Source organism: Argiope bruennichi, chromosome 7, assembly GCF_947563725.1.
Source record: "Argiope bruennichi chromosome 7, qqArgBrue1.1, whole genome shotgun sequence".
NCBI lineage: Eukaryota > Metazoa > Arthropoda > Arachnida > Araneae > Araneidae > Argiope > Argiope bruennichi.
In genome coordinates, this window is record NC_079157.1 from 130654505 (window position 1) to 130798683 (window position 144179).

Below are 144179 nucleotides of genomic sequence, written 5' to 3' on the forward strand. Positions count from 1 at the left end.
AATTGTTAATTTGTGCTTGTAAACTGTTATCAATTGGACATTAGCTAACACTAACATTTGTAATGAGGTATAAAATTTCTACACTATAAAGTAACTTTGTAAGTTAATAATAAATAAGATTTCGTATAAGTGAAAGAAGTGTTGTATTTTTGTGCATGGAATTTTTGTGAAACATATTTTTCAAATATTCAGAGTTAATCATAGATCAAATTTGGTTATTTTGCCACAAATCTAAACCTCACTAAACATAAATTATGAAAATATTAGAAATTTGAAGTAAGTTATTAAATAAGAAGTAAGTTTGTGCTTGTAAATTGTTGTTTATTGAATACACTAACATTTATAATGAGGTTTAAAATTAATGCAATATGAATTAACTCTGTAAATTAATAGTAAATAAAATTTCCTATAATGGGAAGAAGTGTTCCATGTTTGGGTATGGAATTTTTGTGAAATATTCAGTGTTAATCATTAATTAAATTTGGTTCTTGTACTACAATACCAAACAACTAACTATAGATCAAGAAAATATTAGAAATTTGAAGTAAATTATTAATTTGTGCTTGTAAAATGTTATATGTTGGACATCAACTGACACTAACATTTATAATGTGTAAAATTTCTACAACTTGAAGTAACTTTGCATGTTAAAAGTAAATATAAGGAATTTTGTAGAATTGAAAGAAGTGCTGCATTTTTGTGTATGGAATTTTTGAGAAATATTCAGTGTTAATCAAAGATCAAATTTAATTCTTGTGCCATAAAACCAAACTAATCATAGATAATAAAAAAAATATTAGAAATTTGAAGTAAATTATTATTTTGTGCTTGTAAAATGTTATTTATTGGACATTAGCTAACACTAAAATTTATAATGAGGTATAAAATTTCTTCATGAAGTAATTTTGTAAAGTCAATAGTAAATCGAATCAGTAAAATTGAAAGAAGCATTACATTTTTGTATATGGAATTTTTATGAAACATATTTGTGAAATATTCGGGGTTTAACATAGATCAAATTTGGTTATTTTGCTACGAATCTAAACCTCACTAAACATAAATTATGAAAATATTAAAAATTTGAAGTAACTTATTAATTTGTGCTTGTAAAATATTTTCTATTGAAGAAACATATAATAGGAATTATATAATTTAGTGTTTTAAACTATTTTTAACCAATGCATTAAATTTTAGGGTGTTAAAATAGGAATTTGTGTTTTATTCATTATTCTTTAGGAATTATTTGTTTATTACTCACATTAAGCAATATAAAAGTGTGTATAGTAAAAAAAAATATTTTTTTAATAAGAATTATATATTTTTCTGTTTCGAATTTTTATAAAATAGCTTTTAAAAACAGATGATATAGGCAATATATATAATACATCTACTTTTAAATTTATAATATCAGTTAAAATCATACTGATTAATTATATAATTGAAACTATGATTATGTTATTGCTTCCCATCCATTAAACAATGAAAATAAATAAGAATGAAGGAAATAAATCTTATATGTAGATAGATGTTCAGGGGATCAAATTTAAAATTATTTCAGATAATTTTAACATTTGTTTATTTTTTTAAAGAGCAGTAAAAAAATGTCATTTAAACATTTTATAGGGTAAGATTGTGGTAAAATCTATGCTATAATAATAGTTAAAAAAAGTTGGAAGAATTGTTAGAATGACATTTTCCATGAATTTTTTATCAAAAGCAAGTATTTTATGGAATTTTAAATTTATCAAAATAAGTAACAAACACTATTATTAATAGGTAAAAAAGAAAAGTAAACTATTCAAAATATCTCGTATTTTCAGTCTTTTGACAAAATTTTGAAAGTATGATAGTTTTAAATATTATGACACTAGTTTCTAGAGTTTGAGAAAATTGAATAACCATTAAACTAATATTTCAATTTGACACCAGCAAGTGTTCAGAAATAAATTGCCTAATGATTGGTATTTGGTTGCCCATTGCTAAAATACATGGGGAAATGATTGGTATTGGGTCGCCCATTGCTAAAACACATGGGGAAATGATTGGTATGGGGTCGCCGATTGTTAAAACACATGGGGAAATGATTGGTATTGGGTCGCCCATTGATAAAACAGGTCGCGAATTGCTTGGTATAACGTCGCCCGTGATAATAACAAGTCGCCAAAGGATCGGCGAATTCGTCGAAAACAAGTCGGGGCGACCATCGCGCGGCGAACCGCCGGGGGACATGATCAATGTCGGGGCGAGATCGCCTCCGATCTCGCTCGTTCCGTGGGGCGATGGTTGGCCAACGATCTTTTGCTGCTTGGGTAAGTAATCTATTCATTTAGAAATATTTTATAGTTGTTTTAATGCTTCACAAAGTGAAAAGAAAGATTGAATATTTCATATTGTTTATCAGTGGAATCTCATTATTTAAAGAGTGAATAGAAAATATCTCATTTTTAAGTTTAGGAATATAATAATATAATTCTTAAGTCATCTGCAAAATGTTAAGTAAATTATTTGTTAAACCTCTAACTAGAAGACTTTTTAGCAAAATATAAATAAATGAAAGCGCTTTTTTTGAATTTTTAAAAAACTTTTACCACTTAACACGTATACTTTGGTATCATAGTTTTTTTAAAATCATTTTTAAGCAAATATTAAAAAAAAAAAATATCACTTGTCTACTTCCGAATGTTTTTCAAAAAATTCATCGCAAACGGAGTCATATACCTCAACAAGAATATTATTAACTAAGACAAAAAGTTCTCTTTCGCGAATGAATTTCACTTTTTATTACTTTCTTTGTTATTTAATTTTAAAAATATTAGCATACACGATCTTTGAGCCACAAACTATTAAGACACAAGACAAATTGCTTTAATTCGCTAATTACACTAAAATTTACATTTCTTATGTTCGCGACTCTGTCTGTGTCTTCTCACAGAGATGCCAAAACAGCAAGAAGAACTATGTACACGAAGGTGAATATCCAGAAAGCTATCCTGTCCACTACTAAGGACACGACCATCCAATTTTTCTTCCGGTTTTCTTCTTCCGGAAAAACTTCGGACGATGAAGATACTTCTCCCAGAGCTCGGTACCTGCTTACTGGCGAGTCAGAGAAGCTAAAAAGGCACAAGTACTGATCCATGTGCTGGCAAGCCAGCCTCACTAGATAGTTAGGAGGCGATCCCGAACAGTTTCTGATGATTTCCGTGATGGTGGTGATCACTAGAAAGACTCCAGACATGCATAGGCACGTTGCGCTGTACTGAGCTGTGGGGAAATAAATATAAGTAAAATAAATATGACAACGCGTCTATGTTGATCCTTTTAGAAATGTTTAGATGTTACAAAAGGCATTTTTATGTAATCGACTGAATTATCCACAATGGAAAAGCAAGTAGTTATAAATAAATTGGTAATATATCGCACATGAGCCAAAATTGTGCAAGTACTACTATTCATCTCAAAATAATATCATTTTATTTTTGAGCTATATTGATTAAATCCTACCTATGTGCATTTTAGATGATAAAAATTGAACGGTCAGAGCTAAGCTAATTGTGCTCCTTCTACGGAATTAATTTGCTTCTGTATAAATACTTGTACTGGTGACATCTAATACTATTTTCTTTTAAATACCTATCTTGTGAAATACAAAACGCTCCAATGTCCGCCATTTTCTTTCCGTGTGTAATAACAAAACCGATAACATTTTGATCTTTCAAAAAACTCTAGGTTTAATAGATTAAAAATATTTTAGGTAGATCAGAACAGACTGTTTTTCTTTTTTAAAAAAACCCTATAAATCAACTTGGACAATCTTCAGTGGTCTGCTTCTTCTTTCTGTGAAATTACCCGGCTCGTTAATGTTTTTAATAAATACATTTTTAATTATATTAGAGGAAGTGTACTTAAATTCAAAAAATTTTACAAGTTGAAAATTGTATTTTATGTTCCAGTTTCTTTTGAAGGAATATAAAATTGAATTATAAACAAAATAAAAATCATTTAGAATATGTGATGATACAGAAATAAATGGAAATTGAAAGAAAATGATTGTTTTTGCTTAAATTTGTCTTACTTATTTTAATTTTTGTTTGCTTATTCTAAAGCAGGGTTCACACGAAGCCAACTATTGCGCGCAATAGAAGGTCACGCCTACCTCAGGAAAAACGCGTGATCAATGGCAAAAAGTTGTCCCGACGAAACAACCATTTGCCATTGTCCCGTTGGGATCACGTGATGTTCCTGAGGTAGCGTGGCCTATCACTGCGTGCAATAGTTGGCCTTGTGTAAATGCTGCTTAAACTAGATCTGAAATTTTTTTTTTATGAATTATTTCGAATCAACTATAAAAGTTGCACAAGCATTGCCATTCATTTTAAAATATTCGGCTTTCATATTTTAAGGACTTTTGAATATTTTTTTTTAAAAGTTGACTGAGTTCAGTTGAATTTGAACCTACCTATGAGAGGAATTTCGCTTCCTGCATGCACTGTCATGGCCAGGTACTGCAGTAGGAGAGACATCAGAACGACGTTGGAACATCCGATCAAGTACCGCGCCCCATCACTTGGCAAAAGCCAGAAACCTAAAACACAGATAGTAGAACTATCAACCTAATTGCATTGGGCGGAAATTAGATGTCTTTTCCTTGAGTTTAAATTTAGAGACCCATATTTAGAGAGATATGCAAAACAACAGCAAAAAGAAAGCATGCTTCATAAATTGCTTTTTGTTCCCCTCTGCAAAACATAGAAAACCTTACATTTTAGCATTTCATTTTCTATTACATTTTAAGAATTGCATGTTTAGTATTATTACGAATCTGTACTATTGCTTCCTAGCACGAATAACTCCATCGTAAGAAAGACCGTTTTACAATCGGCTCTATTCGATGCTGATCGGATGTCGGATCAGTGATCTCAGGGCATGGCAACAAACTTGGCAACCATTTTGCAACTTAGCGACGAATTTGGCGAGTTTGGCGACAAAATAGATAATACTGGAATCTTCCAGAATTTTGGCGATAGAGCCAAAAGGAACCGAAACATGCCTGATTGTTCCAGAACATTCTCTCCGGCTCCGGGATCTATAAAAGGGTTAAGCTGAACAGAATCGTGGAAAGAGTCAACGATGAATAGTTGGATCAGTCCAACGAAGAGCAAGTGTTGTAGGGAGCTCAAGCGATTACTGCATTGAGCTGTGTTCCAAGTCTTGGTGTTTATTGTAGAAGGAGCATCGAGTCGTGTGAGGAGTAACCAGTCGTGTAGTAATGAGTCGGCAGTTGGATACAGCTAAAGCGAGGAGACAATGGAGAACTGCAGACGTTTGAAGATGTCATAGAGTTGCGTGAATTCTCTCCTTCTGCTGAATTTTGTCTGGCCGCTTTGTGTGCTGTGGTTGTTATTGCTATTGATTACTACTTATGGATCGCTGTTTGTTGTAGTGTGCTGCTTACTGTTCCTTGTGCACGTCTCGGCTGTGTATTTATTGTCTGTGTCTTCGTGTCTTCGTATTAATAAAAGTCGTCTCACAGCATAGCTTAAAACTCCAAATGGCAAAGCTTTCTCTTTTCTTCCCACTAGAAGTGGATTTTAAGACCTCATTTCATAAGTGATCAGTTCAGTTTCAAATTATTCATTCGATCAATACGTTAATTATTTATTTAAGTTTATACATTTGTTTTATTAAATGTGTGAAAACATATAAGATTATATTTATTCCATTTTTAATATGCATCTCATGGAATAAGAAACTAAAATAATATAAAAAAACTAAATAATACTTGAAAAATTAATCATAATTATTGATTAATGATTCCTTTAGTTATTTATATAAGCTGTTAATGACAAAGAAAGAGCTTATTATGAGGATTATAAAGAAACAATAAATTTCAAATAACTATAATATTAAAAATTATGATTTCGCAGGACCCATCAAGTAAAATATAACATAACCATTTAATGTATAGTTAATATTCTACTGTATTATTAAAAATAATCACTAATAGTTTAATTAATTTCAATACTGAAGTGTGTAAACATTGTAATTCTAATATTTTAAAATTCAAAAGATTTATATTTAAAATAAATTTATTTGACATCGGGTATTAACATTTTTTTTAATGAATTACCTGTGGTGCACTTCTGTTTCCCAGATCGCTGCCACCGCTTCTCACTTGATTAAATGATTATAGAATAGAGAAAATGCATTCTAAATGGTGCGTGTAAATAAACGAGCTAACTTCATGAATTACCAATTTCTATGGTATGAGCTTAGATAGAAGCTATCGAATGAAAATAAATTTGCAGAAGAAAAAATCTTACCTGCCAATGAAGTGACGAAGACAATTATTGTGGGTACGACGCATACGTATCTATATATCGTTGAAGTTCTTTGGAGGTAAAAACCTACTCGGACGAATTTGTGGATGTGGTATCCGTCAACATCGAAAATTTCGTTCTCGTGAGTTAAATTGGTCAGCAACCACTCGGTGCCAATGGCATTACTCTTGCTGGATATGGGGATGCTACAAAATACCGGAATACATTTTCATACAAATAAGTGCCAATCAATGAGCTATTATCAAAGAGAGTTATTAGTGACAATAATATATAGGGAGGTTTTAGTTTTTCCCATGTGAATAAAATGCGAAATAAAGTGGTCAGAAGCATTCAGTTTGGAGAAAAGTAAGAGGAGAATCCATATATATATCAATTTTTAAAAATTGAAATTATTTCTCTTACAGAGGAATTCCCGCATTAAGAGTAAGTCATATCATTGACTCTCCGACCCGCCTGAAGGCACACGGATAAAATAACTGAATGATCGAGCCACCGCAACAGTAACACTGACGGGAACTGTGCTTGAGTTCTAAGAATCAGTTCTAACAATATCATCGGCCACGGTAAATCCCTCTCTAAAGAAGTACGTCCCGTCATCGATAGAAGGAGCCAGACCCCCACCTTTTCATGTGCCCTCCAGGGTGGCGAGAACCAACCACCATGCCGGAAGCTTCTTATCCTCATTTGGAGGTACACGCCTAGGGGTAACATATTAAGGGTAAAATAAATTTAACATTTTCATAGTTTTTACAATAGCGCATACAATAAATAGAAATACTGTAATCGTCAAAAAATACTCACTCGTCAATTTGATGAATCTCAATGTTTTAGACTTTCCTGAGTTAAAAAAAAATGCCTGTCTTTAACAGACAAATTACTATTAATTAACAAACAACTCAAAACATTTTGAGCTAGACGGATAACATTTTATATAAGGTTTTAACACCAAATTTGTAGATTTTTGGGGGTACCATCTCAGGTGTCGTCCTCATCATCTGCCCGCGGTTCAAAATTATGAGGTCCGTCCGAAAATAGTCCTAATGTTGCTTTAAAACGGGACGTTAAGATAGCTAAACTAAACAAATGTAGAACAGAAGTTATTCAAAGCATTATTGTTGCGTATTCCCCTTGGATTGAACTCCAATTCAAACCAAGTCCAAGAGATTGGAGAAAGAGGGGTGCAGAAGCTTTTGAGGGTAAGGATTCCTGAGCACCCGAAAACAGAAGTTTGGCTTCAGCTCTCATGAAACTGGCGTTTGCACAACTTCTTTTGCACACACCTCACAGATAGAACACAGGGTGTAGAACAACCATGCCCGAACCAGGACTCGAACCCGGGGCGAGCGGTCACAGGGAAGACGCGCTACCCCTAGAACAGAACGCCGGCATTCAAAGCGTAACATTTTAAAACTGAAATCGGTTTGAATAGTGTTTTCAAAAATAAGCTATAAATCTGAATAAAATAATTCGCTTCTTACTTTTTTGATAGAATTAAATTTCCCCAATTTGTAAAATTGCATTTATTTGTAAAACACTTACTCAAGCGTTTCTAAACTAATCTCGAATCCATTGTGAGTCCACGCTCCGAAGACAATCGAGCAGTTGTGGCTATCAAATGGATAATGTTTGTACTTGGCGCTGCATGGCACATCAAACACGGTTGGAGGGTACCACTTCAACGTACCGTTGCTGTACACTTGGACAGGTAATACGTTTTCATCCTTGTATAAATCGTTCTTCTTGACACTGTAAATGAAAAACAACAAAATAATTCTTTTTCGAATTCCCATTTTGTTTTTAAAAAAGATAAACAAGGGAGAAATATTTTATACAAACAATAGCAATACAACTTCTCGCAATGAGTACCTAATGCACTAGCAATAACAAAATAGCAGTGCTTTTGGAAATATACATTTAAACCTGAGAATTAGGTTTATGAGATAACAATACATCATAGGCTTATGAGGTAGTAAAATATGTACTGGATTAGTAGATGCAGTGATCCATTAACTCTTCTCTTCAAATAAAAAAGAAGAAAGATGATATGATTATATGCATGGCAGCGGATGAAAGAGTGTACAATAGTCATATAATTTCATTTGCCGAAAAATATTTATCTATGTTAGGACATGACGTTATTAAGCCCTATTGAATGCAAAATAAATTTCTGCGACTCTCTTTTAATTTAATTGTCATATAATTATAATTAATTTGTAATTGTCATATAATTACAAGCACGATTCATTCATTCATTCTTCTTCTTCTTTACATTTGATCTAGTCTCTAAAATACCCAATTACTTTTACGTTTGAATTACATATAAATTTCATAGTTTTTAAAAATTGCTCATTTATTTGTAACCGATTTATTAAAAAGCATGACCATTTTATTTTGAATGCTAAATTTTTAAGAAATGGCATCACAAAGGGCTAATTGCTAAATGCATATATTCAACTATCCCGAAATATTTTTTCTAGATATTTGAACGAAGTTCCTCTTCTACCACTTAAGAGAGATTGAAATCTGATAAAAATCAAGACAGTATTTAATTATAAGGCTAAAATTACCTAAACAAAGAATAAATATCAGGGACCCAAATATCCTGGATCTTCATTCGAAGCATTTTTATATTGTTGTAATTCGAAGGATCCCACTTCAGTCTCTCGTCCTTCCATTTCTAAAGAAAGAAAGAAACTGCTTTCTTATATAATTCGTATCAATAGCCGTACTCAGATTTCACTGACATGCTCTCCAAATTCGATTAAGTATCATGAATCCTATTTCTATTAAGACAAATATTTTCTTTATTTATTTATTCCTTATTATTATTATTAGAATATAAGATTTTCTAAAGATCGAAATATGTTGTATAGCATTTAAGCCCAATGTCCACCTGTGGAAAAGTTATTTGTCAGGGATAAAATGATTTGTCTGTTAATATAAAGCCGATTTAATAACCTAGTTGGAGATCCCCCGGGGGGCACCTCGGAATAAGGATGAGAGGCATCCGGCATGGTGGTTGGATCTCGCCACCCTGGAGAGTACACGAAAATGTGGAGGTCTGGTTCCTCCCATCGATGACGGGACGTACTTCCTTAGGGAAGAGTTGTTCCGTGACCGGTGAGGGCCCTTAGGACTCAACCACAGTTCTACCAATGTTGATGTGTTGCGGCGGTCCAATCATTTAGTATTTATTATCCGTGTGCCTTCGGGTAGGTCGGAGAATCAGTGATATGACTAACCTAGTTGAAGGTCTAAGAAAAAATAATTGCTGTTATTGTGATCTTTGTCTATTAGGGTTTCGTTTAATAGTAATTATTTGTTAAAAATTTAACAATACTTTGGACAAAACAGACAGATGCATTGCGAATAAAAGCACGCGCGTTTATCTCATCTGCAAAATGCATTCTATCTTTTTTGCTTTATTCATCAAATGAAATATTACTATAAACGCTTATAGTTTTGAAGTATTAAATTTTTGGTGGGGAACCATCTGGTTTATGGTGATTAATAACAGAATTAGTTTAATTATATTTAAATCCTATTTTGAAAGATCACGATGACGAAGCAAGATTTGAGCCGCTGCCTCCACTTTATACTTCCGCACTACACCAAAAGGATTTAGTTTATAAAGGGAAGTCAAGTGGAGGTCTTTTGCTCTGAATTCTAGACCACATCATGGGTCCAGATTGGGGTCCAAAACCATGAAAGTATTTAAGTGATGCTTCACAGGTAAAAACGTGTTCCACATTCTCGATATATTGTTAGCCGATAAAAATTAATGTTCAGACTAAAGCGAGACTCGTCACTGAACATCATATTGTCCCAAACTGATTCTCCAGTGTACTACAGTTTAAACGAGCATTCTTATGCATAGGTGTGAGAAAAAATTGAATCGCTGGCTGCAGGTATAGATATTAACATGACTGAGTTTCCTATAAACACACTGACTGGAAATTCGTAATCCTTTGGCGGCTATAAGCACTGAACCTTGTTTTCTACAACTGTCCCTCTGATGACGAACAGTTATTGCCAGATATGGGCCTGAGGAAATGGTTGTGATTCTATGTAGACCTGGAATTTCTCGCACTTCGAAACTTCTGTTGCAATCTTGAGATCAATAGTGAGGTACATTTAGAAATCGAGGCACCTCTGTCTGCCATCATTCAAGTATTCTGCCGATTGTCCCTATTCAAACATGTTTAGTCGTCGTCTTTGTGTCGTTAATCATTAGCAACGTGCTTTTGCACATGAGTTGCAGAAAAACAATTTGAACTACTTATGCCGAATAAGCCGATTTATCTGCATTCCAGTGTGTGCTAGTGTTTAGCACATGTAAGCGTCGACTGAAATGTTTTGCATAAAGGCAAAGTTTGAACTTCAATAGACAATTCTCTAAAAGTTAATTTGAACAAATTCGCCAGCATTTGTTTACATTTTTTTCGTCTTTTACAAATTATGTTTAAAGTTTGGACTCCAGTGTGCGCAGATGAATGCCGCCATTAAAAAAAACTGTAATAATAGATGCTCTTTGCAATGAAACTGAATGTTTCAAGCGCAGCTTTAATTTTAAGGAAACATTTCGATTGGTCCAAACCATGCAGGAACGAATGCTGCTCTGTTCTCGAGTCAGACAATTACCTGTCATTTTTTGTTCACAGATAACTTGAGTTGCATATCAAATGAATATATTAAACTATTGCAAAATATCAGCATCAAAATTGCTTTTTTTTCGCTTATATGAATAATGGGAATTGCATGAAAAATTAAATGAAGGAAGTAGAATAGTAATATTAAAGTAATACAAACCATCATCAATACGCCTTCTACTGTCAGAGTTTGGAATTTTTCATCCTAATAATGAAAAGATACACAAAAAAGATTGTATTAATTTTAATTATATTTTTGTTATTCTAAATTTTTAAATTGTAATTTGTATTTTGTGAAAGTTTCTAACAATGCATTCAATCTCAAATTACATAAGATAGTGGGAATCTTCAAAAGGTTTTGTAGTAGTCTGTAAAAAATCTATAATATTCCTTTCTTTCCAAAAATTATTAATGCTTATCATTCGTTTTTAAATACTTGCACTTTGTGTATAAAACTACTTAAAAATTCTTCTGTGGTAAAATTTTAACTGATTTTTATTTCTATGTGAATTAATACCTTCTACGCGTTTTCATTAATTTAATTGTATCAATTAATAATCGTCATCTTTTAATTTCAGTATATAACGAATACATACTTCTGCTTCGTCGACATAATTTAAAAATTGAAGAGAAGCTCTCCTTGTTATTTCACAGTTGACATTTAGTGCAATAAAGACTTTCCGTGAGATCATCTAATTATGTTCAAATCCATTATTGAAAGACATTAATTAATCATTTTTTTCTATTCCATGCATTAAATCTCTCGCAAAACTACACATTGTCACTATTTTTTTTTTATTTTGTAGGAGTTTTTTCCAACAGATTGAAACCAAAATTTGGCACAGAACTACAATTGCAGTCACAAAATCATGTACCAAACTTGATATAAAAAGAGATTATAATTAAAATCCCACTTCCAAAATGCTGTAAAAAATCCATTGATCAGAATGACTTCAAGTATATTTAAATAGAATATACTTGAAGAATGGGGAAACGATACGGCACAAGAAAAAAGTTCCAGAGTGTACAAATAGATGGCGCTGTAAGCAGTATACTACACAAATTAAAAGACACTCATGTGCATGACACATTGCATCTGTTATAAAAACACATGTACGTGTTGTTCCCCTCCTATTCCACTCAAGCTCCAGACTTCGTTCACTCCAGCAAATTTATCAACCCAGAACTTACCATCACTGATCGTGCGTAAGAGCGCTTCACGCTGTGGATACTTTAGTATCTACGTCTATGTGTTCTCCTCCTATTGCGTCTGAGCAGCTTGTCACGAGTCTCTCTATAAAGAATCTTACTCTGTTTGTGAAGCCGTTTTACAAGAGCGATGGCTTTGAAGCAATTCCAGGGCCATTGAAAAGTATGCAAGGTCCGATGTTTATAAAGGGTCTGAAGAAAGTGATTAAGAAATTTGAAGATGCAGGTTGTTTTGAAGCGAAATATGGCACAGGGAGGAAATCAATTCGTACCAGTAGAAGATGTGACGACAACATTACAAAAAGGGGCGAGGCAGTAATGCGCAAACATGCAGTGCACAGGTAATTGCCTGATCTTTAAATATGTCTGTGAGCATGGTCCATAAACCTTTATACAATATCCTGCATTGCTGTCAATACAAAATTACCCACATTCAGGAATTGCTTCTTGTCGACCTATAGTAAGACATATTTTTGCTCTAGAATTTCTTGTTCGCATAGAAGTGGATGATGAATGGCCATGGAAGATTTTTTTGGACACGAAGTTCATTTCTATATCCAAGGCTTTGTCAATACACAAAATTGCACGATATATTGGAAAAAGGAAAATCCATTTGCAAATGCACCAGTATCGTTCATTCTGTAAATGTAACTGTGTAGTATGGGTTGTTCTTTTGTAGGGCCGTTGTTTTTTTGTCTTTTTTTCGAGATGGGTCCTGCGAGTCTCGTTACCAGTATCGACAATGGAAACACTATGGCAGTCTTTTGCGCAACCAGGGCATTCCAACACTTCAACGGCGTGCATATCTGAATAGAATAATTTACATTCAAGATGGCGCCATTCCTCCACATATTACAAAGACAGTGATGCAACTGTTCAAGAGGCATTTTGGAAAATTATCAGATGTCATTTTCCAACAGCCTAGCCTTCAAGATCACCGCCCCCCCCTCATCCTTGTCACTTCTTGTGGGTGTTATCTTAAAAATATTTTTAGTGGCCCATTTGCAAATTTAACTGAATTACGCGACGCATTCAGAGCGTGACTCTTGAGATACTTCATTCTGATGTGGAACATGCTATTTATCGGTTTTAAATAATGGCAGAAAATGGTGGACGGCATACTGAACAAGTCTTGCACATTTTTAGCTATTTTTATACTTTTTTTGCTATGCATATGCATAAAATTTTGAAACTCATCAATAAGAGGGCACGTGTCATTTATATTGATAATTCCAAGTTAAAAAGTGCATATTGAAAAAAAATTAATGAAGAAGGTACTTTTGTCAACTTTGGAGGAAATGAGAGATGAAATTATAGATCAATTTTGATAAAAATGTTTATTATTTTTAAGAAATTGAGCACTTGACGCTTAATACTGCAATAAAGAAATATGCAGAAAATTTTAAATAAAAAAAATTCAAGGTTTATTTTTGAAAAAGGTAGTATTATTCCAGGGCAGTTTTAAGGCAAGTAGATTCTCGAAATTTCGATAAAAAAATTCCTCTAATATTTTCCAGTGTAGCTCATATTACTTCCGATCCTTTTGAATTCTTTATACATTTTCATGCTACAAGGCAACAAGTTAAACGACACACCAATCACAAAAAAAGTTATCATTCACTAAAATTTGATCCATTTGATTGAATAACCAACAATATTTAAAATATTTTTTTTCTTGTGTATCAATAGTTTTACATGTCAGAAACACATTAAATTAAAAGGTCTACTGATATCGTGGCACCTTTTTTTCACTTATTTATCATCGGATAGGAAAGAGCACTTACAAGAGACATCACATGCCTCACATCGAAGTAGATGAGCACACTGGTGGGCCCGTCTTCGGTAGGTCGCTGAATTTTGTCATAGTGTAACAGCAGATTTTCTCGCAGTCTCTTCAGCTCACTGGCAGGTGTGGCTTCCATAACTAAGAGGGAAAAGGGCGCATCAGATGCCAAATTGGAGTTACTCTGGTGTATTAAAAAGAATAAAAAAATTTTTTTTTAAGAAACCCGTAAAATTTTGAATCAAGTGCCTCACATCAAAGGACACTCAGTGGAAGACAAAATTCTTTGTTAATGGTTTAATCTGCCATTTATAGATTGCTAAAATACAGCGTGAGGGCAAATGATGGACCCGATTTAAAAAAAATTATATTTTTGAAACTACTGCAAATTTTACAATAAGTGAAAACTGAATTTAAAGAGAAATAAACCAATTTTTTTCAGTTGCAAATATTCAATGTGTGACCCTCTTGTTACACGGCATACGTCCAATCCTTAATCCAGTTCGTTCCAAACATTTTGTAACATCACTCCACCAGTGAATGCTGCACAAATGCGTTCTTTAAGTTCTGGTAGTTCTTTCGGCTTTGGTGGTACATAAACAATTTCTTGTCTCGATGATTTCTTTTTGTGGGATTATGTCAAAGATAACAGACGAAACAAAATGCTACAAAATGTTTGGAACGAACTGGATTACAGATGTGACGCATGCTGTGTAACAAGAGGGTCACACATCGAAAATTTGTAACTGAAAAATTACTTAGTATATTTCTCTTTAAATTCATGTATCACTTATTGTAATATGCGCTGAAGTTTCGAAAATATGATATTTTTAAAATCGGATCCATCATTTTTACTCGCCCTGTATTGTTGAAACATTTTATTTACTAATTTTAAAATTCAGAAATGGTATCTTTTTATAATCTGAATTTGCCATGTTTCTCTTATTGATTGGATTAAATGTTTAAACCACCGATAGTGCCTTAAAAAATGAAAATTTTGGGGTTTCAGAATTCTGATTTGATCCCTGTCTGTTCGCTCACACACGCATTTCAATTCGGATCAAAAAGTAAAGACTTCTTGTTTAATTTTTAGCTTGAGGTAATTCTGAGGCAATTTTTATGCAAGCGTGCACGGTAGGGTAATCATTTGTTCGCAATACCATGCTGTGCATGCCTGCGTTACACAGTGTGGAAGTCGAAGAGCACACCGAAATTAGATGAAACATAGTAATACGTAGGTTAGATATTAGAGAATAAGAGCTTGAAAATTTCTTCCAAATTCATACTTTGTTTATGGTTGTCTAAATATTAGGGTGTCCCATAAGTTTCTTTCCCATTTCTAATATAAAATGAATAAACAATATTTACTGTTTAAGATATTATTTTTTTTTTATATATAAGAACCCTTTTGCTTTATTACTTTCTTCCATCTCTCAGGAAGCCTCATTACGCCTTCTTTTCAAAATTGTTGTGTTTCGGACAAGAAATAATCCTCGAGACACGCTCTTATTTCACTGATGGATTTCTTCTCTCTTACGACCATGTGTGGTCTCTCTCCATCATTGTCATGGTGAAAAACAACGCCTCATCAGTTCCTTATTTCTGGCCGTTTTATTTTTGCTATGACAGCTTTCAACTGATCCAGTTGATGACAGTATTCCGTAGAATTTATTGTTTTACCTTGAGGAAAGAGCTCGTAGAAAATGACGTCTTTCCAATCCCACCAAATGGACAAAAGAACTTTTTTGGGATGTTGTACCGGCTTTGCGACAGTTTAGAGCTCTGGGACGACTGAAACCGATGACATAGTGGGCTAATAGAGAAGCCTGCATGTTTGCACAAGCAGAGCCAGATAGGCCATTCATACCGCGATGAGAAAGAAACTTTTTTGGGACACTCTAACATTAAAGCTGTATCTATGTTTATAAACTTTGAGTTTATTTTATTTTATATATGTATTTTGTTGTTACGAATATTTATCTTGCGTTTATTAATTCATACGCACCTCTACAATATTGTCGGTTCTTATTTTATTCTGTTGGTGTTTGTTACTGTTAACTACTCTGATTTCATTACCTTTTATCATTGCCAGGAATATTATTTTATTTCAAATAAAGCTTTCTTTTATAACTCCATGCTCAGGATTCCTCTAAATTGCCAGACATTGGAGATATGTAATTTTGATTGCCTTAGCTAAGTTCCGTTTATCATATGAATGAATCTTCTAATGATGACAGTCTCTTCACATCTGAGAGATATTAAAAACATAAATATCCTGTTCATCTATTTTCTAAATTTCGAGATACGGTCATACTTCACTTTTTTATTTGTCTTGTTATCTACACAGATATTAAACGGAATTCTTCTTTAAATTTCAAGAATGAAAGAAAATTACGCGATTGAGTATTTAATGAAACAACGAGAGCCGTTTGAATTTCTTATTTTTTAAAAATTGTCAACCTTCAGCAAAATTTCGCAGGACTCTTAGATCGGTATCCTTCAAAAACGACTTTTAAAATTTAGAAACGGCGCAAACTTTATTTTCATGCAATAATGTTATCGCAAAAAAAACGACAAAATTCAGCTTAAATTCTGATTCATAAAATATTCTAATTGAAATTTTCTTTTAAGTTTCGCTCGGAATTTCATATTCCCACCCTTCAAGGCAAAATATGTCACATTCCTATGCCATAGATTAAATAGTATAACCTGTAGAGCATCAACAAACATTCATATTTAATATTAGTATAGATTTCTTCTTCGTGTTTTCTTTCCTTTCCAGGTCATTTCTTAGTAACTGACTTTTAGTATATAAAGCTGCTTGTGTTGAAGCTGCCTATTCAAAGAACATTTCATTTAGTGAAATCATTGCAAGAAGCCTTAACTGGTTTTATACCTTTAAAGAGCCTTTATTTCCAAAAGTAGCAGAAATTGTTTCGTTTTTATTGTTACTAAAAATCTACTTCCAAGATTTTTCTTTAATTTCACTGAAAAGCAAACATTTTAAACTGACATGTTTTTTTTTTATTTTTTTTTTATTTTATTGCCAAACAGAGTTTAAACGAAACAAAAACTTATACCACTTCGCTTCTGATAGTCACCATACTACAACTGTAAAATTTTTCATTTCATTTTAAGCTCTTTTCGGTGTTTCTATAGAAGTTGACTTATGTCAAAGCCACACCATGATTTTTGCTGAAGACATTAAAGACTTTTAAAGATAATTATTAAAATAATAGTCATGTAATGTTGAAAAGAGGTTGATAATAATGAAGTGGAACAAAACAAAAACAAAATTAATGAAAAAATAGCTTCCACATTAAATTATGCCACTAAACTCTGCAAGTAACCAATACACCTGAAATGCCCACCTATTCTGTATTGCTATGGGTACACATATATGTATGTTTGTATACAGAGTGACCTGAAAGAGTGGAATAAACTTTTATTTCTCAAATATTGCATCTAGACATATACAGGGTGGCCATGAAATAACTTTCCCTGTTTGGCGGCATTTTCAGTTAAAACGAATGAACGAAATGAAATCCTATTTTCTATACAAACTGTGGAAGGCATGGGCAGATGAATTCCACGGAAAAACAATTAGTACCAAAAGTTGCCGATAGAGGAAATACTGGCGCTATGGGAGTACAGTTATAAATTAATTCATGAAACTCACAGAAAATAATCTTTTATTCATCACTATTAAAGTCCCCTAGAAGCCGTGCCACATTCTAAACCTTCCCTGTGTTCCGGTGTATGGCGTTTTCCACTGCTGCATGTAATGTGTCAGTTTCGATGTTCAAAACAGCCCACACATTTTCTGTTTCAAGGCATGCTGGTTTGTTTAAGAGCAGCCACGGCATTACACTATCTGGTGTAGTCTTACCAGTAAAGCATGCTGAGGTAAGGTAAGGCCCATATTAAGCACACATCAACAGTCAGTAACGAAAAACAGTCAAGAACACATCAATAATCATGAACGAACTGCTAACAAGTCATTTGCTTCCCTTTTTACAAGGAATGAGTCACGTACGCTGCTGTCACGTACGCACTGGGGATTTTACATAATCCATCACGAAATGCAAATTTCCTCATTCGTGCATGAAAGCAGAGCAAAAATGTCTCCTATCGGTAACTTATAGTATTTTTGTGTGTGTGTGTGTGTGGAATTCATCTTCTTATGCCATTCACAGTGTGTATATGAAATGTGGTTTCATTTCGTTCCTTCGTTTTAACTGTAGATGCCGTCAAACAGAGGAAGTTATTTTATGTCCACCCTGTACTTCCAATTACAAAGGGTGATTAAATAACCTGGCATAATAATTGAAAGCACTTTGGCTTCTGTGAAGGTTAATAGTAAAAATTTAAAAATAAATTTCATTTTATATATCCTCACAATGTAAAAATGTCAATTTGTAAAATGTTTCTCTTACATTCGTCTGTGGACGCATAAAATTTTACATTTCTATGTACAAAATTTGTCTAGATATGATTATTTTAAAATTTAGAGGGGCTAAACACAAATTTAGATGAAAGAATTTATTTCATCAATGTAAATTTGTTCAATACAGAAAAACTGTCCTTTGCAAGTATTTGCCTAGTACTGCATCACCCAATCAGCATGACTTCAAAAATAAAATCACACATAATGCTGTTTTATTCGATTTTTTCGGCATTTGTAACATCGAATTTAAAAAGAATAGAAGATTAACGTGAGAAACTAAACAGTTAAAATTCCAAGAAAAAGTATGATTCTTTGCTGGGACTTGTACAAGAGTGATTATTTCAGTAACAAGGAATATCTGGATGTGCTAGTGAATTTAACCTATAAGTAATTGTTGTTGTTTATCTCCGTTGGATTAAACATCAGTTCAAACCATGTCCAACAGATCGGGGAAAGACAGGTGCAGTAGCATTTGCGGGTAAGGACTTCTGAGCACCCAAGGGCAGAAGTCTGACTTTAGCTCAAATGAAGATGACATTCACACACTCGCTTGCACAACCCCTTTTTACAGCGTGGGAAGGCTCTTTCACAAACCTCACAGATAGAACACAGGGTGAAGAACAACCATGACCGAGCCGAGACTCGAACGCGGAACGCCCCGATCACGGGAAAGACGAGCTACCCCTAGTCCAGGACCACTGGCGTTTGTAATTGTGATGCAAGCATAGTTATAGAAGATTACAGATGTCATTTTCCGAATTTCCGGCATCCGTCTAGGACATTTTACAGAACTGCTTAGCAATTAACAAACAAATTCCTTACTTTCCAGGAGAGAAATGGAGAGGACAAAATTATACCAATAATACAAAAATTGAGGTTTAGGCTTATTTTCTTTTCTCATGCTAGAGTACGAATATTCAGTTCAGAACCACAACGTTCCAAAAAGCAACAGTGTAAAGAATATTTCAAAGTAATAACTGGCATACATAAGTATTCGTGGAATATATGGATTCTTACAGCAGTTACATGGACAATGACACGATGTATTTCTAGAATTTCACATTTGAGCCTTGCATTATATAAAATGAAATCCTTCTTAACCTGAGAAATGTAATTTGGACAGAAAAATGTTGCTTTAATCGAAGTAGAACCCTAAATTTTCAAAACTATCCATTTTAGAACGGTAAAAATCCATTGATTAAACAAAAGGTTCATCATTTTTTTTAAATGTATGTTGTGACACTTTTAGGAACTTTTTGGTTTGTTCCATTTTGCGTAACAGTAGGCTGTATAATGACGGATGCATTCAGTTATTTTTTATTGGCATTATGTCTTTATTTAGGGATAAATTGGTTTTAGCAGAATCTCTACAGATGTTTGTCGATGAATTCAAAAGGTCTATCTAAGTCACAAAAGATAAACTCTATCTCATATGTCCAACTATTGTTAAAGGAATACATCTTTGTTCAACTATGGAAGATGTTTATATTGAACAAACTTTTAAGCTCGATAATTAATTATTGTATGGCCGATTTTTAATAGGCTACCTTTAATGAAAGTTAATAAATGCGTTACTATTTTCTGATTCTTCCCTTTTAATAATCATCTATTAATAATCTAATCTAATATGATAATCAATTTAAAAATAATATATATTATTACTGAAAATGACAGCGAAATTCTAGCTTAAACACTAGCCAAAAGTATGAAAAAATTGTCTAAATTCATAAATTTGTTTTCGAGTATCTCAGCAAACTTGAGAGATAGAAGCAGGAGCCTCTCGTAGATGAGTGTGATGAATAAGACACATTTTACTCAATCGCAATTTTTGGGGGAGAAAATGCGTATAAAAATTGACATTTTGTAAATTTTTCTTATCCCCCCCTCTTCAGAAGCCAAAGTATTTTCTTATATTTGTATGTTTTATTTGATGAAACTTGGCAGTTGGCAGCGTATGTCTAATTGCAAAGGATAACTAAGGAAACTGTAACTTTTTACCCTTATTAGGGACACTCTGCATACGAAACGGATACTTTTGCCCTCAATACAGATGCTGCACCAGTAGATCTTTATTGAAAAATTGCTTCAACTTTGTTACCTTTAATGAATAGAAATGAGCCAGTTGTCTTGCCAGGTAACCTATTTCGTTTCTCTATCCTACTCGATCACCTGAAGTGTGATTGTAGACCAAATGGTATATAATTCTCAAAGGAGTAAAAAAAAAAGGTGATAAGAGTCCCAGTATTATGAAAAAAATACCCTTAGATCCTTAGCTTGACTTCGCTGATACAACAAAAATGACTTTTTAAATTTTGTCTGTTGTTGTCGTGTCCATGGAAATGCAAAAAGTGAGGAAAGAAAGCCTTAGATATTGTCGAAGGTCAGGAGGGCCACTGACGCCAGTTTTGGTGCTTCAGGACTGTAAAGAATCTCCCGAAATGGGTCCAACAGCGGTAACCAGCCAAGCTTGAAGATATCTGCGGTAATAGATGGGTACTCGAAGATGTGTATCGGTGTGAGCTGAGTTTCGGGGCCATTTTGTCCGTTATTTTATGTATATGTGAACTCGAAAAAGCTACAAGTAGTAAAAATGATAAATATTTGACAAACTGCTATTTTCTATGCAATATTAGAGCATCATGCATGAAAGAGGCGAATACTACTGATGAAGGAATTCAATCTTCGATACGAATTTAAAGATGACTTTTTCGATTACAACTCTCGAATCTGGAATCCAATTGATAAAAAAATCCGATTGGATCGGTCTTATCCGGCAAGTCTCGAGATCAATAATACATCGATATTTAGGGGAGCATTCCTTTCGACTCAGATCCTTTCCTAATTCATTCTAAGAAAAAGCCACTCCAACAACAAGATGACCAATGATCCTATACAATAAAAAGGATGCAAATATGTTCTTCCAAACATGACTAGAAAACAAGTAGTCAAGCTTCACGATAGTAAATCGTTTATCTTGGGAGGAAAGAAAAGGAGTTTAGCATGCTGGAATAAAGGTAACGGGGAATTTCGTTAATAATTCAGGAACTGCCGGAAGCGGCTGTCCAATTTTTTCTTCGAATTGCAGAATCATTGCGATCATTCGAAGTCGCATATCTTTATAACTGATGTCATTATGAATTTATGACTATTCTCCAGTAAAGAACTAGAAAATATTCATAGATGCAAAATGAGAATTGCGGTTTAGTATGTGACTGTATTTTTATATTTGTGGTTTCGGTAGTCAGAAGTAGAATTTATGGCTATTAACAGCAGCATGGAAAACTAAAAGCGCACATTTTGTAGAAAATATAATGAAAGGAAATGATGATTTTCTATGTCTACTTTCCTTTCAAGAAACTTTACGTATACATAGCAAGACATTTTAAAGATCAAAAATGGTGATGGTTAAAAATAGCAATATCAGAAATTTTTGTCAGTTAAAAAAATCAAGGATTATATATCTCTCAGGACTTGATACATGAAATTTGGTCAAGCCTTGCATCTTAATTGCATAATCTGTTTCAAGTTTTAGACTCAGCCCCGAAGAGTCTACAACACTGAGTGCAAAAGGGCATTCATTACCTTATTCATTCAAGTTGAGCGAAAGTATTGTATTTTATCTCAAGCAACGTCTCTGTTCACGCGTCCTTACCATTGAACGTAAATAGGCTCACTTTTATTGTGTTCGCCTGATTTCTTCTTGCAATTCCTGATTATTCGAGAGCTATTGCAATTATCTTTGCAATTTATAAATAAAAAAAACAAACACGACTATGAAACTGTCATAATTCCAAAGATGGTTCGTTGATTTTTTAGTAGATAGTTTTTACCTTTTATTTACCGAGGGTACTTTATTTATTGATGTATCGCTTAGATTCTTCTGATATCTTCACAATGTGATCATTTTTTATGTGACACAATGTGACTATTTATTGGAAAGAACACGAAGGATGTATTTCCAATAGAAAGCAACAGATGTCAGCTAAAAAATAACACTAAAAATCTTTAATTATTAATTTAATTAATTAAAAACGTTTTTTTTTTCTTCTTCTTCTTGTGTTTATTTTATACCAAATTTTAAGTAATGGTTCAAAAATAAATTTGAAAAATGGATGGTAAAATAATTCGGTAATTAAACGGTTAAAATGATTTTATTTTAACATTCATTTTGAATCCACTAACGAAATCAAATTAAAACTAAATATTCACGCTTCTGAAAAACAGCAGGGATAGTTTCCAGTGAATCTCTAGAATTGTTTGCTTATGAAAATATAACCTTATGTCAGTAAAGAATGTGAATCGATACTGACCACAATCTATAAGCAACTTTACATAACATAACAATTGATATATATATATATATATATATATATATATCATATTTTATAAGTTATTTCCTTTTTTGATGTTCCACAAGAAAGGCCAGAGGATGAATACGCCATTTTTTTTAAATCTCTTTTAGTAAGCTTTTAATGGCCTCAAAAGAGATTGTCAGTCTTTCTCTTATTCTTCTATTCGCAAGAAGACTGGAAGCGTGGAACTCTTAGAATTGCTGCCCAACATGATTAAAAAAGGTTCATTGATTTGAGACTGAATGTAAGAAAAATCTTTCTTAAATGAAATCTCTTTCAAAATATTCGCACTCAAGAATTTGAAAGGAAACCCGAAAGCTTTTAAGATTACATTTGAATGGAAAATGACCATTTACAAGATATTTTTAATAATCGGTAGTAATACGTGTTTTCTCCAGTAGTATTATTCTAATGTAAAAATAGTAAAATTGTGTACCTGCTTCTATTGCTCCAGCAATCGCATCTTCAGCTGAAATTGGAAAGTTTAAAATTGAATATTTCTTCAAAAATATTAATAAAAGCACATTGTGTCATCTAATGGTATTCTCAAAGTTCTTCATTAATCTATTTGCATTAGTTTTTTGAACAATATAAAGTCTAAAAGGAACTTATCAAATCAACCCCACTTTTCTAAAATACTCAAAATACCGACTAAATGAATCATTTGATTACGAAATCATCTCAGATTTTTCTTGTTGAAAAAGTTGTCTTTACGCTATTTACAAGTTATGTTAACCTAAAAAAATATTTAAATATGTCTGTATCAATTTTATTAATAATGAGGTAACGAAATATTTAGCAATGATTGAATATTATCAGCCATCAAAATCACTCATTTAGGTTTCAATTTTATTTCCTGAATCAAATGTTTTTGTCAAATCAGATTGGTGAATCGAATGCATATTGGAAGCCAATTGCCCCTCGTCTGAAGGTTGTGTGTCTCAACATTACTTAAATAATGCATAATTTCTTAAAGGTGATCCTTGATGATGGTTAGGTCTGACCCGATTTTCGATGTATCGAAAATAATCGGTATTTTTGAAAAAACGATTTTTTGATATTAATTTTTGAAAAATGTCGATCATAACCATGAATCATGGCTCACGATGGATCGCGATGCAGTAAATCAATACTCAAAACGAATTTTTGGTTTTCGGTTAGTGTTTATTTATTTGCTCCTCATTATTTTTCATCATCGTACATAATTTTTGTTGATATTTTTATAAATACTGTCATATTTAAATGTATAAAAATGCTTGGTTTTAAGCATGCCCTTTCGGAATGAATTGTTTTCTTCCTACTTAATTGTTTAAAAACTTGTTAATTAATTGTGGTTCTTGTTTAAGTTGTTAAATTATTTTCTTCTAAACTAATTGTTTCCGAAACTGAAAATACTAGCAACATATTTCTATTTAAATATAATAAAAAATGTATCGCTTATTTTCCAATATATTTACATTTCCAGTAATTTATTTGATACTTTATTTATTTTAAACATCCAAAATATCTTCCATAAATAATGGTAAAGTCGTTTTGCAATAAATTTTAATGTCTTTGTGAATCGAGTATAAAAATAAGACAAATAACTGAATTTCAACGTTTCTTTTCGGCAACAGACACTACCATTATTTAGTTTTTAATATATTCTACAGCATTTATCCAAAGAAAAATACTCTATTAGCAACTAAATATAGTCGATATTTGAATAATGATTGTTCTACGAAAGAAAAGCTTTGCTCAAAATTAGTACTACAGATAACTTTCGAATTCTGTGTTAAATATATAAACAAATATGAAATCAGCAGCCCATAATTGAACTTTTCAGTAACTCATTGGAGCTAAAAATTTACAGGTATAAAATATTATATGAAGTTATATGTGATCTCATACAATCTGGAGTAAAAAATGCAACAGTCTTCAGCTTTTCAAGTCTTTCAGATCTCTCTAAATAACACACTTAAGGAGATTAGTATCAACGTTTTTAACGCAATACAAAATTATAATACGAAAGTTTAATCGTGAGCCATAAATTCCTTTTTTACATATATAGAATATGCTATGCAGTAATTCTAATATAGGGTTTTTGTATAAATGGTAAAAACATATGTGAAATGAAACTTTTTGTCAATGACAGTTTTATGAATGGAAAAGAAATCCACCTTCCTTTAGACGCCGACCATTAGTGGCTCTTAGAAATTCCGACTCTTTTCGAAACTAGTTCGAGTGCTTGATTGATCTTGACCGAATTTACGATAATTATCAAACTTCCGATAATGATCAAATTTTTATGAATATCAACAATCAGTCATAGCAATATTTTACGATTGAATATAAAGGCATTGCTTTGTTTTTCAGTGGAAAGTATTTGTTGGATTTCGTTTCTTTTTAATTCGCATATTTTTCTGCAGTATGTGTATTGATATTTCTAAAAATGTATAATTTTTTTTCCGTTTTATGCCTTTAAAAATGCTTTTTTCCTATTTTATATTTCTTATTAAATTGGTTTCTTTTGTACTCAAGATAAAAATTATTTTAATGGATAAATGTTTGGAAAATGGAAAAAAAATGGAAAAATGCTAATTTATTTCAGTTTATATGATTGGAATTTATGTTGCGCTTCTTCAAACTTTAGCCCAGGTAAATTTTTTTTTTCTTTTTCTTTCCATTTTTCTTATTTATGTGATTTTTTTTACTTTCAAATCGATCGTATTTTGAATTTATTAAAAAAATACTACTTTAAATGATTTAAGAATTTTTTCTTTTTGTGGAATTATTATTTTCTGTTTTTAAGATAAAGATCATTTGTGTGATAATTTTTCAATCTTTAATTGTTTTTATATAACTTTTTTTAATTCCATTTTCAATCTCAACTTCATTTTTTCGTTTCATTTAAAATTTCATAATGTGCCAAAATGTTGACAGATTAATTAGAAATAATAGATTGGTAATTAGATAGAAATAATTAATTTTTTCGTTGTGTTTATATTAATGATAATACATAATGGCGTGTTTTCCTTTTATTTGATCATGTTGTTTTATAACTGAACGAAAATTGGAAGTCCTTGCTGATAAAAAAAGTAGTTAATCAGAAAAAAAAAATTAAAATAAACAAAATTCAATTAAGTCAATCTCAAAACAAGAATATATAATTAGTCTCCTTAGAATTATAATTAGTCTCCTTAGGATTATAATTAGTCTCCTTAGGATTATAGTTAGTCTCCTTAGGATTATAATTAGTCTCCTTAGGATTATAATTAGTCTCCTTAGGATTATAGTTAGTCTCCTTAGGATTATAATTAGTCTCCTTAGTGACATAAATGTAAATCAGGATTCTTGGAACTCATATTTATGTATCAACAAGAGTTCTTCAATATGAACAAAAATTTCGAGTGTAATTCAGACATAAAAAAAGGCACTACATTATCTACACGGATATTTCCTTTTTAAACAATTCAAATCAAAATGTTCCAAAACGCTTTTAAAAATTTGAAGAGTTACGACTTATCAATAATACATTAATTATTGAGATAAGAGAACTTATAAGAAATTCTATGGATAGTTGAATTTAATATAATAGACAATATTCCTGTAATATTGATACTTGAATTTTTATTGCATAACTTGAAAATGGTAGCATTTTTATTTATTTTATTTTTATTTTGGATATCCAGTTTTATAACTACTATTTGCAATTCTTCTCTATCGTTTGCAACGAAAATTGTCATTGTAAGCAATAGAGAATTTCTTCACGTAAATATTATATCTTGTGTAAAATTCACCATATAGAAAAAAATAAGCTCTTCTCAATATAATAGCATAAAAATGTTTTTTAAAGTATTTTTTCCATAATAAATAAAAAGTGAATTGTGATGCAATAATAAGTTCAAAACACAAATGAATTGGCTCAAAAATTAATTTTGTAATAAATCATTCTAGATCTAGTTTAATATGTGAATACTTAATACTTTTCATTTCAATATTTATAATGAACTTATTTTCAGTTTAATATACGTATTGAACATCTGAAAAATGCATGGTATTTTATTATTGTCTTTGAAAAATACATTACAGGCTAGAAATAATAAAAACATGCTTAACAGACCCATGATATTTGAAAATATTGCAGCATAAAATTTTATACGATTCTACGAAAAAAGATTTAATGTATATGTATCGAGATTTAACAAAAAACATAACATGAAAAATCCCCCCCCCCCTTTCCAAAAAAAAAAAAAAGGTCCTGCACCACAAGGCTTCTTGTGGATAGTATTTTTAAAAGTTAACATATGAGCTTCTGACACTCCAAATAATTTTGTTCGTTTTTATAATTGTAAAATTTATGAAGCTAAAATTAAAAAATCGATTGTTTCAAGATACAAACAGAGCCAATTCTTTTAATTGGTTGAATTTAAATATTGTAAAACTGTTGAAGTTTTGAAAAAATATATAAGCTCTGTAAAATGTATATATATAAAAGAGAGAAGTTGCTCTTCCATAATATCGCAAGATTTTTTCATTTTTATTTTTCTTATGATTTAAATTTTAAACGAATAATGATGTTTAAAATGAATGGAGTATCAGAGGTCGGGGAGGACTCCTACCCATTTGCACCTTATTCATTGCTATAGACTTTGCATTAGTGAAGAAAAAGGAAAGATGAAGACGGAAATTATCAATAGGTTTTCTTGGAAACAATAATTCAAAATGCATTCATGTAATCTCCATACAAATCCTTGGTCGATGCTTAATGCTTGGTTAGCATCTTAGAAGGGATCATGCTACTGAACCGAATCATTGCATTTCGGCCCTATCTCGTGAAAAAAAAAATTCTCAATCGCTTCGTTCATTATTTTCATATTCTTTTAAGGAGTCATTTCTCTTCTGAAACAAATACTCAGAAGGTGTACCAAACGAGTGGTTTAATGGAATATTTTCATAAAGAGGAAGAATATTATTCTTATAAGAAATATCATCTGATTGGAAGCTAATTCAGGATAGTGTTTTGTCATCGTGAATGTTCACTTCTCTTCACGCTTTCGGCTGCATACTGAATATGAATGTCCGTCCACATGGGTGGGATGGTCGCAATCTACTCTAAAGTAACCTTAAGAGGGTAGTGGATTTTGAAATAAGCAAAAATGGACGAAAATTAGCAATTTTATTTTTATCGATTCATTATCAAAATATATGTTTACATTCAATTAAAATAGTGTTATAAAACGTATTGTTCAATAAAATAAATATTTTAAGAGTTAAGAGGGGAAAATAGCACATCTCAATGACTTTTCTTGAAATGATATTCTAACGTTCCGGTGTCTTAATTTTTGAAGAAATTGAATGGAATTGATAATAAAAAATGTCGGTCAAACATTAAAAGAAAATGGAGTATGCTTTATATGTTTCGAGTTTTTTTAGCAAGTTAAAAGTCAGTATCAGTTCAGAAAAACATAAAATTCCTATGAAAATTCAGTCTGTGTGCATAAAAATATTTCTAAAAATTAGAATTTAATTGGAATTACAAAATCATACACAATTTTATTCCGAATAAATTTATATTTGGTTAAAAAAATATTAGAAAAAATTAAAAATGAAGTCGCCTGGAATATTTTGAAATGTTTAAAAATTATATATTTTTTAATTTTTTAAAACATAATATATTTTATTTTAAAATACCTTTTAGGAAATTTGATGTATTTATATTTTAATACATAAGCATAAAAATTCCATAACCTTAAGGGAACAATTCCTAAAAGTGTCTAATAAGAGTCCACTGTCCCCTTAACGAATGCGTCTCTAGAAACGACCCATTTGCTGATGCCCAGGTTCATTACAGGTTTATGAACATTAGATAATATTCAAGAAAAATGTCCCACTGTAAGATTTTGCTGCCGTTTTGTATTAAATGAAATAAAATAGGATTTAGAAATACAGATTTTCAAAAAGGAAAAGGTAGAACATTAATTTTTTTTTTTTTTTTTTTTTTTTGCTTTGAACGAATTTCACTTATTCATTCAATTCATTATTATTATAAGAGAAGAAAAATATCTGATGGAATAAATTTAGTTTCATAAAAATGATTTTATAATATCTGTATCCATTGCAGGAGGAAATTATAATCATTTTTGCTTGCTGATTCATAAACATTCATGAAATAAGTTATTTTCTAATCAACTTTTTTCGACAGTTTTTTCATCAAGATCTCGGAAAGTACATTAAATAATTAAAAATATGTTTAAAAAATGGAAAGAATAAAAAAGAGATATTTTACTGACCTACTTGAGTGTGTGCTGGACATACGCTGACGACAAAGAAGTAAATTACGCAATAAAATGCCTTTTGCGTTATGCGTTTTACGAAATATTGATTAGATATTGTCATTGTAGGCTTTGGATTCAAAACGATGATAACTCCACAAACAACAGCACAATTTTGATGAAATCAGGATGACTTCTGGGGGCGGATCAAAAAGCAAACTGTCTTGTCACTTTCATACCAAATAACACCTGCCTCTTCGATGAAAGTTGGCGGGTTTTGTTTAATAATGTTTTTATTTGAGAATTTCTTTTCTATTTTCAATTTCAGAAGTAGAATCTCAAGATTTCAAGATTTGGGGTCACCAACTTTTAATTAAATAATCTTTTTTTTTTTTTTTTTTTTTTTGTCATTTTTTGGAAAAAAGATTTCGTGATATGAACGTTAGAAAATGAGAGTTTAAAATTAGTTTTTATGAATCAGATGCATGAATCATTTTCATTTCCTTACTCTCGTGTTTGTTCATTTCATGATAAATAGGGGACTGAATAAAATAATATTCATTATATAAAGGTTAATGCGTTTAAAATTAATGAACGGAATAAAGCCGAATTTCAGATTGTGGGGAGATGAATTCGGTAAAGAGAGAAACCACCGATTAGAGAATTTTTTGTCCTTTGGGAGGTCACAACGAGCATTCAAATGATTTAAAGAAATGCGCATGCAGAAATGAATGGTTTCACGCGGTATGAAACTGTAGAAAATAACCTTTTTATTAATTAACATCATACTTCGTGTAACAGACTTCTTTTACAACCAACCCTCCGATGCTGTTGGTAAAAAGTGCAATTTACAGAGAAAGGAACAGATCTTGATTTCCGAATTTAATTTTATTTTCTTGTTTTGCAAATATTTCACGATAGCCATTCAAATATATTCATATCAAATCGATAATTTATTAACATATATTTTCTTTTGGAGTCTTCATTATTGGCAGTTTGGCATTTTTTGGTCACTGTTATTGAGCCAAAAGTGGAGCCTTTCCCTCTTCTCGGCAATTTTAAATGATCCTCAGGAACTGAAAAGAAAACGACTCTGCATCAGTATCATTTTCATCTAGATTTTAGATTTTTTTGTAAGTTTCAACAAAATAATTTATGATCTTAAAACTCTAGAACCGAATTGTTTACAGTACACTTAGAATTGTGCTACTTTCATTCTTTTGGGTGAAAGCTCATATCGGCGTGGGGGGAAATGAAGCAGCAGACAAACATGCCAAACTTGGCACAAACAAACAGACAATTGATTCACGTGTCCCCAGATCACACAACACGTTGAAAGCTGACATCAGGAGAAATATCATCGCTGAATGGCAACGTGAATGGGCATCTACCAATATAGGTCCTCAGGCCGATCAATACATCCCTACAGTCTCCACCAGGAGGAAATCATACCATCCATTCATTATCCAATTCCTCTCTGGCCATGGAAGATTTCCATCTCACTTTCAAAAATTTGGCATCACTGGCAATCCATACTGTGATTGTGGTGAACTCGGCACCGCAGACCATTATGTATTTGATTGCATCTATACACAGTCCTTCCGACTTAGCTTTAAACATTATCCATCAAAAGATCAATTCATCCTTGATCCAAAAAATATTCATATTATCCATCAGATTATCTCATGGGTAAATGACTTTATTCCGCGGCTCTAATTAGCCGTCGCTGTTTGCACTGTCAAACGGGTGGATTGGGCGTTTTCCCTTGGTTAAGACCTATGTGGGTAGCTGTTAGTAGATAACTTTCGGGTTCCACCATTTCACCAACGATGTGCTTCGCGCACGGTATTGGGGGGGGGGGGACACCGTAATTTAATGTCGGAAAGTAGTATCTTTTTCCACTTCAAATCGGAGAATTCGGCATAGCGTATTTCTAATTTATTTTCGGTGAATTTGTATTTGATTTTCTGATATCAGTCTCATGATTTATCATTATTAACGCATATTTAATATATGTCATATGAAGTGGTTGTCATTAAAACATATTTTCATCTGGTTTAATGTCAAGAATATTGATGCGTTTTTTACTATAGGAAATTCAAGACAAGTTGCGCTTTCTATTTTGTTCAAGATAAATCGCAGTGAATAAGATTTAGAATAATTTATTATAAATTCCTTCTCGATGCTTTTACTATTTTATACATATTCAAAACTTTTAAAATAAAGAAGAAAATTATAAACACACGAAGAGAGAAAGTGGAATTACTTAATTAATTGATAATTTCACAATATGAAATTTATTGTTAATTTTAAAGACATATTTTTATCGAGAAATCAAAGAAATACTTTGCCTTATATTTACGAAATGAAACTGTTCATGACGTGAAAGTTCCAAAGTCTAATGCAAAATCCTAATTATTTTCTCTCCTTAATAATAATAGCATAAGAGATTAATCATTTTTTGTTTTCCCCGCTTTCAACTGCAAGGTTTAAGTTCCATTTCTGTCTATCATAAAACCAGTAAGTATTTTTGTTTCGAATGGAAATAAATTACGACAGAATACGATGTAAAGAAGAGTTGAAAAAAAAAAGCAGTTTAAAGAAACTAAGAATTTGCTTCTTATTATTCGGGGAATGTCTCCTCTCGTCGTATTCATTAGAAAAAGCAGCCGGTTCATCAAAAACACATACCACAGCGAATAAAGTTTTTAAAAAGACCAGATCGATAAATCAATCAACAAATTAAATTGGGCAAATGAATTCTTTTGTTAGAATATTTTATCAATTGTCATTTATTTCTGAATCTGTTTATTTTTCGAAAATATGCAGAACAATCATCTTGGACATAGATTATGTAAAATCACACTTTTATAATAAATAGCATTAAAAAATTTTAAAATCGATATATGCAATAAATTCGGTTACAAATTTCAACTTACCTTCCTTTATGTTTTTTGATGTAAAATGTGATGCTTATTATTATAAATGAAAATATGACACCAAGAGCTATGGTCGCTTCTCGCCATTGAGTTTCTGAAAACAATCAGCCATTTAAAATTATCCTCCTTTTTTTTTTTTTTTTTTTTTTTTTAATATTTTACAAAATATGCAGGATGATTCAAAGTATCATATACAACTTTTAGAAGAATTGGAAAAGGTATTAAAATAATTTAGAAATATATGGTTAGGAACATGAAAGTTTCTTGTAAAGTTCAAGATCTTGTTGAAGTTTTCATGTAAAAAACATGAAAGATTAACACAAATGCGTCGCATATGCATATGTTAAAGTACGTACTTTTACAAAATTCGATGCAAGTGTTCGCTATTTCTATCTTGAGTAGCGAGACATCGGCGGCACATAGAATAATATCACACATTTTGGAAAAAATTTGCTTAATTGAGACAGCTGCTATGGCAAATGTAAATTTCCTTTGCTCTAACCACGGATTTGTTGCTTGCTAAAGCATTTTAGTCTTAATCAAAATAATCGATATTACAATATATTCTGATTTTTTATATCAATTCCTGCACGCATTCACCATGCTTCATTTTGCTTTTGCCCAGTGTGTTCCATTTGCTAAACACACAAACTAATAATAAGACATTCTTTTTTTCTTAGTCAATCCTAATTTAATATATAAAAATAAATTTTTGTTTGTTCGTATTTTACGTGCTGCTGTACCGTTCATCCGATTGCGATAAAACTTTGCCAACTTATTACTTGCACTTGCGTGAAAGTTGTAGGCGTATAACAGTTATTATATCTAAAGTCAAAAAAATTAAATAAATATTATCTATACTTCTTCTTTATATATCATTTAATTTCATTGAACGTATTCACTGTCAAAAACAAAATAAATATAATTCTTTCTATAATTCCTAATTAAACAAAATAGTTATTTCAAATTTCAAACGACATTTCAAAAATTATTTCTACTGCGGCAGCAACGCACTGGTAGTGTTTGATAAAATGTCAACATCGCTATTAGAGTTTCTTTGCATATGTTTGCTTTTGGGGGACTTCTCAAACTTGGCCATACCGAAAGGGGGGGGGGAAGAGTCCTTTTACTATTTGTGCCAGATTTTATTATTCAGATCAAAATATATCCAATAATGTGCTGTGATTGAAATGCAATTTTCGCGGACATTCATCCGTGCTTTTTGCATATGTCAGAACTAACAAGCTGATAAAACATGCTAACTAACTCTTTTTTAAAGAAAACTAATTTGAATCATTGTGCACGATAATAAAAGCAGAGCAAATATTTGAAAAAAAATACTTATAAAATCTTCTTGTTGATAGATCATAAGTGAAATGAATTCTTGCGAATTTACTAGTGCTTAAACTTAATTCTTCCTTTTCATTTTATTGACTTACAGATATCTATTGTCCTATGGATGATTATACTCTGAATTTAGGTAACTGATCCAAAAGATGCATCTTTCTGCAAAATTTTAAAACAATACTCGATTTTTTTTAATAGTTTTTATACTTTGAATAATGGAACGTAACGATGGTAAACTCCTGCATAAAATTGTTTGAGTCATTGTAAAAATTTCTGAAAAGTGACTTTCCTTAATCAAAATCCTACTTTTTAAAGTTTACAACAGGATATTTTTTGCTGTACATAATAAACTAAGGAGAACGAAGAGATATACAAGAATCAATATGTAAAAGGAAGAGAAGAATACGAGGTATTTTAAGGTATATTTATTTCTATGAGAAAAACTTTTAAGAATTACACCTATTACATAATTAGAATATAATATCAATTTTAATCTGTTATTGTTATTTTCAATAAACAGTTTTTGAAAGTAAGTGTTACTGCCTTCACTAATCTAGCTTCTTTGAGTTAATTCAGAACATTTTCGGTAAATGTCTTTCTATATTAAATCTTACATATCTTCAGAACCTAAGAACATAAAAGTCTTGTATCAGCTTACCAATTTCATAACAATCGTTGTAAGCTGGCTTATAAGATCTTCCATAATTGCCGGACGTGGAATAGTAGCCCTCTCTGCACACGCAGTCGTAGCTGCCCGGGCTGTTCACACATCGAGTCAGCTGAGATCTGCACGGAAATTCAGAGCATTCGTCGATATCTGGGATGAAGGATTGAAATGTGCCATTAAAAAAGGATCGCTTTATTGCTCCTTTGAGAAATTACATTTTTGCGTCTGTTTAAATATAATCTTCACAATATGTTCCAATTCTGTAGTTGTTTTAAGAAGTCGATGAAATACGAGGGATTTTATACACAATTGATTTTACTCAAAAAAAAATCTTTATTCCTTATTTCTTAAATGTTATTCTTTCAATCTGTATCTTCATACAGCAAAAGAAGATGAAAAAGCGCCGGTTTCTTTTTTGTTTGTATGTGCATTATACGAACTGATTGATGCTGAAAACCAGTCATGCATAAACATGGAGTTGAGTTTTGGTAGCTCGAAGAGTTATTTTTTTTTTTAATCGTTAGTGAAGCGGGAAGATCGCTAGAACTGTAACTCGTCGCCAAATAGGATAACCGAACTCTGCCTTTGGCGACTTTGAGAACATTGATTGGAAACTCCTATCAACGGAAAACGAATTTTTCAAGATTTCTTCAGTCGGTGTGTGATTCCTTTGAGTGCATGCATCTATGTAACCTAATGTTTACTTTCTGGATGTAATTGTTTTGTAGTATTGGTTAATTACAATTTATTTCAAATATTACTTGACTAATTCCTACATTAACCAATAAAGTGCACATATAAGTAAAAACGATGTTGGCACATTCCCATCCCATCTAACCTAATCTCTCCTCAATTCAAAGTATCAATACTTTAAGAAAACACATTGCATATTGATGCAAGACGAGGTTTTATATCTCAAAGGTATTGCTTTTAAGATTAATTAAAAAGAATGAAAAATGTAAGGGAAAAAAAATCGAGGAATGCAGCTAAGCAGTAGAAAGACGGGCAAAAAAGTTCGTAAGAAACGCTCAGAATTAATGTTTTCTGCCTGCGCCTATACTCATATCTTTATGTGTGCATTGCTATTTAAAACGATTCTTTAATTTAACCATTTAATGATGGTATAGTTTTTCTCGTAATTAGTAGAAGTGTATTGCCTAAAGCTACCCACTCCGCCTTATGGAGTTAAAAAAATCTTATTGAATGAGGTTCAGTTAAGTCAAATTTACTTTAGTTTTATTAAGGCCCCGTTTGAAAGCATCATCAGGACGGTTTTGATAAGAACTTAGTAATTTTGAACTCCGGTCAGATGATGAGAATGATATCTGAGTTGGCACCCCTTTCTAGACTCGGCCCAAACTAGAAGGTCGACAATTGGTCCACGACGTCAGATTTAGCGTCAGTAAATCCATACTCTGTCGATCTGCATTAGAATCTGGTTTCGAATCTAGAGCGATTCGCCTCCGAAACCGAGACTCCGACCTCGACCGACCTTCTGAAGGAGATTAAATTTCTAGAATTTGAGAAATTCCTTTGACTATTAACTTTTAACTTCCTTACTAAAAATCTAATTTCAGTTTATTAAATTTAATATTCTATTTTTTTCCCAAGAGGATATAAACGTGTTTTGGGAACTCTGATCAATACATATCATAATGATATATAGATCTAGGGATATATATTAATGCTATCTAGTAAATATAACATGGAAAAGAGCCGCATTCATTAGATGCTCGTCTATTACTATCGCAACGAGAATTTCGGTTAGTAACTTGAGAGAAGCATTTAGAGAGATAGATATCGTGAATACCAGAAAATGTGATAATCTTACATCAGTAATGAGGGAGATAAAAGGTGGGCTATCGAATTTTGAGCAAAAATTCTCAAAGAGAGATAAAAGTGGTAGAGTCAACTGGAATCTTTACTTTTATGAGGAATGAAAGCAGAAATCACTTCGGGAAATAATGTTATAAGTAGTAAATTCTATGAAAATGTACCACTGTCTAATTTTAATGGCTGTCCTTTTAGTAAATTAGAAAGATTGCTTTTATAATATATTTTTGATATGTATATCCATGAAAAGTTATAAGGTTTATCATTAGTACTTTGCTTATACAGGAGATTTTATGTTTAATAATTAAGACAGATGTTTAAAATTCTTCCATTTTTCATTGAAAACGAACCGAGAAGCACCAAAGATGCCATTTAACATTTTGTGGTTTGATACTTTCATCTGTCTAAGAATCAAAACTCTATGATCTATATTCCAGGCTTCAGACTTCCGTTTCTGATTGGACGAATTATTTTCAACACGACTCTAAACAATGAAACCATTTTCATCTCAGAAAATATAATTATTGACAATTGTGATGAATGCATTCACTTACCAGCAGTGCGACTGATGCAGTGCATCCTTTTATTTAATCAGCTCTACTGTAACACTGTTTTTGAAATAAATAAATTAAATAGCAGTTTTTGAACATTTTAAGGATAGTAAAAATTGTAAATGGAGCACCTACAAAGCAATTTTAATTATTTGTTGTTTCTGAGTCTTTTTTTGAACGGATATTTAAATAGAAAACTGAATTTCAGTCTATAGACACTAAGATGAATCTTCATGGATTTGCATTTGTGTGAAGAAGACATTTACCATGTTGTACAAACTTGATACAACATGGTAACATGTCGGTGATAGCTTTAAAAATGAACTTTAATATTCAGTCTCAACCTAAAAACTCAATTATTAAACTTTCCATATCAGTGGATAGTCTCTGGAAGTCAATTATCAATTACCAAGCTATAATGGAGTAAAGAAAATAAGTTTTCACTACGAAAATGAACCAGTTTGATAAAAGCTGAATAAAATGAACCTCTATAACTTCTAAAAATACTTCGAATTTCATATTATATACTTATTTATTACTCGTACATAGTCATAGTCATAGAGCACAAAAGGGACAATTTTACCTCATACCTTTCAGCCTTCTCACGCATTTTTTCACAGTCTCAACATTTAGGAAAAGCAGAAAATACGTGCTTTTTGAAGAAAGAAAAAATATAATTCAAATGGCAGACATTCTCATTAAAAAAACAGAAGACTAATGGAAAGGATTAAACCTAACATATAACATTTTAATAAGTAATAATGTAATTATATACAAGATAATGCAACCAAATAAATATTAAATCAAACCTAAAACAAGCAATTAAAAATAATTGGTGAAATGACCAAAAGATAAAGGGAAAAAACTTTTAATGAAATTCCATCGGCACGAAATGAAGCTCAAATCTTGCTAGCATTATAACCTGTCATTTCCTTAAAAGAAAGACGTTTCTTGATGAAGTTCGAAAGCAGTAAGATTTGTGGTGAAGGGAGAAGATGACCTAAAAGAAGGAGGAAGGCAGTAGCAGAACATTTAATAAAAAGATAGGTAAAGTTTCCAATAAAAGCATGTCTTCCCTTTTCTTAATGTATTCAGTGAGCGGGCTTTTTGTGGCCCCTTTATAGGCATTGAAAATTTTGTATATAAAAAAACATCCATTGATACATAACAGTTTGCAATCAATAACAAAGTTACATTTAGATTGAAATTAAAGCAGATATTTATGAGATGCTATAAAACTCTACAGCATTATCACTAAGATATAAATACCTTTACATCCGGATACTTTCGGATCTAAATATGGATCAATCGGTTCAAATCCCTTTTCGCATTTGCATTCGAATGTCCCAGGCTTGTTAATGCAGATTGTGTTGGCTGGACAAGGGTAGCTTGTATAACACTCATTTATATCTGAAAAAAGAAATCCATGCCTGTAAATCAAACAGAGGCGATAATAAACTTCAGCAATTTTGGGGGCTTTCGTGGAAAGAAACCACACTCAACTATTGCGATTCGGTTGCTGTTTCATTAAAAGAGAGGCCACATTGTTCAATCAGCTTCTCGGTACTTGCTTTCTTTTTTTATTATTGATGGCTTATTCCGACCTTTTTCAACCATCGTCGCACTTGTTAACTTTTCACAATCTGCTCGAGGAAAGAGTTCGAAATAGGGCATTCGGTAAAATCTAGTTAGATTGAAGATGGCGGAACAAACTTATTAAAAAATTGTATGTGCTCCAAAACGTCACATTTAAGATTTGATAGCTAAACAGGATTTCATTGGCGAATTTAAAAACAAATGAAATAAAGTTCTTAAAACTTGTAATGAAACCTGAATTTATAAAACATGCGCAAAATAGAAACTAACAAAAATGCAAAAACCTTCGATGCTTGATTCTCTGAACATCAGCCATGCTTGTCTTGAGCGTGGAAATTTTGAAATAAGATTCATTGGCTAGAATACACTTATAAAGCTACAAGAGTGGTATTAGAAAATGGATTTGATTCATTATGACCAAAGGAAAGTGTCACCTCTAAACTTTCTCGCATACTCTAAAATAAAGATGAATTTATGCGTCAGTCGTGCCTTTTTTTCACCCATTAAACCCAAAATTTAACATCAAACTGCAATGACAGTCACAAAATCGCATACCAAATTTTATATATTGAATTCATTGCGTTTTTCAGCTATCGTGTTTACATGCTTCTGAAAGTACAAACTAACAGACGGTCAACCCCACTTTGGATTTGGCTCAAACTTTGATAGGTGTCTACACTATAGACTTTCAATTAATATGTCGAATTTTATCTGTCTAGCTCTCTTCGTTTTGTAGTTATCTTTATAACTTATTCAGAATAACAATACAAACAACCTTCCTCTCAATAGATTTAGCTCAAAATTTGATTGAAATCTAGATATTTGGTATGCAAAGCCATATATTAAATTTCAGCCATCTTACTCAAAGCATTTTGTGTTTTCTTTGTTATAGAGTGATGGATACTTTCCCAAAATGTGCTTTTTTAACTCAGGGAGATCTAAAATGTAGAGATTCGTCAAAATCTCGAGTTCAAATTTTCGCGGATAACAATATTTTCTCTCTCCTTCATATATGAGAAAATAAAAATGACTCAAAGGCGACAACAACTTATGTGACCATCTACCTCTTTCTAAAATATTAACCCCTATCGAAAGTAAGATGTTGGATTTATAATAGCATATTTGACATGCAGCAGGTTTCAATAGGATAGCGAACATTTAAATAAAGACCGTTAAATGAATGAGAGAGAGCCTAGAATTTTAACTGCCTAATCAGTTTTATTTCCCAATTTTGGTTGATTTATTTTCATTCTGTCTATAATAGAAGTATTTAATATGATGATTAAATTGGGGAGTATAATGATGGAAAGCTACAAACACATAAATGTAACACTTTTATGAGCTTTTGTGGTCACGTGGTTTATTTTTATCTCTTTTTCTTTGAATCTGTGGAGCAATGAATGATGAATTGCTGCTAGCAGGTGCATGGTTACAAGGCAGTAAACAGTCAGGAGTCTCACAAGTCTGAATGAAGATCACAAACTTGGAGAATTCAGTTCATTTCTTAACAGAGTTGTAAGGGCATGGCAAACATAAGAATATAATAAGGTATTTTTTAGGATGTGTGCTGAAACAAAGGTTATCTTGACCAAATCATCCAGGTGCGAGCTTATAGTAAGTTGCCGAATAGAGGAAGATATTTCCCTAATGAAGTATTCTGCATTGTTCCTGAGCACATACCCTGTTATCCTGTCTGCAGAAAATAGAAGATTCTACGCAAGAAAAATCAGAAAACAGTTTTCTTGACTATTCATCCATTTACTCACATCATGCCACTCCTTAATTTCATATAATTTTGAATAAGAAATTCAATATCGGGGCTACGAATATTTTTACAAGACAATAAAAATTATTTTCTTCATAAACTACTATTTCACAAGTAACTCGCTAGGTTTCCGCGTGATCGTTGAAATAGATTTGCTCTGCTTTTCCTCACAAGCTACTCATCGCTCACACTCCACGTGAACATCTACTTTTCTTGATGCCAAGAAAACAAGAAATTTTTTCTGCATAACTTTCAAGACAACGGGAATGCGCTGCCATTGGACTAGGAAGGAGAACTAATCCCAACACAAGTGTTTGATAAAATTTGCACCTTTCACTTCAACATTGCTGAATGTTATTATTCCTGCCTATTATTGTATATATAAAACTTTAATTCAATCATGTATTCTCACAGGCATGAGTTCTAGGACCTTAGAATTAGCAGTCATTATTTGGGTATAACAGCTGGGATTATTTCGCAATTTTTCTTACTGGTTAAATTTTGCTGCTAAATTTGGTCTTGCCCTGACATTTATCTTTCACTTAATTTTAAGATGCTTTGTTACAAATGGAATGATAGATAAAGGTAATTCATATCACATAAATTCAAACATTTTTGGATTTATCAAAGAACAGAGGTGAAAGTTAAAATGTTAATGTTAAATATATAAATACGAACAAAGTTAATAGTTTAACACTAGGAAATGCGTCATTTCAAATATTATAAAGAAAATTACAAAGAAAGTTCGCATTTTTATTTTATCTCTTACACTGACTTTTATCCGTTGAGTGAGGTAAATATATATTGATATCTATTTTCTTCAAACGTGAAATATTATAATATTATAATTCTCTATGTGGTATACCTATCTTTGCGAATGTATGTTAATTTGACGCGATCGTAAACCTAGTGTTAAAAGACAATAACAAACATGCCCCGGAAACAATAGAATATTACAATGAGACAATGTTTGGAATCAACTTAGTATACCAAATGGTGCGCAAATGTACTGTCATCAAGGGAGCATCTTTTCAATAGCTTCTCTAGCTGTTTTTCAACATTTGAGATTTAGTGTCAATAAACGTATAGATCTTATAAAAGAATGTACTGCATCCAAACTATTCTAAAGGATTTCCTATTTCAGTTGTCCAATAAACTTGCAGAAGGAAATAAGAAAAAATACAAAAGCATAGATTATAATCTCCCATCATCTAGCACTTCACAAGAACGCAAGGGTTACCAAATTGGCTTTTGTAAAAGAAACAAATTGGGGACTGTTTGCGGAAGGTGTACAAACACAATTGAGTATTTGTGTAAAAGATGCCCGAAATGAATGTAAAATATTAAACTAATGATTCTAAAATTTTTGAATAATAAAAACTTTCTATAAATATATGTTTCATATTTTTATTTTTTACTTACAGAGTAAAATTATATTGCCACCTTAGTGATTGTTTTTTTTTCTTTAAATATGTGTAGTCGTTCACGCATCAAATTGATGCTTGTCGTAGAGATAGGTATATAAGAAATGTCCTGAAACCTAGTGTTTATAGCCAGGAAGTCAATATTCTAGGCAAACAAGTTGGTTGTTAAACAGAAAATATTTTTAAAAGACAAAAGATAGCTTTGGCTATGAAATTAGTACTTTTAAATAGGCGATTTCTCTTCCTGACTTAAAATTTGAAATTACAAAACGGAGCGATCATTGAAAATTCAGATATAAGTATCAATGATATTTGATTTAAAATATCAAGACACAAACAGTCTTTCGAGCAATATTTGTGATTCTTTGATCTGCTGCATGAGAATAGCATAACTTCGATCGGCTGTTCTGCCTCTAAATGATAAATTAAAAGGATCAGCATGTTCATTGGTAGTTGAAACACCAAGATATATTGTTTAATGCAGATGAATACAACAGAAATATCGAGAACTTATAATTTTCAAACTTGCAGAGAAACAAACTCACTTTGATATTATTTCATTTTGTTGATGAAGAATAAGTTATTACTTTACCTTCACAGAAATCTGACTTCGTTTCGAAACCTGCTGGGCACACGCACTGTTTGAATCCATTCTCAAAAGTGCAATTGATTTGGATCATTCTTCTGCTGGACAAATAATTGCAGTCACAGCCTACAAGACAAATCATTTTTAAACAAATTAATATCTAAATTTAAAAAAAAGAAAAAAAGAACAGTCCCCGTTCAGTTGCAAATTGACCTTTCTCTTCAGCACAGAAACATCGATACATAAAGCCTCACGTCACATTATTGCTTTAATATCTCAGTGATGATATCCATTTTAAACTAAGGTGAAACTAAGATATAAGACATTTTAAAAAACAGGTTGAAAATTATTAAAGCAGGTGAACAATTTAGTAGGCTAGCAATGCAATTTTTGAAAAATAATAAATTTTAGTTGGCGTACATTGTTTTTTCTTCAGGTAAAATGCTTTTATCACAAAAAATAACATCGTATTTTGTATAAAATAAAGAAACCCTTGCTGTTATAAGATAATGTGAATAAAAGTAATGATGAGCTGCCAAGCAGAAATCAAAACAATTAACTGAAAGCAAGCGTTTTTGTTGTTGCTTATCGCCCTTGGATTGAACACCAATTCAAACCAAGTCCAAGCAATGGGGGAAAGAGAAAAGCAGTAGCTTCTGAGGGTAAAGACCCCTGAGCATCCGACGGCAGAAGTCTGACTTCTAGCTCATATGAAGATGAGACACATACTCAGAAATGACTTCGATTTACGGAGTTCCCGCCCGAGATGGGCTACCTCCAACTTGGTGATGTTAACTGGACCCTGGCTTAGACTAGTTTGACATGACTGGAAATACTCATGGGTTTATATATGATGTACCATCGACCAATCAGAGTCGACTCGTAAGAGGCGTGTGGGTGAGGGTGCTGGAAGCTGGCGAATCAAGAGCTCTCCTTTCAAACGTTCCAGAACAGCTTAGATTTTTTCCGGTTCGGGTTCTTCCTCAAGATATTGTGAGGGGTGAGGGTGAAGGGTGCTCAACTGCTCTACTTTCCCTTTGACTGCTTGCGCAATGTTTTAAGATGCACAAAAGTTTTGTGAGTGCCTATCTGAATGATTATTAATGGGTTAAAATGGAGATGTCAGGTATACAGGAAACACAGATATAGGTCGGTGTGGGGGGTTATTTTTTCCAATGTTTTCTTAGAGGTGTTTTAAATTAATAATACATTTCTGGGTCTTCTATTTTTAAGGTTAGGGGTGTATGGGGTTAATTTATTTAGTTCTTCATTTTCATGTTCATCTAGGGATTTGAAAAAATTAGTTGCAAGCTTTTTAATTACTTCTCTAAGGGAGGGATAGTTTAGTGCCTTCCTGATGTCGGTGTTTCTCATATACCATTTCGCGTTTGCTATTTTTCTGATCGTTAAATTGTACTGAGTTTCTATAGTTTTTAGGTTTGTCTTTGCGGCGCAGCCCCATATGGGACATGCATAGGTTAGTACTGGACGCAAGTAGGCAGTAAAAATAAGCATTTTTGCATCCCTATCCATTTTAGAATTCCGAGAAATTAGGGGGAAAAATTTACGCGTTGCTCCTCGGAATTTATTTCTGAGCTTAGTTAAGTGGGATTTAAAAGTTAATTTTCTGTCCAATGTGACTCCTAAATATTTGCTCTCCTGAGACCATGGGATTTTGTGGTTGTTTATTTCAGTTTGTTCATAATTTCCAGCTCTGTGTCCTCTATGGAAGAGAACAGCTTCAGTTTTCCCTGGATTTATTTCTATTTTCCAGAGAGTCATCCATTCATGTATGGCTTTTAAATGCCTATTTAGAGCTATTCTTAGATAATTGACGTTTCTATTTTTGGCCAGTATTGCTGTATCATCGGCATATAAGCAAAGAAGCGTGTTGAATTGTTTGGGGATGTCATTGATATAACATGTGAAAAGCACCGGTCCTAGTTTAGATCCTTGTGGTACACCTGCTTTAATTCTTTTAATATCTGAGTATTCCTCTTTGACCTTTACTAGGAATTTTCTATCTTGGAGATATGATATTAAAATTTTAGTCAGGTACGGGGGTGTATTGTAATTAATTAATTTGTGTATTAATCCATCCTGCCAAACTCTGTCAAAGGCTTTTTGTATATCTAGAAAAATTGCTCCAGTTTTTTGTTTATTCTGGAAGCCTTCTGTTGAGACACATACTCGCGTGCACAGCCCCTTTTTATAAGAAGGCTCACTCACACCCCCCACAGAGAGAACACAGGGTAAAATACAACCACGCCCGAACCCGGGCCGATAAGATCAGGGGAAAGACGCACTCCCCCTAGGCCAGGACGCCGGCACAGTGGGTGCAATGGTGAATTGAATATTTATTACATCTAAAGCTGGAATATGATACTCTTAATAAGGCTGCATTTGAATTTAAGATAACTGTTTAACTTTAAATTTTGTTTTCGTTTGACTATTTCTAGAATTTGAAAAGCGGCTAAAACAGTACTGTGAAAGAAAAACGGACGTTTCTTCAATAAAATAAACATAAATACGAAAGAACGAATTACGCTAAAAATGTTTATAAAATTGAAATTCCATTAAACCGTTGATAGATCATTTCATTGTCTGTGTTTCGCTATTGACTTTCCTACATGTATGTGCATTTTGAACACACTTCTTCCACCGTTGAATCCGTTTTAACAGATGAAAACAAGTTAGAAAGATTACAGTTTTGCTTAGCACCAGATGAATGTTTTATGGAGGTTCATGATTATCTTCATATTGAAGAAAAATGATTTTTATTAAATTCAAACCAATTATTTTTACAACATAATGCTGGATGACGAAGAACGCCATCGAACTAACAAAATCAAGCGTTCTATTGCTAAAATGAGATTTGTGATCTGTAACACTACCACATTGTGATTCAAAAACCTTTTTTTAATGAAAACATTAAAGGGCGCTTTTTTGTTTATCAAGAACCGGATGAAATAAATTCGAAAAATAGATCTAAAGGAACTTCGCAGCCACAAATATGGAGTCCATCAAAGCAGCGATATGCAAGAAAATTATCCTTAAGAATGTAATGACAGAAGTTAAATCTAAATTTTTCGCTACTCAAAAGAGAAAGTGAAGCGCAAATCCGAACTCATGCAATAACGACGAAGATCTTACTGCTGAAGGTGCCGGTTGATCTGTTCAATTTAAATAGTCTTTATCGTAGTCAAGACTGTATCACAGCTAAATGGTCAAATGAAATCAAATCATAAGCATAGCCCTGATTTAAACGTGCTGAATCTAGGATTCATTAATTTCATACAATGTTTGCAAAATAAAAGTTCATCAAATAGGATTGATGAGCTAACTGCACGCTTTCAAAACACGTAAACTGTACCAAGCAAAAACACGACGTTTTGTAACAATACAAATGAGTGTAGAAAAATTATGTTGGTTAAACGGGGAAATTCTAATAAAATCACTCATCCTTGGCAAGGACAGTTATCAACAAATACAACATATTCTCAGGATGCCCTGAAGATTTCATTTCATATTATTCATTTCATAAATTTAATTTGCATCTACAAAATGGACAAATGAAATGAATACAAGGGTAACAATAGAATTAAGTGGTAACGATTGTAACCTTTATTCCAACAAGGCAAATTACATTCGCGACCAGTAAGTGCTTAAAATTAAGACCATTTACATGAAAACGGTATTCACAGCGCCGTTTCATCGACCACTGAACATTTTTAAAAACGCCTGGAACATTTTTAATATCACGGACAATGCCTGCGGTGTATCCGCTGAGATATGAGGTATTAACATGACGGTGATGTATCGTGTGATTACCTGATCCGAATGTTTGGAGTTCATTGGATCGGCAAAGGCGGATCGATCGCTTAGCCGCCCAAGTCACCTGATTTAGCACCCATGTATTTCTTTTTGTGTTGGGCCGTGAAAGACCTTGTATAAGTGACTCTCATCGATAGTGAAATGGACCTTGTTGCACGAATACTGGTCGCTGTAGACATTGTCCGTGATATGCCAGGCGTTTTTAAAAATGTTCGGCGCTCAATGCAACGGCACTGTGAATCCTGTGTTCATGTAAATGTTTGCAATTCGTGCACCTACCGATAACGAGTGTAATTTACCTTGTTGGAATAACGGTCACAATCATTACCACTTAATTCCACTGTTACCTTTTTGTTCATTTCACTTGTCCATTTTGTCCATGCAGATGACGTTTGCGGACATACTTTTAAATATGTAATGGGTTTCCTGACGTATTCCCTACCTCCCCCCGAAATTTTAACGATAAATTTTGAATCACCCCGTATTGTCAACTATAACGGCAATTTCTTCTATTTGAATGTCTGTCATAAATACGGGCAAAAACACTTTTAAAACATATCTCGTAACATTTTAAATATAACTCTTTTAAACATAGCGTCATCTACTTAGTAACAACTTACTGTGATGAATTTAAATATCCCTTTGAATTTTTTTCCAAAGTATTGCTGCGAAGCGTTAAACAAATAATTATTTCAAATCCTGGAATCCTCTTTAGATTTTGTAGCTTTGGTTGAGTCATTGAATTTAATAACCAAGATTCTTTGGCATGACATTCCCACTCCGCGAATATTTCCCACTCCGCGAGTTATCCTTATCGGATACAATTTCACATAAAATGAATAATCTAATAACTCTGCTTAATTGCGATGGTTAATCTGATTGAAAATTAACGAATGATAAAAAAAAAATGCTATCCACGGGATTTATCAAAGTTTTAATGAATCTTATTTCTAATGACTAAATCTCTACGGGGAGGGCACCTCGAAATGAGGATGAGATGATTCCGACATGGTGGTTGGATCTCGTCACCCTGGAGGGTATACGAAAAGGTGAGGGTCTGGCTCGTGTCATGGATGACGGAACCTACTTCCTTTGGGAAGGGTTGTACCGTGGCCAGTGATGGCCCTTACGACTCAATCACTGTTCCCGCCAGTGTTGTTGTTGGGGCGGTCCGGTCATTCAGCATTTATTATCGGTGTGCCTTCGGGTGGGCAGAGAATCAATTATATGTCTTTCTAATGAGTAGAAAATGAGAAAAAAAATTCTCGTACTCCCCAGCGACTTCAGCAAGCATATTTCTAGATTTCATTAATTTATCATAAATTTTATTTATTTATTTATTTTTAATGAAATTAGACGCGAGCAGAACTCATCAGGCACAAAAGCGCCTGATACTCAAAACCTTGGAACCGGCGAACCATAGATCCTTAAAAAATTACACGATTTATATTGTGTGTTTGTGTCTGAAATAAATTTGTCAACCCGTTTTTGTATTTCTTCGGCAAAATATTACAACTTAAAATTAAATTTAGTTTTGTAGTCTCAATCTTTACCGAAACTGTCTTTTTCGATCTTTAAAATAATTCATAACACACGTACTTATTACATTATTGTGAAGGAAAAGAAGAAACTCTTCAATACTTGGAAGTATAGTTCTAGAAGTGCCTTCTGTGTGCATAAAACACAAAAATAATTTACAGGGATATTGGCGTAATTAGGGTTGCGTGCACTTGTGTTTGACTCCAATTATTGCGCCATACAAAAAAAATAATTTTATTTACTTTTAAACTTAAGAAATTAAACAATTGATTTTGACTGCAAGCTTCACCGAGGCGAGTGCTCGAGTTTTTTAGAAGCATCGCGCGTGTCAATATCCGGATCATGGACAGCGCGCCAGTTACGTAAAACACAGCTTCAATGGAGCCGGTAGTTTACAGCTTCATATTGATATATGATTTCTGATAGGCATTCACTACAATATCCTTGGTATGTTCCATTAATAGTTTAATATTTAAAAAATGTATAGATGTAATGTTAAAAAGATAGAAATGCATTTCTCAAAATATTGGGCAACTCTTAGAATAGAGAATCTTACTTGTACAAAATCCATCCATTTCAGCATACCCGTAGTCACAGGTGCAGATTTTATCTCCATCTTCATCTATTTGGCAAGTGCCATGCTCACCACAGATGCACTCTGTTTTTGAACAAAAAGCAAATTTATTGAAAATATTGTTAAGAAAAGGAACAAACTCTTTCATTTCAGTTCTTTTTTAAAGGATAAAAAATATAACCTATCAGAATTTTATTTTCCAATCTACTATCACGGAAGCAGAGATATCGAAGAATTCCAATTGTATCACAATATTCAAAAAGAGAAGATAGTTTTTAGAAAATTTCAACATCAGTTGCCCGATTCCTCTCCAGATTGCTCAAGGAACGGACCTCCAAAGTCTGAACCATTACCCCGATGAAGAGACAGAATTACTTCGGCATTTCTTTGGCAGAACTTGATCTCTCCATCAAATTTTGACAGCATCTGCTTGCAAATATGCCCTGAAATCATTTCCCCAAGAGGTGATATCTGGACGCATTTTTCCAATACTTAATTTTAACATACTCTTTTCAAGAAAACTCATTAGACTGAAGGAAAAAAAAAACTTACATTGATTCAACTAAAAAGTAAAATTTAATAGTTGACACTGAATGCAAGAATTTTGAGCATCATTTAAGTATTTGGACAAAAAATAAGAAGAATACGGAGAATAAAAACTTTCTAGTCCTTGATATAAGTAATTTTAATATAAGCACGTACGTTGAGCAATAACCAATCCCGAGACAATTAAATCAGCGACAAATATTTTCTCATTTTTCAATTCAGTGTCAAGTTCATATCGCCAACAATGGAAAGTTTAGGAATTCAAAAAGAACATTTGGAGAGAGCAGTGGAATCTGTGGGTCACGAATTTTTGAGCTTTTCTATTCCATTCGCCGTTATTTCTGGCCAACTATTTGCACAAAGCAGTGAATGTACTCATTGAATTGATTATCAGATCACTAAAGGAATTTTGTGGCCACAGTGCTCGGCATTTTGCTACATTGTTGAGGAAATTTAAATTTGATAAATTTGTGTATATTTAACTCAAATGATATATTTCATTTATTTTAGATTTCATAAAATTTTCTTTGACTTATCTGCATTCGAGAGGATGATATTTATTTCTTGATATATATATGTTACATGGCACTTAACATGTTCATTGGTGCTTTTGATACCTCTGAAATAGTTATTATTTTGAAATGTACTCATATTAATTGGATTATTTCTGCTCATGACTACAATATTGCCTGGAGATGATAAAATAAATTCCAAATGCATTTTGAAACTTTTAAAGGTAATCATCTTAAAAACTACAGAAATGAAATGACAGATGATCTTACCTGTCAACAGAACAAAATAAAGGGAGAAACTATCAATAATATTTGCAAGAGACGCAAACAGGAAAACAACGGATTAAAGGTACAGGGGACGTAAAGAAAGCAATCGTCACCGAACCCCACATTAGATTTTTAAAAAATAGCATAAACGCTATTGATATAAGAAACTTTAAAAAACCACATTTAAATATAGTGAATTAATTTTTTTCAAAATATGTTCGTTATAAATCTTATATTTCCTCTTGTGAAATAGCTTTTTAGTTAATTTTATATTCGACTGTTACTGTATCGTAAATTTTTTAGGAAAATTGAATATATTGGGAATTTATTGACCTTTTTTCTTACATTTCTACGAGAAAAAGAATTGCGGAGCTGTTTTCATTTTCTGAGACTGGTTCTACATCAGATATGTTCTGCAATTAATTTACTTTCATCGTTTAATAAATTTCCTCTCTGCATATCAGAAAGTCCTCCTAGGGGCACCTCGTAATTGTAGATGAGAAGCTTCCGGCATGGTGGTTGGTTCTCGCTGCCGTGGTGGGTATACAAATAGGTGCGGTGATGGCTCCTCCCATCAATGACGGGATGTATTTCCTTCGGGAAGGGTTGTGCCATGGCCAGTGATGCCCCTTAGGACTCAACCACAGTTCCTCCAATGTTACTGTTGTTGCGGCGGTCCGCCATTCAGCTGTCCGTGTGCCTTCCCGCGGGTCGGAATAGCCAATTTAAGATAAGTAAGGTTTGCATATCAGAAATACCCAAATTCGCAATATCTAGCTATTTCTGTAACTAATGGCAATGAAAGCTTCTTTAACGATTTTTATTATATCTTCCTGAATATTGCAAATATTTAGAAGTAAGATTAGAAACGATTCGAAAAAAATTCAAAAATTGCGATTAAAAATTCTTATGGAGAAACGCTTTTCAGCAAAACTTTTCTGGTTAACTCTGAAGTTCCTTCGAGTTAGTTTGAAGATTATTATTACGAATAAGAAGTGCATCGAAACTAGTATTGAAGGTTACAAAAATTTAGGACATGCATCAGAAAAAAATCCAAAATTTTATCTCTTTTCAATTTTTTAAAATATTAAATAATATAAATAATCTATGTATGTTGTTGTTGTTTCTTATGGCACTTGCCATTGACAAGCCCGCTGTTACGAAGACAGAATTTATGTATACGATGCATGAGCATCACTAAGCTAGTAAGGTTTAAAAATAAAAATATTTTTTGTTTATTTCGTCTGCTTTTGAATTCGATAATAAATGATTTCATTAGTCAATTTGTTCACTTAGAGTCATTCATCAAAATCTGTAGAAGCAAAATTTTTATTTCATAGTTTTCGGATAGCCAAAAATTTGGTATCCTAATGTATTAGGATTTCTCGGAGAACAAATCCTTTTCTGCTCTGTTCATTTTATAGACGAATTTATGACTCTTCTATATTATATCACTCCATTTAAGACTGCCTTATTTATTGACAATGAAGGAAAACCAGAATGGGTGAGCACACAATCAGGAATCAAGGATTTCTTACTTAGTTTACTTATAATACTATTTTATCTGTAATCTTATTTTCAACTGATATGACAAAAACAAAAACCCCCTCAAGATTTAAAAAAATATCCCTTTAAAAAGGCTGTTTTGAAATTTCGTTGGGCCGCGGTGGCCTCTTGGTAAGGTTTCAACTTCGGAACCGGAGGGCTTCAAGTTCGAGAACTGATTCCAACGAAGAACCATCGTGTAAGTCGGTCTGATGCACGTTTAATCCTTCGGGACCAAAAGTCCTCTTGGTGGTGTGGTGCGGAAGCTTGGAGAGGGGGTTGCTAGATCAGGTGTCTCCTCGTCATCTGACTACAGTTCAAAATTAAGAGGTCCATCCCGAAAAATCCTAGTTTTGCTTTAAAACGGGACGTTAATATAATTAAAACTGAATTAAAATCTGAAATTTCGTCTAGCCATATGAGTAAGTTAAGGATTTTCGAAATTCGATTCTGTCAGACCTGTTTGAAAAGTTATCCTATGCAACAGGATTTGATGTATGCGACCGGAATGTACTAAAACAATGGCATGCATGATATTAAAGGCGAAGAATAATTTATTATTTAGAACTTTATTTGTCAGAAGAATGACTTACCTCTACATTTCCCCTCGTATGACCTGTAACCGTCGTCGCAGTCGCAGATTTTGTCATCCTCATCCCAATAACATCTTCCGTGCTCACCACAGTCACAGACTGTAAAATTCATAAAAGAGAAAGTGAACATTTAACAAATGGGACTTCAGACTAAAAAAAGAACGAGCCTTGCAAGCAAAATTCCCGAGTAATTTCTTCTTTTAATGCATCATTCAAGAGTATGCAAAAAGGTAAAATTTTGCAAAAAGTATTAATCTTTTTAAGATGGATATAATTCTCACTTCAAAATGAAGCGACACTCATCAAGTGCGCTGTCTTACTATATTTCATTTCTCCCAACGGGCGCGTCCACTTGCAATTAGGTGCGTGGTGACATTGGAACTGTAGTGCCAAACTGACGCCCTTTCCTACGCACGAAGAAAACAGTTAAAAACTCTGGTCAGTTGGGTCACATCAATCAAATGCTGGGCTCTATTCCGTATCGCGGATACTCCCTCACAGCAGATTCCTAAGACTGCGCATATTTTCTTGAACATAGAGCAAGCAACGCCACTGCATTTATTGGCGGAATTCTGGAATCACATTTGGAGCACAGTAAGGACCTAACAGGTTGCGATGGATATCTTGTCGCAAAGTTCTTCAACTGTAACTGACATGAAGAATTTGGTTCACATGATCTTTTTATATTCTTTCCCCAAAATGAAACCGGCAGGCTTGGTGGGATCTCGGTATAAAGAGAACTCGGGCACTCTCGCATTTTCAGACATCCATTGGAAATTTTATCATCTACCTCAGAAACTGCACTTCTAATCAATTTAGAAAATGGATGCAGAAAAAAGACTGGACATTTTTCGAATATAGAGGTCCTACTGTGAAATGCCAGGACAACAAGACACTTTAAAACAAAAGATGTAACGGTGAGGACATCAATATAAGGAAGGGTGATAATACGGTAAGTTAAAAGTGAAAGCAAGAAATGTTATAAAAGGGGAAACTGTAAGTTGTAAAAGATGGCACTATAAAGGGCATCATAAACAAATGTTGGTTTAAAGGATGATGTTGTAAGGAGGGGATGCTATTAGTATGCGAATGAGTGGAATGAATGGTCTTGGAAAATTTTTCAGGAAAAACTGGTACAATTTCAAGCGTGAACACAGGTTTGAGAACGCAGCTACTTCTCGTATTTCTCGAGTTTTTTTGTGACCGTACCTTTTAATATGAAATCGTGTTCCCACCAAATCTGAGCAACATTATGCCGGGTTTACACTCGGCCAGCTACAAGACGGCAAGTAGGCAGCGTATGCGTAGAAAGGCTAAAAAATGCTGTTCGGTTGATGGCAAATAATTGTCCCGGAGGGACAACCACAAGCCGCTGTATTGTATTTATTTCTATCACTTATCATATATTAATTCCGACATCCGGAAGACAGAAATATAAGAAATTCTTACTTTCACACCAAGTCTTCAACGATGACCAGCTTGCAGTTTTAGAAGCATAACCTTTTTGGCATTGGCACACTTTATTGTCTCTGGAATCAAAGGCGCATTTCACGCTCCGTGGCCCGCAATCACAACCTTTCGGAGAGCACAATTAACCTTATTTCAGTTCACGTGCATGCATGTATCAAAGTAAATATAATAAGCACTCGCTCAACGATTGTAAATTCCAACTAAAAAGAAATTCGTATTCGGGCTGAAGGGCAATGAAAAATGTAATTAAATTAATTTTGAAAAGTAATCATTAGCCATGAAAATTAAAAACTAAAATTAAAAAAAATGATGGACTAAAAAAATAACACAATTTTAGGAAATAAAATGCAATGCGTTTCAAAATTGTTGTAATAATGTAATGCGGGATACAATGTATTTCCTATAAAATGCATGCTGTCTGCTATAGCTAGATAAACGAGTTTTAAGATGTTGTTGTCTATAAATTCGTACTACTTTAATCATACGACTTATTATTACTAATCAAAATGAATAATATGTAAATGAAGTTAAATTGTATGTTAAATTTGAATCCAGTGTTTTACATCAACAGTATAACTCAGTACTTTAATACATATTATTTTTACAAACTAATATTTTTCACAAAATGTTTTATTTTTGTGCGCTAAGAATGTTTAAATTGATTTCTTATTCATGACCTGATGGGCTAGAGTTCTGAAATTCATAATAATTCCAGGTTCTTTCTCGAAGGCCTTAATTTATGATAATAATCTTTATGTCAATTTATGATTATTTAATTTTATGTTATTTTAATTCAGTACTAAATGCTCCATCTAATATTAATTTGAAAAATTGTTTACAATATGCCAGTCATTGCCAACAATAATTCTAATTTTATAATGACAATTTCAAATATTAACTCTAAACATGCTTTTTTAAATCATATTCCATAGTTTTTTTTTTCACTAAAGCTTTCACATCATGAAAATTATTATTACTCACTTAAATAACACAATTATTAATGGCCCAAATCAATTTCTGCCTGCATCTTTTTTTTTCTTGGATTGTAGAAAATTAAATTAGCGATATATAATCATCGCGATAAATCTATTATCCTATAAATTTAAAATACAACTGTAACTGTTTCATAGGAGAGCTATATTCCATTTTTGGACACTCATTTTAAGTACAAATGCTGTTGGGAATAAGACAGTTACTTCCAGTGTCTCACTATAATACTTCCATCGAAGCTTTGGATTTGCTTCTTTCATGAAATATATTTCCAGAAAAAAAATCACTGCTGAGGTATTACTTAATAAATATTTGCTATTAAGAGTAAATGTAGAATTGTAAAACACGTCACGAATGGAAAATTTTATTTAAAACCTAATGGAGTGCCAAAAATCTTCCAACTACTTTTCGATCAGCAAATTTTTCGATATTTCATATGATTTTCCAAGCTGGAAGCCCATTGTACCGCCATCTGCTATTGATCTGTCGAAACTCTTAATTCAAAGTTGAATCTGGCGCATTCCAGAGAAGGCAGCTCTACGAACTGGTACGGGGGGTTGCGAGCAGGTCCATTGAAAAGATGCCATTAGATTAGTAGCCGAATAAATAAATTTGTAAAAGATATTAACTTTATGGAATATAAAATATTAGGATAATATCAAAGCTTCGTCGAGTATATTTGGTTCGATTCCTGTCTGTTTCATCATGTTCTTCAGTAATAAATAACAATGAGTGCGGATTCATATTGACTAACTGAAAACATACGAGTTTTCGCAAAGTTATTAAATTACAAAATTTTAACCTAAAAATACTAATATGATGTTAAATTAAAAATGTGTTGGAATGTGAAATCAAATGGAGCAGCTTATTAGAAGGGAGTTGGGATCATATTGTGAGTCGTTATAGTTCGCTGTTTAGATTTCAAACGCCTATTAAAGTTACTTACGTTCGCATGTCGATGATTTCAAGGCGTAGTTTTCGTCACACTTGCACACCAAGACATCGTCCGCCAAACGGCAACTGCCATGAGATCCGCAGTTACATTCTGCAATTAGAGAACACCTCATGGATTTTTTTTGTTAAATTGTGCGGATAAATTATTGATATGTGGAGGTAGGAAGAAATACATGCGATCTGTAAAATGTAATGTGGAATAGACAGCGGCGGAGCAAAGATAAAGAACGTTCGAGGTATAATAATATGATTTCTGCTTTCGTGAAGACCAGGGAACAGCTTTGTTTTGTTTTTAACCCCGCATTAATAAGAGGCATGCGTTCGCTATTTTGTCTCCACGGCTTCCGCTTCTTATTAACGCAAGAAGCTATACCGCCGATGTCCTGGCCTAGGGGTAGCGTGTCTTCCCCATTGTCTGGGCGTCTCGGGCTCGAGTCCTGTTTCGGGCATAGTTGTTCTTTCCCCTGTATTCTATCTGTGAGGTGTGTGAAAGAGCCCCTTTAAAAAGGGATATGCAAGCGAGTGTGTGAGGGTTATCTTTATATGAACTAGAAGTGAGAGTTCTGCTCTCGGGTGCCCAGGGATCTTAACCCTCAAAAGCTACTGGACCCCTCTTTCCCAGACCTCTTAGACTTGGTTTGAATTGGAATTCAATCCAAGGGGGATAAGCAGCTACAACAACAGAAGCTATGCCACAAAGATATTTTCAAAATAAGGGAAATATTTTGGAAATAGTGTGGAATTCAAAATACAGAACAATGATGAACCCGCTCTAATGTCTACATTGCCCTAGACGAAAAGACAAATTAACAGATACTTTAAAAAGTACATGTTAATTTATATACTTTTTTTCAGAAATTTTTTTATATTATATTTTTAAAGACCTCTTAAACATATACTTCTAAAAAATATATTCTAGTTTTATTTTAAATAAATGAAAAATCGCTTTGAAATATGATGAACACATAGAAATAAATGTAAAATTGATTATCAAGCAATACAAAACAATAGAAACTAATCAGAAATATCTGTATTTAATAACAAACTGCTAACCAAAATATTTTTTTTACTTTGTAAATTATATTTAAAAAAGATTGTTTTGTTGTATAGCCAGATAAGAAAACATCAAATAGGCTGAAATGAAGTGAAACTTTTTTTCTCGCTACTAGGTCTGCTAATTTTTTTATCACATCTTGGCGATTGATCAGAAATTTCATGTTCAATCGACGAGTGCCCTGCCGCTGGTGTGATATGGAAGTTTGAAGAGGGGGAGTACCAGCTCAGGCGTCGTCCTCGTCATCCGATTGCAACTCAAAATGACGAGGTTCGTCCCAAAATAGCCTAGATGTTGCTTTAAAGCGGGACATTAGTATAACTGAACTAAATTTCATCTTGCGTCACTGTGGGGTTCCAAAGTTAATCCTCCAACACATTTTTAAAATATAGACTCTGGAAAATAAAAGTAATATAATTTTAATCCTATCGAAGAAATAAGCAGCTTTCAAGGATGTCATTTCATTAATTATTAGACTGAGAGAATGGCAACTACGTGGAGCCTAGAGTGGTCACGAAAAAAATTGTTTAATGCTCGATGACATTCCAGTTTTATCGTCCCTCATATTGCACCCGTTGTCATATCTGATTACAGTGCAAATTCAAGCTCGAGTCTTTAAGTTCTCAAATTATAATTTCAGATATATGTGGATCCACGTGGACTTTTTAAATGGGGGAAAGCCTATATGAATCTGATTAGAAGAGTCATTTGTAATCAGAATGTACTGTGAAGTAATATATTTTGCGGTTTGTCTAGAAAAAGGAGGGCGCAAGAGTTCAGACATCCATTGATGACCTATGTAGAGATTGTAAGCTTTCATATAAACACAAAAATTAACGAAATAGGGTCAGGATTGTAGCTGAGTGATTGGCTCTTTGGTTTCCTTTATAATTTTAAATATTAAGAAATATTATTTATATTAATTATGTATCTTTATACTATTTTAATTGTAAATATAATTTACTATTACAGGATCTATCACGTTTAGGGATTGCAATACCGGACCAAAATTTCAATACCGGTATTCGGTATTTTTGAAATCTTAATACCGGGATACCGGTTTTAATACCGGTATTAGAAATTTTAGAAAAAGAATGAAAACACAGGTGTTTCTTTGTTTTTTCTTTGTTTTTTTTTTTCTGGCAGTTATGTTAGAGAGTGTAAATATCACAAAAAATAATTTGTAACTTATAAAGTTATAACTTATTTTATTCTTAACTTATAACTTATTTTATTTATCGCCAATTCTAATTTTTGTTGAAGAGCCAATTCCTTTTCACTATCGACAGTAGTGACATCATAATCTTCGATAATTGAACCGAATTCTCCTGAATGTGGATAGGTTTGTGGGTTAAAAAAATTTTAAGAAAATTTAATCTAAACTTAATCAGATTTAAATTGGTTCTTTTCTTCTTTTTCATTTTCATTTTTAAAATCACTATGATTATGTAAATACCATACGACATTTTCTATTTCGGTATGCCTTTCTTCTGTGCGATTTTTCAATGTAATATATAATTCTTCAGATAGTGATGTGTGCTGTTCTTTCAGTGACTGCAACATGAAATTTATTGTTGCATTAGCTGTTAATAAATTAGAATCTCTCCCACATAATGCCTCAATAGTCAGTTTTATTGGAAGTAGAGCTCATACAGTTCTGGATATTAAATCGGATTCACTATCTGGAAAATTAATTTACGAGTTGAAGTCGATTATTGCTACTTGAATTGGATTTCTTAGTTTCAAAAATCGTTCCATCATTAGGAGTAAACTGTTTCAACGTGTTTTAGAATCTAATATTAACATATATTCTGTTTTATTTTCAGTTAGTATATATTTAAGTATTATATCCTTTTTATAGGGGAACGTTTAAATATCTTAACAATTTTTCGAACTTTATAAATTATAGGAAGCAATTCTTGATAGGTTAATATTTCATCCTCATTAGCAATATCTTCTTCAACAATTACATTGTCATAGTCTTCAGTGTCAATATCACTCTCACTCTCTTTTCAAAGTTGGAATCCGAAGTTTCTATATCCACAGTATTTGGATGTTCTTTATTTTGTTGGTATAATACTCCTAATTACTCCTAATTGAATTCCATGTACATAGCACAACTGCTGATTTGCACCAATCAACTTTCCAACTTTTTTCATAATTGTTGCTCCATCAGTTGTTATGGATACAATATTTTCTTTCAGGGATAATCCATGTTTCGCTAATTTAGATTTAAGCAATTAATTAGCTAATTAATTTCTTCCGTTAGGGAGACATAAAAACAAAAACGTATACTATTTTGCTATGTTCGCTATACCTGAACATATAATGGAGACAATTTTAAAAATTTCCAGAAAATACCGAAAAACCGGTATTTAAACTTGTGAATACCGGTATTACAAAATTGTACAAATGGCTTAAAATACCGGTATTCGGTATCCCGGTATACCGGTATTGCAATCCCTAATCACGTTCCTTAAAAATTCAGCACGTTTCATGCAGCCCTTGGAATAAAATAATATAAAGTTAAATAGTTGGTTTCAATCTAATATATAAAAATCTCGTGTCATGGTGTTTGCGTTCGTACTCCTCCGAAACGGTTCGACCGACATTCATGAAATTTTTTATGTGTATTTGGTAGGTATGAGAATAGGTCGAAAAGGATATTTCATAACGCTAGATAATTAGGGTGTCCCTATCCCGTCATTCCGCGTTCAACGTACTCTGATGAGATCAACGCTTGCTTGAAATCATCGCCACTGTGGCGTAATGTTGAAAAAGTCCAACAAAAAATAAACATGCGCGTCCAAATGCTACAAGATCTATTTGCTGACACATTCTTGGACCAATTGTTAGATATCGGCAATGGAAAAGTTGCTGACTATGAAAATACTGGACGTATACAATTGCCCACTCATTTCTACATTATCATTGATTCGCAAAATGCTCTCATTGACCGCATATTTCCCGATGTACGTAACAATACATAAATCATGCGTATCGGGCAGAAAGAGTCGTTTTGGCAGCAAAAAATGTGGTCTTCGACGATTTAAACTTCAAGATACAGCTGTCATTGCCAGGGGACTTGGTATCATACAAATGGATCGATACAGTTTGCAATGCTAACCAAGCTGTAAATTATCCAACAGTTTTTGAAATCACTGGATTTGCCAGGCATGTCACCACACCTTCTACGGCTGAAGGTGGATCTCCGGTTATTTTACTTCGGAATTTGAACCCACCACAGCTTTGCAATGGCACGTGATGGGTCATTAAAAAATTGATGAAAAACATTATCGAAGCCACCATTTTGAATGGCAAATTCCAAGCCGAAAGTGTTTTGCTGCCACGAATTCCAATGATTCTCACAGACGTGCCAACTGAATTCAAACCCATTCAATTTCCTATTAGGTTGTCATTCGCAATGACAATCAATAAGTCGCAAGGCCAAACGATGTCTGTTTGCGGCTTAGATTTTGGCACACCATGTTTTTCACACGGACAATAATACGTGGCATGTTCTCGCCTGGACAAACCATCGAGCTTATTTGTGTTGGCTAAAGACGGACTGACAAAAAATATCGTACACTCAATTGTTCTTCGAAATGAATATTGATTTTTTTAATTTCATTTTTATACTTTAAGATAAAAAATATATTCCTTTTTTCACTTTACGTTTAACTTTTAAGAGATCAAACAATGTATATGTTCGTTACGTTAATGAAATACATTGTATTGAGAAAATGAATGGTTGGTGTTTTTCTGTTTTTATCGGCGATCATCGTCTACAGCGCTCCATTCCTCTTTCTGTCATAGATCCCATTCCCCAAACACTTACAATACATTCATTATTTTTTAATTAACAACCAAAATATTCACTAGAAATAATTTATATGGCAGAACAACGTTTGCCGGGTCAGCTAGTATTATTATGAAATTTTAAATTTTAATATTTATATACTCGTCAAGTATAAGATGATTAGTTAAAAAATAAATTTTAATCTTACATTGCATTTTTTATTTATCTTTGTGTTAAATAACTATGCAAAGGAAAATTGAATTTGTCTGAATCACGCAAATATAAATAAATTTCTGATGCTCACCACGGCATTCTTTTTCCTTTGGAAGATAATAGTAGTTATCTTCTTTGCAGTGGCACTCTCCCTTCCGCAGTGTGCGGTCCCAAACGCATTCTACATCATCTTCATATCCGCAACTCCCAATGGCACACCACCTTGGCGTTTCGCACCAGGAGCCAGTGTAATCATTTGAACACTTGCACACATCCTTATAGCAAGTGCCCCCATTTTGACAGGGTTTAGTGGCATTACACATTTCTATTAAAAAATAAAATAAAAACACTTTATGTGCTGCTTTTCATTTCATCATCTTAATCAGAGGAGATGCTTTGAAAACTTCACAATTTCAGGATGCGGCCCAAATATGTCTACTTCTAGTTATAGTTTGTGGCGGAAAGTAACTGGAGGCGCAGTGTGGGTGCGTATGCTTTCTGGTCCGTTTTTTACCCGTCTGTTTAAGTCCGTCCTTCAGGAGGAAACAGCTAAGGTGTCTCAGTGGAAGCTTTAAAGCCTTGATGAAGCCTTAAACAGCACCAGCAGGAAATATTTTAAAGAAAATTGGAAAATTTTTGGGACAATACAAGTACTGCCCACTGTTTGTGCTTATGATCATACATCATGTTTGAATAATTGTCATGATGAATCCTAAGATGCACTATCAACTGTGCCGACCACTTCGCTTTTGAATGTACGCTCACCAGTCCTTATCGCCTCACTCGCCCCTTCAACGAATCCAACCCTCATTGGTTTCTCGGTGTACTCAGGAACGAGTCTTCTCTAAGGATGACGGGGAAGATTTGTGAAGTATCGAAAGATATGAGGATGAAAGATGAAAGATGTGAGGAATTTCAGAGGAGGCTAGGATGACGGATCTGTGTCTTGAGTTGTTTGCAGTCTCGTTTTAATTGATTCCTTATTTATGTAATTATTTTGGCACAGCTTCTAGTTGTTTGTTTTTTATGCAGGATTATAGCTATTAAAAACTGTACGTTTCTGCTCATATTCTTGATTTACTTTCTAGTGATGCTTTTTTATTTATGTGTTTATCATTCTAGACCTGCTTTGTATTTTCACCTTGTCATTCGCCTATTTTTCACTTTATATAATGGGATAGATGTATGATTTTGGATATTGGTATATTGTTTGGCATTGCTATATGTCTATGGCCACTATACTACTATGTCTTCCATCCTTTGGAAATTGTGATATTTTTTTATGCTTATGTGTGTTTGGTTTGCTAACTATTTAATTTAGATATTTATTTTAGCCAAATGAACTATAATGTATACCCTTATTTACCACCCATATTCTGGCGATGACTGTAAGCCTTTTAACAAATAAATAATGGTTCTCTCCCCGACGACCTTCAAGGTCTTACACCCTTTCGGGTAGGCGGGTCGTCGTGAGGTAGACCAAGACCGAGCACTGCCCAATCTGCTTATAGAGCCCTCAAAACAATCAAGCTAAAACCGATCTCCTGAGCTCGGGGGAAAATCATGCTTCTCGCAAAACATGGTCCATTTCCTAACTCTTTTTTCTTTTATCAGCTGGAAAACCCTCTTACGAAGTTATTTCATTATAGAAGTTAAATAATTTCTTCTTAATTTGTATTTCTTTCTTTTTGTCTATCACTTCAATTATAACATTTTTTTAATGTATCTTTTATTTTACATGTTGTATTTTGGCATTTTTATAATGTCAAGCAAAAGATCTGCTATCTTAGATGTTGTTTAAGCAAGAAAAACGACAGTGTGAAATCGTTCGTTTGCTGAATGTGCCTCTGCGCATGATGTGCACATCATGCACAGAGCAATGATGGTCAAAGTCCAGGAAATGAATCAAAACGTATGGTGAACACTTTCAATAGCCATAAGGTTATCAAAAAGCTAGTTCAACGAAATTCGGCGGTTTCCATGAGAAAGGTCGCTCTTGAACTTGGAATAAGTGACCAATCAGTGCGACGAATGGCAAAAACAGAGCTTGGACTGAAGCTCTACAAGTTCAAAAAAGTTCAACTTCTCACTGAAAAAAACAAACTCGTGCCGCTCCAAAGATGCCGAAAACTTCTGAGACAAATCGCAAGTTGGAGCGCTAGGAGAAATTCCTTTTCACTAATGAGAAGCTCTTTATCGTCTAACTAGCTCGTAACTCCTAGAATTACAGGATCTAGTCTGTAGACGCGCCGAGCACTTCAGCAATTGTTGAACATCACCAACATCCAAAGTCGGTCATGGACTGGGGCGAATTTGCGCAAGCGGCAAAACACCTCTGGTTTTCGTGGATGTGGGCGTTAAAATAAATCAAAAAGTGTACCAGCGGGACAATCTAGAAGCTGTTATACTTCCGTGGACCAAAACACACTTCCGCAATGTAAAGTGGACATTTCAATAACACACCGCATCAGCTCACAAGCCTAAAAAGGAAGAAGTGTGGTGCAAGGCGCATTTCATCTGGAAAGTGGGCACAATACTCGCCGATCCTCAATGCCATGATTACATTGTAGGGCCCATTTTGGAGTCTAAGGCTTTCACTAAACTACATAAAAGTTTGAATTGTCTAAAGCAATGGTTTCGGCGGGAAGGAGATAGAAGAAAGGTAGAAGACTTGCGGCCCATTGCTGAAAATTTCAATAAGCGTTTGCGCCTGTGCATCGCTGCAAAAGACGGCCACTTTGAAATAAATTAAAATTTATTTATTAGTAAAAGTCTACTCTTATTATCATTTGTTACACTTTGTCAATTTATTTATTTTTAAGTTTGTTAATTATATTAAAAATTGTTTGTCCGGGTTTTTCGAAAGAAAGAAAGCATTTAAAAATTCTGAATAAGAAATATGTTTTAAAACGCTTTTGTTTTCATTTCTAATCATGGAACAGGAAGCGGGAATTCAATGATATGGAGATTCAAATACATTGTACATTAAATATCTTAATGCTAAAATATTATTCTTTTCATTGATATTATATTATTCTTTTATTTTTCAGTCTTCGTTAGTCAATACAAAAGGGACTAAGGTCTGGCAATGAAATGTGTTTTTAATTAAAAATTAACTGATATAAACTTCAATGCACATCAACATTTTTTACATATTTATTTATGAAAAGCTCTTTTTTCCCCCCTAAAAACATAGTACATGCATTTAGACGTCTGTAGCAAAAATAATCTTAACTAAGAGAGTATTATTTAAAAAAAAAAACTGATTTGAAAAGTAAGAAAAAAATTCTTTATAATAATAAGAATAAAATATAAAATTACACAGTATAAAAATAAGTTAAAATATGAGTTAAAATATACCTTCACATAACATATACGCTTGATTCAGATTCTTAAAAAGAATGCCCCAACACGAATCTCTGATTCGAAAAAAGCACACAAAAAATGTGGCGGCTAAGTTCAAAATTATATAAAAGAATAACGTTTATTTTTTTCTAATTAAGAGAAGTCTCTTCATTCCCATCCTATAAAAGAGCGGTAATTTCTCCTCTATATTTTTTTCCTCTTCATTACTAAGCAAGATCCTCGTGACTATTAAACAGGGTTTTCCGTAAGAAATAAAACCAAGTCTCCACCCGGTACTTGGATTTGTTACCTGTACAAATTCCCTCATAACTGTCGGTCGTGAAACCTGGTTCACAGCTGCACCTTTTTTCTCCTAAAGAAGTGAAAGAGCAGTTCCCCTCGTGGTAACCACAGTCGCAATCTGCACAAAAAATGATATTTATAAATGCAATCGTCTGAACGATACAAAAGATTCAATTCAAAAATACACACTGGCTGGCATTACCAACGAATCATAGCAATGCGGTAATTGATTCACTCACAGGACAATAAAAGAATATTTTTTTTTTAAAAAGGCGATGCTTTTGCAAATTGCGGGCTAAAAAACAGTGTTGTGCCGGTATGATCTTTTGGACCAGAAATTGGAACTTCCTGTTTTGTGAACATATGTAAAGAAGGTTTAAAATCGATTCAATACTGACAGAAGCAACATACGGTTCAAAGAAAAATTTCCTTTTCATGTATTTGATAATTGTTTCAAAAACCCTTTTCCAACACGCATAATGTTTTAAGCTTTTGTAAACTGGTATATCAAGTATATCACATTATGATGCTGCCATCCTTTAGATTAACAAATGGAACTACTTGTTGGGCGTTGTATTTTTATAAATGCGAATCTGATTGGTGTAATTCCAATTTCTCAGAATTTTTTTTAATTTTTAAAGCTTTTATTAATACTTCATAGAAGCAATAAAATGTGTAAAAAATGGAACACTGATCTGCTATAAAGATTAAACTTTACGACTTGGAAAGTTAATCAGCTGCTTCAAAAAGAACATTTCCTTACTTACTGGAATTTTTTAACACGAACTGCTGTTTAGAACTTCATGATAAATGCGGATTTTATGTTGTTTCTTATGGCACATGCCATCGACACGCCGGACAGCGATTTAAGCCGGTGGGGGAGTGTCTCTTGTTTTTATAATAGCGCCAACTATGGCCAAGAGTTCGACTTTGCTACTCACGCATCACTCGTTCGCTTGCACAACCCCTTTCTACAGGAGAATACATTCACACAGATAGAACAACGGAAGAACAACCATGCCCAAACCGGGACTCGAACCCAGGACGCCCAGATCACGGGGGAAGACGCACTACCCCTATGCAAGGACGCTGGCACAGATTTTATTATTACAGACAGTGTATTTTATTATTATAGCCGAAATAAGAATACTGAGGGTTACCATTCACTAAAGGAAAAATACTATCTTTAAAGATTAGTCAAAAATTATTATTTCCAGTTATTATATTGTTGTACTAAATAATATAACAATATCATCCCTTTATCTATATAGCTACAAGCAGCGTGACAGAAATAACAACATATCACATCTTTTTTCAGAGCTCTTAATTAACTTGATTTGACGTCTTACTCCCAAATACAATGAAGATAATTTATATTGAAATTCGGGAATTTATAGCCCCCATTTCAATCTATATAGGAAACGTAATCAGTTTCAGAGATTCCGAAGAAGTCACGTTCAAGATACGCGATTTTTGGAGAAAATCAATAATTGAGGTTATGACTTATTAACATTGATTCCAAAGCTATCTGCAGTCTTCCCTGTGTGCTTTCTGGTGGGGGCTCTCACCTTCGAACTACATTAGATTCAGAAAGAATTGTTTGTTGGTGGATAGATTAATAAAAATGGATAGATTAATAAAATACGAGAAAAGCATGTTAGTTGATGCTTTTTTCATATCCAATTGGGTATATGAGCCGTTTATTTTGAAAGTGGGGCAATTCCATTTTTGAAAAAAAATGGAGATAATGATAGTTATAGATAAAACATGTTATGATCTTTTTATGCGTAAACAATTTAAAGTAAAAAAAAAAAATTTAGATTCTAGTATTTTGAAGATGGAAGTTTTAGCTCTTAACAATATTGAAAATCTGTTTATTTTGAAAGTGGTGCAAGTCCATCTTAGATTGAAATTATTTTTGACCGAATATATTACGACAAAATTTAGCTCTGGTTGCTATATGGTGAAGCAAATATGGCCGTTTGATATCATGTCTGAAATCTAGAGTGTTTCTATCTATCCATCTTTGATAATGAAAATCGGTGGTTGTACAGTATTTTATAAATAATAAAAAGTATATCTTAATTTTGTGTTTCGATAATAATATGTTTACTTCTAACACCAATTTTCAGTCCAGTGACGATGAAATAAAAATAATTGATCACAAATTTTTGTTGTCAGGATATTCAATTTTACCGAACGATCGTGATTTTGGAATGGTAGAACTTTCAATCCGGAAAACCAGTTTCATGTATATTCCCCAAGATTACTATAAAGTAATACGAAATTGTCGAAAACATAAGAAATGTTTAATACATGAAACGAAACGCAGATATTTATTTTCAACCCAACCTCTTGAGAAAGGGGTTTTAAAAAGAAATAAAAGTATCGATAGAGAAACCGTGAATTGTTTAGCTATATGCTGGATCAGATTTACAAGGGATGCACCATACAAAATGATCAACAAAACTTCGATAGAACGAGATTTTGAATTTAAAATTATTGAATTGAATTTAAAATTATTTATCGATTTGTCAACACAACGAGGAAGACCAAGTAATTTCAGAAATATAAAATTATCTTTTATGTATGAATTATCTTTTATGAGATCTATTATATCTGAAAAATGCAAGGAAATGATGGATTTATTATCATATATACCTCCTGTTCATTATAAACATTTTAAAATGTTAAATCCTGAATAAAATTCAATTTAATTATACTGTAATGAATCAGCTTCTTCCTGGGTGACCACTGTGACATTTCTTTTTCCCACACTCGATAATGTACATTCCGGGCCATTCTTCATCAACGAAACTCCCACAGTGTTAAGTGCCTCCAGATTGCCAAATGGAAGACCCTCCTTTTAAGTACGGTCATCTGGCCATTTAGTGCTAATCCAGATAAGGAACCACACGTGCGTTTCCCAGGCAAATAAATCGTGTCTTCGAAAGGCGACAGTGTCAAACACTCCAGATGTCCTGCATTTTTCCCATGGTGGAGGGTGAATCATCAATGGACATTTTCCCACGGGCGACCAGAGACGATTCAGGTTGTTCTGAACGGTGATTGGGTAACAGGGAGTCTGAGAGGAAAATAAAAGGTGAGATTTTTCGGAAGAAGACGGAGAGAAGCTTCGTGTGAACCAAGGAGAGGAGCTTCGTGTGAACCAAGGAGGAGAAGCTTCGTGTGAATCGGACTTCTGCGTAGAATTCCACCCGAAGAAAATTCGGTGGATTCCGAGAGCTACCCCCGGAGTAGCCTAAGACGCCAACAGCCTGTTAGCTGTTCTTGTAAAGTTGTTTCCTTCGAAATGGTTCGAGGAACTATTCTTGTGTAATTTTCGTGTTGTAAATAGCATCATTCATTTAACCTAGATTAGAAAGAGTTGTTTTTATGTAATAAAGCTGTAAATAAAAAAATTTGATCATATCGCTACCTGTTTTTGGATCGAGACTTTACAGTTTTAATATTTGGTGGCAGCGGTGTTGATAGAACTTTGCGCGGTAAGCTATCATTAGCTAACTGGACTTGCGTTTCAGACTCAGAGATTTCTAGTCTGAGAAAACTTACAATATCTAGGTTAAAGTTACTTTTAAAAAAGTTGCGTGGTAATTGCCAACTTCAAGATCGACGAGTGGAACTCAAAGCGAGGAAGAATCGCTGAGCTGCAAGAGCGTACTGACCCAAGTTAGAAAGGAATTCTCCAGCCGCAAGTTCGACGAGTGGACTCAACTTCGATTGGAATTCCCTCTACCTCCAACCTGGTATCAACCAACCGACGAAGTGTTCCGAGTCTCCTGCACACCGGTGAGTGCTTCCTAACTTTCCTTTCTCTAGAGGCAGTAAATTTATTATAAAAGTAACTGTCGGTCACTGAAGTAAAATTTGAAATTTCAGTGTAGCATTTTAGAATTGGCTATTAAAGCAATGCAGTAAAGAAATTTTTAATTAGTTGGGACTAATTATAAAGATTAAAATTTTGGTGTACAAGTTCTGTTAATAAGTTATAGAAGTAATGTTAAATTGTAGATGCTAATTAACTTGTAAATGCTAAATGTAACCACAGGTTTCAGTGGCTGAACCAAATGCATTCGATGAATGATAACTTTGACTTTTTTCGAATGTGTATTAGATGAAAAATTGTGTGACAGTTTGCAGTAATTAGTTGAATAGAAATCTGCTGATTTCAGTAAATTATTCAAAACTGGTGAAATAGTTAATAGAATTTATTTTGTGTATTGTATAAATCAACTGTGTTTTATGTGTATTGTTGATACATAAAGGAGTTCCTTGTGTTTAAAATCAGTTGAGTTTTGTGTAGCTTAAAATATTTTTTTTTGAGAGTAAGATAGCTAATCAGTTTGTAAGTAGAATTAAATTAAGAAATGGCTTTCTTAAACAGAGCGTTAAAAATAGATTTATTCTCCCTGACGGAAGAATTAGGGATCGAGACTGACCCCTCAAATAAAGTAGTAGATCTGATCAGGAAAATTAAAGAGTTCCCAGATATTGACTTCGTAAAAGATAGATATGAAGTTATAGTGGAAGAACGAAAAACAGAGAAAGAGCGCGTAGAGGCAGAATTACAAGCTGAAAGGCAGCGCGAACGGGAATTTGAGTTGGAGCGTTTAAGAATATCTAATTCCTCGGAAATTAATAGCTCACATTCAAGCCGAAATGAAAATTCTAGACCGCGAAGAGATATTAAGCATTTAATGCCTAAGTTTGATAGTAACCAAACTGATATGTCAATTTATCTGACATTACTAGAGAGGCAATTAAAAACCGCCGAGATTGACGAGGCTGAATGGGTCTCTCAACTACTGTCATTATTGCCGTTAGATTTGGCTCACATCATAGCGAAAGAACCGGAAGACAAAGCTCAGGATTACGAGCATATTAAACAAGTTTTGCTGGAACGATTTAAGATAAAAACTGAGACATATAGGCAGCGTTTCGTGAGCCATCAGAAAAAACCGAACGCATTGTGGAAGGAATTAATTTTTGATATGGAACATTTCTTAGATGGTTGGCTTTCGGGATCGGGTGTAACGGATTTTACCGGGCTAAAGAAATTGCTAATCACCGACCAGATAAAAAAACGCGTCCCGAGCCAGATAAGAGACCATTTTCTAGACGTATGGTCGGAGTTCGTGGATCCTTTTGTTCTAGCCGAGAAACTGGACCACTACGAATCGGTGCGGACGAAATCCAACTTTGTAAAATTCCCCGAAAGAAAAATGGTTGAGAGAAACAGACCGTTTTCGCCTAAGAAAGAAGAGAAGTATAAAGCGACGGAAAGAATGGCAAACGCTAAACCCAATGAAAATAAATCGTGGAGGAATTTAGCCCCACAAAGGAATTGGAGGGGAGACAATTTTGATCAGCGGAAACAATTACAATGTTATGAATGTCTGTCTACGACGCATTTAAGGCCAAACTGCCCTCAATTAAAAAAGAATCAACCGACAGAGCAGATAAATCACGTAGGAAGCGCGCACGAAAATGAATTATTTGCTCCCTATATAAGTGAAGGATCCGTTAACGGATCGGAAATTAAAATTCTCCGGGATTCAGGCGCCAGCGTAGATATCGTTACACGAAATTACGTCAGTAATGCAGATTTTACCGGTGAGGTAATTTGGGTCAAACAACCATTGGACTTAGATTTGAGGTGTTTGCCTCTGGCACGTATAAAGCTCACTAGCCCAGAGTTCGGGGAGGTCGTCACAAAGGCCGCTATTGTCGATTCATCTCTCGATCAAGGAATTTACCTTCTTAGTAACGCCACGGCCGAGTTACTTAACAAACGTATCAGTATTGCCACTGTGAATGCTGTCACTACTCGTTCACAAAAGAAAAGAGAAAACGCGAAAGGGGATGGAAAAGCAAGGAGAATAGAAAGCGGGACAGGAGGGCATCAGTACAAGGCTCCTAATAATGTGATGAAAAACATTGTGCCCGATTCTGCTTCATTACGTTCGGCAACCAGATCACCTACAATTGATGTGTCTACAAATCGCAACATGTTTAATGTTAGTACTGCAGTGTCTACTGCAATAAATTCTACTCCTGTTATTGCTGTTCCCCCAATGTCCACTACTGGTGTGATTGGCAAACATGGACAGCCTCAAGGGAGTGCTCTTCTTACTAATCGTATGACAGCAACTTCTGGAAAGACTTCTCAGTATTCAGTTCCACAGTCACAGCAGGCTTATTTTCAATTTGGACAACAAAAGTTTAATCACCTGCAATCTAATCCAATTCGAGCTCCACAAATGTTGTTTCCAAATTTTGTAAGAAATGCTCCTCATCAACAAATTCCAACTGTTGCTGCTGCAGCAGCAGCGTCTAATTTACATTACCCACCACCTATTCGGAGACCTGGGCCTGCAACTGTTACTCAAGCTGCACCTCAGCCTCAACAAAAAATTGGAATTAGACCACAAGCCAGTGTGCTGGTTCCTGGAGGAAAATTAACACCAGCCCAGCAGGCGAAACTAAGAGCAGAAGCTGTTCAACAAACCCACATGTTCTTTGCTCAGTCAAAAACTGGCAAACATGATGAATCTGTATCTAATGTGCTTTCCCTAGATTGATGAGATGGTCATTGGCTTTACAACCATACAACTATACTGTCACACATAAACCGGGCAGTAAGCACCAGAATGCTGATGGTTTGAGCCGCTGTGACCTTTAAAAAAAAGGAAAATCTAGTGATAAATTTTAATGTGTAAACGGTATTTTAATGTGTAACTAGTGTTTTAATGTAAATTGTTTTTTAAAATGTATTTGTATTGTATAATTGCCTCTAAGAAGGGATAGTTGGTTCCACGACCCAGTAGTGACTTTCGTCCAAGACTGGACAAAAGTCCCCTTTCAAAGGGGGGGAGAGTTGTAATGAATCAGCTTCTTCCTGGGTGACCACTGTGACATTTCTTTTTCCCACACTCGATAATGTACATTCCGGGCCATTCTTCATCAACGAAACTCCCACAGTGTTAAGTGCCTCCAGATTGCCAAATGGAAGACCCTCCTTTTAAGTACGGTCATCTGGCCATTTAGTGCTAATCCAGATAAGGAACCACACGTGCGTTTCCCAGGCAAATAAATCGTGTCTTCGAAAGGCGACAGTGTCAAACACTCCAGATGTCCTGCATTTTTCCCATGGTGGAGGGTGAATCATCAATGGACATTTTCCCACGGGCGACCAGAGACGATTCAGGTTGTTCTGAACGGTGATTGGGTAACAGGGAGTCTGAGAGGAAAATAAAAGGTGAGATTTTTCGGAAGAAGACGGAGAGAAGCTTCGTGTGAACCAAGGAGAGGAGCTTCGTGTGAACCAAGGAGGAGAAGCTTCGTGTGAATCGGACTTCTGCGTAGAATTCCACCCGAAGAAAATTCGGTGGATTCCGAGAGCTACCCCCGGAGTAGCCTAAGACGCCAACAGCCTGTTAGCTGTTCTTGTAAAGTTGTTTCCTTCGAAATGGTTCGAGGAACTATTCTTGTGTAATTTTCGTGTTGTAAATAGCATCATTCATTTAACCTAGATTAGAAAGAGTTGTTTTTATGTAATAAAGCTGTAAATAAAAAAATTTGATCATATCGCTACCTGTTTTTGGATCGAGACTTTACAATACCTACGTATAAACTGAAAATGTATAATTTCATTGAAATTTTTAATAAAATTGAATTTTTTTGTTATGTTATACATATATATATATGTTATATAATATGTTATGTTATATAAATTTTTGAATAGTATTTTGTTTTTATTATTAAAAAAAAGGCTGATGCAACTGAAATATGTCACAATTAAATGAATGTTACTGAAATATTTCCCAATTAAATGAACGTTTACAATAATTCATTAATTTTGAAAGTGAGATAAGTCCATTTAGTTATAATAAAACTCTTATTTTTTTAGTCAGTACTGTAAACACTATTGGATAATAAATTTACATTATCTGGTACCACAAAATACAAAAAAATATAACTATTAATACTTACCAATATTTTTAAATTTATTGAAATGCAAACCTTTAAATATACCACGATAACAAAATATGGACTTGCCCCATTTTCAAAATAAACGGTCCATACAGTGAAATAACCAAATATTATTCATATTAAACCTAATTACAATATTTTACGATGAGATTTTGAAACCGTTTCCTCAGTTTTTCCCTGCCGTGGAAGAGTTTTGAAGTTAAGTTTAGTTGAGTTATATTAACGTCCCGTTTAAAGCAGCACTAGAGCTATTTTGGGACAGACCTCGGTCACCACGGCCAGATGAAGAGGGCGACACCAGAGCTTGCATCCCCCTCTCCACACCAACGGGAGAACGTCTGGGCTTGACGGTTTTATCATACAACAGACCCCCTTACACGATGGTTTTTCAGTGGAATGGGGTCTTGAACCTGAAACCCTACGGCTCACAAGCCGAGACCTTACCAGCAGGCCACCACAGCCCGGAAGAGTCTTGAAATTTTGTACACTTGTACATTCTTAATGGAAATGCACTGATGTAATATTTTTCTAAACTTAACGGTTATTATAATGTCATTACTTTTAGTTTACATCCTTCATGTTGTTTTTTTAATCATACGCTGTTATGTAAACTTTGTTTGTTTTCTTTTGTCCCTTTACTAGATATGAGCATCCACTAAGTGTGCCTTGCAGTATCACAAATGTTTCATACTTTTTTTTTTATCTGTATGCACATTATTAAATTTTCCAAAACAATCTATCTTCACACACTCATACAACTGCTAGCTTGAGGTACCGAATCATATCAATGAGTAAGAAGCTTCCACAACCTTTCTGTTTTCTAGCAATGAGAAGTCAAAATTACATTGCGTTCCAATAAAAATAACATAAAAATAAGAAAACTTACATGAGCACTGATTTAAACGTTGTTTATACATTGGTTCACAGAAACATATCTTGTCTCCATTACTTGAAACTTCGCAATCAATGGAATGTAATCCACAATTGCATTCTGAAAAGTGCTATTATTAATTAGAGAAGAAATTATAACAATTTATTAAATTATTTCCAAAATTTTAAGCTGTATTTTTAATATATATATATATATATATTAAAAATAATAATTTAAAAATAATATTTTTAATATATAAATATGTTTATTCGCAACAAACTGAAACGCCCTAGGGAATTAAATTATAGGATGAGTAGTCAAATTTTATTTTTTTTTAAAAAGCAATTTATAGACTCTTTTAAAGCACCTTTGAGGAAAAAATTAAGGACCAACATTAGCAGAGTAGTTTTGATTATGGAACTAAGTTATGATGAAATTTACTAAGATGAGCAAAAATACTTTTCACTTTTAAAAAGTAGAAACAGAGAATACCACCAGTAACTACTGCATATTTTTCATGGGTATTAAAACTATGTCACTTAAAATGTTTTCTTTAAGTTTCTCATGAAAATCTAATTCAAGCACTTTCAATCCACATCTGAAATACTTTATTTACATTAAGAAGGAAGAAAAAAATTACATTGGCACTTCATTAACATCTCAATTTCTTAAGGGGACTCGGTATCCATTTTTTTCCCCACAATTTCCAACAAATTTTCCAAATTTTGTGATAAAAAAATGTAAATTGTGCTGAAACTTAAATTTCTAAAATATTTTTCAGTTTCAAAAGTTACAAATTTAAATATTTTAAAATTTAAAAAACATTAACCCTTTATTAAAAATACTTCTTCAAATACAGTTTTTAATAATTTTTCCAAAAATTTTTTTAAAGGGACCTCACAATGTATTTTAGGGATCGGATTTTTGTATCTATTTTAGTTTCTAAGAAAAAAAATGTTGATCAAAATGTTGTGAAATTTTTTGGAAAATATAAAATTTTTTTACTTGGAACATTTTTAGAAAAAATTCTAATCAAAATTTTTATAAATTCATCCCTAATTTTGTTAATAGAAAGAAGGTTAAGAGCACAGGTAAACAAATCTGGAATTTTAAAAAAATTAATTAAAATAAAAATAAATTAATTAAAATAAAAATAAATTAATTAAAATAAAAATAAATTAATTAAAATAAAAAAAATTAATTAAAATAAGAATAAATTAATTAAATAAAATTTTATTAACTATGTAAAAAAAAGTTTTCTGCTTCTTTTTACAAATTTCCCTATCTAACTCTTTCAACTGTTCAATTTTCTCGTTAATAATTTTTTCGTTAACTCGTTAGATTTTTTCAGCAGTGAAAAGTTTTTGGCCTGCTCAGCTTGTTGAGAAAGTACAATAGCATTACTTTCATTTTCAGCAATTTCTTTTTCTAAGAGAAATTTCTTTGCCCGTAAAGAGACTAACGAATCAGATTCTGTCTTTTCTTTATGCCATTGGCAGCAATTTCTCTAGCTATTTATTCCCGCCTTAATTTTCTTTCTCAAAAAATGTTGAATATAACATTTGTGGACGCATTAGTCAATTTCAATCTTAGACATTTTTTTCTTCTGGTGTGTTTTTTATTCGGTGTTTAAAACAGTCTCGGATATCTCCCATTATTAGCTGCACTTGTAAATGTAAGTTTATTTTTCACATTTGTACGACATTAACACTCAGTAAAAGTATGTCTTATAAATCCTATGTATTTTCAACTTACCCTGTGGAAGAGTTTCTTCATCAAATGATTTCTCATAAAAATCTTTTAATTCATTGAGTGTATGGGCAAAAGGTTCTTCCTCATGTAGATTTGCAAGCATTCCAGGTGAAGAAAGAAGTGACAGAATGGCTAACAAGGATGCAAAATGGATAATCATTTTCCCCTAAATTTAATCTAAGAGAGAATTGAAAATGCTATGAGCTTTTCTCTATTATTTAGGACATTAAATTATTTTATACAACTGCATGCTTAGTATTTACAGACGTAACACCCTGACAGAAGATGCATTGTGTGGTTTCATTGTCACAGGCAAGCGCTGTTCTGAAATTTTTATCTCTCTAGATTCAGATAAAAATTCTCTTATCAGCAAGCTGTTTTTATGATTAAAATGAAACACACAATGCTTTTTTTTTTACTTATCTGGCATTCCTCGAGTAAATTATACATTTTCGATTAGTGTTTTCACCAGGTTTAGTAATGAAATTCTTTCTTTCTTATTCACAAATTTTAAAAGCCATTACTATTGTTTTTATAATTCAAAAATACGAGCAAACACCATAATATATATTCCTTCTAATAATATCACTCTTAGCTTTATAAATTTGTATAAAATAAATCTATGAATTATTTCCAATTAATTAATCGATTACAACTGCATATGATAGTTAGTTATTTGCTGTAATTTACACATTTGAAATGAGTTGTGCATTTTGAATATAAAATATAATATAAAAAACGCATTTCATTATATTTTAAAGGATATTAATAATCATCAAATTTTTTCTGAAAGCTTTAAAATATAAAATAACCTACAATATTTTTACTATGTCTCCAACCATACAGTAGCGGCACATTCAATAAAGTTGCTGCACTTCCTGAATTTATTTTTAAAAATTACATTTTCTTTCCTCTTGTAATTGAATTTTCTTACATTTGCACATTGGGACTTCGATTACCTTTGCTTACCTTGTCACTCTGAGAATCCTGTGATAGACGAAGACGGAAAAAGATATAAAGACGTAAAAATGAGACAGGAAATGGGGCAAAAAGGCTAAAGAAGCATAGGTCGGGACGTTTTGCCAATGACAGCCGATTATGCAATAACTGATTGGTTGATTTGAAGGAAAAAACAACCCACTTCTCTCTTTGAATTTAGAAGCACTGAAGCTGTATTCAGAGATGCCTCTAACACAGTTTTAATTGCTAAGTTTTTTAAAACTCACATTTAAAGTTTTATAATAAAGTTCCTTATTAAAAGTTATTTAAAGTTTTTTTCATTTTTCCGATTTTTTTCCTTGTATCTCTTATTGGATGTTTAGGAGTTTTGATATCGATTCTCGCTATCTTGACGGAAACACATCTGCTTTTTTAAATATTCATTTTCTTATGTCCATTTTCTTAAAAAGTACATGGTTAATTTTCAAAAAAATATTTAAATGACAATCATCTAATTTTTTTCATCAGTATTAAATATTACATACAAAAAAAAAACGATAAACCCATTTATTGCAAATTTTATTTTATGTTCATTTTTGGACAAACATTATCGAGTTGACTGCTTGAAGGTCAAAGCGGGGGGGGGGGAGGGGTGATACTTTTGTCTGTTGAATTATTAATTTAGCATTCAAATCATTTTCTGACGACAAAACTGTCAGGAATTCACATCATATACTGGTTATTCAATATGTTTGAAATACAAAACACTTTATATATACAGTCGCTATAAGTCAAACTCGGACACCATAGGAAAAAAACTTGCTCTACTAAAATATTTTAATAAAAATAAATTTAAAAAAACGTGAAAAGATTGTTCTTAATAGCGAATTTATTGAACAGCTAAAAACAAAACCAAATAGCGCCAATTCATAAATTATAATTAAAAATTTAGACATAAAAGTAAAATTTGAGAAAAAGTGTCCGTACTCCAAATTCGGACATCTCACAACTAAGCAACAAGTAATTGCAACCCTGGGCAAAAATTACTGCCACCTTTATGGTTAGTGTTTAAATTGTTCAGGGCAATTTTTCAATTTTGTTATTTTCATTTATTATGGAAATAAATATAAATTTAATTAAAATATAAAGGCAAAGGGGCCAAACGAGCATTGAGTTAAGAAAAATGATTATTAAGCATGCTGAAGATGGAGAAATATCAGAGATTATCCACAGAAGTCATTCAACGGTTTTGACTTCATAAAATGCTTCAAAGCCAATAATCAGGTGGAAAATAAGCCTAAGACAACCCCACAATAATATTTTTAATGAAGCAGATGATCGATATTTAATCAGAAAAGTAAACGCAAATCCATTCCTTAGTGCACCAAACCTATCTATTATTGCCGAAAAAGAATTAGGTAAAAAATTTAGCCCATCAACAATAAAAAAGAAATGTGCTCCATAAGAAATATCTCAATGGAAGAAAAGCCAAACAAAATCATTTCATAAGTAAGTGAAATTAAATTTGCAAAATAAGGACTTAAATTCGCAAGGAACGTGATAACAAGGAATTTTCTTATTAAAAAAAATCTTATTTACTGGTGAGAGCAAATTGGCCATTTTTTAATCCAATGCTTACGTCTAGAGAACAAAAAACGTCTTCGCACACAAAAATTTGAAAGCTACTATATGGTGGTGGATCAGTAATGGTTCTAGGGCTCGTTTTCAGCTATTGGCCCAGGAGCCCAGCATTTTATTGAAGGGAGAATGTATATCTCGATATTTTAAAGAAAAATTTACAACCATGTGTGTTGAAACTTTCTCTTGGCAACAACAGGTGATTTTATCAGGATAATGATCCCTAACATAAAGCTTATCGAGGGATTGCGGAACTTGCGCTAACTCCTTAAATAGTTTGCACTTGCATTGTAGGTTTACTGGGATTTAATCGCCTTTGGCAGGAAAACTTGGCGTGCATCTAGAGGGGCTATAGAGAATGTACATTTCTCGTATTGATAAGAGAATGATTGTTGATTGAGGGTTCTTTTTCTTGAAATATTCACCTTTTATACTCACTATAAAACTGATAATTTCTCTTTAATAATGCCAGGAACAGTTTTGAAAGTTATTTTAGATTAGGTGCTCGGTGTGTTTGTAATATGAATAACAGTATTAAAGGGGTGTTTTCTTGAAACATCAGAAGGAAAGTCATCAGCTGTGTATAATGGATATCAATATCGCCGATATTGCTGTAGCCTTAAAAATGTGGTAATATAGCGCTACATTAACGAAAAGTCCGAAAAGTGTAAAGGGCTGCTGAAAACAAAAGACAACTGTGTTCTCTCTGAAATGCCTCATTCTTGTGAGTCGGATGAAGCTGAAATCGAAGTCAAGATACATTTAGTAAAAATTAAAAGGAGAGTTCGAGATTATCAAGCAATGTCCAATTATCACCAATAATCGAAATTTTTAACAATGAAAATAAAATAATTATTACATTTATAACTTTTCCTTTCACACAACTTGATTTGTTTGGCTATTATGCCATTCAAAGTTATAATTTAAACTAAATATTGAAAAAAAATTTCATTTAATTACTACCCTCATTGTAATAAAGTCAAAAAGAATTTGAAATAATGTTTGAAAAATTGGCACTAAAAACTATAGATACATCTAATTTTAGACAAAAAAACTTCTATAATAATTGTTGTAGATATGAAAGTATCAAAAATTGTAAATATTAAGTTTTCAATACATCATTTTAATAGGAGTAAAATTGTCTTAGTATTTATTTAAATTAGATATGTAATGGAGAAGAAATTGAAGTAAAAAAATGTGCATTAGTGGATTACTTCGATCACAGGATTCTGCCAATTATCTGTCAGCTTTAAATTATTGAATGCTACATTTTTTGTTACTTAAAAAATTCTGACAAAATATGGTCATATACAAAGTTTAAAAAAAAATATTGATAGTCTGAGCTTTTGTTTATTTCAACACACATTTATTCAAATATTCTTTTAAAAAATATTTTAAATCATGTGAATTTTATATACACTCATGTCCATAAATTAAGGATAATTCATAGTCACGCGGAAATCGAACTTTAAAATACATATATCACCTGTAAAAGGATTACACCCATCTTCAAAAATCATATGCAAAGTGCAGGAAACCACCAGATGACACCGATAGTACATCACAATGACGAGAGCGTAAGAGAGTGATGTATAAGGAATGCAAGCAAAGAAGTAACATTCTTCGCAAGCGCTTTATAAGCCTTTTAGTGCAATAACCGCATAGTTATGACACAAATGACGCATTTGGATGATTTTTTACGAGGTAGAATTATCGGCCGTCTGGAATGTGGACGTACCCAGCTGGAAGTATCCGAGGAACTTGGAATTGCCCAGAGTGTCATCTCCAGCCTTTGGCAATGATTTGAAAATGATGGTAATGTGAGTAGATGTTCAGCACAGGTCGCCCCCGAGTTACAACAGCGAATGACGACCGAAAAGAAACAGCTTCACACCTGTCTCGTCAGCTCTCTTCAGTCACTGGTACGACAGTTTCAAGGCAGACCATGTACAGAAGCTTGTACAGACCATGTACAGAAAGAACATCATTGAATGACACCATTACGATGGTACAGGATTGCTCGTTTGGGGAGGAATTATTATGGGTTCCAGAACTGACCTGCATGTTCCAATCGGAATCATAACAGGCCAAATCTATCGGGACGTCATTCTGGAACAACATGTACGTTGGGTGCAGAATTCGTGCTTTTCGATGACAACACCCGTCCTCACCGTGCAAACATCGTAAACGAATGCCTTCGATCGGAGGATATCACCCGTATGGACTGGCCAGCATTCTCACCGGACTTGAATCCAGTAGAGCATGTGTCGGACATGTTTGGCCGAAGTTGCAGCCCGTCAACCACCTCCTACATGTCTATCGGAACTTCGGAGAGCATGATGAGTGGTGTAATATTCCCCAAGATCAGATCGATAATTTGATACTCAGCATGCCTAATCGTTGTACGGGCTGTATTGCATCGTCTGGTAGTCATACTATGTATTAACCATCATACCAATCGTGTAATATTGGTTTTTGTAAATAGATTTTTTTTTTTTTTTTGTAATTTGCTCCAGGGAGCAAAAAATTACAATTTTTAATAATGATATCAAACATACAGCCTCTTTTTTGCTCTTTACCTTTTGTTTAATAAATAGGTTTTACAAATAAGTCACATTTGTTTTGCTTCTGACTCTTTCTTTTCCTGAACTTGCATTATCCTTAATTTATGGACATGAGTGCAATTTGTAGTTTGCTTGATTGCATTAACGTAATTTTTCAGATATCGAAAAATAAATAATATTATGCCAATTTCTTTCATTGCAACCTTAATTTAAACCGCTTGATTCTTTGAATTGGAGTTCATCAGTTGTTTGATGATTGGTTCTATCAACTAATATGTTGATTCTTCGATTGTATTAACTTGATTCTTTAGATATCAAAAAATAAATAAACAACATTTAATTTAAGGTACAGAAACGTTGTTTGTTCAAGCAAAGATCTTATTTTCCCTTTAAGGAAAACCTATTAGATAATGTGCATATTTACATGTGTCTAGTGCAGATTATCAAGGAAATTCACAGATTACTTATTTTGAAAAATGAAATCATTTTCCGCACTTTAACGGATCTTAATGTGCAAATTCGCTAGCTAATCTGCAGATTGACTAATTTCTGCACTTTAGTGGTAACATACATAATAGAATTCTTTTATCTTTTGTAAATGTTTTATAGCGGATTTGTCATCTATCCTACACACGTTAACTAGATACAATTCTTTCCAAAATGTGTCCATTTTAATATGCTGTTAACGGAATTTTTCGTCTCAAAATTATAAAATAAAAATAACTTGAAACCATATATACTATATTTTCATACAAATATAATCTTTTAATCTCAATCATTAGCCGTTCGTAAGGTTACGGTACTGTTTCGTTCCAGAAACGTTAGCTGAAATGTTAGAATGTTTGCTAGACAGCCGCCAACTTAAATAAAAATAGGAATAGAAGTTTGTTCACGAACATTTTGTTGCTGCCATTTAGAATTTTTCATAATTCCATCATTCCTTAAACTTTTCTGCTTAGCAGACTCGGGGTGCGAACTACCTATCAACATTTTAAAAACGTTTCGGTTAACCAATTCACAGATTACTTAAGGTGGTGATTTTTATCTTAACCAAGTGTACACTGGCCATGGTGCATCAAAGTCTTTTCTTTGACCAAAGTTCGACTTCTCAGTGCGGCACCGAAGAAGGATCTATAAACCAAGTGATCAAAATGTGCACAATGGCGAGAACCCAGACTCAGATGGCCAAGAAATGGGATGTCTCTTGAAGTCGAAGAACTCATAAAAATGCCAGTCATTAAATCTTCTATTAGGTACATTTTGTTAAAGATTTTGTATCTAGCTCTTCCCCAATGTAAAAAATTAACGCTCATTTAATGCATTTTTAATGTTTCACAACTTAATATGTAATTTTTTTTCCATATTCTTTTTCTGTAGCAATATGCATTTTCTTTAGAGGGTCCAATGTCATCAACTGTAGTTTGTCTTTCGTGATAGGTGGGGTTGCTCTTCGGAAATTAATATGCCCATTAAGTTTCCCACATGGCCTCTGGCTAGGGAGAGGTATTGCACAGTATATGTTCAACCATTTGAAACTCGAAGCATAAAAATGTATCTTCATTATATTTTCTGTCTGTCATTTTACTCTTAAATTACTTATCCCACAATAGAATGAAAATGCGATATGAATCAGAGGAATAGCGAAGAACGAAAGGCGCTTCTCTTTCCGATGAGTTGCTGAAGTGCCTCCACTCATATAGAGAAAGCTTTGCGAAGCTCATATAGAGAAAGATAGACATATAGAGAGATAGATTGCCACTCATATAGAGAAAGCTTTGCGAAGCTCATATAGAGAAAGATAGACATATAGAGAGATAGATTGCCACTCATATAGAGAAAGCTTTGCGAAGTTCACCCACGGGAACCAATGCTTTAAATGAAACAAATGCAGATGACTAATGAAGGAATTAGAAGGCTTAACCAATGAACTCGACAAAGGTATAAGCGAAAGGGCGAAGTTTTGGGGGGTGGGATCAATAGAGGGAATATCTTTGCTTTGCCGGAATTTCAGGGTCAAATATTACTACTAATAATTAATATTTGTGATTCAAGCGGCTTCGAGCCAAAATCGGGACAAACTCCGACGAATAACTGATCATGTAACAAGGCGACAAAGATTTTAACAGCAAATTGAAGAAATTTAATCTGATTTTTATTTACGTATTCATGCCAAAATGGAAGATCGGGGATTGAATCTTAGCACGTTCTGAGCAAAACTGGCATTTCGTTGGTATTTTTCCAGTTTACGAACGCCATGTAATATGATATAGAATGATAATATATAATGACTTTATAAATTTCAGCTAATTTCGACATACGCTGCACAACACCGAAAAGTGTACTCTAACAATATACAACATTAATATTCTTTCATTCTTCTTACCGAGATACCGTTTATCTGGGAGATCAAAAAGCAAATATTAATGAGCTCTCATAAAGATAGCAGAGATGCATTTTTAAACAGATTTCGATGTGTTGTAACCGAAATCGGTCTTTTCATTAATATCCTCTCAATTTAGAGAAATCGTAAAATAAGGTTAATGATATGGGAAATTAAGATATGCATGTTAACAATTTCCAAGGAACTCAGACTTGGAGATTGCAGGATCTGAGCAACTTTTAAGAAACACACAAATAGCCATGGATGTAGTGTGACCATGACTATTGAATGTTCTAGCTCAGAAGGACAGACTTGAAACAGAATATCACAGATAGGGATTGCAATACCGGACCAAAATTTCAATACCGGTATTCGGTATTTTTTAAATCTTAATACCGAGATACCGGTTTTAATACCGGTATTAAAAATTTTAGAAAAAGAAAGGAAACACAGGCGTTTCTTTGTTTTATTTGCCAGTTTTGTTTGAGAGGGTAAAAAATAATTTGTAACTTATAAATTATAACAGTTTATAATCACAAAGAAGTAAAGGAACGTCTTATTTATTTAAATCACAAAAAAAAGTGTAAATATCACTATTCAGTCTGTGGTACTATTACAAATTTTTGAAATGTGATCTTAAAAAACATAATGCATCAATTGTACTGTCATTAAGCCTGAAAAGTAATTTTGTGTAAAAATGACCAGCTGTCGAAAACGCTCTTTCGGCATCTACGCTAGTTGGTGGTACAGTTAGCAATGCGCGATATACTTTTTCCAAGTATTTACCTCTAAATCCCTCATCTTCGAATAAATCGATTTCTCGTCGGATGGTTTTGGATATAGCTGATTTCCTTATTGTATTTTAGTTCGTTGAAATTTTTTTATTTACCGCAAATTCTAATTTTTGTTCAAGAGACAATTCCTTTTCACTATCGACATTAGTGACATCATAAACTTCGATAATTTAACCGAATTCTTCTAAATGTGGATAGGTCTGTTGGTAAAAAAATTTAAGAAAATTTACTCTGAACTTAATAGGATTTGAATTGGTTATTTTCTTTTCTTCTTTTTCATTTTTAAAATCATTATAATTATGTAAATACCATAAGACATTTTCTATTTCAGTATGCCTTTCTTCTGTGTGATTTTTCATTGTAATATATAATTCTTCAGATAGTGATGTGTTCTGTTCTTTCAGTGACTGCAACATGAAATTTATTGTTGCATTAGCTGGTAATAAATTAGAATCTCTCCGACATAATGCCTCAATAGTCAGTTTTATTGGAAGTAGAGCTGATATAGTTCTGGATATTAATTCGAATTCACTATCTGAAAAATTAATTTACAGGAAAATTAATTACAGAAAAATTAATTTTCACTATCTGAAAATTAATTTGAAACTGAGAATCCAATCCAAAGAGCATTAAGTCGATTAATGCTTTTTGGATTGGATTTCTCAGTTTCAAAAATCGTTCCATTATTAGGAGTAAACTGTTCCAACGTGTTTTAAAATCTAATATTAACATATATTCTGTTTTATTTCCAGTTAGTATATATTTTAGTAATATATCCTTTTTTTATAGGGGAACGTTTAAATACCTTAACAATTTTTCGAACTTTATAAATTATAGGAAGCAATTCTTGATGGGTTAATATTTCATCCTCATTAGCAATATCTACTTCAACAATTACATTGTCATTATTTTCATTGTCAATATCACTTTCACTCTTAGTCTCTTCAAAGTTGGAATCCGAAGTTTCTATATCCACAGTATTTGGATTCTGTTGTTCTTTATTTTTTTGGTATGATACATTTATTACTCCTAATTGAATTCCATGTGCATAGCACAACTGCTGATTTGCACCAATCAACTTTCCGACTTTTTTCATAATTGTTGCTCCATCAGTCGTTATGGATACAATGCTTTCTTTCAGGGATAATCCATGTTTCGCTAATTTAGATTTAAGCAATTAATTCAGCTATTAATTAGCTAATTGATTTCGCCCGTTAGGGAGACATAAAAAGAAAAACGTATACTATTTTGCTATGTTGGCAATCCCTGAACATATAGTGGAGACAATTTTAAAAATTTCTAGTAAATACCTATTTACAAAATTGTACAAATGGCTCAAAATATCGGTATTCGGTATTGCAATCCCTAATCACAGAGAATAAAAGTTAGGTTCAGTTTTTCAAGATTAATTTTTTTAATATGCCTGACTAATGTTAGAAAAGTTATACTGCATGTCTCCAGCGAATTTTGATATTAAAGTTAATTTTAACAATCATTTCTTTGAGTTTAGCAAACAGTGGAATGCAAATCTAGAAAATATATTGGAATTCAAGATTATGATTTCCTTACTTGTGTTTCGAATAAATAAATAAGGGATATCTTTGATACAATTCTAAATTACAATTGGAACCATGCCATTTTCTCTGCAAAATGTCTATTTAAATAGATGCCTGTTTATTTACCTATAAAAAACATGCCTGTTTATGCAAAATGTCTGTTTATTTATCTATAATGTACAAATATTTATACAAATTAAAAAGGGGACAAAGAACATGCAAAGGTTAAGAAAAACATATATTTATTCTTTATTTGCAAAATCACTCTTATTTACAAATCATATTTAGCATAAATACGTGATACAATTTATCACTTGATGGTAAGACAAAAAAAAAAAAAAAAAAAGACAAGAGAAAAATAAAAATTTTTTGATCAAAAACATATTTACTGATGTGCACATAAACAGAAGCCATGAAATAAATTATCACAGGCGGTACATTAAAGTAATGATTGTGTAATACTTGGTAAAAGTAATGACAGAGATAAGTAAAATAAATAAAAATTTACTAGTACTTTTGTTGAAAATTCACATCTTGAGCCTCAAAATATATGTACATGAATAATTAACATAATTAAAGCATAGAACTAATATTTTATGTTTAAAGCAATTAAGACATAATTTAAGTAAACATGATAGCAATATGTTTTTTAAGCAAAATAAATATTATACAAGCTCAGGATGAAGAAAACGACATTTTCCTCATAAAACTTATTAAATGAAATAATATTAATTCGATGCAGAGATTCTATTAATAAGAAACAGCTCGTAAGTAATTATCAATATCCATCTTCATCAAATTCTCATTCATTAATAACTTCTCTCATTCAATACTGCAAGGAAGAAAAAAAAATGTGTGTGTGATAAATTAATGTGCAACAATCAAAAATCCCGAAATGACTAGATCAGATATGAATCAATAATATTCAATAACAGGAATATTGAAACAAAATATGGCTCTCAAAAATTCACCAACGATATAATCACAAGATATTTTCAAGTTGTTTAAGAGCACTTGTTTACATTTAAGCAGGCATTCATCATGAGTTCAGAGAAAATATTTTTATCAAATAAACTAATCATGAAGAAAACATAAAAGAAAAACTATAAAATATATATTAATGAAAATAAATGCGGGCCATTTATAAAATACTAACCATTTTTGTTTAAAACTAGCTGTACCATTTTTGATATGTGTTATTCAATGTTAACATCAGATTTTTCAAACTTGAATAATTAAAGAATTTCACACCTTTCTAGGATAAATTAATTTTCACACTAAAACCATAAAAAAAGTGCAACATTAAAAATTTTTTAAAAAGAGATAACAAATCAAATGGATATGCTGCAATAATTTTTATCAAAGCCATGTTACAAAAAATATTTTTTAAATATTTTTTTTAAAGCATTAACTTTAGAAGCAATAACAGCTTTCTCTGTATTCTTAATATTACATTAATAGAAGTGTTTTTTACAAATTTTTTTAGCAAATAGTACGATACATTTTAGAATATAAAATTATTCACTCATACAAAGACATCATGAATTCGCACACAAAATATTCACTTTTTCCAAATAAATAGTTATTATTTCATATGTAAAATTGACTCCCAAATAATTATTTCTCCTATTTTATCATCCTAAATATCAATTATGTTAATTTTCATTTTCCAGGAAAGTATCACTCCTGTGAAATATCCTAAATTAAACAACTTATTTAAAATAAGATATGTAATATGCATAAATTCAAATTACTTCTTTTGCTACAGATTTCATTTTCATTTACACCAAAGAAAAAATTCGATATGCATAACCTAAGCATCTTAAAGTACATGCATCCATTAGATTTAAAAATTTACTCTATTAAATTTTGAACCACAAATAACATAAAAATGAAAGGAACCTAAAAGATTAATTCCAACAAATAAAGAGTAAGGTGAAGGAAAGAACACTGGAAAATTTCATGATCTTACTTTCCAGCAAGTTCATCAATAATTTATAATTATATATCTCTATGCATAAAATAGTGAGCAAGGACTAGATATATTTGTTTTCAAATACATATATTGGACGGTTCAGTAAAACACTGAGATCACATTTCTTGATGTGTGGGTGAATACGATCACACATTGTATTTTACACAAAAAAGTGTTCTAAGTACTGACAATACACAACTGGTGAATGTAGCTTGATTTTCCAGTAAGATAACACTCTGTTTCATGAAAGAGTGACAATATCACAAACAAATCATGTCAATTTCCTACTGTTATCCTCTGAGGACAAACTAATAAAGTACACATTAACCATCAGAATCAAATTAAAATAAAGTTTTTTTTAAAAAAAACTTTTCTATATTCAGAGCACTGTGAAGTGGATCAAATGATGTTAACAAAAAAAAAAAAAGTTTTGAGTACTGACAATACTCAATTACAAAAAACTGCATTCAATCATATCAATTGATTTCAGAAATCCAGCATTTCACATTATATTTAACTCATTTTTAAAAGAAGGAATTTGCATCAGGTGTTAAGAAATTCTTAACTGTTTCTTAAGCAGAGATTCCAAAAAGAGATAAATTGCAGTTGCATATTACTATAATTTAAACACAGATTCTTATTATTCAATTAGATTAGGTTCCGATTATTAAAAGTTAATTTTTTTATTGTGATAGATTTACAGTATAAAGTATTTAATTTCATTTCTCGTAAATAAAGTGCTCATTGCACTATCAGGCCTAAATGTTTCAAATTTTGATTTTTTTTAACGCTTTTAAAAAATAATGGACCCTAAATACAAAGGTAACGTGACAACTGGATGGAAATAACTTTTACACAAGATGAATTATTATTCTGAATTTTGAAATGTATGAAATACCTATCTAAAATATTTTCTTTTGTTCTTATTCCCTATTACATATTATCTTTCATAAAATATTTTCAGAAAAATTTTTATTACAGAAAATATAACTTCCAAAAAGAGATTAAAATGAAATGTTCAAAAGAAACTGAGGCTTTCAGAATTAATAATGTTTTTAATGACTAAGCAAAAAGATTGTAAAAACAAACTCATAGTTTCACTTGTATTCAGATTTCAATCAAAATTTATAGTAGATACCTGAATATCAAATGAATTTTGCGGATGTTTTCAAACTTCTTCTTACCTTAATTTACCTTAATTTTCAACTCACTTAATGATTTTATCCAATGCATGTTATATTGTAGTCAGAATTAACATTTTTTCATTAAATTTTTAACAAAATGCTACACAAATATTTGGAAGAAAAAAATCACTTTTATTTTATATAATTTATGAATTATTTAGATTTACTTTTTATTTTTACAAAACAAATAATTTCTCCCTCTTTCTTTATAAACAGGTGCTATGTTTTATGGACTTAATAACAACTCGTTTAAACAGTAAAATAATATAGGTTCTTAGAAGTTTAATTTTAATCCTTAACAGAAATTAAACTTCCCTCAATTTAGGATATTCAACAAGTTTAATGCAATTTGAATCACATAGTTTTCACTTCCAAATGGCTCTGAATATGAAAATCTTAGTTAAGAGTACCATATTTTGGTACATTCCTTTCTATAACTCTAAAACTCAGAGTTCAAGACTCGTGATACATCTTTTCAGGCGGTCAGGATTTATGATTCACAGAAGCTAGCATACGCTGTATTCTTTCATCATTGCGAGCAATAGATGCCTTCAAGGCACTGTTAGCATCCAGCTGATTTTGCACGACCTGGTCAAGATCATCCAGTTGAGCACGGAGTGGTTCCAGTAAAGATTCTGTTGCACTACAGATAAAAAAAAAAAAAAATTTAATCTAAAATGATGATGCAAAATAAAACTAATATGATTTAAAAGAAAATACAGATATCAGTAAAAAAACAAGATATGATTTATTTTAAACTAAAAAGATTTTTTTTCCATACAAGATGCAGGAAAATTAAAAGAAAATTAACTGTTGGCATACTGATCCAATACTGACAGCACTAAAAACTCAACTTACACTAATACAATTAAACTGGTATAAAGGTAACTTTTCATATATGGTAACTTTACGGTATACTACAAATGATTTAATGATGCAATATTACTTCTGACTTTAAAAATACAAACTTTTGTTCCTTATGGAGAGCCACAAGATTCTGTTCATGTTCCTCTTTCCACATTCTGAGTTCCATCTTCATAGAATCCAGGTCTTCCTGGAGGAAATCCAGCATACGCCCCAGGGGTACTGCAGTTTTACTTAATGACTGCACGAAGTTGCGAAGTTGGGCTAACTCTTTTGAAGCTGAATGTCGCTCATGTGATGCCTGGGACATTTGGGATCGATCCTAAATTGAATTTGCAAACAGGAGGTTATAAAAACAATTATTTTTTAAAAAATGTCTTTTTACATGCTTTATAGATGAATCGATAAAATAACCAATCATCCCATTTTCCTTTTTTTTTAAGAAATGGAAGAGTTTTCAGTATATATTTTGAAAAATATATTTTAACATCTAAAAAACTGTACCACAGAAGATTCATAGTTCTCATAATTTTGGTACAGCTTTCTCATGATAAAATAAACAAGAAATATGAAACTCATTATATTAAAGAAATGTCTGGTTTAATCTGAGATGTGGATGAATAATAAGATAGTTATGGTAAAAGTATCGTTAACATTAGCATTGCATTTTGCAAATATGCCAAAAAAGCACTCAATTACAGCATAATTTACTTATTTAATATTAGAATCACTTCCATGAGTTAACAATTATTTTAAGTAAAATACCTATAGCATAATTTGCATTTTTAGCATAATACTAGACCTGCAAGCGTCTCACAGAAAGCAGAGACAGTGCTTAAAGAATATTGTGCTTATAAAAAATATATACTTCTACACTGCAAAAAGTACAAATGATTAATAATAAATAGCAATGTGGTTTAAAGATTTTAATTATGTCACTGATCTTGCAAAATCAAGAAAATAACCTTACACTTTCACCATGTATTATAATATCCCTCAAGTAAAAGAGAAAATATATAATGATTTTATTATAATTATTTAACATAAAATGTATACCTATAAGTATATAATTGATACATATATGTATAGAATAAATATATGCTGTATGTATGCATTATACAAGGCTGATTTTTGCTTACAATTTCCACTTTCTTAGTAGGAGTATGTTGACTTCCACCTTCCAAATCTTTCTTTGTTTCCAGTAATTTTTTCACCAAGCTTCCTGCATTAAGGGAACAGCATAATATAGATATGAAATTTGTATCAAAACACAACTTACTTTAAAAAAGATAATAAACTAAGAAAAACAGAAAAAAGGAAGACTAAAACAATTTCTCGAAAATCATTAAACGATACATAAGAACTTTTAAAATTATCCATAATTACAGTATGAAAAAATAGAACCATTTTCTAATATTAAAACGCAATGCTAACATGAACAGAAAAACCCCTGGATAAAGTAAGCAAAAGGAACTTAATAATCAGGTGGAACATCAGAAGACCGTGTAACAAATATATTTATCACTGCATGTAATTTTACTAACATATGTGTGTAATCTAATTTACCAAAACATGCACATTTCAAAACCACATAAAATATTTTAATTAATCCATTTGTATTTAAATTATAATCGCTTAAATAATTTGTATATATTTTCACAGTAGCTAAAAAAAGCAATGGATCTAATTCAATTTCTAAGTTAAATTTTCAAGATTTGTGCCTTGTTCTAATCTTTTTGGAATATAAAGACCATAACATGTATCATATATATATATATATATATATATATATATATATATATATATATATATATATATATATATATATATAATTTGATATTTAGTTCAAAGTAATGAAATTTAGAATTTTCAAATAAAATTTCAAATGATTTCAAATGCATTTAAAAAAATATTTTTGTCATCATCAATCATCAAAAAATGAAAATCAGATACAATATAATTATGTTGTAATATTTTAATGGAGATTCATAAAATAACCATAAATTCTTTATAAAAATGATTTATGGATATAATTAAAGCAAACTTGCCTTTGTCTTCATCAGGAGTTTCTGCTGGTAAATTTGAACTCTGTAAAAATGTGTAACTGTGTCTTATCATCATGAAATTATATATTATACATGGAAGTATCATATAACATAATGTTTAATATTTTGACAAAAACCATGCTTTATTACTACCACAATCTCTATAAATTTACATAGATGGATTTATTTAATTACTATCTATTTACTACAATTTATCTATTTTCTAAGTTATTTATTTGTTACATCTGGGCAGTATTATTAAATGACTAAGACGGTTCTCCTAAAGCAAAATACATTTAAAGACATTCAATCCATTACCTTTTTTTTTAAAAAAAAAAAAACTTTATTTTTAACATTTACATATCCATTGAGAAGTCTTCTTTTTCTCATTGTTAGTCTGCTTTGTGTGCTCTCAACTAATATTGTCCCCCATATCAATACATGAATGACATAAGTAAGAACAGGTAAAATCCTACATAATCTTAATCAGCCAAAGGTTTGCTGTGGAGGGAAAGCGCATTCCTATATCTACATAAAAACCACAACCTAAAAAAGATCTTCAATTTTCTTTAGCTATAATTCAATGATTAGCTCTAACTACCTTCAAGTATTTACGAGTTTTATAAAGCAACATGAAATTATCTCTTTGCAAATCACTAACTTAATATTGTTTTTAAAAAGTAATATTTTAGCTTTAAATGCACACCTGAACATCAAGCTGTTCTGTGGCTTCAGATTCAATCACAAGAAAAGTTTCTTCTTCCTCATCAGAAGCTGCACCTTGATCTAAAATCACATTTTCGACTGGTTTGGCTGTGGTGGGCCTCAATCTAAATAGAACACAATTTAAATCACTATTCCATGAAATATCATAAAATATATAAATACATTAAAAAAAATTAAATTATGCTTTTATTTTTAACAAACTTTGGTATTTATTAAAGCTGAAAATATTTCTTATATATTTCTGAAAATATATCATATTTCTTTAAATTTTAATAAATAATTTATAAATAAAGTATCATTCAAATTTAAACACAGAAAATAAGTTCAATTTTCATCATGCAATATCATTTATTCAGTAACTGAATTTACTATTTTATAAATGATAATCATAAATTATATGCCATTAAAATGATATGATAATGTATAAGTATGTAATGATTTGTGCCTCTCATATGAGATGGTACTACATTGCTCGCTACTTGCTTCACCATACCATTAAAAATATGTAAAATAATATTTATAATAATTTATCTTTAGGATTATTAAATTAGAAGAAAATTCTTTTTCTTATATAATGTAAGAAAATTTCCTTTGAACAAGAATGGTATCATGCCATTTAGGAAAGTTCGATCTGGTTAGACTATTTAATTCAAATAAAAAGTAAATAAATAAATAAATAATTTTTTTAAAAGATTGCTTTGAAAGAATTTTTTGTTGAATATGCGTACTTTTGAAAAAAGACAAAATATAATTAAAGTTGAAGCTTACTCAGGCTCTTGATTTTCAACAACATGTCGAATGCGAATTCTGGGTGGTGCTGGCCTCGAACTTGAAGGCCTTGCAGAGGGTGGCCTAGCAGAAGGAGGCCTTAAACGAAAATATTTTTAAGAAAACACATATTAAACTTCATATGCACAAAAGCAAACAGCAAAGGAGGGAACCTACAGAAATTCAATATTCCATAATTATTTGGTGATAATTATCTTTTACCACCAAATTTATTACTAGTTTTAAAAGAAGCCAGGAAATCTCTATGTAATAACTTTATTTATTAAAAAACTATGCTCGCATACACATGTGAAAACAAATAATAAAAATAAACATATCTTATTTGTCCATACAAACATTATAAAAAAAATTCTATACTTTGACTTTACCTTATTAATCATCATTCCTTTAATTCTATAATATTAAAAGATACAAAAAACTGAGGCATAAAATAACATAATTGGAATAATTAATTTAAATTACAGAGGTCAGGAAGAGAGGATATATCGACAAACATTGAGTTACAAGTTTAATATTTGATGGATTGAAACTAGTCTATTCTTAAATTCAATTTCATATCCTTCAGATATTAAAATCATGTCTTAATTATTTGTTTCCAGTAATTAACTCAACGGCCAATTTTAAATGCTTATAATTCCTCAAAATCTAGATAAGTCTTTCAAAATGTATTATTACAAATATCAATAGCAGAATGCTTTGCAATTGTAAGTACTATCTCAATTTTTTTTGTAAATAAACTTGCCTCATTTCAATATTGAGCTTAATATTTTGGCATGTCTGCTGAATCCCCCTTCATCTAAATAACAGAATTATAAAAATCATGAGTAATATACATATAATTGCACAAGAATTTCATTTTTGGCCTGTTTACATGATGGAAATCTTATCAACATTTTCCAATTTACTTTTCATCTATTAAGGTTCCAACAAACAAACAACAACAAAAAATGACATCAACTATAAATGGTGTTTGTTTAACTGAACAATAAATGTAATAGATATTTACAAAAAGTGCTTGAGATATATATCAGTATTACAAAAAAGAAAATTAATTAATCTCAAGGATGATAAATTTTGATTTTCAAAGTGGTAATGGTGTTCATCCCAAAATATATCACATCTCATCTATGGAATTTTTGTTGTTCAAATTATCATTAAATTTTCAAATGAATACCCAAAGAAAGGCAATTAATTCAGGCCATCACTGTGACATTCAAAAATGAAAATGGGAGAGTGATGAGAGTCAGTAGTTAAAAGAATATTTATCTCAATGCATAGCAAAAGTCAATTGCAAATTCTGAAATAGTTTTTTTTTTTTTTTTTTAAAGTTAATATGTTCAACTGCCACAGTGATGGCATAAATTATGAGTACCGAAATTTTGACAGAAATTATGCAAAATACCAGATATGAATAGTTTATATAGAAAGTATTAAGTTACAATATTTACCATAAAAATAAATTATTTATATATTTACCTCGGTAGCAGCACATTTTCAAAGCTTTGTTCAACTTTGACAGGAGAAGGAATAGTCTGAATAGTAACTGGTGGCTCAGTAGGAACTATAATAAAAGTACAAAACTAAAATTTTAAAATTGATTCATAGATATTACAAGCTTGATTTGAGATCAAATTACTCAGTCAATATTAAAAGGCAAAGGTTTAAAATATTAGGCTAGAATAGATAACGACACAAATAAATAAAATTTTGAAGTAATATTTATTGAATTTGAGAATTAAATTAATGGGTAATTATAATAGAAATTTAAAGATATAAACATAACAAAATATTACTATAATGTGCAGATTTTCATTATAATTATTAATGAAGAATCTATATTTTAAAGCTTACTTAATGGATTTTGAAATAGGAATGGTTCAGCATAACTTCTGTAATACAAAGCCATTACAGCAAAATAAAAAAAATAAATTAAATAATGGTATGCAACAAATATCATGTCAAATAATAAGTAATCAGTAATCACTTAATGAGAAATATTAGTAAAGATAAGAGAAAACCTTTGTTACTTTTTATGAATTTAGTAAATAATTTTATAAACTCATTTACTACTTAGCATTTCAAAATTATAACAGCCCAAAAATTATTACAAAACAAATTATACATAATTATTGTTATTTTCAATTTAGCTGTGTACAAAAGTTATATTAAAATTTTTATCAGGGTTACCACTCAAAACTGGAAAAAAAAAAAAAAAAACTCTCTGTTTTTCCTCTACATCTATTCAAGATACAAGGAAATTCTCCCAACTTCTTGTGTGCATCAATGCAAGGAATGTTATTATAGATCATATCAGAGTTATCACAGATTAATTATAAAAGAATTTTGCTGTGATTAAAATTAAAATTCTTAATACTTTGTATAAAATCTATGTCTCCCACCATAGCACTTAGTTTATGCAATAAGTAAAAAAAAAATAAAAAAATAAAGGACTAAACACAAAAAATAATTTATAAAAGATTACTTTCATCATAGGAAAGGAAATAAAAAAGGAAAATTAGATGAGTCTTTTATTTCAAAAAGGAAATAAAAGACTCATCTAATTACATTAATAAATGCTTAAATTTTTTTAAATGGATATAAATCTACAAAATACCTACCAGCTTTTACAGGTAAATTTTCTTCCACTAAAAAAAATAAAAAGCAAAATAAATATAAAGTTCATTTTTATTTGTTTATTTTCAAGTAAAATTTTTTAATGAAAATGCCATTTACCAGGTTTTGTTCTTTTGCTTCGTGCAGAAGGTGGTCGTGCACTGCGGCTTGAATGTGGTCGATGACTCTTCTCTCGGACAAGCTGGAAATTTGGGGAAGAAAGGGAAAGATATCACAATTTAGAATTAAGACACAATAATAATAAAAAAAGAACCTGGATCTTAATAAATCATAAATTTTGAGCACATTTCAAAATTTATGATTTATTAAGATAAGGAAAGAATAAGATAAGGATTTATTAAGATTCGTTTCTCAAAATAATGAAACAAATTAAAAAGATAAATGACAAAAATAATGGAACAAATTTAAGAAATTTACTGAATCAAGTTTGATACTAATAAAAAAAATCAAGTACCTATATAATTAGCTTATAAAAAGCATTTAAAAATCAGATAATTTTTTGAAAGCAATGTTGTTTCTACTTTAAAATAAAAAGCATTACTTCTTTTCTATTCTCTAAATATGAAATACACAAAAAATATAGGAAAATGCCAAATATGAAAATACAATAATAATAAGGATATTGAGATTTTGATGGATCTCCTCAAATCTAAAAACCACATTTTTGTAATTATGCTAGTCTGTCTGTGAACAAAATATTTCAAATACTGACTAAGCTGGAATGATGAAATTTGGTATTAACAACAAACACAAATTTCTATAAAAATTCAGTCAAACTGCATTGATGGGAAGCTGGTCACATCTAACTGTCATTGAATACAATAAAACAAAATCCCAAACAGCTATCTACATAACGTTTGATAAACAGATTTATTATCAAAATTATAGACATAGGTTAAATTTTGAACAAAATTTGTGAATGAGATTAATTATTGATCTATATATTTGCATGCATCTGAACTTAATACTCAAAATGTAAGAACATAGATAAAAATTTATCACTTGGTCAAAATTATAAATAAAAGTTTTACATTTTTTATTCAATTGGTAGAAAGGAAAGTATCTTGACATGCATGCTCTATTCTGCATCTCCACATTAGGCATCATGTTTTTAGACTAATATGATCTTCAAGGGTTTACCACCTTCCATTCTACACAACTTTACTTTTGCAATATGTTGAGAATATTTATAAGAGAAAAGATTAAAAAAAAAAAAAAGTTCTTAATTGTCTAAATATAAAAGAAAGTAAAAAAAGGGGGGGGGGTCACTCTTATTGCAATTTTTTTTAATGTAATTGATTTCAGTTATCTGGGCAACATTTTTTGCACATACTTTCAAATTATTTCCCAGGATTAGGCTCCCCCCATCTAGTATAAATTTTGATTTCTTAACTGCAGGTAAAGTAAAAAATATAAACGAATTTTAGAAAAGTTCAAGAAATCTCAAATAATTCAGCAATTTAGAAATATACGCAATCATAATTTAAAAAATTATTTTTAAAAGTAATTAATAGCACAAGACCATTATAAAGTTATAAATGTAAGTATAAAAAAATAAATTATTTACTTTTTCATTCATAAGAGATGAGTCACCAGCTTCATTTTCATGTATTTCTTCCTAAAACAACACATAAATAAATAATTAAGAGAATTTAATTAAAGATCAGATAAATTTAGACAATTCAATACTGCTTCTGTAAAACTAATTGTAAGAGATAATTGATACAATTATATATGAATCTATAACTGAACAATGGAAATTTTTTGATGATTAAAGAGTGAATGCCTGAACTAAGCTACATGAGATTTATTCTATTCAAAGTGTTATGCTAATTTTCTAAGCATTTTATAGAAAAAAAATAAATATATATTTTATAAAAAAAAATAATTTCCTTAAAAAAAATTTTGCACTGTCAAAGGAAAAAACTAAGAGCCAACATTAATGTAGTATTTCTGATTACAGAACTATGAGTTCAATGTGATAAATTAAATTGGCTATTAAGTAAGTATACTAAGTATATTTTATACAAATATAAATATAAAATGTCACCAATAATTATAAAATATTTTACACTAATATTGAAATGAAGTTATGTTTTGTAGACATTTTAAAAATCACATTAATGTACTTTCACTGCATACCTAAAAATAATTTATTACACCACACTTAGTGGTATTAAGAAAAAACACTGTTTCTTCCTTTTATACTGCTTCTCCATTAATATTTTTATTGCTTGAGGAGGGAGGAATAGTTAAGAATATAAAAAGGTAAATCTACATTACAAAAAGCGTATTAATTTTGTTAAATATATAAATAAAAATTTCTACCTTTTTAGAATTTTTTTCCAAAATCTTTCAATTTATTTAATTTTCTCACTGATAGGCGTTCCCAATTCATTAGATTTTGAAAATGGTGAAATATTTCTAACTTGATGAACCAGTACAACAGTTTTATATTCAATTTCAATAATTTGCTTTTCAATTCAAAAATAAGATTCCAATCTTCTTTTATGCTATTGACAGATATTTACTTAGATATCTTCTTTTTAAAAAAGTGATATTTTGTATGGGCAGATGCTGTAGATATTCTCGTTTCTTCAGTAATGTTTACGAAACTGGTTTTTGAGGTTGTGAAAGAAATTTCTCATTCAAATTTCCTAATACTGTATTTTTATTAATGTTGAATTCTCTTTCAACAGATGGTTACACATGAGAAAGAATGAAAATGAAAGAAGGGAATGAATACATGCGAATGAATTTTCAAAACTCTCCACAGATTCACTATTTTCAAACAAAGGATTAAAAAAATAATTCCTTCAAACTATTTCCCTGACATTAAAATTCTCAAAATTGCATAAAAATTATTTGACAAAAATATATGCACTCTGTGGGAATAGCATTTTTATCTCTTTTATCACTTTTTGAAGAAAATGCAATATGTTTCATTCTTTTTTTCTCAATTTCTAGTTTTCCATAAAAAAAAATAACAATTCTTACTTATACATAATTTACTGCAGATATATTCATTAACCATTCCAATATTTTTAAAACAAGCTATTGACAAATATGCTCGTAAAGAATATAATTTTATTGGATATTTCTTTTGTGGAAAGTATGTTGTTAATATAATTTGTCCTATCTTAGCACCTGCTTTAACTTTATAAATTGAAAAGAATTATAATTGTATTATTAGAAAAATTAATCTGGCATTAACAATTCACTGAAGAAATAATTTCACCAGATAACGTTTCTCTCAAAGCTTATAAAATCATAATCATTGTCTCCCTAACATATGCATATGAGTTACATAAAAATGTAAAGGCGAGTCCTCATTCTGATTAATTTGGTTTAATATACATGCATGAAAAATGTCTTACCAACATTTTTTTAATACTGTCTAATATAGATATTATCAACCCTCACTTTGGAGCACAATGAACATTTTGCTTCACTTTTATTTTTAAAAACAAACTATTCAGTGTATTCACTTTTCAAAGTCCACAATTTAAATAATTACACGTTTTGCCAGCATATTCTTAAAAAGTACTAAAATGTTTGTACAAAAATTACTGACAGTAAAAATACTTAAATAATTCACTAATAGTGACACGCTAAATAATGTTGAAACACCCAACAAGCAAATGATCATGTTTAGAAAAGCAATATACAACAAGCTGAAATTATTGTTAAAAACTAACATGGTTTTACATGAATATATAAAATTATTCTTAAAAAGAAATGATTCTTCCCTTATCTAAATAAGTAAAAGAAGGTGAGGAAAGAGTTATGACAATAAAAGGATATATTTTCCTTATATTATCAGTAATTCATTAAAAAAATCTTATTTCTCTTGCTTAAATAAATCCAGTGGTCTGTGGAAATATAACTTTTTCCACAGACCTCTGGATTAATCAAAAGCCAATTGAACATTGAAAGATTAGATAGCACAAAGACAATACAATCATAGAATTGTGTTAATGTAGCAAGAAGGGTTTTTTCCCCCCATCAGAAAGAAAAAAACAAACACTTAGACAAAAAATAAACCTTTAAGGCCCTTATATAAAGACCATGAAAAATAAGCAGTTTTTAAGGATTTTTAATGATACAAAACATAATAACATGATAAAAAAAAATTAAAATCTTTAAAAATTCTATTTAAATTGAATTTCAGAAAATAAATTGAGAAACAAAATTGTTAAACTATAAGAACTGAATGACTCTCTGAGGAAAAGAATACTGTGAGAAACTAGAAGTCAATCATAGAATGAATGAATAGCCATATATTACCTACCTTATCATGCACATCACCATTGCTCATACTGGTAGATGGTCCAGCATCATCCATAGACATTGGGGCATGATTTTCAAGATTATTTGTATCATTATCATCCTCTTTAGGTTTATTTTCAACTTCATTTTCAAAAACAGAATCTTTGGATTTCGATGCTTTCTCTTTAGATGACTTTTTGTTTTCTTCACTTTTGTGTTTTGTTCTATCACGTGACTTTTCTCTGTCTTTCTTAGATTTTTCCTTGGTATTTTCTCCACTTTTACTCTTTGAGATATCCTTATCTTTCACAGGCTCAAGAGTTTTTGTGAGTGAGCGTGAATGGGATTTCTCATTGGAACCTTTCTGCAGTATACAAAAGAAAGAAAATAAAAGTGCAATGCAGCATGCTTCTTACAATTTACAAGAAGAATTGAAATTTTCAAATTTACTTTTGGGAAATAATCAAAGGTTATTACTTGAAAGTAGCTGCAAAAAAAACTGACATCTTAAAATTTTAAAGCAACAGATTTTATTATTTATATGATTAAAAATAAAACACAAATGCATTTTTTAAAGCCAAGAACTGAATACACATTAATGGCATTTCTAATCAGCATTAAAACATGACTATGTGGTGACGCTTTATAAGCCAGATAACAGCTACGAGACATGAGAAATTTCTTTTGTCTAGTGGTCTTGTTACTCGGCTACGAACCCAAAGGTTGCGAGTTCGATCCTCGCCTATCGCCAATAGCAACATTGGTGACCCGATGACGTGATACGCAAACTTCATACAACTGTTGTGGCGCCCTCTACCAGAAATAAATAAGTGAAAAAAAATCTGATAAAATAATCAGCCAAAAGAAAATGAAGCTGATAAATAATCAGCCAATTAATAAAAATAAAGCTGATAAATAATCATCTAATTAAAAAAAAAATGGATAAGGCGCAACAGCCAATATCACCACTAATAACAGCAAAAACAGGACAAAAAATCGTTCGTCTCACCTCCGACGCACTGAAGGGGGAGTAATGTGGTGACGCTTTATAAGCCAGATAACAGCTACGAGACATGAGAAATTTCTTTTGTCTAGTGGTCTTGTTACTCGGCTACGAACCCAAAGGTTGCGAGTTCGATCCTCGCCTATCCCCAGCAGCAACAACTACTTACACTTAAATGAAATTTAATATAAAAGTTTTTAAGCTAATTGTTTCAATACGAAATTGCAATTGATAATCACATAATTTTAGTTATGATTATCTTTTAATTTTTTTTTTCTGACAAAGTATATAGGTGGAAAAATACTGGCATTTCCTCCAATCCAATTCTATATTGCATTGTTATAATGTTTTTTTTTTTTTTTTTTTTTTTTTTTTTTTTTTAATCAAGCAATATTTTGAGAATAAAACAATAAATCAAAACAAACTATTTTTAAAATATAAGTTCTTTAAATCTAGTACAATTGTATGTCAGAACAGAGGGTTGCCGATGGGGAAGGGGAGGGGGGCAAGTCAACTACGACAGGGGTTCAGGCACAATTCTTTGATTTGGCTTCGAAATAACTTATAATAATTGATTTTTTTTCATTGAATTAAAAGGAAAATTAAGCATTATTTCGCTTCTTCTTTATTCTGAAACTGACCTTTTCTTCAATTGCTAAAAATTTACAAAATATTTTCAATTTAAATGTTCTCAGTTTCTTTTACTGACCTCAAAAGATTGTCAATGTTTGAGTAATTTTTTTTAAACTTTTGAGATTTCATTGCATTGAGATCTAACTTTACAAAAAGTATAGTTATATTTCCTTCCAAATTGTTAGTATATAGATAGATGCACAGATTATGCCAGAATGACATTCATGTTGAATGAATAATATATATGCTGTTATCGTGAAAATTATATTAAATGATTGCAGGAACTAAATTCAAAAAGTTTTATTAAAAAAAAAAGCTTCTTTGAAATAAAAAAAAAACAAATTTAAAAAAAAATAATCAAAAATTTATTTTTTTAATGTGACTCTTAAATAAAATATTTTTTTATATATTATAAAATCTTAGCAGAAAGACTAAGAACAATCAGCAAAAATGCGCCATTTTATTCATTTAACAGCTCGCTGATTATTCTGCTAAATATAGTGCAAAATATGAACTGAATGAAAGACATTTAAATCAGACGTCTGACAATTTGTGAACTTAACATCGTCAACATCCATCACATTGAGTTCATAGTCGGCCATCTAAAACTTATCGGCAGAATGCAATATCTTATTAACCTTTCAGATATATTGCCAAAACTAGTGCAAATTATAAGCTGAATGAACGACACTTGAATCAGATGTCAGAAATTCTGCGTACTTAACGCGTTCGACATCCATCACATTCAGTTCGCAAAATTGTCAGCAAAATGCACATCTTATTGACCTATCACCTTATCGATAATTTTACCAAACATAATCAAATCGTTTTAATTGTTACTTGCATATTTCGACTGTTTACAATTAACTTTAAAGTGGCTTTTAAATTATCATATTCGATAACGAGCAGCTCTCCACAACCATCCTGAAGAGGTAAAGATTTTTGCGGATGAAACTATCAATCTCTTACCGACGGCGAGAGGGAGAAAGAGACCACAATTGCCTCTCTGCTAAAGCCACCTCTGCTGTTCGTAGCATCAATTTATATCAATGTAAAGTTCTTGATAAATATGTATAGTAGTGGATTTATCAATTTTGTAGCCCAAGGCTGTATGCATTTTTAGGCCCATAATGTCTGCAATTGTAAGGAAATTAAATTTGTATACAATTATATTATATACCTATTTATGAATACTGCAATACCAAAGTGTATATATACAGAGTAAAGATAGAAACTTGACCAGTTAAAATATATTCTGACAAAATGTATTCTAAAATTTCATGACTCACAGAATTTTCTTATTTTTCGCAAATTTATTTATTTGATAACAGGCTAATAGAATTCTTTAAATCAACCTGCTTATGGTCCCTTCTTAGCAATCCAGAAGCCCTAAGCTGCTGCATAGTTGAATTTCACTGCTGACTTTGTACACATCATTTCATAATACATATTAAAAGAAATTTTAAAATCACAAAAACCAAAGAATATCATTCAACTACAGAAATTAATTATGGTTTCCTGGTACTAAAGAAGACTGAAGTGGCAGTGATAAAAACAAAAATTTGTTGAATAAAAAGTAAATTTTAAAAAGTTTGAAAAAAATAAACAGTTTGAATGTTCCTTTTTGGTTTAATATCATTAATTCAAACACAATGAAATTCGGAAACAAAAAAGAAAAGAAAAATCATTATGGATCCTTTTATAAAAAATAAATAAATAAATGATGATATTATAAAACAACACCAAACAAAATAAAGAAAAACTTTAACATTATTTATATTAAATTTATTTTTATCCATCTTCCATACATAATACCTGATTTGGCACAGTATTATCACTCAAACTGAGAAATTATTCCCAGACATCTTCTTTAAAAAACAATGCAAAAAGTCTTTTCAATTTAAATGTAATAAATTAATACAGAATAAAAATTTAAAGTACAATGAATGCAGTTATAAATAAGTTTTGAAATTTGTTTTTAAGTTTTCTATTAATTTTACACTTATTATTCTGCTTAGAAAAAAACATGTTCAAGTTTAGAATTTTAGCAAAATATTCTTTTTCCCCAAACTTACGGATCGTCTATCCACAGATGCACGTCGCTCCTTTAAAGGCTTTGTAGGAGAAGTTTGGGCTTTTCCACTAAGAACTTTTTCTACTGCTTCTTTACTATCCAACTAAAAAATACACATGAAGGCATATTTAACATTAATTTGTTTATATTTCCTTATACAGGAAAATTGAAATAAAATGAGTTAAAATATAAACTATTTTCAATTCTTGAAAACGCTAGTCCTAAATGCTGACAACCATATTTTATTTTAAAACTTATCTTTCAAATATTGGCATGTAAAATAAATATTCAGAAATTATGCTATAATTTTGAATTCTTTATTATTTTTTTTCAAGCTTCAGAATTTTAAATCTTAAAAAGATTGGAAAAAAATACCTTATTCTTAACTGCAGTTCCAAGGATTTGTAGAAACAGATTTGTTTTTGCAGGATCATGGCCAGCCACCACTTTTGATGGTTTCAAGTTCACAGGTTGATTTGTCACTAATGCTGATAAAAAAAGAATTTGAGCTATCATATCCAGAAGTCCTAAATTACTTTTAACATTAAACTGAAAAGTTAAAATAAAAGTTTAAAAAAAATCTAATAAAATACTTTAAAAAACTACTGCATTATTTATTCAAGTTATTAAAACTTCCTAGAACCATAAAAAATTTAAAAAGTAACTAGTCTTTAAAAAAATTAATTATCTCCAAAAGCAGCTAAACATTCAATTTAAAGTATATATTAATAAATACTGAAGTATTAAATATTTTAAAACAGTAAATGGCCTGACCCAAGACTTCCAGCATGCTCTCAAATAAAGATCTCATTCATCCTATGAAGGATATAATTTTCTATACTTACATTTTTAAAAGGCCTGTTTACATTTCAGCAAAAAAGTCTTTGTATTAATTGAAATTTTATCACTTCAATTTCTAATTTTACAGGAGCTGACAGAAAAGTAGTGAGATGAATAGTACAATAATAGAACAGCATAGGCTTCTATAACAGTATGGTTTATATAATTATCAAAATTTGAAGCTAATAATATCTTAATAAAAAGCTTCTAAGAGAGCAAATTATGTTAAATATTTAATTAAAATGTTTAGAGAGTATTAATCCCTTTAAGCCAGTTGGTACAAAGGCAACTGCTTAAGAACTAAAAGAAAATTAATCGAGCTCAAGAATAATAAAAATCCATTTTGAAAAAGCCTGTTTCTGTGGAAATATGTGATACGACTGAAAATAAGAAGAGTCTATGCAGAATTACTAATCTTGCTTAATTTTAATTCACATAAAAGCATTTTTCTAAAGTATTTAATTTACTTTTACCAATTTTATGCAATTGTTAAATTGGAAAGCTCAAAGTAGTATATACTTTATCAAATACTTTTATATATCGAAGTAGTATATCTGTTTAGCTCAAAGCAGTATACACTTTACAAGGAACATTTTTGCAACTATATAAACAATTAAAACTTGAAAAGCATTTGTTCTTAATGTATCAAGAAATTATTGAGTGTTTTAACATCTTTTCATATAGAACTTAATGAAACAATGCATCAGAGCAATTCAAAATTATCTAATAATTGAAAGATTGAGTTAAGGGAGAACAGTTCTTTAATTGGATTAAAACTTGTATTGATATTTGCAGTTCACATGAATATGTCATTTAGATGTTGACACAAATGTGCATGTGAAGAAAAACCTTTATTTCCCTTTAAGCCAGCTTTCGAATTTGGGGCCATATGCCAGTGCATTTGATAGCTACTTTCTACTATTTCCTTTTAATTATCAAAAATAGAACCATAATAGATAATTTAACAGTTACTCTTTTTACTTTCCAAGAAAAACACAGTTTTGAAAATAGAAAAAATAATTTGTCACTCTTAAAATCCAAAAATTAAAAACTGTAATGATTTCATGATGGCAATAGCAGTTTAAATTATGTGCCAACATTCAAGTTATATTTATAATTATTTTACCATTTAAAAATAAAATGTTCACTATAGTTGTAATATTAGGTAAATTCATATATGTTTTTGTATAAAAAATGAATAACATATTTAAAAATCATTAACTTAATTAATTTGAGAAAAAAGTTTTCAAAAATGCACCAAGGAGCAAAACCTAATTTCATGGACCTGATAACCATCCCTTAAAAAGCTGAGTTGATCAGTTGCTCAACAACAGTGGCAATTTACAAGTATATATGTCCCAACCAAAGTTTGAAGGCTACTTTTGCAGAATGGGCTAACTATTGCATTGTAATGTTTTTCTAAATGAGTGTGGTAGCCATACTACCATTATTTTTATTCTCATCCTTACAATTTACATCAGTTAGCCCTTTATTAGATAAAAATTCATTCACATTTACAATCATAAAAGGGAAAAATGTAAAGCTTTGATACAATTATATAATTATGGTTATTGCAAAGTTGCTTTATTGGTATCAAGCTTAAAAATCAGAGAACATGATGAGTACCAAGAAATATTGATCAAGATATCCAATAATTTTAATCATATGATCATGCTAAGAGAATTTGCCAAATTCAGAGAGCCAAATATTAAATATGTGATCTAGAAAGTTGAATGACAAATCAACGAAATACAAAGAGGATCAGAAAATTTGAAAATCCTTTCCTAAATATTCATAAAAAGTAGTAATTCCTCATATTTTTAACACAGCATCTCTGTTGCACTAATATCTCTGAAATCCCACTTGTGCCAATATTATATTATGAACTGCTGTAAGAACATTTCAATATATCATTCAAACTTTATCAATTTTTGTAGTGGACATTAATAAATTATATTAATTCAACATATTTTTCAAATATGTCACCACTTTAAAGGCAATATATATAGAATCAGATCTTCATAGTTGTGGAACGAAAGCTTACAATTATTTTTTCAAAACATTTGATGAATTCACAACCTTTAAAAAGTCATAATTCACAACAATATATACAGTTCACAAGCTCTACAAAGTCAGAAACAAGGCATAATTCACAACAATATATACAGGACGAGCTCACCACAATATCACAACATCTAACAAGCCATAAGAAAGTATTCAGTTTTGCCTTCTTATTACTGAAATCCATACTAAAATAATTGACCACAATATTCATCAGCAGAATAATTGATAAACATTTCACTTGTGTTGCAATAAAAGCAGAATGTATTAATGTACACACACTAATATAATAACATATAACATAACTGATAGAGGTGAGTACACCATGCAATAAGCATATTTAAGTTATTGATGAAACAACATTATTGGAAACTTCAAGTTTAACTGCATGTCACTGCTAAGCATAGACTAACCCAATATCATTGTCAATTAATTGCTAGTTGCAATAATTAAGATATTGCAAGCAATTTTATTTTGTCGATTAATTGTTAGCATGTAGTAATGCAAAGAACAAAAAAATATTAAATAACAACTTTATTGCATTAAGTCAGGAATAATAATTTTTTTTATTTCTATCTAATATTTTAAAAATTTTTAAATAAAGTTTTGTGTGTTTAAATTATAGTTTTTGTTAAAATAGTTATGATATAAGAAAGTACCTTTCAGTAAACTATTACATAACTTTTCTTTTTATTTAAACAGTTGTGGAGTTCTTTAATAATACGGTAATGGAAGGAGTACAAATTTTACCCATTATTAAGATTTCATTGCAAGAGGCATCGCAGCAATAAGTATCCCAAAAAGAAAGGCAGAAAGCAGAAGAAAAAAGAATATGGGAATACCTATTGGGTTTAAATAACTTCCAAAAAGGGCTTTTCTGAATTTTAGTAGAGTTAGCATTTATTTTAATATGGATTAAAGAGCATGGGAAACAAAAAAAACCCTCACAGATCAGAAATTAAAACCGAGACTGAGTTCAAAAAATCAGAAAACAATTGCTTTTAAAATGCATTTAACTTGAAATTATTGCACACATACACATATGATGTTACATCATTGTTGATAGTAGAATAAAATACTTCATTATTTTTTTTCTTCCTTATACTCAATCAAAACTGTTTCATATTTAAAATTTAGTTATCATTAAAAGTTCTACTGCATAACCATGACCAGGAACCAAAGTACAAAGTCTATAAGAAATAATGCCAAAGACGAAAAAAAAAAAAAAAAAAAGCATGGCAATGCATTTGACAGAGTAATTACAGTTAAAAAAATTTTTTTTTTTTTTTACATAATATGACAGATAATCATTAGTAATTAAATTCACAATAATTAGATCCTCAGAGAAACAAGAGGGGGAAAAAATGCCCAAACAAAAGTAAAAATGTTTTTATATTTGAATTTAAATGGTTAGAAAAGAACTGATCTTCAAAATCATAGGAAATTTTAATATATCACATAGATGTCAAATTATCAGCATTCTAACAATTATTATTTTCTAATCACTCAAGCCTTTTCAATTTAAGCTTCATTTTAATTTCGGATTTACACAGGCTCCTATTTTCCCAAGCTGATACTAAGCACATTCAGTAATGTCTCGCATAAATTCTCTTATGAGACTATATGAGTTCTAAATGCTTTTCTATGTTCTCTTTGCTCAGCTCTTCAAATAAAGAAATTCTGACAGTGGTTCCATACTGAACTTTTTTTAACATTACTGAAAAAATAACACATATTGGTTAAGAACTACTTACAACCTACATACTTTTCGCAAAAGAAAAACTATTTCATATATTAAATATACTTAAAATGAAATAAATTAGTTGTGGTACTATCTGATGACTGGTATAAACTAATTAGCACCATAAAATGAGAAAATATATATTTGCAAGTTCCATTAAACAGATAAAAATATTTGCTTATCCACATACCTAGGACATCAATAGTTTTTTGAAGAAACAAAATCTTGCTTTCTTTATCCTAAAAAAGATAAAATATAAGTAAAATTGAGCAAAAACTATAAAATATACACTTTAAAAACTATGAATAAATTCTTAAAATGTTGAACAGTAAATTTTTTGGAAAGAAATTGAACTATATTTGAAACTAGATTTTTTTCCACACTTGGCACTCCTTTTTCAGCCTTAAAGTTTGTACAATTATATCTCTTGTTTTATTTCCAATACACTGGTATATTAAACATTTTGTATATATTATATGGAAAGATCAACCAAAATGTTAAGTGGATTGAAATATGAGCATTAGTATAAAAAATTCAATAGATTACAGAATATCATAGACAGTTTTGCTAGTAGATGTCATAAAATAAATGACTAAATAAAATAAAACTTAATAACCAAACTGTCAAAGAATTAACAAAATATAGACAAAATGTTCAATCCTTAGCTTAAATTTCAATTATGAAAAAAAAAAAAAATCTTAAATTGCTTAAATTTTACTGTAAGAATGAAAATTATTATTGCAAATATTGCATGGTTTAACAAAGTAAAGGTTGTTAAAATTAGAGGGTATGACAAGTGAATTATTTGAATCAAAAAATCATTTTTGTGTGATAATATCTAGGATATTCGTGAAAAAAATGCAAAATATTTCATTCAGTTTTCAATTACCTCACACTTCAATTAAAATTAGATTTGAAGAGTACATCCCTTCTAATGTACATTCCTGATAAATTTACAAACTCTAAATCAAAAGATTTGCTCTTAAAAAATAAATACATAGAAGCTTTCACTTTTATTTTACAAATATATTTAATAATTTATCATTTAAAGGTTGTTTTTTTACTCATCAATAGTTTCTGGTAAAAGTATAGCTTTTAACATAAGTAAAATGGTTACCAACATTAATTCTTAATAAAAAAATATAATTTCAAATGTTGATCATCTCATGATTCATAAAGTTTATTTACAATTAGCAGCTGGTGGAGGCAGGTGTTTCTTTCACAATGCATTAAAATGAAGAGCTTTACTCCTTAAAACAATGGATTTTAAATCTTTAAATACATATCCAGCTGATTATCTTGAATAAATTTCATTCAGTTAAATTTTTAAATAATAATAAAAACATACTAGCGTCAAGTTTCTTTAAACTGTGAAACGTCAATAACGCAAAGAGCATGCATTTTCTTCCACAATATTTGCAACTGAATTTTTATTTATATTATTTTTAATCTATGTTTTGCTCACGTACCTTAACATTTTCCGCTTGTAATTCCGCAGGTGTATACAGCCCTTTGAGGAATCCAGAGGATTTTATTATCTATAAAAAGACAAAAAAAAAAAAAAAAAAAAAAATGAAATGAACTTTTAGTCAATTGGAAAATTTGCTCGAATATTCATAAGTTTGATAAAGAGGATTTCTTGGAAGACATAATTCAACTCTTACATTAGTAATGATATCGTGCAAAAATCTAAACGGTGGCTTTTTTAAAGATTTCTCCGTCAGAGCTGGTCGTTTAATAACACTACCAAGAATTTCTTGAGTTCTTTTTATTACATCAGAGTCAATTTCTTCAGCCATGACAAAAATATACTAGAGGTTAAAAGCAATTAACACAAGTTTTGACCATTCTGTGCTCCTTTTTTTTATTATTATTATTATTTTATTTTGACAGCTATTCGAAAACGAAAACGGCAGTTGGCAAATTCTCACAGCTTGTGTTGGTTCCGTTTTTCTATTAAAATTCAAAACGCATATAAGATAGTTCATTGAGCTACTGATAATTTTTTTAAAAAATCATAAAAAGTATGAATTTATAATTTAAAAGTTTTGATTTAAATACTATGTTACTTAAAAATATGTAATAAAAAAAAGATATTTTCCAAAAAAAAAAAAGTTAATTTTATTGCAGTTTCTTAAACTGCATGAAGTGAAGAGATCCGGTCTGCTGTTTGTCTGCAAAATCGCTGACAAAATCATGGGGGATATCATTGATTACTACAGATGTAGATCATGGTATCGTGCGTGGAGATGGTTCAGAGAGATCTGCCCACTTAAGGTGTTGATATATTTAATGAACTAATGCTCGTCTCTGTTTATCTTTCCCACGTTTCCTTATTGATGCTAGTGTCATATCCTCTGGTTTGGATTACTCTAAAATAAAAATGTATATATTTATGTGATTGATAGACTCATGCTGCACATATTCAAAACAAAATTTTTGGTGATTTTCCCTCCAGGATGCGAAAACCCAAGGTAAACACTTATTTTTTTTTTATAAAAATAATGCTATCTTTTAATATTAAATTCCAGTACAACGTGGTTAAATTAAAAGCAATTGTAACATTTTATCACTTTATGTTTTTTTAACCTTTTCCTGTAAAATATGGGTATTATCTACATATTTTTTTTTAAAAAAAGAAATAAATTCATATAGCCCTAAAAAAATTTTAAAAATTATGTTGTAATTAGTTTAATTACTAAATTTCTTAGCTATTTAAAAACATTTTGATTATTCTACGATTCCATCAATTTGTTTTGATCTTTGAAGAAAAGTTGAATTCAGTCACAAAGTTTCTTTTGTTTATTAAATTTTAAAATTATAATTTGCATAGTATTTCTTGTTAATATAGGTAATATCTGTATAAATTCGTTGAAATTTTATGGTTTCTTATCAATTGCATATATATCTCATGTTGGTTTTGTTGTGAATTTACATACTATATTACATAAATACATTGCTTAAGTCTGTAAACCTGTTTTAAAGCTGTGGATATAAGATATAGAATTTGTTTTTCTTAATATTCTATGAACATGATTCTTTAATCATTGTAGTGAAACTATTAGATAATTCTTACTTACTATAAATGGTTAAATATATTAAATAGAAATAAATCAGATCATTTTAATTGTCTCTGTTTAATTTAGGAAGAAATTTCCAAGATTTATTAATGTGTTATTGTTTTTGATTTTGAAGCTATAGAAATTTAACATAAGATTTTTGAAATTATTTTTCTTGATTATGCTTTTCTCCATATAAAGATATATACTAATATAAAATATAATTTTTCTGTAATAGGAAAGGGATTTCAAATGATTTTCTTCAAAGTCTTTTTTTATTTGCTTTTAAATCAATGAAAAAAAAATTGACAAAATAAATTGAACTTTTAAATAGTGTTATTTATTTATAAATCTCAAAATAAGAAAAAAAGTTTTATATAAATGGAAGTTCTTACTTCAAACAAAGCATTGTAAAGGTATTGTTTTATTTTCATGCTTTCCTTTCTTGTTTTCATCTTGAAAAATTAAAATGTGATAGTTTTTTTAACTATAAGTAATAAAAATGATTACAGAAATTGATTTCAGTGCTATATCTATAAGGTCACATTTTTTAAATTAGCCTAGAATATTTCAGTCATATTTAGTTAATTAACATTATTTAGTAATAAATGTCATTTAAAAACTTCAATTCAATATGTTGTCTTTGTAATTTTGTGGAGCTATTTTTTCCTTCATAGCTTAGATACTGAATCTATATATTCACTAAGTTATTATTAACAAAAAAAGATTCTTGGAGTTCTAAAAAAATTAATAATCTAGAAAAATCTTTAAAAGTATAATGCTTACAACATGCGATTTTACTTGTGAAATTTCATTATTATCTAAGTTTTATATTTGTTTAATATTTACTGATTTCATTATAAAGATTTTTTTTCCCCTTCCTATGACTATTTCTTTTTTACAATTTATTACCTAATTTTTTTTAAAAAAAAGACATAAATAGATATTAAAAATAAAGGTGTTTAATTTTCTTGTTATTGTTATTACTTCATAAACTATGAATTGTGTCCCCAAATGAATGCAGTTGTGTGAAGGAATCTTTGGATCATTTAATGGCACAGCTTTTGGTAAGATATTTTTTTAAAAAAAATTACCAAAAGTAAATCTACATTATCAAAAATGAAATAAAAAGCCTTTTCATTTAACTACTGTATACCTTTTAATTTATTTATTTTCTCAATCATTTTCAAACTGAATGAAAAAAATTTCATTTCGTTTTGAAAATAATTTAAGGAAAAAAATGTTTTGAAATAAATACAATGTGATTTTAACAGCTAGTAGTGTAGATTTTGCATAATACCAATGTTGTTAGTCAAAAAATATGTGGAAATATTTCATTTTGAAACTAAGAATAAAAAAAATTATTTGAATATGCAGTAGAATGTCATAATTATTGCCATATTTTAGAACGTTTTGTTTGAGCTAATTATAAAATGAAGTTAAGAGTTTTGTTTTTCACATTATCTGTCATTTAATTTAAGATAATTTTTTAAATTGCATTTTATGCTGGCTAAATCTTAGCCTCGATTGTTAAAACAGAGATTGAGAGGTTTGTCCCAGGATTTTTAACTACTCATATTTATATACTCATAAACGATTTCATTTGCCTGTTGATGATAAAACATATATTAAAAAAAATGTATTCAAAAATGATAAAAATTTTGTCAATGCTATTTTTGGCAGAATCCATTGTTTTTATCGACAATTTATTATAATTTTCTTAATGATGTAAACCAAATTAATTTCTCAAAATGTTTATCTGTGTATTATGAATATAACTGTAGGAATGAAAAAACAACTTATTTTTACAGTTACCTTGAGATACTCAAATAAAAGGAATGTTTCAGATAAAATGCCTATTTCTTTCAATTATTATGTATTTTCTATCTCCAAAGTTTTATATATATAAAATGCTTGCAAGAATAACTCAGCTTTGGTTCAGTTGCATGATTATTATTGCAAATGGAAACTAATTTGCACATTTAGAAATTGCATAAAATAAGTTTTTCTTTAGTTACATTACAAAATTGAATCTAATGAAATACTTGAATTGACCTTCAAAACTAGAATTAAAAAAATATTAATTTGATTTAATTTTTTTTTTAAAAAAAGAAAGAAATTTGCTCTGCATCTACTAAACATAATATTTTCCATTAGAATTGCCTTCGTAATCTAAATCTTCCTTTCTTTCACTTTTGTTCCTTTTTTTTTAAAGTCTAATTCTCGCTGTTCAAAATTCTTACTTTTTCTTGTGAAAATTCCTGGCTCACTCTTGCTGTAATCATCATTTGTAGTATATTTTTCTTCTTAATATTGCTATGTTTGGAGATTTAGAATTGTTCACTCAGAATTTCACTGACATTAATTTTTAAATTTGAAATATTGAAATGAAACATCCTGAATGAGAGATTACTGAAAATCGAATTACATAACTATTGAGAATCGGTCATCTATCTCTTATGTTGTCAAGCACTCTTCTTAGCTAACTTTTTTCCTGTTTCAAAAGAAATTAGGTGCAGTGTCTCCTTTCAAAATGCTTTAAAGGGAAATGAAGAAGAAAGAGGCATTTCCTTTCATAAGAATAAATTAGTGCATTTACTGATAATCTTGCCAAATGGGGAAATGATTTCATCTGCAATTTTCGAGTGTTTCCAATTACGCTTAAAAAATATTCGAAAATAAATTTTAAAGCGTTATTTTAGCTTCAGCATTTTGTATAATGGAATTTATTTCTGAATCATAAATTGCTAATGATTCTCGTTTTGGAAAATTTCTTGAAAAAAAATAGTAGTCTTTGAATGGAATGTTTTCTTTTCAATCTGTTATTTCATTGCACACCGCACTTTTTCTAGAAATTTGATACCATGCAATTGCATGCCTATTTGTATATTTTACTATATGTGACCTTAATATCAACGATATACAGAACCAGCTCTAGGATTTTTGATAAGTCTGGGGAAGAAACCGTAAGCTCCTCTCACCGGTTCATTCATATGCATTGTGAAAGTTGTTGAAAGTACGAGGTTGGGATGTGTAGTTACAATGACTGTTATCCTTGTTTTCATAAGAAGACACAAATAAATTCGTCTACATACACACACAATTAAAAAAAAAAAAAAATGCAACAAAAAAGGATGCTTCAGCCCATTTACAGTTGTAGAAAGTGTTAGTGATGCGTTTCAATCCACATTTGTGTTTCCAAAGTTTTGAACCCAAAGAGGTACAACAAACCATAGAGTAAAAACAGTGAAGAGATATTTGGTTAAAAGGCCATAGAGGCCTTTAGTACAAACCGATAGACGGCCGGCTCTTTATTGAATTTGGCTCGAAATTTGCTAGGTGTCTATGCTATAGATATTAAATTTGTATACCGAATTTTATTCATCTTGCTCTCTTCATTTTGTAGTTACCGTGTTAATTAATATTCGAATAGCTGGACGGACAGACTTTCTCTGAACGAATTTTGCTCAAACTTTGGTATAAAGACAGTATACTAAATTTTTTCCGTCTAGCTGAAAAAGTTTTTAGTTATCTTTATCACAGACAGACAGGCATTTTCCAAAGATGTGTTTTTCGAACTCGGAGAGGTCTAAAACGGGGAGATTCATTAAAATCTCGAGTTTTTAAGACAATACTTTCCTTATACAACGCATTCGAGAAAGTAAAAAATGAATCAAAGTGGAGGTTTAAAAACGATTCGAAAGATCTGGAGTTTAAGTGATTTGATGAGTTAGCGTCTTCCCTCCGATTTTTGGACCGATTTGAGGTTTGAAATAATATTTTCAAGAGAGATCCATCCATTGTAAGGTGTATTTTCTGTAACTGCTCTGGTTAAATAGTCTCTTAACTTGTTCCAGATTATATTGGAGTGGCCAAGTAACCACATAAAGGATATTCTTTGGTTTAGTAAATCAATGTAAGAACTTTGAAGGCAATACACAGCATGAGTCTTGGTGATTGTTTGGAAATATTTTTCATGAATGTTAGCGCAGAGTAGCTATAGAACAACAGGCGATCTTTTGGAGGAACGACGGGGACATCCATTGCTTCAGCAATAGCTAGCTAATAGTAGTAAAAATGAAGTTGACTGAGTCCGCTTCGAAACTGGAGTTTTTGAATAGAGAAAAAACCAGTAACTGAAGTGTTAGAGTGTTCTTGATATAAGTTTGACTTTTTTAGTTAACAAATTATTATTTTAATCATATTCAAAAACTCTCTATAATATACATTTTAAATAAAAATTAATTACTGACGTGCATAATAATACTTAGATAGATGAAATTAAATACAATTTTTTATTATAAATGGAAATTTATTTATTGTGCTTTTACCTCATTGAACATTTCAACTGTGAATCGACATCAAAACGGGTTACAATTGCACAATCAGTTGATGTTATGACCAGTCTTTCTGGAAATAGGGTCTGTCCATTGCACACTTTAATTAATCCCAATAAAAAAGACTCATTTCTAAAGATGGCAAAACTGTAAATCTGCGCAATGAATCAAATTGAACCATGTCTTCTAATTTATGTTGGTTTATATTTTAAGGGAATCTAAATCTACGTCTTTTTGTTTAGTTGTAATTCATTACTTAAATCTATTTCCTTAACATCGTATGAATTATTGTGTGTCATTTTCTAAAATTAAACGCGCGCTTTAAACAAGTAGACTTTTTTATTTATTAATTATTTATATGTAAGTATACCAAAATGTTCGTTTAATATTTAAATGTTTGGATTTATCACCCATTCTCTCAATAACGATGTTAATGACTTAAAAAAATATATTTCACTTCGAAATTACTAATCGATGAATTAGCGTGCCCGTATAGGATCCCCCCCCCCTTTCTCTACACCAAACGCTTTTTTTTTTTTTTTTATTTAAAATTTAGCAGCCACTTTAATTGACACTAACATTCATCGCGTCACTAACACTTTTTCAAAATTCTCATCATTTTGCATACTCAGAATTTCCGTTTTGAACTGCTCAGATGAATATTTTTATTCTGAATTTATTTATTGCTCTCATTTATTTTTTATAAAATGGTTTTGCATCACATAATTAAAGATAAATGAATTTATATTTCTTAATTTTTAATGAAGGTCGGTCACTTTTATAGTGCGATAAAACTACCTAATTAGAAATTGAAGGGATCTCATTAAAAATTTCATTTGTCTAGATATTCTATTTAAGAAATATGCAAAAAAAGAGGATTTATTTAATAAAAGTGACCTTATTGAATGTAAAAGATTTATTTCTGTGAAAATAGGCTAATAAGCTTTTTCCATTTTGCAGCAGTTCTAACTTCTGTCGTTTTTCAAACTGAACTCTATTTTTAGCTAACAGTTAACACTCGTGCTAAAAACTGGAGAAGCCGTAGGACATTTTATTCTTTAACGATGGGTTTTGTTGTTGTTTTTCAGGAAAAAAGTCAGTGGTCTTAATAAGGCTATGGACCCATTCATTCAAGCGTGCCTAAAAATTTTCTGTTATGATATTATTTTAATTTTGAATGAAATAGTTTATACAATTATAATTTTAAAAATTAAAATATGATGAGAACTTTTAATTAGAAAGCTATCGATATTACATAAACAAAAATTCCAGTTCAAAAAGATTCATACAGAAAAGAATGGTAAATTATATCTAATAGAAATCTACTTTCATGAGTGATGAAGGCGTTAGATACATGCTGATAGCATTAACCCTTTCGTTACGAGCGCCGGATACAGACGGCGTCCACTCGATGACCCGCATGTACAAGCGCCGCCACGATATGCTTGTCCCTTTTTTTCTATTCATCTTGTTCATCGATGGCATTTGTCATTGTTTGGTTCGTTCTTGATTTGTTTTACTCAAAAGAAAATAATAATAATAAAACATGCATTGGTTTAGATGCAACCTTGACTAGAATCACGCTCCAATCTTTTTCAAGCAGTCAGTGGCTAATATTTAATCGGCATGCAATGTGCAATTCCGTTGACCGGTATTAAGTTAATACCACTAAAAGTATATTTTGAACGCGCGTAATACATTCTGTACGTTCAAGCAAGTTTATTCTCTGTGTTCTATTCGGGAGTGAAGTATTTGGTACTAAAGTATAATATTGTTAAAAATCTGTAATGTTGCTTCCCAGCACTATTTGTTCAATTATTGGAAAGACCGTTTTACGATCAGCTCTGTTGGGTGCTGATCGGATGCCGAATCAGCGATTCCAGGGCTTGGTGGTCTTTTGACGACTTTAACGGCAAAATAGATAATACTAGAGCCTTCAAAAATTGTGGCGATAGAGTAAATAGCTGAGATATGCTTGATTGTTCCAAAACCTTCTCTGCCCTGTCCGGGAACTATGAAAGGCAAATAGTCCAAGCCGGGAGCAGTCGTGTATAAAATCCTCGAGAGGTTTAAAGTCGCATAGCGAGTCAACAGCGAATGAGATCAGTCCTGCGAAGCGCAAGCGTAGAGTGGAGCTCAAGTGATTGGTAAATGAAGCGGTGGGCCGGATCCTGGAGTTTATTACAGAGCAGCATCGAATGGTGTGTGGAATAGCCAGTCGTGTAGTAGTGAGTTGGCAGTTGAATACAGCTTAAGCGAGGAGACAGCGGATAATAGCAAACGTTTGGAGAGACCTTAGTGAATAGCTACGTAGATTCCCTCCTCCTGTTGAATTCCGTCTGGCCACTTTGCGTGCTGTGATTGTTGTTAGCTACTGATTACTACTTGTGGGCTACTGTTTGTACGATGTGTGCTGCTGTGTGTTGTTTGTGTACGTCCAAGCTGTATTTTATTGTCTGCTCTAATAAGCGTCTTCATTTTTTACTAAGGCTTGTTGATTGTGTTACACCATACACCTACTACAAGCGAACCCGTTGACTTTACGGACTTAGTGGAGAAAGTTTCGTAACAATATAACAAGAAATCTTCCTTGAAGCATTACAAGAAATTGGATAGCAGCTATTAATTTTTCAAGGTTCGCAACATTTATTTGAAATTTTGTGTGTGTGTGTGCTTTATTTAGTTTGTTCTATAAAAAGTTTTTGCATAACCTTTGTCAGAATGTTGCGGCGAAAAGAAAAAAAATATTCTATTCTCTGACTGATTGGCTGATTCAGAAAACAATTCAGTTGATGAAAATCAATAATTTTACACTGTGCAAAAAAGAGGGGAAAAAATTTATATAGTATTTCTGAATCAGAAGCACAGAAAATTGAAGCAAATGACAATCATTATGAAATATGGATGTCAAAAAAATGTGTCCCTAAAATGAACAAGTTTGCGTTACAAGATTCAGAAATTAAAGGAAACATTAGTAGATCAGACAAAATATTAGTCTACTTTCAGCTTTTCGTCTCTGAAAAACTCGTAGAGTTACTTGCAAGCGAAATGAATCAATATCGGTCTCGAAAAAATAATAACATAATTCAGCAGGTGCAGTACTAGCTGAACTATGCTGCTTTTTGCTGTGTCATTTTTAATGACACGCAACAAAAAGTTAGCATTAGTAGAGTACTGGTGTAAAGACAAATTTCTGCGTAGCGATATTTTTTTTCTGAAGTAATGACCAGAGACCCTTATTTTAAATTATTACAGATGCTACATTTGACCTATGATGTCGGTTCTACTAATATACAAAATACGGCAGGCATTGACGAAAGTTTACTTTTATATAAAAGACGGCTGTCTTTTAAGCAATACACCCCGTCCAAAAGAAATAGTTGGTGTAAAAACCTTTATTTTCAACGAGGGCCAGAGAGAATTTGCAGAACATTTAATCGTTTATGACGAATCATCTACCATGGCGCATAGTGAAAATCAGGAATTGGAATATCTGGAACAACAGTTGAAGCACTTATGAAGGCCTATCCAGGAAAGGGCCATACACTTTAAGTGAATACTTGGTATTCGAGTCCGGCTGTATTTAATTTTGTACATAATAATTGCACAAATGCATGCAGGACTGTTAAAAAGAGGAGTAAAGGAATGCCAAAAATTGATGAAGGGTTAAAAAGAGGAGAGGCAACATTTCGATCATCCGATAATTTATTAGTCAAGTGGATAGATAAAAAAGAAATATATATGCTGTATACGCCAGAATTTAAAACGGTAATCAGCCACAGAAGAAAGAGTTATGCAGAAACCTGTATGCGTATTAGATTATAATGACTCAATGTGTGCAATGGATAAAGCAGGTATGGTTTCAGCACTGTGAATTCCATACACAAATCCTTAAAATGATGCTGCAAATTTGTCTTTCATTTATTGGAGATTTGTGGGATGCTTATTGCCTTTACAAACAAGATGAAAGAGCCGATATCCATAGCAAAATCTCATTTGCAATTAATTAGGGAAATACTAGGAAAGTATCACCAAAGTACAAGTCGTCAACATCGAACAGAAAATATTCATCCTCTAAGATTATCAGAAGACATTTTCCTTCGGTTTATAAGACGGTATTAAAAAGCCGAAGTAGACGGTACGTCATTTTGCCGTGCTAACGACAAAAGACATGAATGTTAAGACTGGATTTTTGTGTCAATCCATGTTTTAAAATTTATCATTGTGAATTAAATTACTGAGAACTTCCATTTGAAATATTAATTGCCCTAAATTGTTTTTTTATTTATGATAATTGCAGAGTTTACAAACATGTCATTATGTAACACTTAAAGAAGAATACGATCCGGAAAATGATAAAGTAGCGAACATCAGTTTACCGACGCGCACTTTGCGGAGCAGTGCTCCCATCATTGACTTTACTCCAGCGGAGCAGATTATCGTAACGGGAGGGTTGAATCACTCATTCTCAAGCTAATTAGTTCGTTGTATTTATTGAAATGGCATCTTGAGAAAATCTGTTGAAAACGATTGAATGTTATTTGCCCATTCTCACCGAGCTGCTGATTATTCGGAGTAACAAAAGCGGGCCTGGTAGTGAATATCGAACATATTTCGAGACCAAATAAGGTCTTGAGAATTGATGAGATTGTCTGTGTGAAAGTGCCACTGATTAAAATGAAATGCACGAAGAAATCTATCTGAAAAAAAAAAAAAAAAGAATTATTTTGGACAGCTTTAAATGATAGGAGATTAAAATATCCCTCTCCGAAAGATAAATAAGTAAGTGTGGCAAATATAAAAATGTTGATTCAGAATATTTGTATAAACTCATATACTACTACCATTAGAATGGGTGTCTATATCTGGTGCCGCGGATTGAACCCTTTATTTATCGAATTATTTTGCCAACAATTTTTCTAATTTATTTTTTAACCTTTCATCAATACTTTTAGAAAAAATAGTCATATTGTGAAGATGTCAGCCGGATTTTACTTAACGTCGGTAAATAAAATGTTGAACTGAGGTTAATTTAATACAAACATCTGCTTCTATCCCTCTCTATTGATCGTTCATCTTGCATTGCATCGTATTTATGTGGAAATAAAATTCTCAGAAAGGAATTCTTACATTTCCTAGCTTTAACTCGGGGGACTTACGAATGATTTGTTTTCATTTTAACAATTGTCTTCATTTCTTGGTAATTGTTAAAATGAAAACAGATGAGATCAATTAAAAAAATTAAGATTCAACGCAGAAGAAGAAATACAGTGAAAATAATTCAATAACAAATAGTTGTCTCCTTTCAGAATAATTCCTTAAATCATAAAATAGCTTCACTTGAAATACGACTTTTGATATGAAGTTTTATCCATTCGAATTGTGATGAAGATTTCACTCGTTGCACTTTCTAACCGCAAAATTTGAGTGACTTGTGTGCGTTTTTATCAAATAACACAATATAGAATAGATATGGTCTTTGTTTGTAAGAAATTGTATTAAAAGGAATGTTTGTTTGTTTTTCGGTAGTTTTAAAGATATTCTACCATTTTCTATTGAATGAAGATGAATGTAGATATTTCTTTTTAATTTAAATTCAAATCGTACTTCAATATGACTAAAATACTTGGCCATTCAAAACAAACTAATAATATAAGATAAATAATATAATAATAATACTGGTAAATATCGTCTATCAAATAAGATGGAAAGGGATAAAAAATAGTTTTTACGTGCTTGTACGTTTAAATAGAAAACCGAGATAAAACATTTAAATGTAAACTTTTAAAAAACAAAATATTTTAATTAGGCTTAGAATAAATTCAGATGAATGCTATTTTCAGTAAAGTGCATGTTCCAATAAAGTACAGATAGGAATATGTAATAAAAATATGTAATATTTTTCGAAATATTCAACTTTTTCGTACAAAAGGAAGCTTTTTTAAAAAATACTTGCAATTAGTTTTCTATCCAATTGTAGTAGAAATTTGTGAAAAGTAGAAATATTCCATTTTAAAAATGTATATAATCATTGTTTGGAAAGAAAGTTATGAAAATGTATTTTTAGAGCACTTTTCTATGTATTCATGTCGAATTATCATGAAAAGATTCAATAAATGAGAAAAAATTGTATGAAGGCAATTATGTTGTTTTAAATTGCTGAATTGGCCATTATAAAAAGCCACAATTTGCTTCTGGACATCGAACCGGATAAAGTGGGAGAGGAGATTCTTGCAATTTCTTGTTTTCACATTTCAGTAAAAGGCTATTAATCTGAATATAAAAATTTAGATAGATAAGTTTTAGTTTATTTACGTTAACGTCCCGTTTTAAAGAAACACTAGGGCTATTTTGGGACGGACCTCGTCATTTTGAACCGCGGTCAGATGACGGGGATGTCATCTGAGCTGTCACCCCCTCTCCAAACTTCCACACCACACCAGCGGGAGGAAGTTTGGCGCCGAGGGATTTAACGTGCACCAGTCCCTCTTACACGACGGTTCTTCAGTGGAATCGGGTCTCGAACCTGAAGCCCTCCGAGGCCATGACCTTACCACCAGACCACCGAAGTCCTAGAAATAGATAAGAGATAAAAGATTAAATAATAAATGTTTAAAGTTATCGGTATTAAAAAGGCCTATACAGTGAACCGTCGAATGTGAAGAATGGGTTAAAAAGGATAGGGATGAATTAAAAAAAAAAAAACGTATATTTGGAAATTGTATATGTAATTCCCATATTTATGTGTAAAATTTGAAATCCATGTCTGCATTTCACCCACCCCCTTTCAAAATCTCGAGTTCGAATTTTTTGGCGATTACTATACTTTCTCTATACTACACATATGAGTAAGTAAAAAAAGTGTCTGTGACTTTCAAAATATCTATATTAAGTTTGAATAATTCAATGTTATTTCAAACAAGCATGGTTTAATATATACTGGATACCACGTTAATCAAGGCTCAACAGCTAATTTCTGGACTGTTGGTAATAGGGATGCACATATAATAAGAACAACGGTTTAAATGAAGAAAATAATTACATTTTATGTAGTTAGATTAAATAAACGTTCTCATGAATTACAGAATTCCAATGTTTTATACAGATTCTTGGTCCTATGACCAAAACTTTTCATTACTTTACGACAAAAATTGATTTGAGTAATGGAAGTATACTGCATAAAATTTATCATTTATTATTTTTATAAAAGCACAAGATTACAGATAATTTCTTTGATGTCTTGAAAAAGATATGGCAATCAGTGTCCGGAGTTTCTTCAAGTCTATTCAGCTTAAATGAAATTGTTTGTCCTAAAATATTGATAATCCTCATAATTTAATTATATTTGGTCATAGAAAATTGATTTTTTAATTTTAGCCTAGAAGTTTAGAATGTCAAAAATATATTATTGAATATGGCTCCTAGGGTCGCTGAACTGTATAAAATTTAACCTTCATAATTTTTTCAAAAGTACATTTCTTGATTAAAATAATAAAAAAATGCTACTACTTATAATTATTTAAATCCTTTTGAGTCAGAGAAATATGACAACGTACAGATATTGTACACATTTCAGAAAATTACATGAATTTAAGAAAACAAATACATTTTGTTGTACACATAAAAATTCATTGTCGAACGATTTTATTTTCAGTGCTCATAATTATATAAGTTTGCTTTTAATAAAAAATGAATTTGTATTTGTTGAAGTTTAATCACATCTGTTTCAAATTTAATGTCATTTTTTTTATAGATGACAACAAAATAGGGAAATACATAATACATTGAATAGAATGGTGTATGGCTTCTAAAATACTATAACCTGTAAGACTGTCAAAATTTGAAGCTTAAAATTGTTTTGCTGAAGAAGCCATAAATACCAAATTACATTGAATATTTAAATAAAATTTTAACGACCAGTAATTCCAGCGAACCAGCTGGTCGCTAAAGGTAATACAAAATTAATTTTTAAAAAAAACAAACAGTGCTGAAAGAAATTATTCAGCGTAAACATAAAATAATGAAATTGCAGATCTCGGATTATTAAATTTTTCTACGATCCAACATAAAAAATATAAATAAAGCTTGAAGATCATGATTTTTATTAGGATTAGATTTATTAGTACACCAATGAATCAATCAATTTACAAAATTAAAAAGAAAAATCTCTTAGTTACTAGTCAAAACAGAAGTTTGGATTTCACATCGGATTATGACGCAGATCAAAAGAACGGCAATATTTTTTAATTTCGCCCAGTGTTACAGATTTGCAATGACTTCGATTATATGTACTGATAAGCTCTTTTTTTCCCATGAAAACTGAATTTTTCGAAAAATGATGCAGCTATCTGATTTCATCTCTATTATATCACTTAATTTTTACTTGCAGTATTTTTAACATATGAGGAATGATTTTTTTAATGATAATATTATTCTAACATATTTTGATAATGAAAATAATGTTTTCTTCGAATGTCATGTGTTTGCAGCAGAAATATGGCTCAAATCAACTGACTAGAAAAACTTCAGACACAAAAATGAAGTGGATCGCTATTCAGGTTAAGGTGTGGTCATTTAAATCCGTTCAAATTGATCAGTGTGTCACTAACAAACCTGACTGGTTTGAAATAGACTTCTTTCTTGTTTGCATTCGCCTTCGTTTACCCTAAATTCACTCATGATAAAACAGAACAAAAAATAATCTTAGAATGTTTGGTCGTTACAAAAATAAATAAAGGAATGATAAGCCGTATCGTGATCGGGCCAAATGGTTCGTTTCGAGACCTCTGTATCCAACAGTGAAGCTACTTTTTCATTCAGAATTAGGTCTGAATTCAGTTTTCGCGGAAAAGAATAATGATTTGAGGAGGAGTTTTGTTTTATAAGATGAAAGGTTTTTTTTTTTTTTTTTTTTTTTTTTGTTTATTTGCTCGTAGACGACGCAATGAAGGAAATTTTCAAGACTTTCGTCGGCCAAGTTTTAAATTTTATGAATCAGATAGCAGGGCAAAATGTGAGTTATATTCTTAAACATAATTCGCAGTAAGTTTGATAGCATAATTCAGCATGTTGATCTTAATCCTTTCAGGGGCGGTGATCGCAAAAAAAAGACACCAATTTTTAAAATTTTTATAAAAACAACTATTGGTTTTAAAACTCAAAAAAATTGTTGGGAAAGTGCCATTGATTTCTTCTCTAATAAATAGATAGCAACCCGAGCCATTTTATATTTTTTTTTGTATTTTATGTTAAAAATGCCTCGATTTTTTGACTGAAATGTGGGAATTTTTTTTAATCTTTAAGAATTGAAATTTTATCAAAATCAGTTACCTGCTTTCTTACAGTATTCATATTTCATAAATCATAATTCTTTTCAAGCTAATAATTAGTTTAAGAAGGAACAAAAGTGGTTTATTTCTGGGTCGTCTCATTTGGGGATACCACCCATCTAAAACATCTTTTCTTTGTTCACTTATCTTCTGTTTTGCCTTTCTGAATTTATCTTCTGTGTTGCCGTTTTTATATCCGTGGGGAAGCTAAACTTGATATTTTTCATAGAAGAATGCGATGCAGATTTTGTGTTCGGGGGGAGGGGAGTATTGTTTCAGAGAAAGGCCATCCATATTTGAAGCCAGAAAACATTTCGGATTTGCCTTTTGTTCCAATCGTTTTTTTAACGCTCATGCTCTGCTTCTTTTTTGCAATTTTTTCCTGTAAAGTTTCAGAAAAATTCCTATACTGTTCCAAAAAATATGCATAAAACACGGAACAATGTGCAAAACATGCAATGTGCCATTGTATGTTAGACAAAAAGGTACTCCTTCATGTTCCGAAAGAATTCTTGCCAAATAATGAGTTATTCTTAATTTTTTTTCTATTTGATATTTATTTTTAAATTTAATTAATTAAACTGGTTTTAAATTTAACTGTGAATGCATATTTTTAGCATTTTAGTTAGATAGTTCTTATTCTTAACTGATATTTTGTATTAAATTGCAATGGTTTTTATTTTTTAATATTTATATACATAAGATATAATTTAAAAATTTCGTAATAAATATGCCATAAATTGTATTTTTAATATTTTAATGTCTCCAATTGCTTTAAACATAAATAAAAATGTTTATTAACCTAAAATATTCATAATGACTGCTATTATCGTAAGAAATTTGAGCAATTATTTCGAAAGATTTTCTTACACAGAGATTGCTCTAGATGGGCGGTGTCCTCAAATGAGGACACTACCCCCTGTGGAAGGAGGGATATTAAAAAAAAAGTAGATGTTTGTGAAGTTCCGATCATTCATCCGTCCAAAAAACGCGAGCTGCCACACCAGAAGGAGGGCTGAGGTTCGTGGGTTCGAAATCTGATTATACAGAATAATATTCTCTCTGTATGTTTAAAGTGCAAGCTTAATTAAAAAGGGAATATTGACCTTAATATCCGAATACGTTTCAAAATTGAGATCCGTCTCCATTTTCATATGGTAAGTAGTTAATCGCTTCACATGCCTGATAGAGCGTGTTTCAAAGACAAAAACTTCAAATTTATTAATAGTAGTTTCAATTTAACCACTTTCTTTAACAACAATTAAATATGAACAAAACCATTATATGAATTTCAGGCCGCTTTATTTATTGTTTTACAACTTCATTGAATCCAACCTTCACTAATTTATGGGAGGCGCAAAATATTGTTAGAAATTTTCTTGAGGTGGTTCGCCATATCTTGAAAAATTATATTCAGTCAGAGGAAAAAAGATATATGTAGAAATCAAGAAATAGGCTTCAAACAGAAAATTGAATCGAACTCAAAAATAGGCTTAAGCGTCGCCAGATGAGTAATCATTATGACCTTCCCACGGTAATGGATGTTCGTATCTTCCAAAACAATCTTCCTGAAAAAGTCTTTGTGTTATCATAAGAATCAAAAACTGCCATTTTGATGATATTCATTTCATTTTCGAACAATTTCTTTCTTCTCTTAATTTTAATAACATTTTTAATTCAATATAATACATTATTCGTAACAGTGCTTTTAAATGCTCTGGTAGAATTCAAATTCATCAAGGCATTCAAAAGCATCTGCTTTTATGCAAATTGTAATTTCTGCCTTTCACTGTAATTCTGTGTCTCTCAAAGCGTTTGTTTTTGTTTTTATTTTTGAAATTATCTCTCATACAAATATGATTTTTATTTATTTTTTTTTATTTTTTTCTTTCCTGTAGAGAGAGGAAAGCGAGAGAACCGTGGACGAATGCCGGACATTCGCGCGGGTCTGCCTCATGGTGGTCAGTGTGTTTGTGGTGTGGGGCGTGCTCTATATGCCTCTGAGAAATGTCTCGCATGTGCCTCTGCCGGAGCACTTCTCCTGGATGGTGACTCAGCGGGATCTCAGCCGCTACATTTTGCCGGACAACCTGACTAACCTACTGTCTCCCGGACCTCCTGGATGCAATGGCAGTGTTTTCTTGTCTGTCATCGTGTGCTCTGCCGTACCCAACTTTGAAGCCCGGGCGGCCATACGTTCTACCTGGGCTCAGGATTCCAAGACCTTAAGGGGTGTCCGGGTTTTCTTCCTCCTCGGCCGCTCTTCCAATCAGTCCCTCAACGCGGCCGTAGCCGATGAGAGCATCAAGCACTCCGATATCATCCAGGAAGACTTTCTGGACACCTACAACAATCTTACCCTGAAATCCGTCATGCTCCTCAAATGGGTGGGTCAAAATTGTGGGAATGCGCGGTTCGTCATGAAGACAGATGACGATATGTTCGTTCATTTGCCCAATCTGTTTCGTCTCCTTCGGAAGAAGGGTCACGCCCGTTTGTTGATGGGATGCCTCATCAAAGGAGCGACCCCTGTCAAAGACTGGAATTCTAAATGGTTTGTGCCTGAGGTCGTTTTTCCGGGTCGCGTGTATCCACCTTACCTCTCTGGAACGGGATATGTCCTGTCCCAGGACACTATACCCATCCTATACAGAACTGCCCTGAGTACGCAATTTTTTTACCTAGAAGATATTTTTATAACAGGCGTGTGTGCCAGCCGAGCCGGTCTCAAACCCGTCAACAACGAAGGTTTCAAATTCTATAAGCGGAAGACGGACGCTTGCACATTCAAATCCATCATCACTGCCCACAGAATGTCTCCTAAAGAACTCCACGGCGTGTACAAGAATCTGAGCAATCCGTCCCTCAAGTGCAAGTCGTGATCTAGTTTTCTATTTGTTCCAGAATCAAAGTGAGAATTTAAAAAAAATAAATAAGAAGAAAACCGGCGGCCATCCTACGTGTGTTTCTGTCCAAGGAGAGTGCTGTTAATGAGTTGTGTGTTATGAGAGTGTTGCGAATGAGCCGTACTTAATACTTAAGATTGAATAGCTGTGTGTGACCTGTATGTAAGAATTTTTATACATTCATTATAAAGTTGTTGGAGATGTCCTGAATTTCTGTTCCAGATCCCTCATCTGCTTTGAAAAAGAGCTTTCAAAATTTTAAAAGCATTCCGTTATTTCGCTTAAAATAAACTAAAAGTGTTTTTAAAGACTTAAGGAGTTTCTGTGATATACGATAAAATATTGTGTAACTGTTATTTTGTTGATAAGCATTGGAATAGTAGTTCATCTTGCCTGTGCCCACATTTAATGGTTTGTTTATGGTATTTTAAAAAAGTAAGCATTTTTAGATGATAGTTTTTACTAAACAACTGAAGTTAATTTTAAAGTGATTTATCAGTTGAAGGATTCAAGAAACGATTTCACAAAGAATTAATCCTTAAGACATTTAACAGTTCTATTGGATTTCTAATAACTCTTTGTCGCTCACAAATGTGAAAGATAAAATATGTGTATTTGCTGATTGCAGCAGGGGTGTTTGTGCTCCGGGGAAACCCCGGAATTCCGGGGATTTTGAACTTCGATCCCCGGAATTTCCGGGGATCGTCGTTCAAAAGGAAGTAGGAATAATAATGAATTATTTATTTTGATCTGGGTAATTTTGTTTGCTTTTAAAGTAGAAAACGCAAGGTCAGTGTGTGTGGTGAAAACTTTTCCTTTCTTTCTCCAAAGGCAATGATAATGCGTGAAAAGGGGGAAAAAACTTCTTTTTTGTTCTTTCCTTATTGCGAGTTATGACTCATTCCCCCGGTTCTCGGACATTCTCTTCTGGATTCTTTTCGGCAAGTAGGCGCGGCAGAAAAAAAAGGGGGAGATTTCGTTCGACCAGATGTGCGATAACGTGACTCTGGGTTCAAAGGTCTTATCTCTACTGGCGTGGCGCCAATAAGTAGAGAAGGGGGATTTTTCGCCGTATTAGCTATTTGTCATTGATCGCTTCGGAACTTTTTTTTCTTCGCTGTGTAAAATTTTCGTTTCATTTATTGATGCACGTGTAAATTTTTCGTTTCGCTTATTGAAATATTTTTTTATTTATGTACGCAAGAGAATTTCATTTAGAAATTTCAGCATATGAAACAGAAATTACCCCTTAAAAATTCATATCTAATTAGTTTTACAGCATTAGATCCAGAGCTAAGAGGTAAAACCAGTACAATATTAGCTTTTGAAAAATTATCATCTTTTATGTCCCATATTTTTAGTGATAATGAAAAGTCAAAAGTAGAAGCTGAAATAAGGTTATACCAGAGTGATATTGATATCAAAAAAGAAATGCTCTACACATCTGATGAAAGTGGAAATCAAGTCAAGTGTACAATTGATAAATATTGGTCTAAAGTTTTTAATTTAAAAGATGATTTCACAAATGATTATAAGTATCCTACATTGGCTAAATTGGTCAAAGCCTGCCTTAGCTGCTTCCATGGCCCATTAGTGGAAAGTGCATTCAACTTAATGGATACACTTGTCACTGACTATAGAACCTCTCTTAAGATTGATTCCCTAGATGCAGTGCAGACTATTAAATATGATTTAATGGCTTCTAAAGAAACCTCATGTGAAAAATATGGCTCAAAAAATCCAATGACTGATCCAATTCACAAAGATCTCTTACTGAATATGAACAGAAGTTGGAAAACATATCAAGAGGACTTAAAAACATGTATTTCAGATGAGTCACCTATAAAAGTCTCTGAAAAACCTTCTACATTAGCAGAAAAGCAAACTGCTTCTACCTCTGCATGTGCAGTTCTCGAGGAAATTTCTTCAACTGTAAATGAGGAAATAAAAGTCAACCTTCCTGCAATTATGAAGTTCACCACAAAAGAAAGACAAGCCCACAAACATCAGAAAATAAAAAAAAAAGCAGCAGAAATTAGATAATTTTTTTTAAAAGAATTAATTCAGGTAATTTAAAAGATTTGCATAAAATGTAGTAGTTTATATGTTTGAAAATTTATGGTTATTAATTTTGCAAAAAAAGTAATTCATTGAACTTTTATAATTAGGTCATTCAATACTTCATAATTGTAATTTTTCATTTCTCCCCCCCCCCTTCTCGAAACTCCAAAATGCCGGTAGTAAGTCCGTAAAAGTTTCCGGGGATTTTTTGGGGTCCCACAAACACCCCTGTTGCAGTCTTTTTAAATATTATATTATTTGAACATCAATTGTCAAGATTCTGTTTATGTATATTTGACGAAGAGTATTTCAACTGTCGTGTACGTTGAGCTGATCCCCTAGCGCAGTTCTGCTACATCGCAAATCATGCATATAAATATTCCATCCTTCTGATTTAGATATCATTTGCACTTTTCCATTGTTAGAACATGATTCTTTTGTAAGGGTCAGTATTAATTTATAATAATTCACTGATTTCACCTAAAGTACTTTTTTACGTTGTTATTCATTTGGAATTGTTAATATCTGCTGCGATGTTTCTAGTCATGATCATAGTTATTCTGAGCTTGGTGTTGGACTTTAGAGAATTTTGTAGGTTAAATCAAATTTGCACGAGCGGTTCCCCATTCATAAGTTTTCAGAATCCTGGAAAGAACTGAGCAGGTTCTTACCCATTATAATAATTTTATAAATTCTTTAAGTTTCTTTTTTTTTTTTTTAGTTAAATGTTCAAATTTTTATGAAGTATTTCATTTCGTAGCCGTGATAATGAATAACTTCGAAGATATAACCCTCCCCCCCCCCGCTTCCCTGTCATATCTATGAGGTTCCAGATATGCTGTTGGTGTTTAAGAGTAGCTCACATGACTTGTTCATTCGTATATTGTCGTTTTAGTGGTTCAAAAAATTATTCTTACAACTACAAAAGTCTTTCAAAAGCTACTTTGTAAGACTTGGCGGTGTTACAAAAATGAAAACTTTTTTTTTTCCTAAAGCTTTTTTTCGTAACTTCTGTATCCGCATCCGAAATGTTTAGTGCTTGAAGAAAAATATTCATGCATTGTATTAGGCAGTGGGAATCCCATTTGTCATTTCAGTTCTTATGTTAAATGGTATTCATTACACATCTGAAGAATTGTTTCGCGACGAAATTCAGAACATCTCCTTTTGTTATTTCCCTTCTATCGGGGCTCGGAATTTCATTTCAGTTCGAAGCCGTTTCTATTCAAAAGTGCTACAATCTTCGCAGGATTAGGTGCCAAAAGATAACCAGTTACTAACTATGAGAAATTTTTAGGTCCTTGTGATGATTTTGCATAGAAAGCAGCTTCGACTATCAGATGCGTTATGGTACATTTTAAGAAACACATTTTAGTAGAAACACCCAAATGTAAAAAAAAAATTATTCCTATTGTGTCTTGGTCCAGCTATACTCAATTTTATTCAATGTGCTACATTACGAAAACATTACATGCTTTTTCCGCTGACTTCTTTTCATCGGATAGTTTCTTTGTTCTGAGCTATATTTTTGTTGCATATAATCTATGCTGATTTTTCATTTAAAAAAAAAAGGAATGATATAAAAGTATTTAGTCTATTTCAGAAAGAAAACGAATTGCTATTCATTAATTTATTGGTGTTTTTTTTCAGTAATTACATTCGTATAAATATCGCCACAGCCGATCCTATCTATTAGAGTAGAGATCTGCAAATGTGAAATATGAGTAAAGCGTCATTTCATTAATATGACTGAATATCGCCAACAAGAGTAAAGCGTTATAATAAACTACTGGAAAGTGTGTCAAACTCGAATGGCGCATACAACCTGTACCTAATGTTTTTGTGGCCCATCAACTATAAGATTATGTAACGAAATGTTTAACACAAATTTAGATCCCCCCCCTCCCCTGGAAGACACCTCAAATATGGAGATAATAAGCTTCCGAATTGATGATTGGCTCTCACTTCCCTGGTGAGTCCAAAAATCATGTAGGATTGGCTATCCTCTACCGGTGATAGAACGTTCCTCCTATGAAAGGGGCTGAACCATAGCCACTGATGGCCCTTGGAACTGAATCTTAGTTCTTGTCAATGTTGTCACCGCATTCAGATTTTTCTGTGACCTTTGGACGGCTCGGAGAAGCTGTTTATGCTTAATACAAATTTCGTGGCTTAGTTTTTAAAATTTCTTACTATGCACACTTATTAATAACAAAGTGCGACTTTTAGCAATAATCGATTATTATACCACGTCGACTCACCAATGACAGCGTATATTTTATTAGCTGATAGTCAAATAACATCTATAGTCTGTGTATTTTCTGTAGGCGGTCGGTTCAAGATCAAATTTTCTATCTCGTAACCGGTTGTCTGCCTCGCAACGCTGAGGCAGATAACGGTGTCACTCCTTTTTTTCTTTATTTTACACAGCTGTTAAGGTATTCCGAAGGTAAGGTTTTCCCGAAACGTACTAGCGTGGAAATAAAGCAAGCTTTGTCGAAACCATGGCAACGGAGAAGGAGAAAGAGTGAAGAATAGGGAAAATGAGTGTCCTTAAAACGCCTACAAAAATTACACAGACTTCTACTGTGTTTTTTTTATAATACTTTATTACTGTCACGAAATGAAACGCATGGTGAATCAGTAATGAGATAAGATATCATGTATTGTACACAAATGAAGAGATCCTTTATTATTCAAATTTGAAACCAAAATTCTGTGAAAATGGGGATGCCTGAGTTTTACACATATCTGTTTGTCAGGCATGAAAATTTTCGAAAGTTGGCTTATAATATTATCTCCGTATTTGAAAATCCCAGGCAATTATTTTCTTGTATAAAAATAATAAGTATCTTGTCTTGGGTCAACTTTGAATTAATCACTGAAGCAGGGAAAAGATCCCTTTTGGTTTCCCATTAACTCTACCGATGTCCTTTTGCATGCTGATTTTTCAAATAAGCCGTTCTTTGGAATTGGGAGGCCCACATTAATTTACTTTAATTAACATCTTGGCCACATCGGCGTACAAGTTTTTACGCCACATGAACTCAATGCTAAAAGTGATTTCAACAATAATTCATTCACAGTGCTTTTCTAAGATAAAAAGGACAGTTCATTGAACCATGATGTTTGGGTGCCGTTATGAAAGTCCAAAGATAGGCGATCAGGGGCAGGCTCTTTTTACGGAACAGTTTTTAATTGCTGTAGAAGAATGTCTATAGTCAGATATATAAATTTTCTTTTTTATAGCATTTTTTGTGTATAAAATACGAATTGTACAAAATTAAGAACCCTATATTTCCTTAGATTTTATTGATATTAATAATAAAAAGTCTGTCGTTAATTGGGGTTGAAATAAGTCTTATTGTATTTTAGTCGTAATTAATTTTATGGTAGCGAAGTACTATTTTAGCACTGCTCGGTGTAGGAAAGATTGTTTACACAGCATTTGAATGCTGAAAGATGAATTATTTAGTGATGGAGGAAGGCGAAAAACAAATAAAATCCTGGTCACCAGACAGTAGCCAAAACTATATCGATTTTTGTTTGTCGAGGATTTTTAAAATCTCCCGATTTCCATTTATATTTAAATTAACTTTTTTAATAACTTATATAAAATGCTTTTTCCCAATTTTTACTGCTGTATATAAAAAACTATGTTATACTAAAATAACCTGAGAAATTATTTCATTCTCAAAATAAATTATAAAATACATTAACAGTTTTGCTTAATCCCTTTCCTCTCCTGCTTTTATTATTATTATTTCTGTAGGATTAAAAAAAAAATCTCATCCCCCTCCTAATAATTAGCGTCTCTGATCTAATCAAACATAGAATTGATTTTCTCTTTTGATCTTAATCAATATGTTGAGTATCGCTGTACCACTACCGGGTGTCAGTTAGTAAATAATGATTTTAAATCTGAAATTTCCAGCCCTGCTGTTTTTATCCGCGTGAATTTATGACATGGAATTAAATACTTGTCTGTTTGTTCCAGTTTTCACCACTGACAATGTAATTCCATACTTTTGTGATAAAATTGTGTGAGTCACGGTGATTTACGCTGTTTTAAGTTTATGATGAATTAGCTTTACGTTGAGAAAATGATGAACTGTGTGTTGTTCTTGTTAAACACATGAGATTTTATATAGAAAGAAAATTGTATTATTATCTATAGAATGTATTTTTGTGTTTGATAATTTATTCGATTGATAGATTAGTTTTAAAATATATGAATACATATCATTGTTCGAAATCGCAAGATTCATTGAAATGTTGTTTATTGTAAATTTCTCATTTGTTCTGTTTGCTTTGCCATATTGTTTTCTGTAAAATGAGTGGCATAAGCTAATGCCATTGATAATAAATTATAATTTATCTTTATATCATTAAAAATTTGAAATATCATATGTGTAGGTTGAATCTTTATACATTCTCGACTCTCATGAATTAATTGTGTCGGGGTACTGAAAAAGCATTTCATAATTGAAGCAATTATGTTGCCAATGGAAGAGTACTAAGTTGAAATATATTCTGCCTGTTTTACTGCAAACTACTTAACATGAATTTTCATATTAAGTAGGCTAATAATCATTCTGGAAAATTTTAATTTTAGAATTTTTGATGAAGATAACTGTATCTCGAAGTATGTACCATGAAATCTGTTGCCTATTTACATAACGGTGTCCAGCTGCTCTAGAGTTAGAATATAACCCATTTCAAACAGCTGTTTGGAAATGAAGTTCGCATTTTAGATTGGTAGAAATGTTTAGCTGGTCTGACTCGGCAATGTTCCAGTCCTTTTTTACCATTTCCAAGTCCAAGAGATCGAATCGCATGATGAGATTGTAACCCCCCCCCCCTTCATTCACCGGCTGCCTCACAGAGGCGTCAATACATTCAATGATATGAGGGGGAGAAGCGTCGACCGAGCAGTGGCAAGGGGTATACGTCTTTTGTCCTCTAATGAAGAAAAGCCTTTTTGTTTGGCCAATCCTTAATCTAGATAAGGGCGTTTGAACATTGCTTCGACTGGTGCACGCCAGAGACAAGCCTGGACACCTACCGGCATACCAGTCATGCTCTGGGGGAATCCTCCATTTCGTTTTTGTTCTTAGTTTAAACTAGGCGTGGATCTCTGCGGCCTGCAGTCTAGAAGAGGGGAGATTGGGACTTCGGTTTCCTTCCTTGGCCTAGAGCATCTGCAATTTCATTTCCGTGGATGCCCATATGAGAAGGGATCCACTTTATGCTCACTGACCCCGTCCTTGCGAATGTAACCATTTTGTTCGGATTACAATTGGATATTTTTCTCCACCATCGATTCAGTTTTCGGTGCTCTAATGTGGTAATCGAAGGTATATTCTATATTTTTCAGAAAAAATTTGTAACATAGCTGATCTAGTTACTATGTATTTCAAAGCAAACTAGTAATTTTTTTTCAGAATTTTAAAAATGAAATCTTGCACAGAAACATTTTTTTTTTATGACTGTTACTGCAATAAGAAATTTAGAGTCAATTAAATACTTGGAAGTAAAAATTATCATAGCTCTTCAGTGAAAAACTCCCGGCGGCTATTAGTGTAAATTCTTTACTTAACAAGTAATATCGACTTTTTTAGTTTTAGTATGAAAAAAAAATGCTTTTTCACTACTAATGGCAAATATTTTAATTTTTTCGCATCTGATCAGAAAATGCGGTCAGATGTTTATACCGAAAAATCAAATATTTCTTATTGCCATTACGAAAAATTCAGTTCTTTCTTACTCCTTTAAAACTTGCACTCGATTTAGTTAATGTTGCCACTTCAGTAATAGTTTGATTATCGTGACTTTTTTTCTGTTCACGGACCAAACCAAGGTTATAGTCGACATTTGTTTAGCAAATTCGAAAATTCTTCCCAAATTTTTAAATATTCCGACCTATTTCATCCTCGGCGCTTTTGACTTTTTCAAAAAGGAAAGACCACATAACTCTTTCAGAAAGAGGTTGTATGTAGGGATTGCAATACCGGACCAAAATTTCAATACCGGTATTCGGTATTTTTTAGATCTTAATACCGGGATACCGGTTTTAATACCGGTATTAGAAATTTTGGAAAAAGAAATAAAACACAGGTGTTTCTTTGTTTTATTTGCCAGTTTCATTAGAGAGTGTAAATGTTACAAAAAATAATTTGTAACTTATAAAATATAGCAGTATATAAAGAGTCGCAAAAAAGTAAAGGAACATCTTATTTATTTAAATCAAAAAAAAAAGTGTAAATATCACTATTCAGTCTGTGGTACTATTAAAATTTTTTGAAATTTGATAATAAAAAACATAATGCATCAATTGTACTATCATTAAGCCTGAGAAGTAATTCTGTGAAAAAATTACCAGCTGTCAAAAACGCTGTTTCGGCATCTACGCTAGTTGGTGGTATTGTTAGCAATGCGCGATATACTTTTTCCAAGTATTTACCTCTAAATCCCTCATCTTCAAATAAATCGATTTCTCGTCGGATGGTTTTGGATATAGCTGATTTCTGTATTGTAATTTGGTACTTTGAAATTTTTATCTATCGCTAATTCTAATTTTTGTTCAAGAGACAATTCATTTTCACTATCGACATTAGTGTCATCATAATCTTCGATAAGTGAACCGTATTCTTCTGAATGTGTATAGGTTTGTGGGTAAAAACATTTAAGAAAATTTACTATAAATTTAATCAGATTTGAATTGGTTCTTTTTTTTCCTTTTTATTTTTAAAATCATTATAATTAAGTAAATACCATAAGACATTTTCTATTTCGGTATGCCTTTCTTCTGTGTGATTTTTCAATGTAATATATAATTCTTCAGATAGTGATGTGTGCTGTTCTTTCAGTGACTGCAACATGAAATTTATTGTTGCATTAGCTGTTAATAAATTAGAATCTCTCTGACATAATGCATCCACAGTTAGTTTTATTGGAATTAGAGCTGTTGCAGTTCTGGATATTGAGTCGAATTCACTATCTGGAAAATTAATTTACGAGTTGAAGTCGATTATTGCTTCTTGAATTGGATTTCTTAGTTTCAAAAATCGTTCCATCATTAGGAGTAAACTATTTCAACGTGTTTTAGAATCTAATATTAACATATATTCTGTTTTATTTTCAATTAGTATATATTTTAGTAATATGTCGTTTTTTATAGGGGAACGTTTAAATATCTTAACAATTTTTTGAACTTTATAAACTATGGGAAGCAATTCGTGATTGGTTGATATTTCATCCTCATTAGAAATATCTTCTTCAGCAATGAGATTGTCATTATTTTTGGATATTTTTGGATCGCTCACTCTCACTCTTACTCTCTTCAAAGTTGGAATCCGAAGTTTCTATATCCACAGTATTTGGATTCTTCTGTTCTTTATTTTTTGATATCTATTACTCCTAATTGAATTCTATCAGCATAAAACAATTGCTGATTTGCACGAATCAACTTTCTAACTTTGTTCATAACTGTTGCTCCATCAGTCGTTATGGATACAATATTTTCTTTCAGGGATAATCCGTTTCGCTAATTTAGATTTAAGCAATTAAGCCATTAATTTCGTCTGTTAGGGAGATATAAAAGCAAAAACGTATACTATTTTGCTATGTTGGCGATTTCTGAACATTTAGTGGAGACAATTTTAAAAATTTCTAGTAAATACCGAAAAACCGGTATTTAAACTTGTGAATACCGGTATTACAAAATCGTACAAATAGCTCAAAATACCGGTATTCGGTATCCCGGTATACCGGTATTGCAATCCCTAGTTGTATGGGTGAAAACTAAAGTTGTGTGGAGAAAAAAAACAAAAAAAAACATATATAATTGTGTTTGTTTTGTTTTAAAATTCCATCCTCAAACAAAAACAAAAAATTCTTTTAAACTTACTAAAAGTATGCATTTGCTTTCGATTGATGTTAAGGATGGCAATGAAATCCAGGTCAGTTAAGAGTTATTTTCATATGCAAGGAGTTCTACAATTGGTTTTAATTCACACCATTACCGAAAAAGCAACTTCAACTGTAGGATGAATATTAAAAGGAAGTAGTATCTTCAGTAGAAATTGGAAAAACTTTGTTGCGAATATAACCGGAAATGTGTCATTTTACTAAGATTAAAATTCTATTTAGTAATGTAATTACTAATGTGTCGATAAATAGAAAAATATACATTCAAGATTTTGTCGGTATCCACCAAAAAAAAAAAAAAATTGACGCGCGACCTACAGTTTGGGTGCTTTTGTTATAAATCCAAGGCGAATTGAAGCCGTCGTTAGTTTTGTGAAATAGTTATACAAATGTAAAAACACATTTCCATTAATTTGGGAGGAATGCTTAAATAGAGGCCGACGATTATTGCAATCTTGTATGTTTCAAATATATTTACATTTTTACCTTAAACTTTTTCAATTACTTAATAAATGTAAAATGTTTTTACTATATTTGTCATTTGTTAGTTGAAATCAGCATGCTCTGATTTTTTTAAGTGTTTTACTGAAGAATTAAAAAAAAAATTCGTTAATTACATTTCATCTATTGAAACATACAAGATTAACTTCCTTCCCAATAAAAAAAATTTCAAATAGAATTTAGTATTTCATAAATATTTAATGTTGATTTGGACATCAGCTCACCTGCGCGGAATCCTCCCATCTTTCCTCGATTCATGGGTTTTCTTTTATCAGTCGCTGACTGGAGAAAAAATGATGCTGAAAAAGGCATTTGTTTTTCATAGATTAAAATGAGCACTTTCCAAACGAAAGTGCATTTTATTGCATTGCCGAATAATAAATATTTTTAAAATATTCAGCGAGCTATTTAATTGGACGATTTTTCATGAGTAAAAATTCAAAATTTCAGTTCGTGATGCTTGAAAACTCGTGTAGGATCTTTTAGAGCTCGATGGTGTAGTTCACAAACATCGTTTTATCCTCTGCACCAACGCCATTTTATTACACCAATGAATGTCAGTGCTAAATAACACGGACGGAAATGGTTTATAATATAAATAAATTAAGCAAAGACCTGAAAACAGTAGATTTGGATTACGGTTTAATAAATAATATATAAATAGTGCAACTAGAAGAAAATTAAATTTGAATTCAGCTAATATCTATTACAAATTTTCGCAGATACAAATGATGAGTTAGCAAAATATTAATATACTTCTGATTTAATAAGCCGCTTATATTATACACCGTATACTTGCAATATTTCATATACAAAATGCAAAGTCATATAATGAACAAATAATTTATCTTTATCAGAGTACATGTTTAAAAAAAAATGTAACAACATTTAAATTAATTCTACGATGATAAAGAGAAAAGTTTAAATTTGTAATGGCGTTCTACTCCGGAAACTGATTTTTTTAAAACTGATATAGCATGGAAACTTAACATTATAGATATAAATATAGTATTAAGTATGTGTTAGAATTAAGTATGTGTTAGAATTAAGTATGTGTGTATATAAGAAGCAAGAAGACGAAGCCGAACAGTCAAATAGAAGCTATTATAGGTTTGTTAGTAAGAAGACATGCGAGTCAATATTTTGGTAAAAAATAGATAGTCTTGAAGACTTGAATTAGAAAATAAATACTTTTTTTAATAAATAAATATAGAGGAACTGCCTTTTCATCACAACACCTCAACAAATATATTGAAAATGTAAAAGTTTTTCCTACTTTAACTTCATAATAGATAAGTCAATTTATATTTTTTCTAATTAAATACCGAAAGCGGGCAAAATGGCCCCTTTTTGTAGAAATAGGTGCTCATGATTAAACGAATGCATACCAAAAATATGAAGAAGCAAGTGCAAAACTCGAGATTGTAGCTTCTGCCCTTCCACTATTAAAGCAAGCAACAAAAAAAATCATTTACACATTTTTTTCAAAAACCTTTAGAATATAGCATATGAGAATGTAAAAGAATAATTACTCAAAAAGAAAACAACTTCAATGCAAGCATATATCCCAAAAGTTTTAAATGCAGAACATCTGAACAAAATCAGATCATTGTTATTTATCAAAACGTTTGAATGTTGGTCGATTTTAGAGCACATCAATTGAATATTTACTTTTACTAAAAAGTTACAGTGTTGCATTGATGACCTCGATTGGAAACAGGTACCGTAAAGGAAACCTTCGATTTTTAAAGGAACAGAAAGGGGAAAAAAACCTCTTCTTTGGAAATAAAAATTTCAAATAGAAAAAAAAAATAATCGATCATGTTTACGAAAAGTAAATGTCGTCTCCGCGTTTGATCACATTAAATGTGCTGTGAAGGGAAAAGTTTCTCTTCTACGATTTCTCCCTCCTCTTCATTCCCTACTTATTTGTCGCAACAAACTGAAAGGAAGAGCTACTGTTGGTGTGGATGAAGCAAATTTTTGTCGGAGCAGACGTTCTTTGGATGTGTTCTGTTGAATTTATACTTAACAGATTTTTGAAATTTGCACTTATTTATAATCACTTGTACAAAAAAAAAAAAAAAAAAAAAAAAGGCCTTATATGGGGGGAAAAGGCCTGTCTGGAAAACGCTAAACCTCATCGCTTTAGTTTTTCATGCGATTTAGCATTGCGTGAATAATTAATTCCCAACTTCACGATCAGTGCTGTGCTTTCAAAATTCACATGCCGGCGTCCTTGCATAGGGGTAGCACGTCTTCCCCGTGATCTGGGCGTCCTGGGTTCCAGCCCCGGTTCGGGCATGGTTGTTCTTCCTCTGTTCTATCTGTGAGTTGTGTGAATGTGCCCTCCTGTAAAAAGGGGTTGTGCAAACGAATGAGTGATGCGTGAGTGGCAAAGTCGTACTCTTGGCCCTAGTTGGCGCTACTAAAACAAGAGACGCACCCCCTATTGGCTTAAATCGCTGTCTTCGTAACAGCGGGCTTGTCTATATGCCATAAAAATAACAACAACAACAAAAATTCACATTAATGCATGATAACTTAAAAGTTGAACCTCCATTGTGAATATTCTTTTCATGAATTGCATTTCATCAATTGAAACATACAAAACGGCAATAATCGTCGTATGCAGCAATAGATTAATTTCTTTCCAAATAAAAAAAAATTAAAACAAAATTTAGTAGTTCATAAATATTTAAGCATTAATTTGAAATGTTGAGTTCAAGCCAGCACTGGAATTGTAAAATTTACGTTAGTTTTTGAAACTGTTTTGGATTTTTATTAGGAAAAACATTTTGTCTCGTTCTAGTAGCCCTATGAAGCCACACAAACCACCCAAAGAGAAAGAAGATAAAAACTACCTCGCTCCAAACACATGAACAGCCTAGCCAAAGTAAAAAATTAAATTCATAAGAAAACCGAAATGGTAAAATGAATGTCCACTGGTTTATTCAAATATGTTATGGTACTAACATTTTCTTTGCCCTGTGGTACATAACTTGGTTCTGTAATAACTAACACTGCGTTATAAATAGAAAAATTGTTTATCTCCCTCGGCTTGGCAGCTTTCAAAAGCTGCATAGACAAAGGAAGGAACACATAAGGGGGAAAAAACGAATGGAAAATCTTTAAAGCTTTCATTATTCCTATAAATTGATTAAAAGTATTTTTTTAAGTGCATGTCTACAGTTGACTTATTTAAGTAATCATCGTAAACATGTTTTGTACTTTCAATACTTTCAACATAATCATGTAAAAATTATATATATATATATATATATATATATATATATATATATATATATATATATATATATATATATATATATATATATATATTCATACTAAAGTAAATGAGTGTAGAAAAAAGTTGTAGTTTGTGACAAAATGAAACATGCAAACTCACAGCTGGGGTCTAAAGCTTCGAATGTGTTTTATTTCACCACCAGTTTTCAAACGGGAAAGTTTTCATGGCCTTGCGTCTGTTAAGATTCAAAAAATTACTAAGAAAATTAGACATGAAGTAGTTACTTTAGCAAATTTAAATAGAATCTTCTATGTTGAATTGATTTTCTACTATTTTTGCTTACAGGTGTTGGACAGTTGAGAAGGACCACGGAGTAAGAGGCTCTGCCGTTAAGCTGTTATTTTTTAGAGTTTGATTATTATCATCTCAAAAATATTCTCTATTTTCTGTTGGGCTATTAATTTAGTCAGAATATTTTATTATTAATTACAAAAACTCATTTATGTTTCATTTCTGTATTATCTGTCTAAGAATACCAATAATAATTACTTTTTTTTTTTTTATCTTCATCGAAAAAAAAAACTGAAAACGCAAATTAGATTTTTTAAAAATATGACATGACTATGGATTTTAGGAATTCAATAAGTAGGACATTTAAAAACAATAATGGGCTTAGAATTGCTTTTTAATCATGAGAATCGGCTGAATGCTTTCTTTTTTTCTGCAACTGAAACAGCAGGAATCAGAATTAGTTATCAAATGATATTTTAGGTACAAGCCAGTCCTATTTCCAGTGCAATCGATTAATTGATAAATTATTTCTGAATCAAATACTTGGTCGTCACACTTGAGAGGAATAGGTCTTGGAGCTGTGGTGAATTTATCTTTCTTTGCCTTTATTAAATGGATATTTTTCGAAGTTTCTAAGTTGATTATAATAGCAATTCGATCCTTGTATACTTAATGATAAATCATATATGTATGCAAGGTATCTCGAAAAATTGGAACAAGCATCCCCCCCCCCTTAACTAATGCAGTTTGGCGTATATTTCCAATTGCAAAGGTCAAGTAAAGCATTCATTTAAATTCTTAAAATTTGTTCAAAATAAGCATCTTTGATAATCTATGCAAAGTTGCACTCTTTTAACAAATGTACATGCATTGTTAAAACTTGTGATTTGAAGGCAGGTATTTTGAATACGGGAGCAAAGATCTACAGACTATATACTGCCTAAGTTTATTTGTGTTGTATAGCACCAAAGCGAATTCCTCTCTTAATTCAGATATAATGCCAAACAAAACCAATTGAATATATCGGTCACCATTCAATATACTATAGTACGAAATGAAGCCCATTAAATAATTTCTAAAAATCCCACAGCACACATTTATTGACAATGGTCACCGATAGTGGGCCGTCTATTTGAAGAATGAATTTTTTCGTTCCAAATTTATTTTCTCCAAATCCTTTACATCATATTAATTATGCTAATATTTTGAAGACTAGTGTAAATTGAATTTTTTTGTTATTGCTGTTGCTTATGGCACTAGTCATGGACAAGTCCGCTGACGTAGTCAGCGATTTTAAGCCGAGTTTTATCGTCTCTTGTTTCAGTAGCGCCATCTAGGGCCAAACGTATTTCTTATCTATTCATGCGTCACAGCCTTTTTCATTCATCTGCAGATCGTCATTTAGAGAACGATCACCTCTGATCGAATACCCACAGTGGTATTGTCTTGATTTGGAGGACTTTGTGGCCACTACAGATTTACACGTGTACCAACCATCACGTACACGGAGAGTCTTCTGCTGGAGGGGTTCGAACTCACAACCTAAGAGATGCGAATAAAACGCCCTACCAACTACCGGCTATCCCGGCCCGTCAGTTGAAATAAATGGCTGGATCAAAAATGATGCAGTGGAAAGGGGAAACTATTTTTTAGTATTCTTAAATGACACTTTTGAGAAAAGCTGATAATGATACAACCGCAGTTCATATTTCCTTATTAACAAACCATTTTTTCTATTGGTTAACTTCCGAATATATGCGAAATAGCGTGAGAACCCACAGACTTTGTCACGCGTTTCGTTATTTCAGTGCAGATGTGGATTCGTTTCATTCATTACCTATTTTCAATTGATACTCGCATGGATACTTGTCTATTCTTAGACAGCACTTAAGAAATCACTTTAGTATGTTATTTTACCTTTCGTATGTTATTAAAATACTTGGTGATTAATTTATAAAGGAACAATTGTGACTCTGGATGTCAGCCAGGGGTATCTCTGTACTGTCGAGCGAGTGAGCCTGAAAATTAAAAATCTCTTTCATGATTAACCTTGCAGAAAAGAGCGAGTTTCTTTTTCCTTCCCACTACCCAGATGTGTGCGGGCCTCTCGAGTGGATGAATAGTATCGATCGGTTGAAATGCTTCCAGAAATCAGTACTGGTGATAAATGAAGTGGACCTCATGCCTTTTTTTTTTTTTTTTTTTTTTTCTAATTTTTGAATTCGTGCCGGATTGTTTTCTTTAAAGGAAATCTCAAGCGAATGATTAGAAACTAAAAGAAATATATTTATTATTAATTAGCGCAATATTTCAACTTTGAATACATTAGGAAAGAAAGTACTATTTTTTTTAATTATTATTACTATCCTACGAAAATTTCCTGCTTATGTGATAGATTACAAGAAACATGTTATGCAGACAATATTTTTATTTCTCACTAGTTTGGTAGGCATTCGTTAAAAAGAGTTCTCCACTGTGCTTCATCGGCATTCGTATTTATTTCATTTTTACTTGTACAAATACATAAAAAAATATACACCTTATTTTCATAATACTTATTCAATTTTTGATATTGTTTTATTATTTAATTGAATGCCATCATTATCATTTCAAATATTTCAAAGTCAATTAGTATGTGCGCAGAATTCAGACAGCTGACGTGAATGATTCTTTACTATGGAAATCATAGTTCGAATTCTTTTATTTCCATATAAATCACTATCAGAAATTAATGACAATGAAATGACTCATTATTACTATTATAATAACTTTTTAATATTTCTGTTAAATATATTTAGTTAGATGGATGAAATTTAGTGTACAAATTTAACACCGCTTGTAGCTTCTTATCACATTTTGAATAAAAGTCAGTCAGAGGTAGACAGTTGATTCGGCTGTCCGAGTACAAGTGAACACAACAATAGACAGATAAAATGTGGACGCATGTTTAGTATCCAAAATGCATATTTGTATCGAATGTCGAATCAAATCCGTCAAAGATTTGTCTGTCTTCTGTTAGTACTTTTGCATACATATAACGTGATAGTTCAAAAAGTATAGTCACTTGGATAAATGAAATTTGGTTCACAATTTTAGCACCTAAAATGTAGAATTTTATCAAATTTTGGACCAAAGCTGTTTTCAAGTTTTTTTAAAAGTTTAGCAAGTGTGCTCTTTCGTATATGGGACTTCGGGAGAAAAAAAAAAAATCTTAGCTTTCACAGCTTTGCCCAAGATCCACTGTTTTATGCGAGAGGTGGGGGTGGCATCTTTATTATGGAAAATGCGAGAGACTCACTGAATTTATTAATTTTTATTACAAAATACTTATTTACTTTCTCTATTGGATGAGTCTTTATAATTATAAAGGAGAAATATAAAAACTGAATGAATGAATCATTTTTTTTTAATATTCTCTAGATGCATTGCGACTATTGAAAGATAAAAATGATTGCTGCAAGCAAATGATAAAGATCAAATCATTTTTTAGGATATTATTTTCTTAAATTATCAGTCGAAAATACCGAAATTAGAATCAGCAATGAAAAAGTGGCAATCGGGAATATTTGGCAGCATAACAATATTTTTGACCACATTTTTTTAAATGATGTTGATGACAGAGCACTCCAATTCTCTTCTGTTAAATTCAAAACTAAATTATCTTTAATAAAAGATGTTTTAATATTCTAAATAATTCAAATACATTTCTAAAAGAATTTTTAAGCTTTATTCGGTTTTATTATCACACTTTTGTTTTAGAAATGGATGCATATATGTAACTATTTCTTCCAATTCTTACTAAAACTAGTCCTAAAAGTAAAGAATTATTCGCTGCAAAGAAATGAAGGCATTTTCAACAGTAGATTGAATTTACATTTAAAGCTTTTAAG

The 144179-nt window shown here is 31.6% G+C and overlaps 4 protein-coding genes across 5 annotated transcripts; 1 reads left to right on the plus strand and 3 right to left on the minus strand.

The window, feature by feature from the left end:
• Positions 1 to 2826: 2826 nt before the first annotated feature.
• LOC129976243 (neuronal acetylcholine receptor subunit beta-3-like) lies at positions 2827 to 29229 on the minus strand. Of its 2 annotated transcripts, XM_056089723.1 has the most exons (9): positions 29054 to 29229; positions 23218 to 23250; positions 13984 to 14123; positions 11151 to 11195; positions 8909 to 9018; positions 7881 to 8087; positions 6324 to 6526; positions 4460 to 4585; positions 2827 to 3264 (listed from the first exon to the last, which is right to left on the minus strand). In XM_056089723.1, exons 1-9 carry the CDS (start codon positions 29157 to 29159, stop codon positions 2927 to 2929), a joined length of 1308 nt encoding a protein of 435 aa, XP_055945698.1. In that variant the 5' UTR covers positions 29160 to 29229; the 3' UTR covers positions 2827 to 2926. The 2 variants fall into 2 exon arrangements, with proteins under 2 accessions (XP_055945698.1, XP_055945699.1); XM_056089724.1 differs by lacking the exon at positions 23218 to 23250.
• Positions 29230 to 29866: 637 nt separating this feature from the next.
• On the minus strand, positions 29867 to 74228 carry LOC129976149 (neurogenic locus Notch protein-like). The gene is made up of 13 exons (XM_056089576.1): positions 73921 to 74228; positions 72181 to 72285; positions 63289 to 63399; positions 59725 to 59958; positions 54560 to 54658; positions 52603 to 52728; positions 51154 to 51252; positions 47673 to 47774; positions 41750 to 41869; positions 37642 to 37782; positions 33980 to 34138; positions 31975 to 32068; positions 29867 to 30111 (listed from the first exon to the last, which is right to left on the minus strand). Exons 1-13 carry the CDS (start codon positions 74075 to 74077, stop codon positions 30105 to 30107), a joined length of 1554 nt encoding a protein of 517 aa, XP_055945551.1. The 5' UTR covers positions 74078 to 74228; the 3' UTR covers positions 29867 to 30104.
• A 9937-nt stretch (positions 74229 to 84165) lies between these two features.
• On the minus strand, positions 84166 to 108541 carry LOC129976324 (TRAF3-interacting protein 1-like). Its single transcript, XM_056089829.1, has 16 exons — positions 108291 to 108541; positions 108096 to 108164; positions 106817 to 106865; positions 102360 to 102472; positions 101986 to 102087; positions 98297 to 98638; positions 95573 to 95623; positions 94105 to 94186; positions 93990 to 94016; positions 92848 to 92932; positions 91351 to 91449; positions 90563 to 90686; positions 89860 to 89899; positions 88951 to 89033; positions 87916 to 88133; positions 84166 to 87590 (listed from the first exon to the last, which is right to left on the minus strand). The coding sequence occupies exons 1-16, from the start codon at positions 108423 to 108425 to the stop codon at positions 87431 to 87433; spliced, it is 1779 nt and encodes a 592-aa protein (XP_055945804.1). The 5' UTR covers positions 108426 to 108541; the 3' UTR covers positions 84166 to 87430.
• A 254-nt stretch (positions 108542 to 108795) lies between these two features.
• LOC129976560 (beta-1,3-galactosyltransferase 1-like) lies at positions 108796 to 132693 on the plus strand. Its single transcript, XM_056090190.1, has 2 exons — positions 108796 to 109100; positions 125250 to 132693. Exons 1-2 carry the CDS (start codon positions 109086 to 109088, stop codon positions 126231 to 126233), a joined length of 999 nt encoding a protein of 332 aa, XP_055946165.1. The 5' UTR covers positions 108796 to 109085; the 3' UTR covers positions 126234 to 132693.
• Positions 132694 to 144179: the final 11486 nt, after the last annotated feature.

What these genes read in the sequence shown, in the direction of transcription:
- LOC129976243 (XM_056089723.1), bottom strand. Translation starts at nt 29,159, where the DNA reads ATGACAATATCTAATCAATATTTCGTAAAACGCATAACGCAAAAGGCA. An exon ending in ATTAGTTTAGAAACGCTTGA is followed by an intron (nt 6,527 to 7,880) that starts GTAAGTGTTTTA and finishes GGTATTTTGTAG; the next exon opens with CATCCCCATATCCAGCAAGA. An exon ending in CTTCGTCACTTCATTGGCAG is followed by an intron (nt 4,586 to 6,323) that starts GTAAGATTTTTT and finishes TCTGTGTTTTAG; the next exon opens with GTTTCTGGCTTTTGCCAAGT.
- LOC129976149 (XM_056089576.1), bottom strand. Translation starts at nt 74,077, where the DNA reads ATGATTATCCATTTTGCATCCTTGTTAGCCATTCTGTCACTTCTTTCT. An exon ending in GAAGTCAGATTTCTGTGAAG is followed by an intron (nt 37,783 to 41,749) that starts GTAAAGTAATAA and finishes TTCTTTTTTCAG; the next exon opens with ATATAAATGAGTGTTATACA. An exon ending in CAACGATTGTTATGAAATTG is followed by an intron (nt 32,069 to 33,979) that starts GTAAGCTGATAC and finishes GATTGTTTTCAG; the next exon opens with AAACTCAATGGCGAGAAGCG.
- LOC129976324 (XM_056089829.1), bottom strand. Translation starts at nt 108,425, where the DNA reads ATGGCTGAAGAAATTGACTCTGATGTAATAAAAAGAACTCAAGAAATT. An exon ending in TGCACGATATCATTACTAAT is followed by an intron (nt 108,165 to 108,290) that starts GTAAGAGTTGAA and finishes GTCTTTTTATAG; the next exon opens with ATAATAAAATCCTCTGGATT. An exon ending in CTACTAAGAAAGTGGAAATT is followed by an intron (nt 88,134 to 88,950) that starts GTAAGCAAAAAT and finishes AATTCAATTTAG; the next exon opens with GATCGATCCCAAATGTCCCA.